At 40.1% G+C, this 128408-nt stretch overlaps 7 protein-coding genes and 2 non-coding genes across 15 annotated transcripts in view; 2 read left to right on the top strand and 7 right to left on the bottom strand.

Annotated features, from left to right (window-relative positions):
• Positions 1 to 7206: 7206 nt before the first annotated feature.
• LOC111223985 (tetraspanin-18-like) lies at positions 7207 to 36286 on the bottom strand. Its single transcript, XM_022748323.1, has 9 exons — positions 36097 to 36286; positions 25195 to 25274; positions 12599 to 12694; positions 12063 to 12257; positions 10687 to 10761; positions 10091 to 10189; positions 9785 to 9952; positions 9146 to 9229; positions 7207 to 8484 (listed from the first exon to the last, which is right to left on the bottom strand). Exons 3-9 carry the CDS (start codon positions 12659 to 12661, stop codon positions 8437 to 8439), a joined length of 732 nt encoding a protein of 243 aa, XP_022604044.1. The 5' UTR covers positions 12662 to 12694; positions 25195 to 25274; positions 36097 to 36286; the 3' UTR covers positions 7207 to 8436.
• A 9264-nt stretch (positions 36287 to 45550) lies between these two features.
• On the bottom strand, positions 45551 to 79705 carry LOC111225030 (CD82 antigen-like). The gene is made up of 9 exons (XM_022749777.1): positions 79531 to 79705; positions 66940 to 67012; positions 64111 to 64183; positions 55681 to 55802; positions 53686 to 53760; positions 49437 to 49535; positions 48499 to 48672; positions 48327 to 48410; positions 45551 to 46839 (listed from the first exon to the last, which is right to left on the bottom strand). The coding sequence occupies exons 2-9, from the start codon at positions 67000 to 67002 to the stop codon at positions 46762 to 46764; spliced, it is 768 nt and encodes a 255-aa protein (XP_022605498.1). The 5' UTR covers positions 67003 to 67012; positions 79531 to 79705; the 3' UTR covers positions 45551 to 46761.
• Positions 79706 to 82199: 2494 nt separating this feature from the next.
• ccnb2 (cyclin B2) lies at positions 82200 to 85467 on the bottom strand. Of its 2 annotated transcripts, none has more exons than XM_022748103.1 (8): positions 85348 to 85467; positions 85053 to 85166; positions 84108 to 84380; positions 83868 to 84026; positions 83279 to 83515; positions 82694 to 82834; positions 82495 to 82605; positions 82200 to 82421 (listed from the first exon to the last, which is right to left on the bottom strand). In XM_022748103.1, the coding sequence occupies exons 1-8, from the start codon at positions 85372 to 85374 to the stop codon at positions 82311 to 82313; spliced, it is 1173 nt and encodes a 390-aa protein (XP_022603824.1). In that variant the 5' UTR covers positions 85375 to 85467; the 3' UTR covers positions 82200 to 82310. The 2 variants fall into 2 exon arrangements, with proteins under 2 accessions (XP_022603824.1, XP_022603832.1); XM_022748111.1 differs by having other exon boundaries at positions 85053 to 85163.
• Positions 85468 to 87211: 1744 nt separating this feature from the next.
• On the bottom strand, positions 87212 to 97311 carry kmt5b (lysine methyltransferase 5B). 5 transcript variants are annotated; one of them, XM_022748410.1, is made up of 10 exons: positions 97246 to 97311; positions 94554 to 94811; positions 94322 to 94469; positions 93995 to 94160; positions 93799 to 93908; positions 92772 to 92938; positions 92660 to 92679; positions 92415 to 92551; positions 91507 to 91706; positions 87212 to 91114 (listed from the first exon to the last, which is right to left on the bottom strand). In XM_022748410.1, exons 2-10 carry the CDS (start codon positions 94720 to 94722, stop codon positions 89634 to 89636), a joined length of 2598 nt encoding a protein of 865 aa, XP_022604131.1. In that variant the 5' UTR covers positions 94723 to 94811; positions 97246 to 97311; the 3' UTR covers positions 87212 to 89633. The 5 variants fall into 5 exon arrangements, with proteins under 5 accessions (XP_022604131.1, XP_022604122.1, XP_022604147.1 ...); XM_022748401.1 differs by lacking the exon at positions 97246 to 97311 and adding an exon at positions 96856 to 96978; XM_022748426.1 differs by lacking the exon at positions 97246 to 97311 and adding an exon at positions 96847 to 96862.
• A 3974-nt stretch (positions 97312 to 101285) lies between these two features.
• pole3 (DNA polymerase epsilon 3, accessory subunit) lies at positions 101286 to 105074 on the top strand. Its single transcript, XM_022747926.1, has 4 exons — positions 101286 to 101672; positions 102984 to 103069; positions 103292 to 103410; positions 103917 to 105074. The coding sequence occupies exons 1-4, from the start codon at positions 101607 to 101609 to the stop codon at positions 104084 to 104086; spliced, it is 441 nt and encodes a 146-aa protein (XP_022603647.1). The 5' UTR covers positions 101286 to 101606; the 3' UTR covers positions 104087 to 105074.
• Positions 105075 to 105810: 736 nt separating this feature from the next.
• On the bottom strand, positions 105811 to 109778 carry rpl12 (ribosomal protein L12). 2 transcript variants are annotated; one of them, XM_022747908.1, is made up of 6 exons: positions 109617 to 109778; positions 107331 to 107404; positions 106849 to 106947; positions 106632 to 106713; positions 106430 to 106516; positions 105811 to 105960 (listed from the first exon to the last, which is right to left on the bottom strand). In XM_022747908.1, the coding sequence occupies exons 1-6, from the start codon at positions 109651 to 109653 to the stop codon at positions 105842 to 105844; spliced, it is 498 nt and encodes a 165-aa protein (XP_022603629.1). In that variant the 5' UTR covers positions 109654 to 109778; the 3' UTR covers positions 105811 to 105841. The 2 variants fall into 2 exon arrangements, with proteins under 2 accessions (XP_022603629.1, XP_022603636.1); XM_022747915.1 differs by lacking the exon at positions 109617 to 109778 and adding an exon at positions 109515 to 109601.
• A 6883-nt stretch (positions 109779 to 116661) lies between these two features.
• Positions 116662 to 116733, bottom strand: trnah-gug. The gene has a single exon. It is a non-coding gene; the product is annotated as a tRNA-His (tRNA).
• Positions 116734 to 117232: 499 nt separating this feature from the next.
• Positions 117233 to 117304, bottom strand: trnah-gug. The gene has a single exon. It is a non-coding gene; the product is annotated as a tRNA-His (tRNA).
• Positions 117305 to 124222: 6918 nt separating this feature from the next.
• LOC111224892 (potassium voltage-gated channel subfamily G member 4-like) overlaps positions 124223 to 128408 on the top strand; it is a 6490-nt gene continuing 2304 nt past the window's right edge. Inside the window, exon 1 of the mRNA XM_022749589.1 lies at positions 124223 to 124981. Within this exon, the coding sequence (XP_022605310.1) occupies positions 124223 to 124981 (759 nt within the window). The remainder of the gene's footprint in view (positions 124982 to 128408) is intronic.

The raw sequence follows: 128408 nt of genomic DNA, 5'->3' as shown, positions 1-128408 counted from the left end.
CATAAAACGGTCACGGTAAGTGGAGGCAAAAAAAGCCAAATATAGTAAAGGAAAAAAAAGAAAAAAAAAACGTCATAGTATAGTAAGGGATAAAAAGTCAAAAAAATAACTTAGTAATGTAAGGCATAAAAAGTCATAAAAACGTCATAGTATAGTAAGGCATATAAAGTCATAGTATAGTAAGGCATAAAAAGTCATAAAAACTTCATAGTATAGTAAGGCACAAAAAGTCATAGTATAGTAAGGCATAAAAAGTTTTTGTCTTTGGAATGATCTAATATGACCTCACTCCAAATACAGTGTGAACAAGTTCAGTCAAATATTGGAAGGAACAATTCTATCGTCCCAACATATTGACAGGTATATGCAAACCTACACCCTTGCTGTATTTATATTCTTTTGTTCTGTTTTTCTGTGATTACATGAGGTTATCAGACAGTGACAGATGATCATACTTTACTGCATTTGCTCACAGCTTGATGGAGCTGAGGGCGTTTGTGTCAGTTGATGCTGGACATCTGCATTATGTATCAGGCCACAGGAAGCCCAGTTATGTTGTTTGAAGCCACCTGTAGTGTTTCTAGGAATCATTACCTCACCCATTCCTGGAAATCTTTCTGATGTCAGTCCGGTGAGAGCAGTCAGTACATGGGCACAGATGAGTGTAAAACTATAAAAAAAAGGAAGTGTAATAAGTCTATTTAAAATTGTGACTGAAGTTTGTATTTCATCTGAAAAATCTGGATTCAGGTGAAAAAAGATGTGTAACGGCACTTGATAGATTTATATATAAACTGTGCATGACAATGTAAAAACACTGCGTAGACATAAAGGATTTTCTGTTCTCTCCTTTGAATAAAATATTATTTTACAATGCTTTGAAATGAGTAAAAGGTCACTGAGGACAATGTGGCCAATCTGTTAATGAAGAAATTACACAACACAGACACACACTCTTGTTCCCATACAACTACACATGCTTATATACACACAGACTGTCCAATGGGAGGCGGCGCTATGAATTCCCCTGATATTTCTACACAGCAACACAGCAGAAACGACGCACCTCTGTGGGCTGCAACTGTACAGTGTGTCTAGAAAAATCACGAGCACACTTCAAAGACACACACACACACACACCATACAACAGAGTCATATTACCAACACAACATCCCATACCATAACAGGTTTTATTTAGAGCTCTGTGTGGGACAGGTGTAGCTTCATTGAGGATTTACAGTTGCTTTGTTTCAGCCGGAATGAAGCATGTCTGTTTCTGTAGCTGCATCAACATTCATTGAATAAATAAAGTATTCTTCTGTTCATCTCCTACATGCAAACAAACAATGCTAAAGCATGGAGAAGAATGAGTGTCCAGGTGAGACCTGAAAGACAAAAGCACATAGTAACTGTTATATTTTGTAAGTGTTATTTTCAATTTATATAAATTAAAGCAAGGGCACAGGTTTACAGCAGATGTCCAGTGACAACTGACACACACGCCCTCAGCTCCATCGAGCTGTGAGCACATGCGGTCAAGTATAATCATCTGTCATTCTCTGACAACCTCATGTACTCACTAACTGAACTTGTTTACACTACGTTTGGAGTGAAGTCATTTTAGATCATTCCAGTGTCTCAATATATGAGATTGTTCCAAGTAATTTTACATATATAGGGTATACTGTATATACATATATGATTTTAGTTCATATGTACATATACTTCATATATGGAAATTATTTTAAATCTAATATGGTAATAAACTGTTCAGTCGACGGCATTACAAAGCCAACCTCTTTGTTTTGAAGGGGTGGCAGGATTGTTGTATCACTACCAATGTTCAAACCAAACCTACACCCTTGCATTAAAGCTTCTTTGTTCATTTATAAATTATTCAATAGTTTATGAGAGGACAAACATGGCAACACCATCCATCAGTGGGAAAATCACTGGTCATTAGAGGAAGGTCTAGTGATGTTCTGTATTTTCCTTAATGTCATAAAATCCCATGAAATGACAAAAACAACAACGAATGTCTCCTACTAACAAATATTGTGCGTGAATCCAAGCATGCACACACACTATGTAGTTTATTTTGGCTCAGTCCGACACACATTATCCTGCCTGAAATAGTCACTAGAGCAGAAAATGTGGATTGATCCGACGCTGAAAATAGTCCCCAACAAATGCACTATTTTGCCCTGTTTAAGTAAAGTTTGGTAAAACCTACAGTGAGTAGCTGTTTTTTTTTTAGTTTTCAATCAACAGTTTTTAAGGATTTACATCTTCAGTAGGAACAGTAGTGAACTTGGGGTTAAGAGTCAAACACAGGGTAGTGGAGTCAAAGTGCTGAAAGATGGACTCATACATTGTTTAGATCTTTTCATGGGATTTGTTGACAACAAGAAATATATAAATAATATACAATTTTGGAGTTTTGCTTTAAAGGAAAAATCCACCACAAAATGAAATAATTTTTACTTTAATGAAAACAATAATCTAATAATGTTAAAGGCTGCATCAGACAGCAACAATGTCAAATAAAAAGGGAAAAATATAAGATTACAAAGTGGGCACACAAATAAAATAAAATCAGCAGCCTTTGTAAATGAAATAAATAAAAACAGAAGCAAACAAGTCAAAATGAATTTCAGTGGAAAAATACAATTAAAAATACACTTGAGGACCAAAAAGATGATGTATTTGTTTTAGATTATATTTTTAAAAAGCTCTAGAGAATAGCATCTTTCAGGACTTCAGAGGATTTCTACTGAACTGAGTTTATGCTGCATGAACTGGAGAAATGTGCACAAATTCAATAAGTTTATGTAACACTTTAAAACACAGGTCATGATTTATCCTGCAATTTGGTTGTATGAATCAGACAACAATAAAAGACTGAAGTTTTGTTACAGTTATTTGAATGTAGGAACAGTGGAAATAAACAAGGCCATAGGCAACAATAGAGGAACAACTGGGCATTTTAGAGGAAATGAGAATTGAACTATATTCAAAGTACTTCTGTAAATAGTGATTTATTTTATTGGTACCTGATTCCTATAACATGACACTGTAAACTGTGCGTGTGTGTCTGACATCTGCTTCATGTAAACATACCTGACTGATTCCCTCCGCTCTTTGGTGCTGAAGTAACAGACTCTAAAGAAATAAACACATCCTGTTATCTCACTGTGTCACAGCTCACATAAATGTCCCGCCCACACCTGTCACACTCACCTGATATCCTGGCCAACTCGATGCTGTAGTCAGTGAACTCATGTCGCTTGCTCACAGAACAAACATGAACCCCGAAATCCTCCGTCTTGACCTGCTGGATGGTCAGCGTGATGTTACCAGGGTTGTAGATGATGGTGTAGCCCGCGGTGCAGTTCTGGAAAGCTTTGTGTTTGATGTAGTGACACAGCAGCTCGTTGTGTGGGCTCCTCCACAGCACGGACAGCTGGGAGATGTGAGTGTGGTCCTCATAGTGGTATGAACACAGGAAAGTGACCCGCTCACCTGGCTGACAGAGCACTTTCACAAGGCTGCCTGGAGACAGAAGAGGTCACTGTCAGGTGGTTAAAGGTCCCATACTGTATGAAGGTAGATGTCCATGTCTTTTTTGATTTTAAAGCAGCTCTAGGTTTTATATTAATACTGTAAAAGAATCAAAGCGCTCAGTCAGAGAAACGAAATAAAAACAAGCCATCAGGACTTCTGTAACTTTGTGATGTAACAACAAAGTAGTCATCGCTCTCAGTTATGCTCCAAATCCCACCCACCTGGACCCACCATCCAACCATGCAGGATTAGATTTTTCTGAGTGTAACTTACCTGAAATCTGCTATATTTTTTATTAGATCACTCAGAAAACTGTCAGCCAATCAGAAGCTAGACTCAGAGCCTCCTCTCTTGTAATTGGCTCACGGACATGTTGTTGCTAGAGCTCCAGAGAGAAGCCTGAGAGAGGAGATGTAAAACTACATTGAGATGGTTTTTAATTCTTAAAACCGCAAAAATATCTTCTTATGGATCAACACTTAAAATAAAACACAGGAAAAGTGTAAAATATGGGACCTTTAAAGCAGCACAATCATTTTATATTAAATGCACAGTATGTAACTTGTCATGAGGGGTCTCTCAGTCACAACAACAATAACAAAAGATGACATTGGGTGACATCATGAAATAGCGTGGGAGTAATCTTTTCCCGGTTTTGATTCCTTCAGTGTCAGTTGTTCAGAAAATCAAACAGACCCAGTGATTATAACCGTTAAAAGCACTAACTAAAGCAGTTTCAGCAGTTTAGCCAACACTATAAGGTGGACATAAGACGTCTGCGAGAGGTTGGGAGCTGAGATTACAGTTAACCTTTGTTTTGATTGTTTCTCTGGTAACTTATGGTCCTCCTCTCCATGACAAACGGAGCAGCTGATTAAAACCAGTAGAAACACTCATAAAGCAGTTTCACTTTAAAAATTAGTAACTTGGGGCACCCGGCGGGTCATTACCACATGATGTTATTGTCAGAATCTTCACTGTCAATGTAATTAATTTTCTCAAGCATGTTTTAAGCCTCTGCAAGTTGATTTTCACACAGTGCTGAGATGTACAGAAAGCAGCAGCAGCAGCAGCAGCAGTGATGAGAGCAATGTTCAGTGTTTAATGGTTTCACACCTGGTTTGGAATTAGCATCAAAGTTCTTTCCACTAAAAAACATGCATGAGGCACTAAACTCAGTCAGGCGATATATTTCTATTGTGTTTTGCTCGGCGGAAGTTGTATTTTTATAAAATAATGAAATGAAGCCAGTGGTTTGTTGTGAAAGAGGAAACTGAACCCTGATATCAACCCGTCATGTCTCAATCTGCATCTATATTATATCTATAGCATAGAAAGTACAAGATCTATGACACAAACTAAAATATATATAATAATAAACTATTGGAATCCGTCTGCAAAGAGAGTAATTTAGGCAATAATAACATCAGGTGATGTATTTATCTCTCTACGTGTTCTGAACCTTACCTTCTCCAACCAGGTGTGACAGAACCAGTCCAAGGTACAGTGCAGCTGTCCCAGTCTGTTCAAGAGGTGTCCTCCACATTTGGCGATGCATTAACTCGACAGGTTCAAATACTTACATGAACATTATTTGGAAATATAAAGATTCTCGAGCACAGAGTTCAAACTCGACGCCGGTCTCATATCACTTTTGTTTTCACAGTAATATCAGTTTACAAGCCTCCACATCAGTGTAAATGTTCTGACCCTGTGGTTACCAGGCATCAGAAGACTCACTGTAATGTGACGCTTCAGAATCAGACAGAAAAATCCCGTTGTTTGTGTCTGTGCCAGAAGAAAAAATAAGTATCATTAAGTGACTCACTGGAAAGGTCTGCTCTATATTCATCCAGCAAGTTTCAGCACGGGGGACTTCCTTCTGGGTGTTTTACAGAAATAAAAAACACAGCCTATAAACACACTACAAGATGGCTGAGTCACTGTCAATTATCCAATGAGCAGCAGGCACAAAAAGTCAACCTCTAAAGAAGGTTGTGCCTCAGACTTTCCTAATAAAAGCACAGAACACCTCACCAACACAGATAAAAGCGGATCCCATCAATATTTGAACTTCAAAATATGTTGTGTTTTATCTGCCCGTTTGTTTTAATGAGCATCTTGTTGAACAATGTATTCTCTGTTGTATGGATAGATGATCATATACAACAGGAGTTCACAACCCTGGATCACTGATTCCAATAGGTCCCGAGATACAGTGGCAAGAAACAGTATGTGAATCCTTTGGAATGACTTTGTTTTCTGCATTAATTGGTCATAAATTGCAATCTGAGATCTTCATTTAAGTCATAAATTTAAACAAACAAGCAACCAAACGTGCTTAAGTTTATAACACGAACAACTGTAATCTTTCATGTCTTACCATGACCGTCTCTTCTGGTCATTCCACAGCATCTCTACTTGATTCAGGTCTGGGCTCTGACTCCAGGAGGTGGATCGTCTTTGTTTCAAGTCATTCTGTATTACATTTACTTTGATGTTTAGGGTCATTGTCCTGCTGCATCACCCAGCTTCAACTGAGCTTCAGCAGGTGGACAGCCACCCTGACATTATCCTATAAGATGATCATATGATGATGAGTTAGCTTCTGTTGATGTCATTAGCCAAAGGGTTCACACGCTGCGAATGTTTGAATGAGGTTTTCAATATGGAGAAGAGCAACACGATTGTGTGAATTGTGTTTGTTCATAATTATAACCTGGATGAAGGTTTAGGGTTGAATTATAGATTTAAACATTACTGAAGGTGACTCTAAAGGCTTCACTTACATTTTCTTGCTTCCACATTCAGTATTTGTGTATGAAATCTAAATAAAATGTTACACCACTAAATTCACAGCAATCAGTTTAATGTTGATCAGTGCCATTTATACAAACCAATAGTTTTCAAACACACACAAAAACATGTTATTTTAGGTCAATTTCAATCTTATAACCACTGACAAAATGAATATTATTACACTTTGCACAAAGAGGAAAAACACACACTGTACACTGGCACAGTCCTACTGAGGATTATATACATACATACATACATACATACATGTACTCTCACACACTCATACATGTTGTGAAGATGCACTAATTTACAGCTGCTCCATGACAAACTTAAACACGACTTCACTTATTTTAACACTTCCCACGGAGCCGTACGTGAATGTACAAACTCTTGTAAACATACAGTTTTTTTTTTTAAAACCTAACTGCTGTGACTCTGCATCGTGTTTGATGAATCGTGACTCGTTTTGAAGACAACAGGCCTCCTGCAAGAACCACATGTAGGAATGGTTTCTCTCTCTTCACCAATTTTCTCGTAACTAAAATTTTCTCTTACATAATAACTAAATTCAGGAGAAAACACTTGTTTGAAGAATTTTAAATGTTTCTGTAAAAAAACTAAAATGAAAAATAAAAATAAATAAAAAATATTCTGTTACAATATCAATGTGCAACAAGGTCCGCCAGTTTGCCAGTGTAAGACTGGCATATTTTGGCAATAAGAGGAAAATTAGAAAAATTTGAGGGAAAAAAATATATTATAGTAATATTTTTAGAATTACAGAAAAAAAAAATTACAGGAAAATAGTCGTAGTAATTTGAAAAAAAATTTGTAATATCTGAATTCCTCCAGAATAATGTTGTAAGATAAATATTATAACAACATTTGACTTTAATAAAGTCAAACGTGTTGGAGAAAAAGAGAAAAATGTTGTATCATTCGAAAAAAAGAAAAAGAATCTAATCTCTTGACAAAGTCATAGTATTTCTTGAGTATTTCAAGAAAGAAGTCCAAATATTTAGAGAGAAAAGTTGAGATTTTATAACTAATACGTAAATAGGTCAAAGCGTATGTGTCAAGCAAGTGATGGGCAAACCGAAATCATACGTTTCACTAATAAGCTCCTTATTATGAGTGGCCCTGACGCTCCATCATCTGTAAAATGTAATATAATCTGTCATCCATCTCCATGACTGACACATCTCTTCACTTCCCATCTAAGACTGTTTTACTGTAGCAAGACGTCCTTTTGATTCCGTCATTAATCATGTTATAGTAATTCCACAGGTTTTAATTTATCAAATCTAACAAATGCACCCCTGTACGTGGATGGCGGCGTACATCAGATTTAAAACGAGGAATTTCCAATCAGTTTGTGCAGTTAAAATAGTTTGGCGAATCTGACTGGGAACATGAGAAACCTCATGTGTTCATGTTTATGAGAAGAGGAAAATGTGTTCTTGCATGAGGCCCGATGTTCTGTGTTCTGGTTTCCATTGCTGATCACCTCAAACTACACGATCACCTTCACATTCTCCAGATTCCAGCTGTAAAAAAAACAAACATTTTTCATGTGATCCTGACAGTTCTGAGTGTTGTGAGGCTCACTGCAGTATAATGTGTGCTGGCTGTCCATGGTGCCTGAACCGTTTTGTGCAGAACTGTGCAGACTGTCCTGGATCCTGAGAATCAATCATCGTGGTGAAATCCAGGACATAAATCAGGCTGTTGACTGTGTGGTGTGTTTCCAGCTTCCTGGACACAGACTAGTCCTGGACTGAAGTGACTTCTGTGTTTAGCTTGTAGAACCTGGACTCACCGGTGTTAACCCTTTAGTAAACACTGTGGACAGTGCCACACCTCAGCCTCAGGTCACAGATTACCTCCTGTGTGTGTCTATTGTGCCCAAAGCAGCACCTGCTGCCGCTGTGAAGTACAAAATGATGCCACAAAACCAATGAGACACATAAACTATCACTGTACAAATACATTTCATATTTTACAGTTTTGTTTTCCTTCTGCTTGTGCCTTTTAAACGGCTGATGATGATGGCGATAGTGGTGCACGTGGCCGTTACTGGATACCTCTGAATAAACACATGGCAAACACCATGGCGAACAGCTGGAGAGAGAAGGAGACACACAGGGATCAGAAAGGGTTAAAGCTTCCTGTTGTAGAGCTGAGAGGAGGACAAACTTTTAACCAGGTACGATAACTCTGACGTGATGAAAAGACCAAAACCAAAAGAAATGTTCAGTATTTTCCTAAAACAGCTGCTCACTGTAGTTTCTTTCAAACAGGAGGAAATAGGGCATTTGTTGGGAACTATTTTCAGCTGCGGATTGATCCACATTTGATGCTCTGCTGTGGCAGAAAACAACCTTTTCTAATTTTAGGATAAATTTGATGTTCTTTTGTTTGGTGAATTCACCTTCCTTAAACCTGCTTCATTTACTTGTGTTTCTGTTAGTTTCCTTCAGTATCTGATGCCTGGTAACAACTTTTTCCTGTTTAAAGAAAAGGCCCTTTACTCAAAACTCAACCTGTCAAGTTGCTGAATTTTTATTTTCATCTGTTTTCTTTGTTTTTTTTTTTGTTGCAGAAATTGGTTTCTTTGCCTCCTCTGATGATTTCTTCATCTGATGTCAGACAACGGCTTCAGACCTGAGCCTTTTGCTTAAATGTGACATTTGATGTTTCAGACTGAAGATTATATAGAATAAAAAAGAGAACAAGCAATGAAGCATTTAAATACAAAGGAATCTGAAAACACTGCACATACTTCAATTGTCAGCACCACGATGGCCAGAGCTCCTGCTGTGTAGATGTACGTCTCAAAGTAGTCGACCATTGCTGAGTAACAGCCCTGCAGGAAAAAAAAACAGCAGGTTTTAACTCACAGCCTGGTCATAAAACCATAACTAAAAATCGTTTTATCCTGAATAAAAGAGAGCTACCCTGGGGTGTGTCCACTTTTTTAGCATTTCTGTAACAATGCGCTACAGCATCTGCCTATAATTAAATGTGCATGTCACAACTTGAAGTCGGCTTTGTAGCAGCAGCTCAACAGTTTTTGTTGTTATCATGATTTCAGGTATCAAAGAAAAAACTTAAATTAACTTTTAGTGTTTTTATTCTGTCTTTTGTCAGTTTTATGGATAAAAAGTTGCTTGTTTTATAAGAAGATTATAGTTTGTTTTGTTTCATTTGAACGAATCTGTAAAATAAAAACAAAATAAAACTAGAACTGCACAGTATATGAAGAAGTTAAAATGCTGCTTACACATTAATGCATCAGTAATAATAGTCTAGACTTCGGTCTGTACTAATAGTATCAAATAATAATAGTATTTATATACGATTACATTGCTGATGCATTTGATGTTGCGTTTGTGAGAAAAATTGTGCTTCCTCTAATGACCTTGTTGTGCCTGAAGGCCACGGTGCCGCTCACACACTGCTCCACACTGGCATCTCCAGGGTAACTGTTCCTCTGGCAACAGGCCTCAGGGACCATCTTGCTGGGGTTCAGGAGCCTGAAGAGGCTCTCTTCGAAGTCCTCGGGACCACTTACGCCACAGCAGTTGAACTATGCAGAGAGGCATGATGGGAGAAGACAGCAGATTGTAGGTGTGGGCATTGATGGATGTTGTTGTTATATACTGAGTGGAATAAAAAGAAGGAGAAAGTAAAACAAAGAGCGGTAATTGGAAAATTGATGTTTCACCGTGGTCATGATGGCGTTCCACGTGGAGGTGAAGACGTCAGTGTTGTTGTGACCCTGATAGTGACGTTTCAGCTCCCTGGTGAAATACTCCCTGGTTAACTGAGCACAGACACAAACACAGTTCAGGTCAGGAACCAGGTTTCCGTGAGATACCAGCTCTGAAGATGACGGGTCTGCTACACACACATATACACGTGATAACATAAACATACACACACATAGTATACAAAAATAAAATAAGTGTTCTTTTGACATAATTAATCGTATCATGTGATTTAAAGTTGAACTGCTTCAACGATAATCATCAGCTACTGAAACGGCCTCCTGCTGTTACCAGCTTCCTGTTGCTTCTGATCCTTTATGTCACTCGTCCAGAGCAGGACAGGTGTTCCAATTATTTTGTCCACCTTACACTGTTATTGTAAAATTATTGATTACAGCTGCTTGTAAACAATTAATTGTTCAGTCCTGCTGCATGAGTGAACACGTCCCTGTACACTGGAGTCAGTCAGAAACACAAAGGCCGAGCCTGGACTGATTCAGCAGGTTTAGTCCCACTGAGGAGGTGAACCGGTCCAGACTGAGGCCGCACTCACATGCTCCCTGAAGAGGAAGGCCAGGATGGCGGCTGCCAGCTCAGCGAGGAAGATGAAGAGGATGAGCATGAAAAACTGAGAAGAGATAAAACAAACGGAGCGGTGTTACCAAATGAACTTATACTCTACATTGACTGTCTACACAAAGGCTTCATTATGACTCCAGATATATAGTCAGGACTAGATTTTCAAATTAAAAGCATGGATAGAAACGGTAAAAATACGATGAACATTAAACTGATAGAAATAATCTTCTTCTAGTGCTGCACCATTACAGTCGACTCCTCTAGATGGCACACTTGTACTGTCTCACTCTGGTCTTACATGACACGCGAGCAGAGCCGCAGCTGGAGGAGAGAGTGACTGTAACTCAAGTTTCCTTTCCCTCATGTCTGTACTTCAACCTCCTTAGTGGGCTGATATTAATTTTTGCCACATAAATGTAAAGGATGATTAATAAACTATTGAACTTAATACAATAATGTCTTTACAACATGAACAATATAAGAGATGGTGTATGGGAGTGTGTTGGCAAGTGTATGCCTGCGAGTATCTGTGCTATATTGGATTTTTTGGATGTTTTTATTGTGATTTTAACATACAGCTACATATGTTTTGCTCCATGGGTGGAGTTAATGAGCTAATGAGTTAATCAATGCTAAAATAAAACATTATAAAGCATCCTCAACACTTCTTTTTTTAACAAGTTGTGACGTTTTAATTAATTTTACCCACAACAACACCACAGTGACAGTTTCCTTACATTACTTCACACAGCAGAGCAGGCAAAAACATGAGAAACATCTCACTGCACAATGTGGCAGTGAATATGTTGAAAAGACGCTTTTACTCTTGACTTCTGGAGCGTCCACTAACCGTGACTGTAGATAAGAGCTGCAGCCTCATAAATAAAGCAGATGCAACTCTGTGGCGAAGCAGCAGAGATTTTAGACTCAATCAATATGAGAGAAAAAGGCTGAAAATGGCTGAATTCACCTCCTTCAATGTCAAAATCTCTGCTTTGACAAAACATTTGCAACTCCAGCTGAACCCATAACTGCCCAATATATCTGCTGATATTAGCTGTATATTGATAGCTGTGTCGGTATTGGCTAATATAAATAGAGCAATATATGTCTTATTGAAATGACACACTTTCAAATCTAAGAGATGTGTATATACAAAAAAAAACAACTATTTTATATATTGTTACCAGATTTTTTAAACTCTCAAATAATGATTTCAATATCAGCCTCAAAAATCCAGTATTCCTTAGAATATATATTTGCCACTGTGCAGCAAAGTTTTTAAGTTTTGCTCAATGTAAGATGATCACACTGGTAACACAAACACATCAACTGTCGACTCCGACTCACAAAGAGCAGGAGACATTTGTTCTCCCTGATGGCTCCACAGCAGCCCAGGAAGCCCAGCAGGAACAGCATGCTGCCCATGGCCAGGATGACGTAGACCCCCGTGAACAGCAGGGGGTTGGCCGCCACAATCTCCCTGAAGCCCATCGGGTCCACTAGCACCCAAACACCAACACCCAGCAGAAAGGAACCACCCAGCTGGGAGAGAGAGGGAGTTGATTAATCAGTCAGAACAATCTCAACCACAGCTCAGATATTTTTTATATATATTATATTATATTTTGTTCTGCAACAGCACTTTTATAATATAACTAAAAAAAACATGTAAAAAGGCAACAACTGGAAACAGATGTTGACAGATGTTGCATCTTGTGGTCACTATGGTTTTTAATGACACACTTGATGGATTTTCATCTTCTAAAACAATCTCAAATCAAAGTCGAACCAAAACTCCTAACAGGAGTGTTTTCTGCTCTCCTTTGACTTTCCGTCTGAGTTTGAACAACAGAAGAAGAGAGCGGAGGAAATGATGAACTCACAAAGATGAAGAAGTTGAAGATGAACATCAGGTACTTCATACAGCTGAGGCAGTCTCCCTCCATGGCTGAGCCTCTGGCTGAAACCTCCCCCTGCCCCTGTGAAGAGAGACACACACACACACACACACACACACACACACACACACAGTGCAAATGTACTTCAAGAGCTGCTTTTACTGTGAAAACCTCTTCAAACTCCATCAGCAAAGATTTTTTTTCCACAAACACAAATTTTACCAAACCCTGAAACCACCAGTGCGACAATCAGGTGTTGTGCTACAGTAGGTGATACAATGTGTTTTTCATTTTTGATAACATACACAGTAAATGTTACATCATACGACAAGATAAGATACAAATTTATTAACTAATTATTATCTTTATTTATTCTCTTAGTTGTGATGATTTGAGCTTTTTTTTCTGTTTTGTGAGAGTGAATTGAAGATCTCTGGTGTTTGTACTGTTGGTCCGTCAACACAAAACCAGCACATCACCTTTTATAAATATTGATGTGCATTTTTATAATAATATAAATAATTTTAATATTTCATAATAATTAAGTTTTTTTACAGAACATTATCATGTCACAGTGAAGTTGACCTTTGACCTTTTGGATATAAAATGTAATAACGTCATCATTTTATCCTTATAGACATCCGAGTTAAATTTGTGTCTTAATTAGTGTATGAATTTGTGAGTTAATTTGTGAGCATAAAACATGTTGTTAGGTAACAGTGACCTTGACCTCTGACCTCTGACCACCAAATTGTAATCAGCTCATCCTTGAGTCCAAGTGAATTTTTGTGCCAAGTTTGAAGAAATTCGCTCAAGGCCTTACTGAGATATCACGTTCACAAGAATGAGACACACGGATGTACAGATGGACGGACAACCCAAAATCAGAGGTGGTCAGAGGCAGCGTCATCTTAAACTGCAGCATTACTCGTTTCCAGTTCCAAATCCAAAATGTGAAACGTTCAGGAAACAGGATTAACAGTCCTGTTCTCATGCTTTTTGAGTCGATTCAGAAGGATTCAATGGCTTTTTTGTTGCCAGAAATCATAATGTAATCCTTTAGCTGGAACAAAAACAACATGACAATAAATTGCCCTTTAACACGCATAGATTTAAAAATCACACAATGTACTGTCGCCTCATGCAGCTTGTTGCAGTGCGACGCTGAAGACTCGATTCATTGGCAGTAACAGTTTTTGTCAGTTCTGGGGACGTGACACTAACAGCCTGTCCCTGCGGGATCGTATGACACATGGAGGGACGCTGGCTGGTGCTGAGGAGGACATGTTGGTGTAAGTGGGGCCATCAGTGGGGGTGTGAAGAGGACCAACTGTGCACTTATAGCCCTGATGGTGTTTACCAGTTAAAACTAACATACAGCCACCTGTCACATCTGAGGGGACGAACAGTGTAGTTTAATATCTGCACATTTAATCAGGAGCATCGCTACTGTGAGGGACTTACTCTGTGTCATATAGACCTTTTAAATGATCAGGTTAAATGGTTGCTATTTGGTTTGGAGGTGGTGACTGTTTCTCTGTTTATTCAAGGAACAAACCATCATTTTCTGTGTCACTGTCTCGCTGTCTGTGATTTTGCTCTCAGATAAAGCCTGTCTATTTCTCTGCCTTCCCCCTGTGTCTCTGAGCTCCAGGGTCATTGGTCCCCACTGAAAATGTACATCCAACTCAACTCTCAAATATAAAGTTTCACTTAAAAATAAAAAAGGCTCAGTTTCCTTAAACAGCTGGACACTGAAGTTTATATCAAACAAACATGAGGAACAGCGCATTTACTGGGGACTATTTTCAGCGGCGGATTAATCCACATTTGGTGCTGCAGTGAGTATTTGGGGCAGCAGGAAGTCGTGTGTGAGGCTGAGTCAAAATGTTTGTGTTCAACAGTCTGCCTCACTGATGAGTCCATCAGATGGACAGACAGACATTCATGGTGCCCAGAGGATGAATCCTAATGACAATGATGACGAGCCTTCACTCTTCCTCCAGCGCCACCAGGAGGCTGTTGTTTTTAGTAAAATATCTCAACAACTATTGGACGGATTTCCTTGTGAAATGTGGTCCAGACGTTCATGGTCCCCTCAGGATGAACTGTAGGAACTTTGGTGAGTCTCTGATTTTTCCTCTAGCACCATCATCAGGTCAAAATTTCTGCTTGTCTAATATTTTGTTTCAATGTTAACATGCGAAAGTACATTGTTGGTTTTAGTCTTTTCATTGGGTTTGTGGACAGTGGACGCAGAAAATATAGAACAGCACCAGATACACACCTGAACAGAAACTCTGGATCCCATTCACCAGTGAAATGACCTCATGCTTTAGAAAGGACACACAGTGTTGAGACCAAGCTCTTTCCCAAAAACTAGTCAATTTTGTGCCTAAACCAAACCAAACCTTAACCATGGTGTTGTCACATCATAAAATGGTTTTAGAAAACACAGACAACTGATGTTGTCGTGGTAACAGAGGCATCAGATCAGAAAATACTCGTGCCGTTTTATAGGGCACGGACAAAGTATTTTGTCCTTTGATTTGAAAGGGTGTTGGATAACACACTTACGCTTTAAATGAGAATCATTTCCTTGCATTTATTCTTACTGCCCCTTTACAACTGTCTGTATTTCCCCAATATTTATGCTATGTGAAATCAAAACTGTAACTTGCACTTTTTATGACATTTAAACACACACATCTAAACTGGCGTCAGTGTCGACAAAAATGTCAAAAAGGAGAAGTTTGGAATGTGACATTTGTCGGATGGAGATATTTTCTGGTCTTGGTGTGGAGTGAAGACTAACAGCTGTCCTCTGATTACGCCTTTAACACAATCCACACGGCGGTTAACACCAGTGATTCCTGCTTATTTACAATCTTGCTCTTTGTCTGACTTTGCTGCAGCTTTCTGCCGTGTTAATGTGTATTTGCTGCTAATTTGACTGCTCTGAGTGGGGCTTTTACTTTAATGAACTAAAATTCTGGTGCGCTGCTCTCGCTGAAATTAAACACAGGTTTTGTGACCATCAGTGCACTCTGGGTAATTGCAGAAAGTCTTTGGGGCGAGGTCAGGGTTAATAGGATAAGGGCATGTATGGTGTCGGGAATTTGTCCACACATGCACTCAACATTAGCACATGTTTTTCAATCACTCAGGTCAGCACAATTACACAAGAATTACAATTACACAGAGGTGAACAAAGAAAAAAACACAATTACAGTGGCTGGAAGAAAAAAAACAAACAAGAAAACAAAGAGCTGTCAAAGACACAAAACATTAAAACACAAGCATTGTAGTGATGTCAGAGAAAACATGATTACACACTCACATTTATTGCAATCACAAAAGTGTTGCCATAATTACAGAGCGGCAGAGGAATAAACAGGCGTCTTGATTAAAAACCAACGGGGGTCATAAATGCAAAAACAGCTGTCACTATTACAAGTAATCACGACTTAATCAATCAGAATTAAATTACTACAACTGTAATTACATGATGACAATTACATCTGAAATCCAAAAGCAGCTGTGAGACCTGTAAATTCACACCAGCTGCTGTTTTAAATCACAGAAACTTCTGGATGATCACTGAGCTTTCCTGCACTTCAAACACTAACCTTTCCCCGAGACTGACAGGCTTTGTAAAGGAAAACATGGAGGACGTGCCAGGGTGTAATTTTCTTCTGAGTCTGGCAGGAGACAACTGCTTAAACCACTGTTATCCAAGTTTTCACCAATGAGAGCGTTGAGCTCTTAAAAGAGTTTATAAAAAAAAAAAAAACCCACTGATGACTGAGTGATGGATGCTAATGCTTTGCATGGATGAATTATGATATTGTGGATTTAAATTGAAGAAATAATTATAATTGTACATTTGAATTTATGGCATTTCAAGAGGGTATGAGTATTTCATATATGTTAGAAACTTATATCTTCATATATCCAGATGGATGTATATATGTGATAGGGGTTGATATTTATGGCCCCCTTTCTGCGCCAATGGACTGGCTCCATTCAAATGAAGGAGAGTGTTTGTTCACACAGAGCTAATGTTGGTCTGAATGTGGCCTAAGAAATTATTCACAGCGATATATTTCTCATGAAATGATGCCAATGATTAAGTGTCACATATACATATAGTAGATACTGTGAACTGGGAGTTGGTTTAAAGGAAGGAGTTGTAAAAAGACATTGACTTTGAAGAAGTTTAACTGATGATTGATGAACTGAATGCCATCTGACAGGAGTTAAAACTTTTTTGGCTTCTTATCTGCCTTTTTCTTTGTTGGAAACTGGCACTCTACATTTTTGTGTTTACACCTCTCTTATTTTTTCGGTTTACTTCTTCATAATCTTAACAATTTCCTCGTCTGAAGAAAGCAGCTCCCTCTGTAAGCACAGCAGCTCTTTCAGTATTATCTCAAATTGCTCAAGTGTATTGTGCATGCAAGTGTATTTCTTTCTTTGAAATCATAAGTCACCAAAATGCATCTTTAAATAAAGCATGTCGTACTTCAGAAAATCTCTTTGCTTCTTGGCTCCTTCTTCTTTCTGTGCATTTATTCTTTTTTCCAGTGACCCTGGTTTTGTTTTCACTGTTGTTCCGCACTTTTAACTTCGGGCTGTGGAAGCTGTGGACACGCCAACTGAAGGGAGTCGCTAGCGCTGGGGACTGCAGCTGGGATATGTGTCCTTGTTTCTGAGGTGGTATATGAGTGTTTTTCACCCCGAGCCACCTGGTAACCTTTAGTTCAGGTTGAACTTGTACAAAACATGAACTATGAAAAATATGCTTGTACCTTATTGTCAGATCAAAAGGTTTTGTTACGGTACATCTCTTCCTGTACCTTAGATCTTGAGTGTGCACCACACACAATAAAACAGAGTGGTGCTCAGGTCCCATTTAGCAGCTGTGGCTGCTTTCAAAAATAGGTCTAGGGGCAGCTGGGTAATTTCACGCAGCCACACGGAGAATGGCCACACATAATTCCCTCTCCCCTCCGCAGTCATGGAGAATCGCTCTGCCTGGATTCAGTCCCCCCTGCAGCCTGCCTCTCCCTGCGGCTGTCTGCTGTGGGCCAACACTGGAGATGCTTCAGGTGCCGGGTTTGATCACCCCACACTGGGACAGTATGAACATCTGGTGTGTCTCGGCTTGTCTGACAGAGCACCCATGTACTGATGTGTGTCACAAACTCTGAACACAACACTTCTTACAAGAACTAAAGTGATAGTTTGGGTTATTTGACACGGGGGTTATGTGAGGTGCTGATCTATAATCAGTGTATTACGTGCAGTAGATTGAGTGTACGCTTTATTTGGAATATTTTCCATATCATTGCCATCAAACAGCCCTTTCCTTTGGAACTACATTTTTTCACCTGTTGAACTAATGTGTTCCTACGCACAGCCACACTTACACTTAGCTGACTCAAACAGCTGATCTGTGGAGCAGTGTGCACCGTAGTTGCGCTTGTGCTCCCAGCTGCTTCTCTAAACTGGCATCGTGCAGATCAGAATCCACTGCAGGTAATACACTGACTATAGACAAATAACCCGAACTATCACTTTAAGGCCTATGTGCAATACAGCATCCCTACGTACACATATGATACTGAAGTTAATGCTTGTATTTAGCAGTTCAGTAAATTTCTGTGGAGTTTCAGCTCACATGGAGACAAGTAGGAAATGATTCAGTGAACTATACCTTCGCCTATTCGTCAAATATTTCACTTCAGCTCTACTGCCACAGTGACGCTCATTGGATTCGACGCCTTTATTAGCATTTATAATACAAGCCCTAGCCCGCAGTTTCAGGGACTGCACAGTCAGCATATTGTATCCATGAAACAAGATCCCAGTGTGAATCCCCAGGCTTTCCACAGCCAGTCTGTGTAACTGTCTCTGCAGTCATTAGCCACAAGTGACAGGATGCTCCAGTCCAATAAATCACAGTGTCACAGAGGCTGCAGGGAAGTGCAGCATATACAGAAGTGTGTTCCCTGAGTGCTGGAGAACTACTGGACCTGATTGCCTTCATCCATCAGAACAGTGCTGTGCACCAATGAGCGGGGACTGGGAGTAAGCCCAGTGGATTTAATCTTTCTGCAGCCATACATTAGTAATGAGACTAATGTAAACATGGACAGTGTTGTGTGGCCTCTTTGGGAAAATATGGGTAAAACTCAAAACTATTCTGTATCTGTGCAGGTTCTGATGTTCTGAATACAGAAAAATATTTGTTTTATCCGCACGTTTAAAAGAGTTAAAGACTCAGCACCAATAAATATATACAGTATGGACTTTACGAAAAAGACAGATGCTCAGATGCTTATTAAACTATTAGTCCACAAATCATCATTGCTATTTTGTCTATTTTTTCAAACCATAAGTGGAGATTTCATATTTTTCTTATCGTCAACAAATAACATGACAAAACCAAACCCGCCCAACAATGAATGTATCCTGCTAACAAGTGCTGTGTGTGCAAATCCAAAGTTTTATTTTTATTTCCAAAGAGTAGATCTACTACTTTTACTACTACTACACAAATAATTTTTATTTTCAATTGGTTCTTTCTTCATTTTCACCCACTGTAAGGTTAAGAGCAAAAACCCCCATGAAACACTTAGCTAGCTTAAGAGTGATGTTGACCAGTCATTCATAGTGAAGGGCCGATAATTAAATCAGGCTAAATTATGTTATTTCAAAGATGGAGTGAAAATGGTAATTTACTAGTTTTTATTTTCTACCAGTAGCAAAACTGTTTGTGTAGTGCACCATGGAGGGTCTCATGTGCCTTTATTACATTTATTACATTTTACAGTGTGATTGTGGTGCACACATATTGTGATACTGACACTAGAAGCTTCTTTAAAAGGGGGACCCCGGGTATGTTCACCATATGAAACCAATTAAATACTGTGGTCGAACAGAATTCTGGGTGACAGTGGAGAAGCTCATGTATCTGTGCTTTTTTCCCCTGCTGAACATCTGTGTTAGTCAAGTCAATTTTTATTTATATTGTGCCAAATCACAACAGAAGTCATCTCAAGGCAAAAAATGTATAACATTGATTAGAGACGGAAAAATTCCCACCATGAGCAAACTCTTGGCGACGGTGGCAAGGAAAAACTTCCTTTAAAAAGGCAGAAACCTCAAGTTGACATGTGTCTGCACCAATGCACAGTCCGTCTATTAAATGTGCTGTATCTATTTGTGGGATGGTGGTGATGTGTTGCCTTTCACTTAAGACCACGGAAGAAGATATGCAACCACAGACGAGATACACACCCAGGACTCAGCTGCAAATAAACACTAATTCCTGCACTCACAGTCAGAAAGGACCATGCAACACTGTTTTGATTATGTACAAAATGAAGCTGCAGGGAGTAGGCAACTGTTTCCACCTTAACAGCCCTGATAAACCAATGGTACACTACTGACCCAGCAGCAAACAGCAGACGGACACAGTCAGAGACCAGCTGATGAACATAGTGGAGCATTTAGCAGCTAAAGAGCCAGTCAGGAGGTGGTGGAGACCAAAAACAAACAACTTATATTCATCAGGTGGAGATAAACATGACTCCAGACATGTTGCATCATGGGACAGATTTAGAAACCAGTGATCTGGTGGTACAAATGATGCAGCTTTAAAATATCACTTCATTCGTCCAGACAGCTCAGAACATGAGGTTTTATTGTCTACATCAGCAAATCAATACTCAAATGGCAGCCTAAATACCACCATCCACAAACACAAGAACCGTACGAGGTAAACACCCTCAAATGTCTGTGAATCCACTTATTTTAACTCTGAGATGCAACTGACTACACTGTCTGTTCACATGTTACTTCAGCCAGCTCTGACTTTATTTCATTTCAATTTGAAGTAAGTGAATGAAGATGGATGAGAAACACTTGTGAAACGGGGTGAGGAGAGAAATCTTGGACAAAGCAAGCCTCAGGGGAGAGTTTTCAAAGAGGTAATTATTACTACTCCCTTCTCCCTGTTTCCTTGCTGAAAGCGACCTGATATGAAAACCAGTCACATGGACAGCTTCTCCCTTTGAGGGACTGCCACCATGCTTCATAACCATAAATACAGCCGGGCAGGGGAGACATCAAATTATCTTCTTTCACACACTTTGATTTTGGAAAGGCCCTGAGATGCATACCAAATAAAAGCAGGTAGAAGAAGAATACATAAAGACGGGGGCGTCCCTGAAGGTAGCGGAGGCGTGAGCCTCTTCGGAGCGTCCATATTGACTGACTTTCCTGTTCTGAATGCTAAACAGATGTGAATGTAGTGGAGATGAGAGGAAGAAAATAAGCTCTCATGGGTTCACCCACAATTTCAGTTTAATTAGCCAAATCATCAGCCACTTCAACGCGGCACTCGAACCAGTTTGAGTCCATTTAGTCTCGCTTCTTTCCTTATTAGCTGCGGTGCAGGAGTTATCGCCATGGTAGCAATTTTAAACACTCAGGAGTTGGAAACCTGAAGAGTAAGTACCACGCAGTAATCTCACACGCTGCTTCTCCTGTAATAATTGCAAGAATGTTTTAAAAAACAAGAATAAATATTTAATAATAATAAAATAATTTAAAAATAATAATATATATACATACATATATATATTATATAGCCACAAATCTTTGTATTTTGTAATCTGAATAATTTCCCTCCCAGACAAAGGAATAGTGGCCATATTTATAGGTAGTGTGGTACCTGTCACATCAACAAACAGGGTTAGCCTCCACAGTTAGCGGTCTGATGGTTTGTGAAGGTGGCCTGGGATGGTGTTTAAGTCCCGGCCTGAATTATTGTTTCAGTCCACCCCTGCCCAAAGTTGCTTACAGACAGAAAATGGTCACAACCGCAGCAGCTTCTCAGAAAACTCAGCTGTCTTTATTTGGAATTAGCAGCAAGCCGCAACTCCACCTCTCCTTCCAGCCTGAACAACACAGGCAGCTGCTATCCACCATCCACCTGCTCTCATCTCTCAACACTGGAGATTTAGCAAACTAGTGTCATAGATGTTGTGTATTGACCAAGATAATCAGACTTTAGAGTTCATGTTGCTCCAGCACTGTTTCTCTCCATTGATCTGCAGGTAAAGAGGAGAATCATTCAGGCGACTCAGAGTCAGTGAAGTCAGCTCCTGTATCGTTTCCCTCTCTGTAGTTTCGGCGGTTGCCATGGGCACGCAGTGAGCTACAGCTGCAAGTTAAAAAAGTTCAACCATCATTAACTCAGAATGCAGCGGCACAGAGCTGAGCTGTATTCATGAGAGCAGCACCTGACAGTAAATGGAGGTGGCGGCAGCCACTCGCTGCCTGAAAGCACCTTGACAGTGTTTTATCAGTTTAACTCACAGGAGTGTCTGACGGCTGCTGTAGGAGCAGTGGTGACTGTAGACTCTGGGGGGGCCCCAAGCAAAGAAACCCATCAAATCCCCCCAACTCACATGCAGACTTAGATGTCCCCTAAATCCCTTAAACGCCTCACATGCAGACTGTTTGATGATACAATTTACCAATGTTGTCTCAACACCTCACACAGACATCCGTGGACACTAGTTACAGCACACATCATCATTTCACTCAAAATCAAAACCTCTTAAACATCTGGGGGTGCTAGAGGGAAAGTCAAGGGATCACCAAGGTCAGCAGTTCAATAGTCAATAGTTAGTGGTCTTATAATCAATATCATCTTACTCATGTTGTTAAGTTTTGACTTCGTGTTAGAACCAGTAGCTGTAATTTAAGGTCACTGTCACTGGGATTTGCATGAGCAAAGAATAATGCACCAAACAATTATCACACACAGAGGTGCAGATCCTCATGTCATTCAGATGCTTTATTGAGTTTTTTAATAATTTAATTAATTAGTGGTAGTGTGTGTAAAATAAATGTGCATCAATTTTTAATATGGCAAGACGACTCGTTTTTGGTAAAATGGCCGAACTTCAGTCACGCAAATGTTTCGTGACGTGGTGAACATGACCACTTCTTTCTCACAGTTGAGTTGAGGTGAAGATGATGTAATGATGTGTGCTGACTGTGCACACAAGGGCAAGTTGTACCCTCAAATAGAACTGAATTATTTAACACATACCTAAAATGCTACTAGACTCAGTATTGGCAGCCTTGTCATGTTTTAGTGAGTGCCGCGGGTTCTGCTTTTCCAGCCTGTTAGTTTGGAGCAGTTATAAATGTTGACACGAGGAAGATGCCGTCACCCTCTTCTCAGAGGGAGATGCTCTCTGTTGGTCAAACTGAGGGCTGCTTTAAAGGATTATGCCACTTTAATTTATTTATTTTAAAAAGTCCAAATTGTCAAGTGACGACCAAATGACTGATCTGCTGCACCTTCAAAAAGAGCTGAGCTTCCATTGTTTTGAGAAATACAGAGCTGCATCAACACAATTCATCATTTTAAAGAATATATAAAACATATATAGTGTAAAAGTAGATTTCCATGTGCTGTTTGATTATAGATCAGGTCTAGGTTCTATATTAATACTGTGAAAGTATCAAAGCGCTCAGTCCGCAGAGAAATGCACACGGCCTGTATTCAGACACTGAGCCTTACGACGAGCCGTCAGGACTTCTGGAACTTTGTGATGTCACAACAAAGCAGTCAGTGCTCTCAGCCATACACCAAGCCCCGCCCACCTGCACCCACCATCCGACCTTGCAGGATTTGGTTTCCATGAGTTTTTTTTCCTGAAATCTGCTATATTTTAATTAGATCACTCAGAAAACAGTCAGACCAACTTGTTGTCACTAGAGCTCCATGAGAGAAGCCTGAGAGAGGAGATGCAAAACTACACCGAGACGGTTTTTGGTTCTTAAAACTATAAATATATCTTCTTATGGATCAACACTTACATAACACAAATAAAACACAGGAAAAGTGTAAAATATGGGACGTTTCAACTGTTTCTCCTGAGAGATAATGATGTTGAAAATAAAAATCTTTTAAATCTAATGAGGACTGAACAGTCAGGCTCGCCATCTGCCACAGTCACGCACTGCAACACTTTCATGTGTGCACAAGTATGTGGGCATGACCACATGTGCCTGTGTGTGCTGCACATTTCACCAGGTGGTTCAGTCTGCAGCTCACACACAGGGAGAAGAAGATGATGAATCAAATGATACTTTGCAGGCTCAATCATCAATCACACTGTGTAAATAAACACTCATAATGAATAAACTAATATGTTTCTACTGTGGTTAATGGAGCTCCTGAACATCAAACACATCTGACAGTGTCAATAAATTAGTTTTAATTGGACTTAATTTCATCAGGTCTTGCAGTCTGACCTACGTGGGGGATGTACATTCATGACTGTTTCCAGTGAGACACACCAGTTTAAATCCTATTTGATCAGTCTAACAATTTAAACCAGACCAAGTTTAATATCCATATGCCACAACAAATAAAGAAGCACCGTGGCATGAGACAAAAATATATCAAAGGAAAATAACCACAGTGATAAAATCATGCTGATGGCAGCAGGGTTTTCAGAGAAAACCTAAACCCTGTCCAGAAATGCTGAAGATGTGTCTGATGATATTCTGTATTTTTCTTCTTGTCAACAAACCCACAGAAGACCAACACTGAATGTCCTCCACTAACAAGCTACTGTGTGTGCATCAAAGCCTGATATATCTTATTCCCCTGAGCCATAGAGCTGCTCTGTTGTCAAAAACTACAGTATTAAAAACACATCAATGAGGCACACTGTCGCTCTGGGTGACATGTTCCTTCATCACCATGAACACACACACCGTAGTTTATTTTGTCTCAGTGTCATACACACCGTCCTGCTGCCTGAAATACTCACTACTGCACTAAATGTGGATTCATCTGCTGCAGAAAATAGTCCCAAACAAATGCTGCTCCAGGAAATCACAGTATCAGTAGGAACCAGTGGCCTTGGAGCTGAGCCACAGACACAATAGGAAGGTGAGAGATACATCGCTGGTAAAACAGATATAGAATATCACCAGGCTTGTCCTTTAAGGCTTTGCACGAGGACGCATTATTGAATACAAACACACGGCTGAAGTTTATTTAAATTCATCATGGTGCTGTTAAGCTATAAATACCAGACCAGTGTAAATGTCACACAGTGCAGTCCAATACAACAGCCCTGCACTCACCATAAAGCTTTAATGAAACTGTTCAAGAGTTTATTCAACTTTAAGGTGATTGTGAGAAATCCCATACGTCATCTATTAATCTGGCAACTGGTTTTAATCTGCAATGAATCATTTTTGTTTTGTTTTTTTTACCAGTTAATTACAGGATAATTTCACCTCCTCGTGTCTCTAAATTATTCAAATGAATTCATATGAGAAGTGACTCTTTGGCTGACTGGCCACACACACTTGACACATGCAACCTATGACAAGAAGTGAAAGGATATTTTCATTTTCAGAAGTTGGGATGGATGCAAACATAAACTCTTGGGACGGACATTAAGACACAACCAAAGAGAACTGAAAACTGCAACTGGATGAAGTAGCAACAGAAAGCATCATACCATATGTACCTGTTTAATGACTCTTGGCTTCAGATGTGGGCAGGAGAAACGCAGTCTTTAGCCTCTGACCTTGTGCTGCTTTACATCGGCTGTAGAGAGGAGAAAGAATACTTAGGATGGTTGTTCTGTGCATAAATTTACATGTGCATGAAGAAAGAAGTAACCAGAAGGTAAAAACATTACTCACATTCAGCCCTGAATAATCACAAGGTCAGAAAGTAAACTACAACTTTCTTCTTTTACTCTTCTAAAGTTTTTACCATTTACCGTATTTTACATCTATTGCCATTTTTATTCAGACAGATAAACAGCTCCTTCTCCACTACAGTACACGGACTGTTTTTAGCAACCTCTATAGATGTAAATGTTGGTCTGTCTGTCTGTTGGTGGATCCACCACTTCCTCGACATGTCTCAGACCTTCAAGATGAATTTTAATTTAGCCAATACTTTGATTTCTGATCAAATACCTTAAAACCACCGATATCCCCATGAGCCTCTGCTGTACATAATGTTATTAGTAAATGTTAGCATGCTAACAAGTTAAACTAAGGGTCTGCCGTGCTCGTATCAGGGATATTGTGGTTTCATTGTTGTACAGTGGGAGGGAGTGGAGACGCGTCGTCCATCTTTATATGCAGTTGTTGGTCTCTTTAAGACGAACTCAGTGTTAGTGAGTGTTAATGAAATGATAAAACGCCCGTGGAGGTTGGACATGAATATTATTATTTAGACTGAATCCGGCACGTTGCAAACTTCAGCTTCTTCACACCTCTAGATTATTGTCGATCCTAAAACGACAACAAACATTGGTCTACAGCTTCATACAGCAGCTAGCATGACCGTACTGACTATCAACATCCTTACAGTCTCACTCGAATGAAATAAACATAGTGATGAATATGACTCTGCTGCTGGAAATAACCCGCGCTCAGATGTTGCAGCAGTGAGGAGGTGCAGCCTGTGGTCTGCAGGCCTCATTTAAAACATTTAAAACACAAGCCCGACCCTGCATGTCTCAAGTTGCTTTCGCCACAATTCAAAAGTTTTTCAGCACTTTCATACTGTGACCCAGGCCTTGCAGCCTACCCAGTGTCTAGCTGTTTCTATAGCAACCACCACATGTGAGCAGGAATAAAATCATTATCGATGCTGTTGCTGTGATGGTAATGTACGGTAGAAAAGGAAAAACTTTTTGAATAAAAGGGAGTGATTCATCATGCTGTTATCTTCATGGTTTTTGTGTGACATGATTCACATTTCATGATTCATTTTTGTTTGTTTTTTTTGTTCTTTTAAAACTGCAGAACTGTTTGTCACAAGACGTGTGAACAGCAAACTACACATGAGGAGAGTCGTGACAGAAGAGCATGAAAAACACTGAGTAAGAGGTTATTATTCAGCTGGTAACAGACCATCATGCAGACAATACTGGAGATAAAATAAAAGTGGACAAAGTAATCCCCGCGTACTGTGTGTTTCACAAAGCTTTTGTTGCATTGTCAATGTGACAATTGTCCTGTGGGTCACCACATATCGAACTGTGAGAGCTTATGACCAGACCTTTGTTTTCAGCACATTGTGGGTGAGAAAAGTTTTTAATCACTGAACAACCAAACGTGCAGCTTTCGGATGCACAGATTGTCTCTGACTTTGGCTTTGCTTTGATGATGTATAATATGATTTAGACCAGTGATCCCAAATGGTCTGAAAGCCTCTGGAAATCATCATCAAACCAAATCCGATTTATTATTTATCAAAAGTTCTAAACTTATGAGCTTCAACAGGACTGTGTTACTGCACGTTAGTGGTTTCATCAGATATGCTCCATCAGCAGAAGCACACAACCCCACAACCTTCTTCACACCTTGATCGACTGAGATATTACCTATTTTATAATCTGTGTTTTTATACTGTTTTTATACTGTTTTCTTAATGTGCGTTTTACTTCTGTTTTTATGCTTCTTTTATTTCCGTTGAGCACATTGAATGACCTCTTTGTACGATAATGTGCTATACAAATAAATTTGAAATATTGCTAGATCCTGATTGGTGCACAGAGATCACCTTCTTCAAACCAACCAGAGACACAATCTCTCTGTGTGAAATAAAAACTGTTCTAACTTTTGTCCATGTAGGAGCTCAGTGTTCGTAATGTAAAGCTGGTCGAGGAAATGTGTTTTCAGGGGCCTTTAAGTCATGTTCCACACATACTGCAGGCTGAACACACGCGCAAAGACACAACTGGAGCTTCAAACCAGATCACATTGAAAGAACTAAACTAGCAGCTGGAAGTAATTTGGAATTGGTCACACGTCACATGACCAGAGAAGGCAGCGACAGACGCTGCATTTAACGTAAATTTACCTTTGCATGTTGTCCTGCTATTCTACAGTGGTACTTCAAAATAAAAGCTCTGTGCCTACACTTCAGATAATTCTGTACATACAATATATTATCGAGTTTCAATCTGTACAACATATGACATCCTCTGTCCTCAGACCTGAAAATTTAGACAAAGAAAAACCAGGAGGGATCCTTCCATCAGGACAGACACATGTGGCTTCAATGACTTCTCAGTATATTGTGTTGTCACCCTGTCCACAGCTACAGGTTGCTGCTGGCAGCTGCAGGCCTGTCAAACACAGGACACATGACTCATGGATGTGGAGGACCTTTCAAAGCTGTTGACAGCAGCATTGCCCACACAGCAAGAAGCCCCCCCACCCCCCCACCCCATTTTCTTTTTTCTTACTTGTTCTACTTCCTCAGTGTGAAACGGTGCGAAAAAAAAAACAAAGTCACATAAATGTGCAGCTGAGGTGAAAAGGAGACTAATCCTGTTTTAGGAGACCTGAAGTGTTTAACGATCAAAGCAAGTTCAGAAGAGACGCCTGTTCCCGCCTTTTCAATGTATCACCAGATTCACACTTGACAAAATTATTGCTCTGCATTTACTCCTTCACATTTACTAATGTTACATCAACAAATGACAGTCAGGGGAACAAGAACAGAGCTGTGTCCAAAATCACTCCCTACATACTACATAGGGCACTGTGGTATAGGTTTCCATGAACCTGTTTTAATGTACATTTTAAATTTACACATTAAAAACCTGAGTGGAAATCTGAAAAAATCTCCAAATACTGGAGAAAAGTTTTTACGCTTAGGCAGCAGTGGAGAAGATGAAATAGACTTAAATCATGATGTAGATGAAACATGTGACCCAAACGTCCACATGAGCTTCCACTTCACTGAAGAGCAAATAGCTGCAGACGAAAAAACATCAGATACGTGTGGAGACTGTTACGTTCCTTAATTTAATACATCAAACATAAATGTCATATTTCCATTAGGTTTCTACATTATTTTTCACTGTTTAAATCACACCTATTTATCATGTCAATGAATTATTTAGGTATAAAACAATACAACATTATAAAAACAAGCCTTTTCTACCAAAAAACATGTTGTATTTGTAACCTAGCGAACCGCCATCTTTGTTTTTGTCACAAGAATGATATCGGTACTTCAGACTAGTTATGCGTTGGTACAATGGAGTTTGAAAGTTTGGATGAATTGGACAAATCCACAGAGCAAGTCAGAAATCCAACTGCATCTCCTCTGGAGCCAATGAGAGCAGAAATAGTGCTTAGACCTCCCACAGAGTCAGACGACGGCGGGGGAAAGTGAGAGGATAACATTACCTGAATTTGAAAATCAGCGCATTGGGAATAATAGTTGGTGTCATTGTGGGGTTTATGGCACAGTCCTGACAAAACTCAACATTACGTTAAGGGCAGGATTTGCTGTAAAGCTGCTGTTCAAAAGGTTCTGACTGACTGATTGTAGTTTCCTCTTTTCTGGGTTTGTGTTATCAAACATAAAGTTAAAAATCATAGCAACGATTGACTCATCTTGCCAGAGATAGATTGCCCTGGATTTACTAATGTTGTTTTATCTTTCTAGACTTTATTGTTTATTTTATTCTCTTTCATGTCTGGATGTTTTGCTTAAATTAATAACATCAGAGCAGACATCGTCTCTGCAAAGCTGCATTCTTAATCATACAACCTGTCATGTTGTGGCTTATTTGCATTTTTATTTTCTTTTAGCCTAAAACCAGTTGGATGAATCTAACTGAATGAAAGTTTGACTGAACTGCTCATTCTTTTCTTATTCTTCACTCAAACTAGAATAAAATGTTTGCAGCATCTTCGCCAACCAATCTTCTGATGAATTAAAAACTAAAATGTCAAGTGTTTTCATTAACAACAAATAGACTCAAATGTTGATGGTTTTCTTTGACTAAGATGAAACTAAATTATCCAGAGTTTTAGTGGATAAAAGGATCAATAAAAAGAAAAATAAGTTTAAAAAAAGAAAAACAACATAAACAGGTCATACAAACTACAATGTAACGACTCAGGAGTTTTACATTTTTTTGTCTTTCGCCTCAAGCTGCATCAACGCCGCTGAACAACTTTTTTTTGATCTCTCAGAAAAATTTGACCGTCAACAAGAAATTGTAAGGTCAGACCAACAGCAACAGCCGCGGGGTGAGATTTTGTAGAAGAGGCGTCTAGAAGGAAAACCAACAACAAAATGGAGCCTGAAACACCAGCTGCATCACACTTTGAAGAGCTATTCTCAAACTAAAAGTTGTTATTTGATCGGTTTAAAAAGAAGCACAGCGTTACCCCTGATGGAAGTGTGATGAAAAGAGAAATATTCCCAATCCCTGCCAACACTTCAGCCCTCAGCGGCGTCTCAGAGTGCCGGGCTGTCAGTCAGTCGAGGACAAACCAAACCTTTAAAAAGATGAAAGTAACGATGTCGAGCGCAGAGGTAGACACGTAATCCTCCAGAGGCCCAATTACACTCGAACCCGAAGAGGTGGATGCAGAGGCGGAGGGTGATGAGTCCAGCCTCCCTCTGACAGCTGAGCGCCCTGCACAGCGGGCGCGGGTTGTGCTGCTACTATTAACTGCTGTTTATTAAAGTGAAATCAATACACCTGGTGTGACTAAAAGCCACCTTTCAGACCTTAACATCATAAACTTCCATGCAGGTTATCTAACCCTCAGACTGAACCTGGACCACACAGGCAGCAGATTCCTCTCGCTGTAATTGCCTCGCAGTGTAAAAGAAACGTCAGCGTCATTACAGCCGGGGCCATCTGGTTCAGGTTTGGGTGAATAAACTGGAGCGCGTGGAGAAAACTACAGTCTGCTGGTTTCTCTCAGCGGCCATATTCAGACTCTGCTCTGAATTATCGGCTCCCACGTGCCAAGTGAGTACGAGTGGCTCTGCTCCAAATGCTCTCATGATTTAGCCACCACGTTACAGCTGCTGCACTTCTTTTGTATCTAATAAACCAGTGACTGAATTACCAAAGCATTCAGTCGTGGCAGAGTGCACTAAAAGCTACCATGCTGTATGCAAAGTCTGATTGACTGATTAGTTTATCAGTCCCCAGTCCGCCTGTGACCCAGCAGTAACTTCCGACTCCCTGCTGGACCCTGGTAAACATGTCAAGTCTGATATTCAGTCCTGTTACTTCCCATCACAAAATATTTAAAAAATACGTTTCACCAGCTTCAACAACTTTTCTTCATCACAAATTCTGCTGCATGATTCATCGCTAACCCCACATGCAGACATTTGTGACTGAAACACACAAAACCCACAAGTCAAACCATCAACAGCCATTAAGTCTAAACTGAAATGAAAAAAAAAAAAGCCATGTGAAGTCAGGCCGCTGTGATTTGAGATGCTGCTTGTGGCAGCGTGTCACGCTTCTTCGCTGTGTTAGAGGCGCGGTGCTACGGACGGTGATGTCAGTCGGTCGGTCAGCGCGCCACTTTGATGCAGACTGAAATATCTCAATAACTATGAGATGAACTGCCATGAAATGTTTTTTTTTTTCAGACATTCATGTTCCCAAGATGATGAATCCCTGTGGTGATTCTCCGACTTGTCCTCTAACGCCACCGGCAGGTTGACATTTTGGGTTTTGGTTAAAACGTCTCACAGAAATTCAACTTCCCCTCAGGAGGAACCGTAGTAACTTTGGTGATCGTCTGTCTTTTCTTGTGCTGTCTGTGACCAAACGCCTGCAAAACTAACAACAAACTACTTTTTAGCCAACCATTCGGTAAAACTGTTTTCACCAGTACAATTGAATGAAAGAATGAACTGGACTTGCTGTTCACTGCACAAACCTAAAGTCAGGTGTGATTTGCCTGTAGCTGACAACACGTATATATTATCATAAAATTGAAATTAAAATCCTTTGCACAACTTTTTAAGCCTTAAAAAACTTGGAACAACACTCAGTGAATTTAGAATAACTGAGCTTTAGTTCCTGTCTTCCAGTTTGTGAACCAGCCAAACACTCGTTTTCTCTGTGAGGCTCTATTGAGGCTTTATTAATGCTCCCGTTTGCCTTGATTTGTCCTGAGGCTTAAGAGCACATTCACGTGTCTTTATTTAATTCATTTACTCAACTTTCTTCCATTTTTACTGTAATCTATTGTTAGTCTTTGCTTTTTAAGATATTAAACACCTTAGGTTCAGTTATTCACAGTGAACGTTGTGTACGGTTGACTTGGAAATCACTGAGCAATTTTAGCAGGAAGAAGAAGAAGCTGTGGCTGTGCTGCGACAGAGCGGAGTTCAGGGAGGGGGTCACTGTGTGGAGGGCGGGGCTCACCATCTGCTTCTTAATTCAGTAATCTTGTTAAAACTGGAAACCTTTGAAAAAGCAGCGGGGCATTAGCATTGTGTCCGCAGGAGCAGAGGTCGTGTTAAAGACTTGCTAATTTAATCAACAAATCATGGATACGACCATCTTCCTTCTTCCTTTCTGTCTGATTGAGTTGCTCAGTCATGGAAATGTCTCACTGCTTTTCTTTATCTTTTTTTCCTTTACTGGTGACACACTAGACACTTTCACGTCTTCCAGGCTCTAAAGAAAAATCCTTAAAAATGAGACAAAACCTGGACGGAAAAATAACTCTGTCGATATGTCCACATGTGATCAGGCGTCAAAACTAAATGTTGCTTAATTTAAGGAGTCACAAACAAAAAACGCTGGAAAAGGTAGTTTCGTGTTTCTTCTGGATAAACGCGAGGGATGAAAACAGTTAAAAAATAACCACCAGCTAAAGGTGTTTTCCCACGGTTTGTTTTGTTTGACCAACAGATAAAATATTAAACTTAGCATTTAAAAAAAGCTGCAAATCCACAAGTTTGAGAAGCTGGAAGAGAACGTTTTTTTACTTCAATTATCGAAACTGTTATCAATTTCAATTTCTTTTGTTTCAGAATTTTCTGCTTTTCACTGTTTTCTGTTTCACGTCATATAAACAGAATATATTTGGTAACGGTTGGTCAGATAAAAGAAGTCATTTACACGTTTTCTGCTGGACTCTGCCCTTTTTCACTAATGTCTGACATCTTATTGACTTATTGACTGAATTAATGAATCAAGAAAAACATTGATAAGGACAACTGTGATTAGTTGCAGCGAACGATTCACTAATAGATTAACTGACCAATTGAATGACGAGCTCCGGTTCCATCTGTTTTGACCAGACTTCTACATTGGGGGATAAAGCAACAACAGAGCAATCCAAACCATCCGAAAAGACAGCCTGATATTTGGTATTTTCTTCAGACGACAGCAGACGTCGCCGGTCTGCAGTGCTGTAGGTCTTTATTTGTCAGAGCTCCAGCGGCACTGCTACTCAGTTTACCCCCGAGACGCTCTGTTGGCAGGATGGGAAGTAAAGTAACTGCCAGTCTTTGAGGATCGCGCCCCCTGTGGCTCGTCAGTCCTTTTGTCAGGCGGCAGCCACCACGCTGTGATCCACAAATAGACCAAGTGCCTCAGTGCTGCACATGAAGGGAAGGGACAGATGGACCTGTGGTTCCCCTCGCCACAATGCCTGTTGATGTCGCCCCGGGACACGACCTGAACTTTCAGGATGTGGTGGTGGGGAGTGCGATAGCAGCAGCAGCAGCAGCAGCAGCAAAGTCAAGAAAAAGACAGAATCAGGCAAGAGTCAAAACAAAACATCTTGTGGCTGAACGGTTCTCAAGACGCCTTTATCCCCGTATGACTGCTTCAAATGAAAACAGCATTTCCTTTGCCACGACAGGAAATATATGGAGAATACAAGTACAACCAGCAAATGTTTGTGCAAATATTCATGGAAATTCATCCAGTAGCTGTTGAGATATTTCTGTCTGGACCAAAGAGGTGGACCAACTGACAGACCAACATCACCATCACTTCATCCACATTGCTAACGTAGCTAAAGAATACCAATAGCAGCTATCTACTGTGAGGATTTACTACTTTTTTAATGTTTCACATCATTTTAAATCTCATATGAGCTCTGGACTGTTGGATGGATGAAACTCGCCCTCTGCAGATATCACATTGGGCTCTAGAGAATTACAACAGTTTTCATTATTTTATGATTTTTTTTTTTTTTTTAGACAAATCACTTTTTCAATTGTGAAAAAATAAACAACAGATTAAACAATGATGAAAAATAATTATCAAAAACCCAAAACACAAAGTCCATTTCAGGGAGGATCGATCTATGGCTTTTATTTTCCCTTTAACTACTGTGATTAGCCAGATTGCCATTTGCCTCATAAATGTAACATGCAACATGTCAGTGGTGTAGATAATGTAACGCGCCTCTTCTTGGCACCGCTGATCTGGAGCACTGACTTGTTCAGCTGCTAAATATGATCCGATGAGCTGTTTTTTTCATGCAGATGGTGCACAATAATGTTACATTTTGATTTATACAGAATGCAAAAAAAAAAAATAAATGTTTCTCAACAGTCTGGCAGCTGAAGCTTTTAGAAGAAAAACAAAAACCATGGAAAGGCCAGTGTGTGTTGCACAGATTTCTGGGGTGTGAAAGTCGCACCAACCATCAGCCAAATGCTTGTTTGGGTTCTCAACCTGCCATGATGCCAGGTAAACATCTCATTTGGTTATTTTATTTTGCTCTAAAAATACAGCTGACTGGTGAGGAGGTGGTTTCCTGTCCTGCACACATGTCAAACTGCTCTAAATCGTTCCTGTTCCGTCCTCACAAATTAATTTGTATCTCTTACAACTATTCACATGTAAAAATGACTTTTTTGTGCCCTGCTTTTATTCAGCTAATGAGTTTGTCCATCAGAAGGAGAAGGACCTCGTCTAATCTTTCTGTTTCCCTGCTCACCTGTCAGTCATCTGCCAGCTCCTCATCACACAGACGTGTTGTGTTAACCCAAACTGGACCACAATCCCCAAACTGTCAATCAACTGACACCGGTGAAAAGCCCTCTTAATATTCCCACAACAGTCCAAAGATATGCAGTTGAACTCCACATCAGGTCTATAATGACTGACTGCACGTTCTTTAAAAAGGGACTTTGCAGTAATAATTAGTTGCAATTAGGCTTGAGCGATACCCAAAATCTAATATCGTGATACAGTCCAGCCCAAATGCCGTGACATACGATATTATCGAATATTGGCCCAAGTCTGGGTGCAACATTTGTTACGGCTATTGCTGTATTCTCTGTATTTATAAATTAGATAATAATTTGAATATTGCATCCAGTGCGTTTATACAGCTCGTCAGTGATGATATCAATATCTGAAAGAAAAACCATACTCGAAGATCTTTGAGTTTTACACTGATGATGGTCAGATAAAAAAAATCACTTTGCTCTTTGAGAAGTTACAGCCGAGTTTTATGACTCTTTTCTGATATTCCGTACGATTCCTTGACAACAAATCATCATCATCATCATCATATTTATCTGTCAGGCTCTAGTTTATAGGAGTAAAACATCACATGATTAATCGCATAGGAGCATTATTCCTGCTTTAACATGGCCGGCACCCAGAAACCAACCAATACTCTAGAGCTGAAGGGATTAGCTGAGTTATCAATTAGTTGACTGAGAGAAAATTAATTCGCAACAATTGTTTTTCACAATTTTATGACATTTTAGACGTTGAACAATTGATTACAAGAGTTTTTTTTAGATTCATTGGTGGTCAAAATGATTGTTGGTTGAGGCCTTATCGTTGTCCTAAGAGCAATAATACGACTTTTCCTTTGGTTCTGATAAAACACAATTTTACAACAAATAAGTCTTTAAACTAGATTTTGTCCTTCTACAAGAGCAGGGCCACACGGCGGGGGGATAAAGTACCTCACTGATATTCAGTGCTGCAAATTCCTCACAAATTAACAATTAATCAAATTATGCAGACCCAAATAATATAGAGTAAATCTGGCTTTTGAGGACCCTGGAGGTCTGGAAGACCTGGGGATGTTGCCAGGTTGGTGAACCTGCTTTATATGAATATTAACGTACAACAGTTTAATTTCATGTCTGTCCCTTCACGTTAAAACGGGTCAATTTAATCTAAATTTGTCCTGCAGCTAAAATGCACATGTTGTTCTTGTGTTTGTTTTTTTTATCTATAGTTGTATTTTACTGATTTTCACACTTTCACAGCCACAAGGTTCAAAATAAACTTCATCCACCCTTTAACAAAAGATGCTGCAGTTGCCTGTCTAATCGCTGCCATTAATATGCACTTTGTTCACATGCTTAATTCATTTTATAGTCTCTAATGAATGTTGTGGTATTTTACCTGCTCCCTAACATTATTTCAAACCAAGTGTTGAATTTTAACAGTCACAAATCTTTAAACTGAACTGTCGGTTTTGTCGTTAAAACGTGGTTCAAATCTTTAACTAAGTAAACATCGTTTCAGAAGAGAGTTAAACTAAGTGTTTAATGACAGACCTCTGCAGGCTACAACCTGAACGCTGTTATTAGAGAGTCGCTGCTGTAAATATAAACCGCTGTAACTTACCGCTGAGGAATAAGCTTCTGTGTCCGAAACGTGTCTTTTATCTGTTGTTGAAGTGAAGTCGAGCGTCTCCGGACAAACTAATAAATCCGACAAACTCTCACACCGACATTAACGCCTTCAGCAGCTCAGCTCAACGGCAGCCGGACGACTTCTGCTCGTTCCTCGATGTGGACTGTTGGAGACGTTTCGCTCCCAGATGAGCCGCTGTCAAGTTAAACACAGGTTTACTCACTACAGGTGACACGATGTCCTCGTTTCAGAATAAAAGCACAGCCGGAAGTGTGTGACTCGTCACATTCTCCGTGTATCTACTACGAGCTGCACATCTTTCTACACATCAAAGTTTGTTTACAGAACGTGAGCATGTAAGAAAATTAATTTATAGAGAAATAAAAAGTAATAAAACCTCACTGAAATCACATTCGTAACTTTGCTGATATTAATAACAGAGCGCAGTTGAATGAGTTCTAAAACCCGGAAGTTGGCTAGCATTTTAGCACTTCCGGTTCCCTCCTCTGTGGGATTTTCAATGGGTTTTTGGTGCCTGAATTAAGGTTTGTTTGAAGTGTTTACTAAAACATTGGTACCAGTGTTGTAGTCCTCAAGTCACAGACTCGGACTCATGTCTTGAGCACTGATGACTTGGACTTGGGCACTGATGACTTGGACTTGGACTCGAGCATTGATGACTTGGACTTGGACTCGAGCACTGACTGCATTCAGACTCAGAAGTTGGAGAGGAGGACTGTCAGACTGTCCAACTCGGACTCAGGTAATGGGGACGCAACTCAGACTTGGGCTTGGACCTGATCACCTGGATCACTTGAGGCTTGACTCGGGCTCACGGTTTAGGACTCGACTACAACACTGGTGGTTGGTACACATACTGCTTTGTTTACTTGCTGCTCAGACCGTCAGTTTAGATCAGCGTAAGTGCCGTGTTGTGTTTAGTGGAGCTGAAACAAAGTGTAAACCACACTTCGCAGGTTCAAAGTGAGACTGTGTTGGTGGAGTTTTGGAGCGGAACAATTAATACATGAAGTCAGGTGACCTTATGTAACTCCTAACAAAGCTGTGCCAAACTCTAACCTGAGCAGAGGTTCTCAACCAGAATATCTGAAAACACCTGTGTGGGTGAGCAGGGCAGCTGTTATGAATTTTTTATGTGAAATAGCCGCTCAGTATTTTCATGTTTTATGAGCCTTTGTAGTTCATAAACCCAGTAATACTGTTGAAGTGTCATATCAGAAACATTAAAACTGGCAAATTAACCGCTAAAGAATCCATGCACAGTTTGCCCTTCACATCTCTGATCTCGAATTTGTTCTCTACTCAGAAAACTATGCTAATATGCTGCAGCTAAACGTGGGAAGCCATCACTCGCACGCTGCATGAAACAACTAAAGAATATAAAATGAGGACAGAGATAAAAAGGATCGAGTCTTCCCTCCACTCGCGCAGCTCTGTGTTTTCACTGACACTGGGTTCATTCTAATTGACTGCTGCAGATGCAGTTGATGGGCCAGCGTAGCCACGATGCCTCTGGGCAAGGTGACCTACTCCTGCTCGATCAGTAGATATTTTCATGGAGCCGCTCCACACAGTTTAGTTCAGTTTGTTTGGATCGCTTTTAACTTGTAATGTGGCGCCAGCAGTTTATGTTCAGTATGTTGGAGACTACATTTGCAAGTCATAAAGTCATAAAGTCTGTGTTGAGCTGTGGAGCTACAGCTATGAAATGCCTGATTTATTTATTTCTTTGCTTTGTGAATATAAAAGGTTCTTTTAAAAAAAGGCCTCATATTTTAACAGCCCAGCTTTTTGTGTGAAGGGGTTTAGGAATACAACCCACACAGCTCTGTGTAATGGCAGAGAAGCAGCGTCATCCTCAGGCTGCTAAACTGTGAACAGTGCACCTCTGTTCCCTCCACTGACAGAGGAGCACCATCTGGCAGAATATGTCGAAGACACCGGGGAGCACGAGTCTGTTCAGCACAATCAGGAACAGCGATGAAGACGAGTGAAACCTCCGCTCACCACCTTCTCCATGGGTGGTCCGACTGACATCCGCATTTTCAGTTGTGTGGAATGTGCACCCTCGCTCTGCTGCGTGTCCACAAACACAGATTAACAGTTTTGTTTTCTGCTCTCAGAGAAGAGGGGACCTGCAGCGGTTTGAAGGCTGAGACTGGGAGGGTGATTTTTAAATAATGCAGCAGACATGCCACTCTCACAGTGGGCGAGAGAGCCAGTCACAGCAGGGAAACCATAACTCATCACCGGGACTTATCTCAGATTGTGTTTTGTCCAGGAGCACAAAAGGCTGCAGCCGCTTCTTCTCATAGGCGTTTTGTTCTAAAATCATTACAAAAGAAACAGTGACAAAACTTTACTGAGCATCACATACATTCAGAAATGACTCTTCAGCATTGATGGATTACCAAAGGCCTACGAGGCACCGGCCCAGAAACTCTGTATGAAGTTAAGAGACAAAAAAAAAAGAGTTAAGAGATGCAAAATTACCACAAAGTTATACAACTTGACCAAAGACGCAAAACAACTGCAGGGAGACAAATCAAACACAAAGAAACAGAAAATGACCAGAGAGACTCTGAGACAGACTGTAGGACATGAATTGGACGCTAGACTCTTCCAGTCTGGAGTCCAATGTACAGTAAGTGGGGTGGGCCCAGTCTGAACCCAGGGGCCCATTTTCTCATAATCCATCCGTGCTTTTCAGATGATCACTTTCTGCTATTAGGTCAAATGCAAATGAAAAGCTCATGTCACCGTTTACTGACACATTCACCATATTAACTTTATACAGTGATAATGTGTCAATGTTGAGTTCACATCTTGTTCTGATAAACCCAAACTGGAGAAAAATAAAAAATATATATTAAATACAAAGAGCACATTTGGAGTCATAATCAACTTCTCTCCTTTATTATTATTTATTATTATTATTATTATTATTATTATTATTATTATTATTATTTATATTTACAGACTGGTACTTTTTCAACTTTCTTTAATGAGAAAATGAACATTCCTATGAAAATCCATATTATTGTTTAATTTTGCATCTACTATTGTGGTGGATAATAAACTGGAACACCTCGTCTTTCAAACAAATATAAAACAGAAACTGCAATCAAACTCCAAAATGATGAAGTGTTGAATATTTATTGTGGCAGAAAGAGTCTTTATGTGAAAATTGTGTCAAGGCCATAAAACAGTATGGTTAATACACAGAGGCACTCTCAGACAAAGCAGCTATTTGTGTTTAGAGAGCAGCCACGTTAGACCACGCAGATAAAAACATTCAACCGTGCCTCAGAAATGAAACAAAAGACACCCTGCATACAAATGACTCCTTTTTCCTTCTGATTTCACCACCCAGAGCATCATCTGCCATCCAGAGTGACAGCTTGTCTGCCTCAAATCACCCGTCCACCACCAGTGAAATTGAGCATCTTGCTGTGTCCTGTCAGCTGAAGAAAGACATTTAGGAGATACAAAAAAAACCACCTCCGTGTCTTTTTGTTTGGAGCGACGTGGAGCAGTGAATTGTGAGTTAAGCCGGTGTGTGCTCTGTCTCTGTCCATTACCACAGCGTGCTCCCCTGTCACATGTGATGGGCACAGCGATCCCCGCTGCAGGTGCCTGATGTATGAACCCTGACAGGCCTCCGGAGGACTTGCAAGCATGAAGGACTTTGGGAAAAGACGGGTCGCCTGCTGGGGCTCGGCGCAAGCAGGGGGTAGATTTGTGTCTGAGTGAGCTGTTGTGATTGAAAGAGCGCTGGAAGCCTCGCACTGATGTTGATGTGTGGAGAAAACAAAGTGTTCAATGGCATTTGAACCCTTGAGTAAGAAAGAAGCATTTTTAACATGCTCAAAAAGATAATATTAAAGATCCCCTCTGATGAAGATCAAGTGTTTACCCTTGTCAACATGTCCAAATCATGTTTTTTCATATAATACAAGAAATATGAGTGAAATAATCAGTCAACACCATGAGTGAGTATTTCCACCTTGGAACTGTCACAATATAATTTTGACTATAACGATAAACTATAAAGAAAAAAAGAAATAGATATCATGCTAATACACACACAGTATGATAATATCATGACGGCAGATTAATTGGTTTGATGCTATCAAGGATGGAAAAATGCCTCGTAAATGAGTCAATCTCATAAGCGTGAGTGAGCCAATCAGCATGCAGCACGCTTGGACCAAGATCTAATAATGCTGATGATTGGCTGTTTATTTACACAATTGAGTCCGAGTGTGAAATGAGACCGAGCTTCAAAATAATACTAGAGTAAAACTAAAATTTGTACCGTAATGTGTATTGTAATTTTCTGCAAATGTTTAATTAATATATGTTAATAATACCGACACCAGACACCTTAAAGATGACGTGTGCCAATAATCTTTATGTTAACACACTTTACTCGTCCTTTGTTTGGGCGCTTTAATGCAGCCATCCTCTTCTCATGGTGCAACCAGGAAGTAAACAGCTCTGGTCATGTGACAATTCACACTAAACATGTGACACTGCACAAATTTCATTGAGACAATTTATTTTTTCAGTATTTGCTGGAAATGCTTTTATAGAACAATCTGTTTTAGAGTTTTATAAGTGAAAATATTTTATTTTATCTGGCTGAACTCCAAACTCTGCCTTGTCCATTATCGCTACAACATTTTTCATGGTCACTGTTGTGGCCGATGGGATTAAACAGGTTAAAACACACAGACATTAGTCACCACTTCAGTGACAAATTGAGCTTTTTGCAACATTTCACTCCAGATGTGAGGAATTAAATTAAATATGTTGTTGGGCAAAAACACAGAATCTCAAACCTTCGCTCTCAAATACAAAATAAATTCTCTTGTAGTGAACATTGATACTGGAGGAGGAGGAGGAGGAGGAGGAGGAGGAAGAGGGATAGGTGAAGGAGGAAGACTCCTGGGTCTCCGCACATACAGAATAACAAACACTCTCCCTGCTGTTGGGACAGACACCTGGGAGACCTTGTGGACATTTACAGCTATGTCAATAACTCCAGTGAGGTCTTCCATGCTACATTGCCTTCCTGTACATGAGGAGAAACCAGGAGCTGCGAGTGTCGAGCTTAAAACCCAGAGGACTGAAAAAATGACTCATGCAGCATTTCAAGAGCCGGTCTATCAAAACACAACCTACACGAACAACAGCAGCCTCACAGTTTTTCATTAATTTCTGGCACAAACAACTTGCTAAGATTGAAACAAGGAAGATATTTCTACTGAAGGTCACGATTTAAAGAGAAAATACTCTTTTTATTGTAACAGTCTTGATATGGAATTATATAGATTTAGCTATTCCTAATGTTGGTCAAGATTTTACATTAACCCTCTCTGGGGGAAATATCTTTCAGGAGATTCAGACAGGTGTGATCGGTAAATCTGCGCGGTTCAGAAGAAGTAAATTCCCTGAGGCTGTTTGATTCTTGAGAGTTTGGTGTTGGTTGTTCAGTCCACCATTTTGGCGCAGACTGACACATCTCAACAACCACTGGATGCATTGTCATGAAACTTGACAGATGTTCACGGTGCTCAGATGATGAATCCAAATGACTTTGGTGATCTTCCGACTTTTCCTCTAGAGCCACAGTGAGGTTCACATTTGCAATTTTTAGGGAAATCTCTCCAGACGTCAGAAGTCCTTACCCTATCTCAAAGTCTGAGCCCAGCCACCCTCATTTCAGCCACTTCGCAATCCACCGTCACCACCTGAAGCTCATGTTCATTCATGTTCCCCTCAGGAAGAACCGTATAACTTTGAAGACTCCTTGGTAACTTTTCCCCTAGCGCCAAAATTACTGACATTCCCATCAGCCTCAGCTGTACAACAAAGCACTGCTGCAGAGCTGTCGGCGTGGCTGTAAACCTGTTTAAATTCAGATGAAATTCACTAACAGTTGTATGCTTTGACGGGGTGCAGGGTGTAGGGTTTCAGTGATCACCATCTACACATATTGCATAATAAATAGAACTGTACTCAGTGCTGTACCGCGAAACAAGCGAGAGTAAGGCAATTTTCAGCAAGACTTCAGTTCAGGTGCCGTGTCTCAAACAGTATCAGGAAGAAAAGAACACAATGGGTTTGAGCTCTGAATATTTTCAACCATCAGAAAAGTCTTCACACCGTTTTAACCTCTTCAACTTCCTCAGCAGCCGTTATCAATGAGACGACGACCCCACACAGACTCCATCAGTATCACTAATGACTTCCTCTCTCTGCGCTCAACGCTCCTCATTGTGAGGTGAAATTACATTACGCTCAACATGGCTGATGATGATCTCACTGGTCTGGATTGTGGAGTGAGTGTGTGTGTAAATGCGAGTGAGCAGACGTTCACATACACACACACACACACACACTCACACACACAAAGCCAAAATGTCTTGCCTGTTTCCTGTCAGCTGTTGTTTCTCACATGTCTGTGATGAAAGATGTCTGATGTGACTGTGTGTGTTTTTGGACCATGAGCTGAACACACTCATGTACAGTAACTTTATTTAGTCATTTCCTCAGCAGCAGGTTTTCACACGTTACAGAGAAGAAACCACATTAGGATCAGCCGACCAATAATCAATCAACACGCTACTGACAACACACTGACCATGACAACTCTGGGTCATACACACAGATTCACTTTATGGCTCTACTGGCACTCACTGGCATTTATTCATATTCTGACTGCAGCCACATATGGATTACTGAACAAACCTACAGAGCTCAGGCCCAGGGGCCAAGAGGTCAGGGGGCCGCAACTCACAGCCTCTGTAAGAGAAGTGGCTGTTAATAGTTCTTGTTTGAAAGTCACAGAGCTCAGAGAAAAGACACAAAATGACCACAAAGATACACAAAAAGGGTCTAAAAATATATATACAACAAACAAAAACAGACTCAAAATTACCTTAAAGACGTGAAAAGTCACCGCAAAGAGAATCAAATCTATGAAAAAGACTCACAAAAGGCTTTAAAAGAGATGCAAAATAAAACAGAAACAGACACAAAATGACCACAAAGAGATGAAAAATGACCATAATTGCGTCTCTTTGTGTTGTTTGCCGTCGTTTTGTGTCTTTTTCAGTCTGGATGTTCTATAGTAAGGGTGGTGGGGGGGCTGATGAAAACTGTTGGACTGTTGTGCGTTTGTGTGGAGGACACTGCATGAACACTTTGCTTCGCTTTGAGGCGGCAGTTGAATGTGTGTGTTGGACAGGTGAGGGAGAGTCCCTCTGCCTCTGAGGCTGAGGATGTGTGAGTGTGATGAAGGTAGCTCAGCATGTCACTGTTATGTGTGTGATAGAGTCTTCTTATGAAGAAGCTGCATTCATTACCGCTCGAACACCTGAGCCCTGAATTTACAGAATAGATTATGTTTTTTATTTACACAATGAAATTAATCTGAGAATTTAATTCATTATGAATGTTCATATAAAAGTTTTATATGTTAATATCTGACCCGTTTCTCTCTGTTACATTGTGCAAAAAAGCATTATATTAATACATTATAATATATAGTATACAATATTATAATATGTTATATATATTTTTTGTGAATGTCATATAATACAACTATAAAACTATAAACAAGTTTGAAAAACAAAATCTCCAAATATTCAAATAGACAGCAGTTTTTACTCATTAATGCTCCAACAGACACAAGTGTAGTTCAGTTCTTTATCAGTTTGTCTCTTCTCTCTATTACTTGTTTCTTTGGACACTTTCAGAATAAAAGCAGGTTCTTAAATAGAGTCACATCGCCCTCCAGTGGTTTGAGCAGGAACTACAGACTGTGTGCAGGCTGCCTGCAGCTTTATACTGTTGCTCTGCTCTGTATTCATTGTGTATTTGATAATTAATTTGACAACATCGCCTCAGGTTCTGTTGGAGCTTTTGATCATAACACATGGTCTTCATCGGAAGATTACATCATGGAAATTAAATGTGCTTTAAACCCGTCTTGCTCATGTTATCTTAAAAAATGATTACTGGAATTAATACTGGATATGAAGTTATTATGTTATTATCACATTATTTTTGTGAGAAACTCTCTACATCTCTAAAAAACAAGCTGCTGTTGTGCTAATGCAAACAGTGATACTTAATGGTATCACCATGGGTCAATTTTAAGAGTGTGAAGCTTAATATAGCACAGTGTGCAGCACAGTAAACACTAGCAGAGTCTGAATGAAACAGTTCATGTACAGTACTTCAAAATAATAAAAAATACCAAAAGTAAAAATATTTGTGGACACACTGCTGTGAGACTCAGCAGCTGCAGAGTCAACAGTTTCAGCTCCATCAGGCAAGTTACAGCTGCTGGCGTTCTGCCACTTGCAGGCAATTAATGTTTCAGCTGTAGTTTCTTTTTTGTTTGTTTGTGTTATAGCTAATGTGTGTTTGTGTGCATGTTTTTAATTTTTATTCTTTTAATCCAACTAAACTCAAAGACATTTCTAAAACTGCAGGTCCTGGACTTTCACTTGGGGGCATACAAGAATTTGCCTTTTTCGTACATGCAGCAAATACAGAGCAACATTCATTTGCTGAGCAGGTGGAGGAAAGTTAAGTTGCTGCTAGAAACAATGCTGATGATAGCTGAGTGAGTGAATAAATACAATGAAGTTGTGGCTGTAAAACCAAAACAATGAGCTTAAAGAGGCTAAAAAGCTCTATAGCGCTGTGGGTTACTGCAGAGCCGGGTGATAATTCTCTGTGGTTTCGCTTTACATTTTATTTGACCCTTTGTGAAAGGAGCTATTTCTAAGTATTTCTATTGCTAGATAGCCAACGTTAGCATTAACAGTTGATTACTTACATGTCTAGAAGAAACGTTGAGCGTTCAGCATCAATCTTCATTCCTTTAGTCACCAACAGCTGTCTCCAGCGGTGGAAGGCAACACCAATGTTAGCTCTTGTCTCCATCACATCTTTTCTTCCACTGAAGTTAGCATGCTAGCCAGCTAGCCTCCGCACATCGTGTCACTTTCTGATAGCGACTCATTGTAGGCTTCAATCTGCACTGAAGATGTCGCGGTGCTCAGAGGGCGTATTATAACCTCTTGTCTTTTAAACGCGATGAAGCTTTTCTCAAGCGACAGCCACCACCACCTGCTCAGGAAACATGTTCGGCAGCAGGGGGAAAAAAAGCACAAATACCCCCTTTAATATAAAAAGATTAAGTGGTGCAGCTTGTGCAGGTTGAACACAGGAAGTGACTGCTTGTTTCAGAGGATGGATTTAAACCAAACAACAAACTTCTGTAATCAGTTTATTGGCAAAATGAAATAGAATGAATGAATGTTGTGAGTACACACATACTAATCCAGCTAGCTACAGTACCATAAGTCCATCTAGTTATAAACAGACGTACCCTCTCTCTCTCTTTTTTTTTATAAGGTTAATGGAATGTTTTTCATACAGACTGTACATAAACAGAAAACAGGAGAGTGGATTTGTACATTATAAAAACAACAACAACATCTGGGCTGAATGTTAAAATTGTATATAAATGAAGTTCAAATGATTTTTCTGTATAAACAAATTTCCTCCAAAATATTTCCTCTGCTCCAAAATAATCTGTTGTGTAAATTTCAACTTATCACATCCTTCAAAAGTGGTTAAAAATAAACAGTTCACTCTTCAGGTTATGGTCGGTAGAATATGGGCTATGAACTTAAAGCTTTAAAAGAAAAAAGAAAAAAGAAAAAAGAAAAAAGAAAAGTCTTATGTTTGCTTGTCAGAAGACAGTTGTAAACTGAGAGTGACACTTTCAGAAAACAATTATCATAAATGTTCCTCTTTAGTATCTCATTATTTCTATTATTTCCAGAACAAAATCCTGACAATTCAAAAATTAAGAAAACATGAAAAAGAAAACAACCAACTTTAAAAAAAAATTCAGGGAGAAACCAGCTGCTAAAGAACTGGCAGCATTTTTGTTTTTTTGGATTCAAAGTCACACAAATAATGACTAAAATTATATACAAAGTACTAAAAACATTTCACAAAAACTCAAAACGCTGGTGTATTAAAATAAAAAACAAAAAGAAACAACACACCACGAGGTGGATTTTCCAGTTGTCCAAATCAGATGTCATGCAGAATCTAAAAAAAAAACCAACTTAGCTTTGTTTCAGTCTTTACAGACAACAAACGTGATTTCTCTTCAGATTTTTTAGGGAATCAAAAACCAGGAAGCGATAATTTACAGAGAAACAGAAAATATGGAAACTAATCTGAGCCTGAGAACGTGTACGGGCAGGGCAGGAACATGTACCTCACGCTTCACTTTCTCATCATCCATCACTTCTTACTTTAAGTTCCTCTGATCCTCTCACATCTCAGCATCATTCTCTGATCCAAAGTTCACAACTAGAAAAGTCTCTAAAGTGCTCCAAAGAAACTGGACTGACAAAACAAAGATGGAAGTGCCTCAAAAGAAGAAAAATCCAACAAAATATAAAGCAAAAACACATTATTTTTACATTTGGACACAACGTTTCACCAGATATAGGCTGGAAAATTCATTATTTTTTACTCCCTCTTTCTTTCTGTGCATCTGCAGTTCAACCTTGTAACTGCCTCCATCGAGCTTTAGTACTTTGGCACTTTGGTGTAATCCTCTGTGTGGATGTTCCTGCACAGGCAGATGGACAGGATCATCCCCAGCAGCTGTAAAACAAAAGAGCAAGATGCAAAATGATCACAGAGACACTAAAGAGACACTAAACAACTGCAAACGACGCTGTCAGGGGCCCGTTCTCTGATCATCTGTCCACGCCGGGACCCACAAATTGATGGACAGATTAATAAATTAGAAAATAATAATACATTTCTGCTAAAACTGACACATTGTGAGTCGATGAGCTTCCTACGAAAAGTTAAAAAAAATATTCAGGATGTAAAAATGAAATTTAAGACTTTTCAAGTCCTGCAGATACTATGTCTGGAAGATTGTTGCAGCTCCGTGGTGCACAATAACTAATAACACTGTTTCTCCATGTGTAGTTAGCACTGTGGGAACAGTTAGCAGACCTCTACCTGATGACCTGAGAGGCTCAGAGGCTTCAAATGTAAAAGACAGTCAGATGTATTTTGATCTTCAGGCACTCATAGATTTATAGACGAGCAGCAGTGAGTTTGAACTGTCCTCCCTGACACAGTGGAGGCCGGTGCAGAGACCGGAGGAGACCGGAGCTCGAATGAGTCGTCTGCATGTTTTTTTTTCTGGCGACGGGGGAGAAGACCGTCACAGTAATCTGACCTGCTGGAAATGAAAGCAGGGATCAGTTTCTCTGAGTCCTGCCTGCACATGAATCCTCTGATCCTTGATATGTTTTTAAGATGGTAGAAGGCAGATCTGACATCGCTGTTAAAGTTTAAATGAGTCCAACATGAAACCACGATTTCACAGCTGAAAGAAACACATTTTAGAGTGGATTTTACAACTCTCATCCTGAGCCTCTGTGTAAACTGTTCTGACAATGTTTGGTTTAAAACTCAAAAACATAAATCAACAAAGTAAAGCACTTTGAGCACTGAAATTTCTCTTTAACTTTATTTTCTCCACCTCCTGATCTGTGGTTCTCTGCAGACTTTAAGTGATTAAATCAAATTCCTGAATCTTTCATGAAATTCCTCTTGAAATTTCTTGCCCAAGTTTTCACTGTCACTTGGAAACGTATCACATTACAGACGCTAAATGTGCTCTAACTATGACTTTAAAGGTCCCATATTATATAAAGGTAGATGTCCATGTCTCTTTTGATTATAAAGCAGGTCTAAGTTTTATATTAATACTGTGGGAGTATCAAAGTGCTCAGAGAAATGAAAACTGAAACTGAGCCTTAAAATGAGCCGTCGGGACTTGACTGTAACTTTGTGATGTCACAACAAAGCAGTGACTGCCCTGAGCCATGCCCCAAGCCCCGCCCACTGATTGGCTCACTGACCTGTTGCTAGAGCTCCAGAGAGAAGCCTGAGAGGAGATGTAAAACTACATTGAGATGGTTTTTGGTTCTTAAAACCACAAATATATCTTCTCATGGGTCAACACTTCAAATAAAACACTGGGGAAGTGTAAAATACGGGACCTTTTAATGTAATTTACCACAGTTACGACAGAAGCACCACGTTAATGAATGATAAAGCTGCTGTACCTTAATGAGAGCCACTCCGAGGCTGATTCCCAGCACCATCCCGATGTTGGTAAGGAGCCAGCTCTCCACGCTGGCAGCACAGCCCTGATTAAAACACAAGTAGAGCAAATGAAGGAAGAACATACAGGTGGGGGAGAGTAAACAGGTGAGAGCGACAGGAAACACTGTTTACCACATCGTAGACGGGCCAGTCGGGCGTCTGAGCCTCACAGAAGCCGCTGTCAGAGAAGTTTCCGGTGGCGAGCGAGATGTTCTGGCAGGAGCAGGGAAACAGCAGCTGAGAGCTGTTGACGATGACCATGTTACCGCTCCAGTCCATACGACCGCTCCAGCCACAGCACTCCATCTGCAGACAGTGATCATCAGCAGTGTGGTGAATGAAAAATAAACAGACCAGAATAAGATCACAAGAGCCGTCACCGGCAGCCAAGGAACATTTGCTTTTCAAGGATGTTCGATCCGACTGGAGCAGCTCTCCAGACAGAAACAAACGCGCCTCGGCAGAAGTCACGGGTTCAGTCAGAGTGTTGACGTAGGAACCCAGACAGTTCCTTTACAGTCGTATGTAAATGTTTGGGTCAAATTACACATTTTGTTGATTTTTGTAGTTAACAGAAGGAAATCATTTTAATTGTTCATGTCAAAAATCAATAATCATGTAAACTGACCCAAACTTTTGCATTCAACTGTAACTCTAACCAGATGAGTAACTTCCAGTGTGGTCTGCAAAAATGATGTCATTCTTCTCTGGTATCAAATCCTAAAAGTCTTGTTCTCTTGTACTTTTATGGTTCAGTCCTTTTCCAGTACAAAACAAATTGTTTCAAAAACTGCCTACGAGTAAATGTCTTTATCTTGAATTAAAGTCAAGCAGCGAAATATTCAAACATGTTCATTTGTTTTGGAAACAATTTTAAGTGGAGTGGGAAAAGTGGAAATTAGCTTTTAGCAGCCAATTACAGACAAAAACCACTTTGCAAAACAGATTTTACTGACAAGAAGATTTCAGTGGGAGATGTGATGTCAATGTCTGTATCTGCAGTTTGCATTTTAACAGATAAATCTGAGTCTGCGCCCGGGTCTGATCTCAGATCAGTGATTCTGACTCACATTCCTCTGGATGAAGTCCCAGGCCTGCTCTGTGGTGGAGTTGTTCCCAGGGTAGTTGTGCAGCACCTTGGTGACGATCTTGGACATCTCGTCATTTAACTGAAAGAAAACAAGTTCAGGTGTTGGTAAAACAAAATATGCGACTGCTTGAGTTAAAAATGATTAAACACATGCAAAAAAAATGTTTTACATTTGTTATATGCTGTTAATAGTTTGTTTCTGCCTGCTCCATGTCAGATTGAATGTGTGTTTTTTTAATTTTGCTTTTCTTCTTACTTTTTCATTTCTTTGTGAAGATATTGGTGCGTTGTGTGTTAGATGTTTCATGACAGAATTAAACCAAATCATTAATCACAGAGCTGCAGCTCAGGAACGAACAAAGGAAACAGGAGGAAACCAAAAAGAAATGACACTGTCTGGAGGAAAACAGGTGAAACTGCTGGAGTTGGAAAACGGTCTGATCTGTGGCAAACAAATGTGGTGCTGCTGTGTATCGTTAGCAGCAAATGTCTGTCGCATTCATTAGTATCTGGTGGTGAATAAACAGAAATAATAAATAAACAAAAACTGCAAAAACACTTATGCACAATGGAAATCAATTAAAATTTTGTTAGATAGATAGATGATACTACTTATCAGGAGGAGAGTTAGCCTAGCTTAGCATAAAGAATGGAAGCAGAGGGAAACAGCTAGCCTGGCTCTGTCCGAAGTGAACAAAATGTGCCTCTAAAAACTCACCAGTTAACACATTATATCTTGTTTGTTTAATCTGCACAAAAAACAATGTGTAAAAATGACATATTTGGACAGAGCAAGGCTAACTTGTGTCCCCTTGCTGCCAGTGTTTGTGCCAAGCTAAGCTAAGCTAAGCTAACCAGCTGCAGGCTGTAGCTTCACATTTACTGAACAGACTTAAATGTGGTAGAAGTCTCCTTTAACTTTTAACAAAAACCTCAAACTCAAAAATCTGCTGGAAAACCTGAGCTTTTAGATGTGTCACACACTCTCTCACACACACACACATACACACACACACACACACACACACACACACACACGAGTGGTTGAATTGATACAAATCACTGGAGACCAGATGCAGGAAGTCTGTGTGTAATTGTTGTTAAACCTTTCAAGCTTCAGAGCTGAATGTTGAGACATTCAAGGTCTCCAGTGAACACAGCTCTTCATATTTGAAAACCAGATAGATGTTTTTTTCCCCTCAGAGCAGGAGGAGGGAGGTTTTCCTTGAACCTGTATTTGGCAGAGAGCAGAGAGGCTGAGACATGGTCCAATAGCTTCCACCAAATGTTCAGATACAATAAACAGAGACCTGTCTGCAACTCCTGCATTCTGCAGAACTGAGGGGTTTTGTTTTTTTGTTTTTTTGTTTTTAAAATCGCATTTCATTCTGTTGAGCTGGAGCAGCGAGGACATGTGAACTCAGACTCCTGTTCGTCTGAGCCAGGATCAATGTGAGATCTTTGTGCACTTTGACCTGTTTTTCATTTTTATTTTTATTGAGCAATTCAGAAAAATGCACCAAATGCTTTTATGTTTGGAGACGTGTGTCTGTGTGTGTGTGTGTGTGTGTGTGTGTGTGTGTGTGTGTGTGTGTGTGTGTGTGTGTGTGTGTGTGTGAGTGACCACATGGTTGTTAATCTGAGTTAAATAAACTGTGTCAGTGTCCAGCTGGTGTGCGTCTCCTAGTTCACATCCCCCATAAACCAGTTTACGGTGTAACACTGAAACGACAGCGCTGGTTTTTCTTATCATAATGATGTCACAGTCCAGACGTGGAGAACACATGAAGAGCTGCATTACATTCAGTTAAAAGGTGCTGTTACTCTGTTGAAAGCTGAGGTACAAGCACTACTACAGCTGATGAGGATATAGGTGATATGACAAAACATATTTCGAATATAGTATTGCTTTTTATTTTCGCTGATTTTTTTGTTGGGTCTGTCCCAAACAAGCATGTTCCTTTATGTCTGGAGATTATGATTTATAGACCGGGGGTTCTCTGTAGTATTTATGGTATGTTGAGAGAGTGACATGAAAGTTGCAGCTCCTGCAACCTTAAAATCACAAGCAAGTAAAATTTGACTTTTAACAAAAACAGTTTGGCACAACAAAAAAAAAGTGCATCAACAAGTTCGTCTGCTTCTGCGACTAGTTTCAGGTTACATCCGTGTTTATCCAGAATCATACAAAATATTAACCATGTGTGTGAATGTTTTGTCAGAATTGCTATGTGGAGTCTAAAAAGTGTTTTGTGTGGTCACACCGACCTTGACCTTTGACCACCAAAATCCAATCAGATCATCCTTGAGTCCCAGTTAATGTTTGTGCCAAATGTGAACAAATTTCCTCAAGGTGTTACCGAGATATCACGCTCAAGAGAATGGGACGGACGGACAGACGGACAACCCCGAAAACATAATGCTTCCGAGAGTTTTCTGGATGGGCGGGGCGTGTGTGCTGGCTGTGAGAGGGAGACGTGCACAGATGAGAACAAGCTAATTTCATGCTGATGGTTTAAATAAATAAATAAATAAAATTTCATTTGATGTTTTTCACAGTCTTGTTGGTTTTTATTTCCTGGTTCTTTGTCTCCTCCAGCTCGCTCAGCCTCCATGTTTGTTTGAGTTTACTGGCAACTTCAGAGCCGGGTCAGTTATATTGGAGCTTTTAGAAAAATCAATTGTAATTAAAAAAACTTTGATGCTGATGCGAAAACTATTTTCAAGTCAGAAACTGGTAATTACAACAACTTTCACATGGCGTGAAGGAGGCATGAGGTCTTATGTGCAGGAAACACAGATGTTTCACATTGGGGTTAATTACTGGAAAGAACATACCAACATCAACAGGAAGTGTTCTGCCTTTCTGTGTGAGACGCTCGCAGAAGCTCCTCTCTGCATTAAAGTACTGGACACAGTTTAAACTACATTATCTTAACAGTTTAACCCGTCACACTGTTTTAATGAGACTCACGCACAGAACAAATCCCCGTCTCTTTAATGGGAGAAGAGACTGCAAAGGTTTCTCTGATAGTTCCCTGTCTTATTTATCCGTTATGATGCTTTTGAAAACTACTCCGAAGTCAGTAAAGTTATCAGCACGGTTCAACTGGACTGAAACCTTCGGTAAATGTTTGTTTCACTGTAGTATTAAATGTTAAATTCTATAGTATTAAATGCTCAGAAAAATAAAGTTCATGGTCTTTTCAAAAGCTGTTTTTCTTGAGAGGCCACAGGGATGAAAATGCTGTCATGTCATTTATATGTCAAATATATTTTATATTTTAAGCTGTATTTTAATATGTGGTGTGTATTAATGGGACTTCCTGGTAAAATGAAGGAAATAATAAAGTAATTTTCATTGTGTGTGTGTGTGTGTATTTATTTATTATGTGTGTATTTATTTATTTATTATCAGTTCTGTAATGAACTATTATATCAGACACCTTCAGAATTCAAATAAAATGTTTTCTTCCTAGATGAACATAAACGCTACATGAAAATGATCAATAAATCTCGAATGTAACTATTGGCGTCAAATACTCCTTTGTTTTCAAACTGTCCTGCTCATTCAGAAAAAAAAAAAAAAATGTGTCATACATCCATGTCTGAAGGCAGCAGGAGACTGTAGTGAGATAAATAGAAATGCAGTTTTTAGCCTAGGACTGAAACAAACCGAGAAAATAAAGTAAAATAGATGCAAACAATTTGGTTTAAGGTTTAGAAAGCCACAATACTTGACCCAGAATGCATAAAATATACATTTAAAGATAATAAAAACACTGAAAAAAGAAGATTTTTCTGAGTAATTCACACTTTCTGTGGGAAAGGCCTCAGACTAAACACCAGGGGGCGCTGTGACACCAAACGCCGTCAGCCTGGTGTCACATGGAGCACATCACCTCCTCAGACAGTGTGTTCTCAGTTACAGTGGTTTACTTGTTGTGAAGGGTAGAATTAGGTTCTATTCATAGCGTTTGTTGTTCTTGTATCACAGCCAGAGAACATTGTTGTGTTATTGATCACATGTTACGACACGTCAACCAATCAGAAGATGACGGTGCATCATTGACAGGTGTGCTGCCAACCTCCGCATTCCAGTTGTTGAAGTCACTTCATGGAGCGTCTGACTGAGACTAACAAGAGGGGAAACTCCCATGATGCTCATGTGTGCACATTGTTACAGAGATGTGATGGGGGACTGATGAAGAGGAAGTGATGTCACTCACCACATCCTTCTGGAAGTAGATGAGGGCTCCAGCTGCTATCTGAGCGATGAGGATCAGCAGGAGGCAGGTGAAGTACTGAGGAGGAACAAACAGGTGATAAACATGAAAAAAAACATCTGGAGACGATTAAAACACGTCGGATCAGTGACGGCGCTGCTGTGATCGGCCCGTCGCACCAGCTCCACTGTTTCCACAATCTATTAAAAACAAATCAGTGATCCACACTGTTGCCCTGGGTGACGCGTTCCTTCATCACCATGAACATGTAACTGGCTCATGTGTACATTCAGTGTAGCCCAACCAAGCCCCCTACAATTTACAGATGTCCCCTAAACGCCTTACATGCAGGCAATGGGTCGACGCTACAGCTACACACATCATCAGGGGCCCCGCTCGGGGGAGGGGGGGGGGGTTGGGGCAACAGTGCACTGCATACGGTCTTTATGGGGATTTATAGTTGTCATTGCAAAATGTCCCAATATGAGGGACCATTCGTGCCCCTTTTCCCCTTGGGCGCCCCAGACATTTTCCTGGTTTGCCTCTCCTGACGTTGCGCCTCTGTTTATATAATTACACAAAATCTATTAAATTACAGTTAATACCCGACAGGAAAAGCCCCCGAACCTTGTATTTCTACTCTGTGTGTATACAGTTTGAGTTCAAAGCCTCTTATCATAATCCATCCTGTTACTTCTCATTATTCATTCTGTACATTTTTGTTCCCAACAATATTATGATGTTAAGTATATGAGATTTGAGGATACTGGCACTTGTGTTATTAACACTTCTAATCTAACTCCTGTTTTGTTTTGTTTCTGAACTGGAGCAGCTGTGTTATTTACAGGTTCTGCTTCTGCTTTATCAACTCAGAAGAGATCCTGGTGTCACAGCATCTTCATTACTACTCAACACTTCACAGAAACCCACCGTCATAAACACGCTGCTGTTTATTTTGGATCAGTCCTACATTACACACACACACAAATGTGTGTGTGTGTAATGCCCCAAATACTCAATAGAGCACCAAATCTGGGTTAGTCCGCCTCTAAAAGTAGTGCCCAAGATATGCACAATTTCCTCCTGTTTGTTTGATAAAAAATACAGTGAGCAGCTGTAGTAATAAATTAAATAGCCCTTTTAAAAAAAATGTATTTAAATTATAAATGATAAATTATGTATTTATGAGCAATTTTCAAAGTTTTGCATCTTCAGTAAGAGCCAATGGGCGCTGAGCTGAGACACAGACAGAGTAGAGAAGAGTTAAGAGACAGACTAACACATTGTTGGTTATGTTTTATTCATATACATATATAGAATAAAACCTTAGATGTTTCAGTATGAGTTTTGGTGTGATCAAAGCCAAGGTTGGGGCTTGAAGGGGATCGAAGCTTCTGCCCCTGAATACTGATCCATAACAACAACAACACCACGTCTACTGATCTCCCACTGACAGTCGACGAGACACAGCATGAAAAACAAACTGTGCTTCAGGTCAACACTGAAAACTATCTGCTGCTTTGTTGGAAAGCTTCTGCATATATATATATATATATATATATATATACACACACACTGTAGACATGTAGGTTAATACTATGGCACATCTGGAGAGTGCATTCAGTGGTAGAGGACAAGCTCTTCATCCTTTCTAAAACATGAAGAGTATTGCAGCACAGGCAGAAACTAGAACTAGAAGCAGATTAATATTACGAGTCGTATCTTTGACATTTTTATCCTTTGTTTTCAGGCTGCGTCGTCGACTGATGCCAACATCAGTGATTGAACGCTCTGACCTCTCAGACTGATGAAAACCTTTTAAATCCCACCGGATAAGTTCAACGTTTCATGTTATGAAGTTAAACAGAGAGCTGTCCTTTAGGACAAACTTATTATATTTCCACAGTTAATCCTCCAGCTGTACCACACCTGTGTTATTCATCATCATCATCATGTCGACATGATCTTACCATACAAACACACAGCACCGTCACTCACCAGGCCAAGCAGACAGCGGATCTCATAAATGGCCCCCAAGCAGCCGAGGAAGCCCATGAGCATGGAGAAAGCCCCGACTCCAATCAGGATGTAGCAGGCCACCTTCACAGGTGTGGAGTTATCTGTGGAGAAACAACAGAGCACAGGAACCACCTGCTGTTAGAACGTAAACATCCTTCCACAGACAAACTCGGCCTGGGCTGACAGTCAATAATATTGAATATCGCAATATTTCCCGCCATATGTGATATGTTCTTAATAAAGATGGCTGCCCTGCAGCAAAGTCCGACCCTCATTTTACTGCTTTGCTTACTGTACATTATCCATCTGTACCTTGGCATGTGATAAGTAAAACTTTGGTTTGGGCAGGACTGTATCGAGATATCTAATTTTGGATATTGCCCAGGCCTAATACAGATAATACTGCATTTAAAACCATATACCACAATCCATATGTATATATGTGGAGTATAGGTTTTTACAAAACGAAATGCTGAAATGTCAACTTAAACTTTATTATCATCCCAAAGGAAGTTTGGTTTTCAGGCATTAGGAACATAAATGTAACCATGACAACAAACAACAATCCATAGCCCAAAAAACACAAAATATTATGAATATATAAAATTTACTGCTGAGAGAAGATAAGACATGTAGGAAAATAAAAAAATAAATAGACAATTCTACCATCCTGGATGAAAATGAAGGATCGTGTTAATTGCAGATATAGAAGCGACTCTGTCGGACTCTGCTGTCTGTGGCTTTTACTATTATTTTTTTGGCTTTAGCTAAAAACATATCAAGTCAACAGTGATTTCTAACATTATCTTAGACAGAAAGACAGAGTTCTGAGCAGCTCCTGTGGACTTGGCCCAGTGTGAGGAGACAAAGGAAGCAGTTTTGCGTAATGAGTGCTTCTGTGCGCCACATCACACTTTGCAAAATCATCCAACATCCTCCAAAAATGAGGAACCTCCTGTACATCTCACCTCATCTGAGCCCCGAGTGCGTTCGTGAGCGTCAGGGCTCACCACAGAGACAAAAAAACTCTGTGCTTCACCCTGACACGTCAAAACTAAACACACATCTTCGTCAGTGACCTTTTTACCAAATTACATGTAATTCCAGAGAAACACCAAAAGTAAGATTAACTGCAAAATATATCTGAGGTTTAAAACAGTGTCACTACAACTGCAGTGAAACAACACAAAAGTAAGAAGGTCTGAAACATTCATTTCACATTATATTGTCACAATGACGTGAAAAACAAGGAGAGAGACTACTCGTGTTTGACCAACATGGACGTCTGAGTTTATCCAGTAAGTTTTGACAGTTTCTGATCTTCTAAACCTCATGAGGAACAGTGTTAAACTCAGCACACTTCACAGCAGTGTAGAGACCTGAACTCTGAAAACTCATGGAAACAGAAACCAGACGAGCATGTGTGATCATCCAAAATGAATTAAATTAGAAACAAATGTGTAGCTGCGGTGCTCTACTTATGGTGAGTGATCATGAGTCTCATGTTGTGCAGGAAGACAAAGTAAATCTTTCACTAATATTCAAATCCGGACTGAGATTTGCAGAACTCTTCATGAGCGTGAAGAAGAAACGTGGAGCCGATTCTCAGAATCCTTCTTTTGTTCTGGTGAAATTGTTAAACCTCAAAACAGAGAAACATTTTCTACACGTCAGCACGTTGAAGTCTGCCAGTGCAGACGTTTTAAAGACCGAAGGCCCCTCGCCGAGCCCTCGAGGCCTCGAGGAAACATGGGATACCCCGGGGGGATCGGTGAACCAGGGCACGCAGCTCCAAACCAAGACAAAGGGAAACGAGGGGAGTTTATGATGGAAAATTAGGCTGAGGAGGGGGAGGGGTGGTGGTGCAGGAAATGAATGCCTGCATGTGTGTGTTCGTGTGCGTTAACACACACGAACACATGTGCAGCGTCAACCTGCAGGGCAACCAGAGACGAGCCGTGCAGCCCCCTGCGTTGTATCACCAGCGGACAAATGTTTGTCTGAACGCAGCTTTAATACACAGAAGAAGAAGAAGAAGAAGAAGAAGAAGAAGAAGAAGAAGAAGACGCCTGTGAAGCTCAGGGTGTTCAGCAAATTCAAGTTTAGATTTCTGAAGAGCTTTTTAATAAAGACCATCTATGGACAACTGAACAGGCGTACAGGGCCCAGGCCCAGGGGCCACAGAGAGACACAAGGTGACTACAAAGAGATGCAAGTCCACAGAGCACAACACACACACACACACAAGTTTCCATTGTTCCTCCTCTTCGGTATGAACATGTCGTCACATGTTAACACCAGGTGTAAGCTGGGCCTGAAATGTGATCAGTTCCTGTTTTGTCAAAACTAAACTCAAACCCAGCAGGTTGATTAACAAGCTTCACTGCAGTTTTCCCTTCGCTGTGGAGAGCTTTAATTATTATTATTATTATTATTATTATTATTATAGGACAGCTTTGTTGTGCACTTCATTGATCACCTTTTTACGGTTTCAAGTAAACTCGATCGCATGGCCACAGAGAACGCTACTGACGCCATTGACGCTGCGTTCCCATTTCTCGGCCGTTAACTCGTTGTGACTCTGTACAATCAGGTTGGAGCAGCACCAGGCTGATTTCATCGCTCACATGCTGCACCAGTCAGCTCATTGATTCACCCTCAAAAACCGCTGTGATCATCTGTGAGCCCATAACGGGCCACTGCCTCGGTTTATGAAATGTTCCACTGAGCGTCAATACGTGTCATTTATGAGCAGAAACAAAGCTAAACTGTCCGCCGAGCTTTAACCCTCCGCTCCGTGCGGTTTGAGTTGTATGACTGCATCCCCGACCTCCATGAAATCCCCAGACTCACACTATGTGTCCTCCCTCCGCTCCACTCGGACAGACCGCTGATGTGATGTGGTCTGTGTGTGTGTGTGTGTGTGTGTGTGTGTGTGTGTGTGTGTGTGTGTGTGATGATGAGTAAGGCGGTGAGCGCACTGGGCTGATGTGATGCATGCTGATGCTGGACGGAGCAGAAAGAGCCCAGTGTCTGAGGGGAGGACACCTGCAGAGGACGACGGACAAATGTCCTCAGTGACGCTGTTCAGAGTGAGCAAGCGAGCAAACACACACACACACACACACACACACACTCACACACACACTGTCTCTCCATTACACTTGCTCAATGTCTGTCTCTATATTTCAGCATCAACCCGTCTTCAGTCGTCTCTGTGTCTCGCTGACACTGCTCGTCTCTTTCTCTCCGTCCCTTCATTCTTTCTCTCTCTCGCTCTGATAAACTCGTACTGTTCCCAGCTCAGACTCAGAGGATTCTCAAAGGAGTGAATCTTTTATTTATTTTAAAAAATTTAAAAATGTAAAAAATTTAAAAAAAAAACACACACACTTTTACTTTTTGTTCACTGAGGTGGAGTCAAGGGTCAAGGAATCTATTGATGTAATGTAAAAGTTGATCTGTTCATTTCTATGTAAAATGTCTTTTGAAATTTCTTTGTATTTAGAATTTTTTTTTTGCCTCTCTCATTTGATTCTAATACATTTCATTGTGAAGACAAAGTCTGAAATGTTCACAATGCCCCGTGTGATTTCTGTGGCCTTCCCTCCGTCCACACACCTGGAACTCACATTTGTGTCTCGTCTTGTTCTTGTATTTTATTTCAACACCCTGATGAAACTGAAACACGTTGGTGTCAGTCATGTAACAGAACAGGCTTTTTATCATTAGAGCTCAGAGTTACGGGAGAAGTTTAACATTTTGAAATAAAATTATTAGCTTTCTTTCCCAGAGGATCAGAGCTGGAGTCTGGGTTAGCCTAGCTTAGCATAAAGACTGGCGTTAGGAGGAAACAGCTGGCTTGGTTTTAGTTGAAAAATACACCTACTAAGACCTAAAAAGCTCAATAACTAACCCTGTATCCTGTTTGTTTACTTAGAAATGTAAAAAAAAACAACAATTCGTGGTGTTACAGACCCAAATTATTTCTTAGCAAACTCTGTTCTCACATGATGCATCTAGACAGGTTTCCTGTTAAACTGTAGAGGAGGTGCACGCAGCAGTTTCTACAATGTTAAAATAGGTTACATACAGACTATGGATTTTTACTGTCTTGAAAAGTAGCAGCTCGTTCTTGGAAACCTGTAAAGTTACTGCTTAGAGGTGAATTTGAGGTAATTTATCCATCAGCCCTGCGAGCTGATATGACATACTCCTGAGAATATGTCTCTTTCTCTCTTTCTTGAGATAATGATGATGATGATGAACAACATTTTCCACTCATTACTTTTGCTTTTTGTGCAATTTTAGGCACAAAAAAAAAAAAAAAAAAAAAAAGCTTCTTATGTTGATCTCTCTGTCGTTTCGGGTCGTTTTCTGCCTCCTGCCCGCGAGAACATCTCGCTGATGACGTCGCTCAGAAACCCGTCTCCACAGTTTACAATGAGAACATTTACCTTTGCTGTTCTTAGTAATTATCAAAACTATGGGTCTCTGATTTCAGAAAGAAGTAGACATAAACAGACTTCTCATTTCCAGCCCACGGTCATCAACTGAGCCAATTAACACTGAGTTGGTTGAAAACTCGTCCACAGCTGACACATTAAATCTTCATGGATATAAAGAGGCAGCATTACTCTTATAGCATAAAGCCAGTTAAGCCTTGTATTACAGTATTATAAATAAATATGTCATCAAAATGTGATTTTGTTGTAACATCACACTGTTCGGATGCTTATTATGGAAAAATATAACTGAATAAGCAGCACAGTGTTTAGCTTTGTGCTTTATTGCTCATATTTTCAAACAATGCGTCACTTTAGCGAGAGAAGAGACTTTGAGGATCAGGACTAACAACCATATCTCAAACAGTGACTTTGGCTTGTTTGAGTTTCTGCAGATTTAACTAAGACAGTGGATGTTTCAGTCCTGAACAGGTCATTGTTTTGTAACCAGATAATGCAGTTAAAGCAAGTATGAGAGGCAGTATGCTAGTCAACCAGCCATGCTAACAGCTGCAGCTCACATTACAGCAGATAAACACTTCTGCTCTCATGTGTTTGGTTTTTGGGGTAAAAAAGAAAAAAAAAAAAAGAAGATCTGAGTCCTGCATCTGTTTCCTCCTCCCTCCAGTCCTTTACTCACAAACATGAGTGGCATCAGTTTCTCTGTGCAGCAAAGTGAATAAGCATCTTTCCAAAAACCTGTAAACTACTGATTTAATCTTAGAAGCAGCAAGTTGATGAGCCAAAGTTGTTTGACCACCACTGAGCAAAGTCAGACGACGCCACGATGAGAAAGATATGTAAAGGAAAGAGAGGCTGAAACAGAAAGAGAGAGGGAGATCTGTTGTGTGGCTGCGTGGTTTAGAGGAATTTCTTTTTTTAAACACAGTCCAGAACCAGACAGACAAAAAAAAAAAAAAAAAACTGGAGGAAATCTGTTGGACACTTGTGTTTAACTGAATGGTCTCATATGGTGGACAAACACAGTGAAGACACGTCACACCTCCGCAGGCCTCAGGCCTCACTCATCACGGTCACAACTGATCAACAGAGCGAAGGAACGTCTGGTGTCGGACTCGTTAATCAGCTCTGGACACCGAACAACCCAATCCAACAGCTAATACTGATGGAATGAGGGACTGTGTGGAAACTATCGGGGGGAGGGAGGGGTTCATTTTTAAACCAAAGCTCCTCCCCAGCTTTAGTAAAACTTCCAACAAAGTTGGAAAGTTTTTCATATATAGGATAAAAGAAAAAGACAAAAGCATAAACAAAATACAAAAAAGAGAAAACTTCTCATTCAGCCGTATCAGCTGGAAAAATATAATCTAAATTCTTATTGTTTTTTGACCTTTAGGAAATTCCTCAGGATTCACTAAAACATGTTGCTTTTGAAACACATTTGCTTGAGCCAGTTGAAGGCACGGTGCACACGCACGTGTGTGTGTGTGTGTGTGCACGTGTTCAGGATGGTACCACCTCCACCTCAGGAAAAACCTGCACGAGGCCGACATGAACGCAGCGCTTCAGTTCAGACCTTCGCAGTCTGATATGAAAACACAGAGTGCAGCGGCTGCAGTTGTAGCAGAAGTTCTGCAGCAAAGAGACATTAAACATGAGCCTTCCTTCAAATGTTACTGCACTGTTACTTTTTATAGCAAACAACTGTGGCATTGATTTAAAACAAACAACTGTGGCAGAACTGGATTAACTGGTTGGGACCATAGACTGTGAGGCAGGCGAACAACTGAGGAGGAAGGTGTCGGCTGATGATGATGAAATCTTTGACTCCTCAACAACCTTGAGCTGCTCTAAGCGACTGACTGAGACTCTGAGAGTGAAGCTTTAAGGCACGACAGGCTATAAAAAGATATCAAAGAGCTTCCATCTTGAAATTTCCACTGTCTGAAATGTCATAAAGTCAATGAAGGGAAACTGTGGCAGTTAAGACAAGATCTGGAAGACCGAGAAAACTTTCAGATCAAACTCTTTGGACACAATCGCCAGAGAAGGAGCAGCAACTGACGAAAAGACGACATCTGCCAGCTGTTAACACGAGGGTGGAAATATTCTGCAGGCAGACGTCCTGCACTCAGTTAAAACTGAAAGTGAAAAGAGGCTGGCTTCTACAACAGGACGGTGATCCAGATCAGACCTCAACATCCGTCACGAACCACGTCAAGAGCCTCAAGCTGAAGCTTTTGGATCTCAAACCTGCTGTGTGAGCAGGACAGCCTGAAATATCTCTGAGCCTGAAGTTTTTCTGCAGGAAGAGGCTGAAAACTCAGGAGCAGAAAGAGTCAGAGCTGCTGCACAAAGGAGGGGGGTCACTACATGTACTGCCTTTTTATTTTATTTGTATAGCACATTATCATACACAGATATTTCAATGTGCTTAAGAGAAATAAAAGAAGCATAAACATAGAAGTAAAAAGCATAATAAGAAAACAGTATAAAACAGATTATAAAATAGATAATATCTCATCAAAGTGCAAGATTAAACTACCTCTTAGGGTCAAATAGATGGAATGGATTGGATTTGTTAAATATATTTAGGGGTCTAAACCATTTAGTGACTCATAGACAATAAGTAAAACTCAACTGAATTGAATTCAACTCTGTATCTGACAGGAAATCAGTGTAAAGACCTGAGAACGGGAGTAACACGCTCTCTTTGCCTAGCCTTAGTCAGAACTCATGATTACATTGAGATTCTCAACATGAGTTGAAGTCATGTGGGCCGACAAATCCTTCACAAAACAGAACGATTTTGGAGAAAAGATGTAAATAAAAAAAAAAAAAATATATATATATTTTTTCAGATGTCTTAAAACAAATGAATCTTTCAAAAGTATTTGCAAGTACTGGCATTATTCGGCCTCCGTGTCGTGATGTGGTCGGATGTGGGCCGCCAACATTTTTGAGATTTTCAAGCGGCCCTGAGTTGGAGAAGGGTGGGAACCTCTGCTCTAGACTCCAGGTGGCCACTAAGGTCCAGGTCCAGACCCAAACGTGAGAATGATTACATACTGACCGGAGCGTTTTTATTTTGTCAGACATAATAAACAGAGAAATAAGTGGGGGAAGTGAGACAGAGAAGGGAAAAGAAGTTCAGTTATTAAGATGTGTTGAGATTGTTTATTATAAAAATAGCTGAGACCGTTCCGATGTGAACTGGAGTGAACGAAAAAGAAGAAAAAGGGAAAGCCGAGCTACACTTTTAGTGAAATTAAGCGCACAAAACTCCCCGTTATGTAGTTATTACAAGTCTTATTTTCCTTGAAATGAGAAAAGGACATTTAATTATTAGTTCTCGTTATTTATAACCCCTTCAGTTTGAATTGAATACACCAGGTCTGTAGTTTATCATGTTTCAACTGTGTGTGCCGCAACCCCCCCCCGTCTCTCTCTCTCACACACACACACACGCGCACACACACGCACACACACACACGTGGCCTGCAGCCAGAACTTGGCCTGTTTTCAGCCCGTTAATCATTGCTCCATTTGTATTGGCCTACATCAGCTCTACAAGTGGATTAGTGTAAAGAGTCCACTGGAAAGAAAAAAAAAAAAAAATGTATTGGCCACTTATTTTGTTTATGCTTTAATAGTCATGGCAGTAAAATGGAGCCAGAGAGCAGCTCTGGAGGGTTTTATCTAATCTTCAGTTCAAACAACAGACGCAGACGCTGACTCCGTTCGACTGCAGCACAACTCAAAACACACGAGGAAAGAAAAACAGGTTGTATGAGGAAGAAAACTACTGATGATAAATCTGAAGGAAAATGAACCTGGGAGCCAGTTTTGTGTTTTACAGTCGAAACACAGACACAGATTCCGTCTGTTCATTCCTCAGTTTCACTCGAAGGAAAATGACATTAAATTTAAAACAGGCACTTACTGAGGACGACGATGAAGCTCTGATTGTCCAGGAGGAGCCACAGTCCAAAACCCATGATGACGGCCCCGAACAGCTGGAGAGCGCACGCACACACACGCACACACACGCACGCACACACACACACACACACACACACACACACACACACAGGTCAGAGCACATTAACACACTGTAAATGATTAAGTTTATTTGTATGATTCATGCAGCTCGGTTTCGTTTTTGTGTACAGCTGCAACCACAGACTGTAAATAAAGATGGACGTAGCCTCCGTCAGAGCGAGCTGCCCCGCCGTCGCCATCTTGGCAGCGCTTGACTCCACCTAACTCTTAGCTAATCCAAAATTGGGCAAAGATGAGGGGCATGTGTGGAGCTGAGACTTGTGCATGGTGCATGTTGGTTTGTGGCAATCATATTAATCATATTACCGATTCATTTTTTTGTCAGTTGACTGACTGATTAATTGACTAATCGATGAAACTGTAGTTTTACACTTGTATCTTTTACAGGTAAGTTTTATTGTTTATTCAAAACTGATCATCCTTTGATCTCTTTTGTCATTTTATGCAGGTGAGGTTTGTGCTGCTCTTTAGCCCTTCATCTAACAGAGAACTGTGTTCATATCTTGCGAGGATAAGTTTTCATTAAGGAAGAGTCCTGCCAATGAACCCCCATAACTCAACACATTTCCTATAGCTGCTGCACAAGGAAAGTCTCCAGCTGGTTCTTCCGGTGGATAACTTGCCCTGTGAAGCAGCAGCAGCGGGACATGTTTGTTTCAGCAGTAAATGAACTCAGATATAACTGATAGTGACGAGTGAACAGTAAAACATAGCTGATATCTGAAAGTACCAGCAGACAGGAAGGAGTGAAACCACAGAGACTCAGTCAGAAGCTGAAACTTTAACAGGCTTTCTCTCCAAGAAGCAGCACAGACTCAGGTGTGTTCAACCAATTATCACCATTTTTGTCAAAAATAGACTCAAGTGACACTTAAAAAAAAAAAAAAAAAAAAAAAATCCAGAGTAGTGATTTCCTCTTTCAATTCAAATAAAGATGCGAGTCTCTTCAGTCACATTCCCATCAACCTCGGCTAATTAGCAAACGTTAGCATGCTAACATGGTAAAAGTAAGGTGAACATTAAAACTGCATGTTAGCATCGTTACTGTGCTTTCAAGGCTTCACCCTTTAAGGAGCCGAGTCACATTTAAGTCCAGTCTCACAGCGAGGACTTAAATGTCCTGAAAAAAGTCAAATGTAAAACAATATTGAGATCAATCTGTTAAAAACGTCCCATATTTTACACTTTCCTAGTGTTTCCTTTGAAGTGTTGATGGATAAAAAGATAGATTTGTGGTTTTAAGAACCAAAAACCAACTCCGTGTGGTTTTACATCTTGCAAGGTCGGACGGTGATAAATTCACCCTCATCTACAAAACCAAAGACCCTAAACTGACCCACGACAGAAGTGAGGAGAATCTAAACGTCCTCATTGTGGAGGATTTCTCCCACACTGTTTCCTCTTCAGTGTGTGTGTGTGTGTGTGTGAGAGAGAGATTGTTAAGAAGCTCTTAACCTCAGATCACAGATTTCATTTCCACAGCAGGGAGAGGAAACGAGAAAGTGAGTATTGCCTTGGTAACTAGGCCACAAATGCTTCATCTGCAGAGTAATTAAGACTCAGAAACAGAACGTGAATGAACAGTCGACAGCTTGATGTCGACAGCGACGAAAATACAACTTTACACACTTGATCCCTGAAATCTAATTCGCTCTGTGTTCCTGTTTCCACTCATGATTTCTTCTGGTTGAATGAACTGAATTATGTTTGGGTGTCGACTTTGTTTCAAACTTTCGGGGAGTGATTTATTATTTCCCAGGATAAATTTTGACCACCAGTCAAATAAGACCAGACAGCTGCTGATACAACGCAAATGTGTCAGTGTCTTTACCTGTTTAAGCTGCTGCCGTCAACAGGTCCAAGGCCGAGCAGCATATCATTAATTAACTATGATGCTGATAACTAACTGGATGACGTTTAAGTGAAGTGAAGTGAAGTAAAACCAGATCTTCAGGCTTCTGATATAATAAAACCCTTCATTTAAACTCCCGCTGACCTTTGTCTCTACACTGATAACTACAGGTCCAGAGCAGTGACTCCCCAGTCTGTGTATTTCACTTCCTGTATTTAGATCAGACCTGTTCTTGTTTTCCCATAAGCCCTTGCGTGACCTTTGCAGGCTAATGACATGCTCATGTTAAGTTTATTTGCACTAGTAATGTCATTCTCCCATGTTATTGCCATTCTCATAATATTACAGGTTTTGTTTTGCACCGTTGCTGATTGTTTTTTCTGGGTTTTCTGCACTGATTGTCATTGTTGCTCTTATTGTTTTTCTTAATTTGTACAGTTTGTCTTCCACTGGTTGTGGGCACTTCATGTGTTTTTAATGTCTACTCTACGTGCCCTTTAAACTGGCCACTGGGGACAAATAAAGTTCCTTGAATTGAAAAGTTACGATGACGTGATTACCCACGCTGCCATGTTTGGAGTTTATTTTCTGTGCTCCGGGAACATGTTTGAGTTTTTCAGATGACGAAAAAAAAAGAAGAAGCTGAATGAGAGTTACAGAAGCTGGTGGAGCAGAGGCCCCGTTTACCATCCCCATCTAAATGAATGGAGTGAACCACATGCTGAGCAAGGTTACAGCATGAATCTATATTCATTCATGTTCTTATAAATGTCAGTGTGATTGTACATTTGGCCAGAGAAAATGTGAACAGGAGATGCACTTAGAGCAGCTCTTTGACAACACTGGTAAAATACTCACAAAGAAGATGAGGTTGAGGAGGAACAGGAAGTACTTGGTCGCTGTCATGCAGCCTTTCCCCATGGTGCCTTATCTGTAAACATGAAACACGACAGTTACAACACAGATCAACACAAACAGCCGCAGCAGCTCACAGTTGAAGTTGTTCTCCATCACAGTGGTTTAATGTAACGTAAGTAAAGCGTGGACCCAGATTTGCTTTGGGGATGAGCTTGACGTCAACAAGTGGTGACAGATGCTGGAAGAACCAAAGACTTGTGTTGCTAAGCTGGTCTGGATGATCATGATCTGGACTGGGGGGGGGGTTCAAATCTCCAGGATTACACCCGTAAAAACCAGTACAGTGATGGGAGGAGGGGCCGGAGTCATACAGTCTGTGCCCTGCTCTCTCACACGCTCCAACCCGCTCAGACCTGCACCCACACAGGGAATCAATACACCAACATCACTGTGATCAGAAGAATTTATGGGGCAGATAAGAACTAACTGCATATTTATGTGGTGATTTTAAATATTTGCAGATTAGACGCTAATTATCTGCTCTGCTCTCACCTCAGTATAAAAAAAAAGAAAAACAAAAGAAAAGAAAAAAAGACGATGTGCACAGATTTTAATGAAATGCCTGGGGACAGATCTCAGGACTCTTTAGAAAACAAAAGGTTTGCACGGTGTCGTTTTCCTTTTTCTACTTATTTGCTTCCATGTTTATTTTTCTTACATTTCCCCTTTTATGCCCGTGTCTTATCAGTGTTGTTAATCTGTGCAGATATATTGTTATCCATGTATAAATCAGCTGATAAATGACGAGATACTTAGCTGCCGAAAAATATGGTTTAAAACAGTTTCACTGTTCTACAGTTTGAGAGAGTAAAATGTTCTGCCCTGTTCACGTCTTGGTCACAAAAGCTTTTAAAAAAAATGAAGGGAACCTTAAAAAAAATGTTTATTTATGTTACGGGTTGTGTAGAGAAAATGAATACCTGCCGAAATTAGATTTTCGGTATGGCCTCAACAACTCTGTGTCCCTGTCTCTCTCATTTCTACATGTTTGTTGAAATATTTTCAGAATTTCCATCAACACATTTGTTAAAAAAAGCATTTCACCTTAAATTCACATAAACAGAATCACTATGTGAAAAATTCATATAAAATCACATCAGAAATGAACTTATATAAAACAACTTGTTTTCTTGAGTTTATTATCAAAATAAAGTCAGAATCATTCAACTGAATTTAGTTAAATGGCAAAGAAAATCAATTAACGATAAATGATTTATAATGTGGTCTCTCAAACTGCATTTACAGTATTAATCTTTCCATGATTCTGACGTCACCTGGTCTCTCATGGTGCGTTTACTGACCATCACAACTGATGCAGGGAATCTAAGATCAGTCTTAATATGTCCAAGATTTTTAACTGTCTGTTTGAATGTGTAATCAATCAACAGTGACCAACAATAATTGGATTACTATCCGTGAATGCAGATATCTTTGAACTCGTTCATAGAAAAGATGCTGAGTGGAAATCATCACATCCCACGCAGAAATTGTACAAAAATCGCTTTCACCACGTGGAAAATGTCGACAACCTTTCTGCTCCCGTGCGGTGGCTCATATTTACGGAAACTCCAGCCCGACATGAACGCAGCATCCCTCTCTCTGTTTTTTCCACCTCCCTGCAGCCATCCCTCCGTTCTGTAACGGCCTCTTACTGTCCAATAATTCTATGAGAATCTGGGTGAAATATGGCGCCCTGGCTCGATATTTCCTCCTGGCAGCGAGGCCCTGCAGCGTGAGCACAGTGCCCGTGTGTCCGACCCACATTCCCATCACTGTAAATGGGTTACTGTTACAACACTGCCTGTGCCAGTTTAGAGGGTGATGGGGGGGGGTGGGCACCTGCAGGGATGACAGAGGGAAGAGAATATGCAATGGGAAAGACATCTTGCAAACGGTCGCAGAGAAGCCAGATGGAAGGTATTAGAGTCTGTAAACAGAGCAGACTGGAGTCTTAACAAAGACCAGGTCTCTGATACTGAAGAGAAACCCCGTTACAAAACTGAACCCCAAATTACACTCAATTTTTTATTAAACCTCAAATACAGTAAATAACTGGGTAAAGACGCCACTATAGTTGAAGCGGCGAAGCAAAACAATGTGGTCATCGCTCAATCGAAACCTCTCACCTCATTGGTTCCTGGTGAACATCTTTAAAAATGGGTCAAAAACACATGAGCTGTGTCCCAATTCAGGGTCCATGAAGGGCCACACCTTTGTAGACCATGAGATGGTCTGGCTTACGGAGGATTTTTGCTTTGTGTCACCAGCTGTGCCCGCCCTTACCATCGCAGCTCCCGTTGCCCAGCAACCTTGACAACAACTTTTTTTTTCCCCACAAAACCTGAGGTTTTATGGCCACTTGGTTTTAACAGTTGTACCGGTGGCTGTTGAACTGAGCTGAAACCCATTTGAAAGTGCAATCCTCAGGCTATCTGTCGGCGTTGTTTGCTGCCATAATTAGCGGCGACCCAGGACGCGGTCTGTGAAGGCGTGGCCCTTCGTAGCCGCCTTAGACCGTGAAGGCCGAACCGAAATGAGACGATCTGGCCTACGGAGGATTTCCGCTTTGTGTCACCGGCTGTGCTCTTAACTAAGTGCGGCTCCTTGGGATAAGTTGGGCCACGCAGGATCCACCTGTTGGATCCGTTGTGGCCCACGAAGCTGTAGTTTCATTTTTTAAAAAGTTCAGTTGTGTCATTAAAACAGCTGGCCATTGTACCCTCAGCAAAGCATTTGTTGGGGTCTTTTTTCAGCTGTGGATAAATCCAGGTGAAGCGCTCGCGACAGCAGGACGAGGTCTTTAAAACAGAAAACAGTTCATATCAATGAAATCACTGCAATTTGTTTCTTCTCTCACATAAGTGAAGGAAATGAACGCAAATGTTTCTCTTCGAGTTCAACTGTGGTCATCACCCGTCATCACCCGTTGACCCCCGTAACTGCACCTCCTCTGTCAGTGTGTAAGCTGCTGCACACAAGAGGAGGGGTTTACAGGAGAGGAGTTCAATGTCTTTCAAATAAACTGTATGAACTTAATAGTCTGGTTATTAAGAGCTGCTTTCCCCCCTCTTCAATAAAACTTTATTGGATGAAGTTTTGTACAATCGTGAACAAAACAGCAGGAGGAGCGAACAGAGACCAACAACTCTGCACAGTGCAGAGAAAATGGAAAGAAGCTCAGAAAGCTGCTGTGACTAAACAGAGCTAGCATTCCTATCTTGTTAGTGTGTTAGCATTTAGCTCAGCAGCTACGGTAGTTTATCAACGCCCTGCGAGTCTCTACTGTAACTCACCGAGCTTTTAACAATACTTCATTTTTCGTTTCAAACCGCATGGATGAATTTTGCTCTGTGGGCCAGAGGGATAAGATGAACCAGGTGTTGGACTCAGATTATACTTGCTACCTGTCAGTTTTAGTTTCAGTTTTGCTCTTTGCATGGGATTAGTTAACAATAACAAAAACACCAGTATCCTTGAAATTGCATTATGGTGCCTTCAAGGCTCTAAATTCTGGACTGGAGGTTGTAAAACATGACAAAGGCTTTTATGTGCTTCTGAAACAAAGGCTCTGTTAAATGTAGAAGTGCCACGGAGCCACTTTGTGCTGCAGCTGCTGAATGAAAAGACTGCAGCAGGAATGCACACGACGCTTCAATTAATTTATAGGCCTGAAGTGGTTGAACATGTAGAGTTCTTAAAATCTCCTTTAAATAAAACCATAGGGAAGATACCGGCCACAGCTGCTGTTTTTCTCACACACACACACACACACACACACACACACACACACACACACACACACACACACACACACACACACACACACACACACACAAGAAAAGACAAACTCATGTCTGTGCAAAAATATGCAACAAGTCGACGAACAAAAATAGAAACACGCTCTCCTGATTATCCCCTCACATCGTGCTTCGCTGTCTGGATGATATAACGAGGCTGTAAATGTCATGAATGTGCCGCCCAGAACAAGTTTTGACCCAGTTCACACAGACTTTGAATCTGGGTTATCTGTTGACTCTGATCCGCCTCAGTGGTCTCAGGGAGCAAGTCCCGGTCACCACACAGAGCTCACTATTGACCGCTGTGTGTTGAAGTGATGCAGCCGTCACCCGTCCAGCCCAAACACACACACACACACACTCACACAGTGAATTCACAATGACCAGAAAACACTTCAACACAAGTGAGACTGAGCTCCTCGTCTTTCCTGAGGAGAGCAGCTCATAACTCACGGGGGCGTTTTTTTGAAGCTCACACCAGCAGGTCTGATGGACGACACCGGCGCCGTCGGTGTAAATGGAGGCGTCAAACTACATCCGGACACAAGTGAAAACACGGTCAGAGTGTCGCAGTAATTACACCAGACGTATGACTAAATAGCCACCTACACGACAAACAAGGGGAAGTTTCTCAAGACTGACACCAAGTCTGACAGGTTTGACTCCAAAACACACAAACAAACAAAACTCTGTTGTTGTCTCACTGCTGAGATGTGATACAGAGCTGAAACAATTAGTCAATTAATCAATTAGTTGGTCGACAAAACAAATTTACTGCTCACTCCTTCCATAATTAATTCATGTTCTCAAACACAAAAACTCTAAAGACGACACTATTGGCTCTGAGTAACAGGGTTAACTCACTTTTTTCTGACATTTTATACAATAAATTGTTAATTAATTAATTAATTAATGGTGAAAATAATCCACAGATGAATCAATAAATGAAAGACGTTTTGCATGTCGTGAAGCTCACCAACCTCTAACATGTTGAGGAGATGAAAGAGTCAAGAGGGAAAACTCCAGCGACATCTGTAGTGTAAAGAACAACTGAACAGTGCAGTTCAGAAGGAGGACTAATCTTCATCGGTCACAGTCTGTGCTCAATCCCTGGATCATATCTTTGTGTTTGGTTGTGGTCACAGTGAGCGATGACGTGAGCAGAGATGATCACTTCTGACTCACGAAAGAATGTGAATGTAGCATCACAATGATTCCCCTGTTAAAAAGGGACCATCAACCTGTGCAGGTGTTTGAGCCGCTTTGGCTGATTAAGATTCTGCTCAGGTTGAGAATTTGGCCCATTTACACTCCTCATCTCAAGCCTTGTGCACTGGGATCAAATCCAGATGTGACAGGTGTTGTTCACAGCAGACATTTTGACCAAGTTTCACTAATAACTTTAACAAAAGCTCTGTTGTGTTCAAGCGTCCCAGTGAGTCATGAAAGTGAACACGATGTGACGGGAATGTTTTAGTCGGGGTTTCTCAAGTTTACTGAAGTCCAGCCCAAACATCTAATTCTGATCCCGTGTTTTATTTATCTTGACCCTTCTCCGTTCCACTACTTTGTGAAGAACTTTGTAACTGATGTTTTGAAAAGATAAAGGTTGTTATCATCATTATGTTGCAGGGTTTTCTCCCCAGCAACAGTCACACTAAAATAAAACCAGATAACCGTTTAAATTCTGCTGAGACTTTCCTCACAAGACAAATCTTCCTGTGAACTCGAATAACCCTGAGAAGATGAAACAACACTAAATACCCTCATATCACTCAGTCTTTTCCCTTCTCCTTTGATTTCATTCCTCTCCCCTTCCTCACTCCTTGATTTCAAAGCTCCTCCTCCTCCTCCTCCTCCTCCTCGGCTGTACCAGGCACAACAACACACAGCTCCAGTTGCAACAAATGACGCAACAACACAAAGTAGAAAATCATCTCCAGATAAGAAGAGGTTTCTCTGTATCTGTACACAAAACTTTGTATTTAAGAGTGAAAAATAACACCGTCTGAGATGACGGCCGTCTGGGAACTCGTCTCGTCTCGTCTCTTTCATCGTGATTTGTGAAGTTTCTTTCTCTCTCCAGTTCCCAGCTGCCGTCTCATTTACAGCTATGGTTTCATAAAAATTTAAAGAAATCAAACTCACACACATTTCTCACCAATATCTTATTATTACTTTCCATTTGAACTTCCTAAGTATTGAATTAGTCACCAAATGCACCAGCTTGCTCCCCCCTTCCCTCCCCCCTAATGTTAATTTTAGCCTGAGCTTGTGTAGGTAGGTTTCTGTTTTACACGCACTCAGAGAAAATGCATCTGTGCTGGTCCTCGTCTCCGCTCTGTGGTGAGGTGTGACTAAAATATCCAACGGGTCCCAGTGCCACTTTAACTTCTGTATAAATCTGCTCTCACTCAGCTGCATTTATCTGCACTTTCTGACTTTCAACATCATCCGCAGAGCAAGATCAACCATCACACGGCAACACGAATGCCTCGTCATGTCTTCGCCTGGAAGACTTCATCATGTTTTAACAAGAGATGAAAGCTGCTCAGCGTCACAACGGAACAGTGTGGATACGAGAACTCTACTAACATTAATGCCCTGTAAAATGATCAACATGTGTTCGAACTTTAAATGATAAAAACAAAACTAGAATTACCACCATCGTGGTTGTATGACTCCGCCTCTCAGACTAGTTTCAGGTTACATCCTTGTTTATCCATCGCATCTAAATGCGTACCTAATAATGTGGCCTCAGAGCTTAGATTCATTATACATTTATTATATTTATTTTTATATAGTGGAACCTGCTCAGATCACACGTCTGAATGGTTTGTTTCTCCAGACCAGCAAGAAAACCAGCAAATATTCACATCTGAGAAGCTGGAACCAACGAGTTTTATACTGTCAATCGATTAATCAGCTCATTATTTCAGTGCCATGTGTTATCCATGTGTAGATGGAATTTATGACTAACAACAATGACAGAGATGAAAAGAAATTACACTAAAATTCAGAGCTACAGTGATTAGTCAATTAGCCAATCAGGCAGGAGAAAATGAATTGGCAACTGTTTTGATAATTCATCAGTCGTTTGAGTCACTTCCAAGAAAAACCATCAGATATTTGCCGTTTCCGGCTCCTCATTTCTGAAGATCTGCTGCTGTTCTTTGTCTTATATGCGAGTAAATGAAACATCTTTGAGTTTGAGCCAAAACAAGCACAGGAACCTTTTTTAATCCATATTATCGTATGAAAATGTTCATCTCATTAGGGTGAAGTTAAATTCAGAGTTTGGAGTCAGTGATTAAACCCAAAGATTCACAGTCATTAAACTGAAGCGAGGCTCTTCACTCCTCACACTTTTCCTCTGACGGCGACAGCACTGGACGCGTCCACCACTCACAGTCTGTGAGCAGTGTCGGCCGTACGTCGGCGCCACGTCGCTCACACACTCTTTCACTCATGCAGAAATGTGCAGGAGGCGCGTGGGGCAACAACAACAACAACAATAAACTCCTTTGTTCCCCCCCCCTCGCTGTTGTTTTCATAAACAGCTCAGAATCTATTTGTAGCCTGAAATTTAAATCTGATTATTAGGACAGCAGGATGAACAAAGCCGGTGTTGATGTGCCGAGGTTGAAAGAACAAAACGTTTCTCATATTATTTCCAAACACTCGCACAGACCCAAACTTTTTATCCACACAATAAAAAGTGACTGAAAAATTCACACAGTGAAATCTCATAATTCACACTTTACCATGACCCCTGTGATTTTTCATCATTTGAATATATTTCCCTTCATTCTTTTGTCTGACATGAAGTGATGATGTTTAACGCCCCCTTCAACCTCTGTAGTCCCACTTAGCCACTTGTTAGCAACCTGCCTTTTTAAAGAGATCATGACTGAGGTATTTACTGATGGATTTTATGTCGTAGAGTAAAACATAAAAATGTCTCATCCACATCCTCCCCACCTGAACAACAGCCCCACCACCCACTCCCTCCAGCCGTTGCCCCTCACAGGGTCCCACCTCCGAGCAGCCACCGAAACAAAAGCAGCTTTCAGACACAATTTTCTCTGCAGCGACAAAAGAGGAAACTCGACACACGGCCGGTTGCTCCGTCCTTACGTTTCCTCCGCACAATAAAAACAGACACGGCCGTTTGAAAGACGCCCTCCTCTGCAGAGACACCCGACCCCACCCGACCCCACCCGCCTTTCAGCTGCACTTCAGACGACGTGAAGCGACCCTCGGCTTCAGGGGTAACTCAAGCTGACAGCAAGTGTGTGAACACAAAAATACCCCCTACATGGACACAGTGTGAACCGATCAGCACGTAATAACCTCAAACACACAAAGGATCTCCTTAATTAACAAATTAAACCCTTAATCTGCCTCATATTTGGCTTGAATTAGACAACAGATATAAACAGAGATCAGGGGTGCAACTATTGATCATTTCATCATCTGTTAACCAAACGTCTTGATCAACCAATTAATCGTTGGCTCTAAAAAAGATAAAAAAAAGCCAGAAAACAATAGAAAAATGCTTTTTTTCTGACAAACCCCTGAAGAGTTAAGTTAGATACTCGTTAATTCTAGATGTTGTATGTCAGAGTCGACATGAAATCACCCTGAACCCTGTGAGGTGGAAACAAAGTCGGCTATAAGATGAACTTTTGTGGATCGCTGTGAATTACTTCAATAATTACTCAGCAGCAAGAGTCACGTGTTCCTCAGTCCAGCTCCACCAAAGGCACCTTTAAATGAATTCACACCCTCCACACTCACACGTCTCATCTCTTCTATCTAACACATGCAGAAACAGGAACAAGACGTTGTGGTTATGATGCAGGCGGCCGACAGTTCAGAGGATTTGCTGACCATCAAGCCGCAAGCTCGTCCTCGGTGACAGCACACAGCTCTGCACAAGTCCCGACCTCAGCGGCAGGTTCACAGACTCAAGACACAGTACAGCTAAAGTGTTACTGACCAACATGAGTCAAGTTTCCGTCCAAATTTAAACTGAACTTCCAGAAGTTTTGCAAAAGAAAATGCAAGTTATTGCTCGTATCCATCCACCACCGTTATGCTTTCTCCAACAGGTGCCAGTAAACCACTGCAGGAGGATGATGGTGAATAAAAAAAAAAAAAAAAAAAAAAAAAAAAGAAAGAATGAAAACATGATGGAAATCTGACACAGGTTCCAGCCTCCTCCTCATCGCTCCACACAGATCTGAAGTTTTCATCTCTCCACTGGAACCTCGAGTGACGTTCAAGTCATACGCTTCGTGTACGTCAATTTTATTCATCACGTCTGTTTCTATTTCTGTCATCTCACACACCAACATCTCCCACCTAAAATCTGAGGTATTCCAACTTTCTTTCAAATGTCTGGCGATTCCACTCGGGGTTTTATGCGCAAATTAAAAACATGCAAGAAAACAGCTTAATAGAAATATGACAATTTATATAAACAACTCACTGTTTATGAAATTGAATGGTTGCTTCTCACTCACTTAATCTTACAGAGACAGAACTGAAAGTGTGAACCCTGCAGTGTTCACACTGGGAGGGGGTGTCACCAAAACAAAGAGAGGTTCTGCCTGAGCTTGTCAGTAAGTGAACCCCGCCCACCATAATTAATTCAATGTTCGACCACTCAGTGGCAAAACCAGTTTGTGGCCAGCTCCATTCCCACTCCGCTGAAAGAGCAAGCGGTGCACGTTTCCATGACGACGCTGCAGAGAGCGAGGGAGTGGGAAAAAGAAGTCGCTCAAGTCTCCTGCTTGTTCAGCCTCAAACTCGGGCGCTCGCTCCCACAACAGGAAGCGTAAACAGAAGACACAAACCTCAACAGGAACAATTCTCCTTTTTCCTCCTACACTCAAACACATCACTGCCAGCGCTCCAACAACTCACAGCGCTGCACCCCACCAGCTGAAGAATGTGTCTGGGTTTTATTAATCCTGCAGCTATTCATTATTTTCAATGTTGACAATTCTTTCATGAATTAACCGTTTTTAGAGATGCAACAATTTAATGATTAATTGATTGATTAATTATAACATCTTGTTTTGTCCAAAACCCAAAGGATCTTCTGTTCACCATCATGTCTCACGAAGCAAAGCAGCAAATCTTCACATCTGGGAAACTGGAACCAGCAAAGATTAAACATTATTGCTTAAAAACTAGAATGATCAAAACAGTGCTGGCTATTGATTGATTAGTTTTGTCTTAGTTCATGAAAGGTTTGCATTATGAAGAAAAGTGGTTGTGATCTGACAGCAACAACCCTCGGTTTGGAAACCCTCTACTTGTTTGTTGTGGAGGAGAAATGTGAGCTGCTCAAACCTTATTAAACCTATAATCACCTTCAGGGCAATTCCACCGAACAGGGCAAACAGGTTATGTACTGATGCATCATCTCAGTGGGCTGAGTCTCATTCACATGCAGCTTTCATTTCTGTCAAACATCCTCTCTCCGTGAACACACAGTGGTGGCGTCAGGGTGAACTCATGTTAAAGACCTCCTGACAGCGAAGACGACCAGAATGCAGCCAAACTGGTCCGGAGCTCATGGAGGTGCCTCCCAAAACATTCTCGTTCCTCGTATTGACAACCGTCCAAAAAACCTTCGCCGCCGACACCCGCTAACTGCAGCACAGCATAACCCATTCAACAAGACATGGTTTTCTGTTCCCAGAGTATGGAAAGGTAATTAAGGTCATTGCTGGAGTGAAGCGGCCCTGCAGCTGAACTGATTTACTGCCTCACATGTTGAGGAAACGATGGAAGAGCTCTGAGGGGGGAGAGAGCTGAAATATTGACTGGGCGTTGATGTGCCACCATGCACAAAAAAACACTGACCCACATTTCCATCTGTAACACAGACCAGTCCTCCCAAACACACAACAGTCCCAGTCCGCTTTAAAAAGGGGGGGCACAGCCCAGTCGATTGTCCTGCAGAAGAAGAGCTGGATGTTGAAGTTTGAAATTTCAGACCTGGGTCAGTGAGTGAGGGAGGTTCCTCTCTGCCTCTAGAGCTGAAATGATTAGCTGATTAACTGAGTGAAAGAACACTAATTAGCTGCTACTTTCATAATAGATTAATTGTTAAAGCACGGTGGCCCAGAGAGCAGGTTAAAACGACACATGCAGATAGAAATTCTTCGCATAGAACACAACTAGAGCTGCAACGATTAGTCGATTAGTCATGACAGAAAATTAAACTGGCTGTGTCTTCTTCATTGATTATTTGTTTTGTTTTGAATTTACAAAAATTTCCTGGTTCCAGCTCCTCACATTTATTTTGTGTTTGATGGACAAAACAAGACAGATGAAGACGTCACACTGGGCCCTGGGAAACTGTGATTGGCATTTTTCATTATTTTCTGACATATTATAGAGCGAAAGATAACAGAAAATAAGGCCGTCACTTTTTCAAAAGGTCACATTTGAACAAATTCAAACTAACACGTAAAACTTCCCCGTTAGCATAATGCCATCGACAGTGAAGAAGCCAAAATACTTCTGAGACACGTCGGTGTTGTGATTGTCTGATTACAGCGGTTCTGTTCTCGAGTCGATCGTCCTCCATTTTTCCATCAGTGAGCTGAGTTACCTGAGAGGTCAACAGGTCAAACGGACCTTTGAGAGCGCCCTCTGCTGGACCACAAAGGAAACTACTTCAAACAGTCTGTTCAGTGGTAAATTTTTTAGTCAAACAGGTCCAGTTTGTCTGTTTAATAAAAAAAAAAGTGACAGCCCTAATAGATATTAAAAATATTTATTACATTCAGACTTTTCTTTAATCGCTGCTTTTTTACTAGTGAAATGTGGGATAGTTTCACGTCTTCAGAGCTCAAAAAGAAAGAAAGAAAAATATGACACTCTGGTTGAACAGTGCACAACCAACAGACACATGAAACTAGACACTGCTTTGTTTAACAAGCAAAAAAAAAGTTGGAATACCGCTCCAGAAGCATTTGCAACCTCATGACTGTAAAATCCTTCAATCTTTCAGGCATGAAAATGGTCAAATACCGTCTTAAAATGTTGGATATCGACTGAATCAGGCTGCAAGAACTCATATCCATCTTAAAATAAGACTAGTGTGTCTATAGAATCCAGTTTAGTACAAAGTCCACTCCTCTGCTTCAAAGTGACAGCTCATTAACTTTGCCTTCAGTTTCTGTTTACATGTAGAAAAACCACCTAATTTAACCAGAGCAGAACAGGAGGGTTAGTGTTACAACGCTTTAAATAACTTGTGAGTTTGCGGCAAATAAAGTTATGACAAACTTTGAGTTGTGCACATTTTCTATTATATTTTAATCCATTTTAAGAAAAGAGCCTCTAAAGCATAAAAAGTACATTTCATCTAATTGTCACATGGGATTATTTCAGTCCAAATTAAACAGGGAACTTGAATCCCAGTGGCTCACACAGTAATAAGTGTGATAGTGAAGTTACTGTGTCAGATACATAAATCATCCACACAGGCGCCACATCATCATCATCCTCACCATCCTCACTTCATTAAAATCATGAAACAGCTTCGACATGTGGCCGTTTTCACAAACTACCAATCATTCAACCATCTGATGATCAATCTGAACCCAATCACCCGAGCAGCCACACACACCTCGTGTTCAAAAACACCACGAAGCAGTTTCCGTCACACAGGACAGTTAAAGCAGAATCAAAGTTGCTGGTTACTTACGTGTTTTTGTCTGCGCTAACCTGCGGAGAAACGTGGTGCGGGTGTGTTGTGGGCAGCTGTGCGGGGCCTGTGTGCGCTCTGAGCGGACTCCTGCTCGGACTGAGTGACCTCCTGCTCGACGGGGACAACAAAGCAGCAGCAACAACAGCAGCAGCAGCAGCAGCAGCAGCGGAGTGTGCAGACTGGAGCACGGACAGGAGCAGCAGCGGGGGAATCTTCTCCGGTCCCCACCATGTGGCAGATATGGGAATTAACGAGTCAAATGCCCTTTTTAACCCCTAAACCCCTGCAACGCCCGCGCCTACACAACAGAGGATTAAGGCTGCTGAATATAAAAAAAAATAAAAAAAACTATAAAACAAAAACTAAATATTACAATCACGTACAGTTATTATCAACGGAAGAGGAAGACATTTATTTTTTAGAATTCTGACTTTTATCACTAAATTCTGATTTTGTTTTCAGAATTCTCAGATTAAAGAATTCTGACTTTAAAATCAGAATTCTAAAAAAATATCATAATTATTGTAACAAAGGATTTTATTGGCTGAACTTCAGTTTTTTTAATCTAATTCATTAATGAAATAATATCTAATTAACTATCTTTTTTGTTGAGCTTTTTCCATCATGTTTATTTATTCACAACACATGACACAAATCTCAGCATTCAACATGGAAACCGCCGTAAACAAAAACGATCTAACGCAAAAATACTCAACCAAAAGCACATTTACAAAAATAAATAAGAAAAAATAAGATGTTCTCATTGATCCCACTCTAATGTCTGTGCTCAGAGTGGGAGACCATTAGCTTACCTTAGCATAAAGACTGAAAACAGGGGGAAACGGTTAGCATGGCCCTGTGCAGTTAAAAAAAAAACCCAGTTGAACAGCAACCCTAAAGTTGACCATTAAGCCCTTATGTCTCATTTCTTTTAATCCGAACACAAACAGTTAAATAAATATGACGTTATGACTTTACAGGAGGTTACTGTATATAAATACTATTTATTGGCCGGGTGTAGTGAGGCAGCGACCACTTGGAGTGCTGTACTTTGTGTTTACTGCTAATTAGCAAATGTTAGCATGCTAACGTGCTAAATTAAGATGTTGTACAATGTAAACAGACATATGTATGTATATACAGTATATACACGTGTATCTCTGTGAATGTAGATATGTTAAATCAACATGTTAGCATACAATCAAGCAAACCTTTATTTGTATAGCACCATTTGTCAAGGTCAATGTGATTCTGTGTTTATCACAAGTCTGATATGGTGATAATGGAACAATTCAAACATAAATAGTAAATAAATTTGACACTACTGCAGACAAATACAAATGGTGAAAAGATGAAAAAAAAGCCTTAAAAGCATTTTCATTGTGTGGCTGACATTAGCATTTAGCTCACTGCACTGCTGTCCCATAAGTGTAGCCACACAGTTGTTTACGTGGCTGTAAAAAATGAATTGTTTTTAAAATAATTTTTAAATTTATTAGTTTGACTGCTAAACTAAATTGGCTGTAAATTTAATTTCCAAACCACCTCCAAACTGCCAAGAATAAAATAAAGGTGGATAAAAATAATTAAAACTATTTATAAGCCTAAAAGTAGTGTAAATTAAATGAGTCTACACTGGAAATCAGCTTATCAAATAACAAACCTCTTTTTGACTGTATAATGTGAACAGGTTGTTCATATATATAAAAAAAAAAACAAACAGCACTGGGAGGCCTGTGTGGGAGGTTTTAGATAACAGTGATAATATTTCTAGTGTGAAGCAGACACCATTCAGTCCTAACTGACCTGTCTGGATGGAGGAGGAGTGTGGTGGTGGTGAGATCAGGGTCAGTCTAAAGAGTACAATGCTCCTCCACACACAGCACATACAGTCAGTCAGTGCAGCATGAGGGAACATGCGCTGTGTTAAATGAGGTTATTCTACAGCCTCGAACGTCATGAACACGGACACACTGTCCCTACAGAGCTAAATGTCTGATTGTCTTAACGTAATGATGCAAAGTTCAGGCGTCAAACCAAGCGAGGGGCTGAAGACACGGTTTCTCGAATGGTTTTATAACATGAGTGATGCTAAGGATTAATGACACTATGCGAGCTGCTGACCTCACAGCCAGGATTTCTTTTCTCACTGGGTTTACATCGTACCACAGTGGCCTGATCTGTTCTACAAACGGCAACATCAGATGTCACAACCAAGTACATTTAGTCCGTTTTTAAAGACAGTACTTTAGAGTATTTACATTTTAACCTACTTTCTACTCCAGTACATTTCAAAAAGGGAAATGTAGTTTTTACTTCATTTATTTGCTAAAAGATCTGAGTAGTTGTTAACAGTAAATCTTGAAATATGAAAAACACATTGTTAAAGAAGTAGTTTTTGACTCTCTCCCTCTTAACTCAGACTGTTTCATTTAAATAAACATGACAAAGATTTGTTTTTAAGAGCAGGAGTCCAAGAGTCTATAAATCCAGATTTGGCAGAAAAAATGTCAACTATGGGGGGGAGGGGGGACCCCCAACCCTGTTCAGAAAGTTCTCCATCTAGCAAGACAACTGAGAATGAGAGATTTTTGGCAAAAGTGACTGATAAAAATCAAAACTATGGATTTAACAGCCAAAATTCTGAACAAACCATGATGCTTGGCTTAAAAATCATAAAAACATTTTATTAAACTAAAAAAGTTTCTCCACAGGTTGTGAACAATCTAAAATAAAGTGCAAGTGAAATGTCCACTGATGAAACAGCAAAGTTCGCCTCAAGGGTTGTTGAGCAGAGGAGACGCCATCTTCTTGACGAGCGCCGACTTCAGCTGAGGGATGAGGCTGATGTTCATCAGCTTGCTGCCTGAATACTTGTTCTTGACAGCCTGCAGAGAAACACATTGTTTAACCGTTTCATCTCTTTACACAAAACCATAAACTCTTTGACAGCAAACTTACCAGGAACTTTGTTTTCCCTTCAGTCACATTCACAACGTTTTTGGCGATGTGCTGCATGATGGGCTTGAGGTGGGCCTCGTCATAAGTAGAGTAGTGCTGCTGTGTAGGAGACTGACAAGTGCAGAACAAGTCAACAGTTTGGTTACAGCAGCAGAGACAAATTATAATTATAAAACCAGTCACTTGAATTCAAACTCACCCAGGGCAGCCCTTCAAGCAGCAGCTGAGAGAGACACAGTGAGGCAGCTGCAATCTCAGAGGGCCGGTAGTGCACCATGTCGTAGTCGAGGAGGGTCAGCTCCATCAGGTACTTGGCCAGTGTGTGTCTCTCTACATCAGACTGAGACAGAAACATCCACAACCCTGAGCACTCGGACAATTTCATAAACAATTTGTTAAACACTTAAAATACTTCTGTGCCCTTTATTCCACACTCAGTTAAAGTCCAGGGTATTTTCCATAGTTGGCTCTAAACTAATGATCACATCATCCCCCTCCAACGATACCTTTAAAACCCAACATGTCTCTTTAGCCTCGAGTGAAGCAATCATGAAGTCTTGAATGGTCTTGGTTGTTGTGCACATTACAAAAATTATTCTATGCTTTTATTTATTAACTTGTACCTTCATAATTATGTGCATTTTCATTTGATTGTAATTCTCATCTCTGAAGCGCTTTAGCTGACGTTAATGTGTAAACTTAAGACAATTTATTTATAATAGCAGGAATGCAATGTTAAAGCAGTTTACCTCATTTGACCATGATAATTCATGCAAAAACTCACATTTGCCACTTTTGAAGCCCGCCTGAGGAAGTGCAGTGGAAGAGGACGTCCCAGCTGAAACTTGAGTGTCTCCAGAACCAGCTGCTCCATTTGCAGAATCTGAGACTTTGTAAACGCGTTGTCTGTGATGTAGGCAAAGTCTCCGACCTCTGGAGCGTACATCTCCTCATATTTACAAGCCACCAGCATGGCGGTCACACCAACAAGCTGCAGCTTTCGGCGAGAGACTGGCTGAACCTAAGGACAGCAGGAATGGATTGTCTTTATTTACATAGCTCCAAAAGAGGAAGCCTCATTTAAAAACTTCTCACATTCTTGTCCTAAAGTTTTCACCCCCTGAGGCTTGTGTCCAAGTTGAAGTCACTGAATGATGATACCACCTGTTCATTAGGAGTGCAATCACCACCTCCAAGATTGAACAGAGGTCTGATTATGCGTTTATTTTGTTCGTAACCAAGAGAACAGTCCAAGTACAAGAAAATACACCACAAATTCTCTTAAACCACTCGTTCACTGGACTTCAGAATGAATCTGTTGATATGACTAGTTCCTGATTGAGGCCAAATGAGACAACTGAGACAGCCCTCACCTGCAGAAAACGATCCAGGATGGCAACTGTGAGGTACAGAGTCTCCTGCAACAGCTGGAACCTTGAGTGAACCTGGACCAGCCAGTCGATCAGAAGAGCTCGCATGCGGTCAGTGATTTCATAACCCTGCATGTAGTTGGCTCGTACAGATTGCTGCACCTGTGGAGACACAAACTTTTAAAAACAAAATACAAAACAAAGATGAGCGCAGCGAGTTTGGCTGAGGGGAGAATAAATCACCTCGAGGACGTGCAGATATTTATAGATCTCCTTGACGTATTCTGAGCAGAGCTGTGGCAGGTCCGCGTCCTGCTCATCCACGTCGTGCACAGTGAGCAGCGCCTCAGAGAAAGCCTGGCACAGTTCATTCTCCTTCATGGACACGTCAGTGGACTCCTCTGAAACTGGTGGGACAGGATCTGCAGGTGCTTGGACCTTGACCACGACCGCTGAAGGCACCACCAAAGTGGGTTTGGGTTTTTGGGCACAAGATGGTTTGGCTGGTCCCCTCCTCTGAGGAAACAAGTCAGATTCAGTTTTTTTTTTTCCCCCCAGAAAAAGTTTTGGTCTGTAAGTCTTGTTAAAAAAAACAAAAAAACAAAACAAAACAAAACAAACCCTTTCACAATTTCCCCAAAGCCCAAGATAACATGCAAATGTCTTGTCCAACTCAAATAGTTAAATATTCACAACTGAGAAGCTAAAGCCAATGTACATTCTGCTTTTAAAAAATGACAAACAATTTCAATAGTTGACCAGTTAAGATTTGTTTAACAAGTGATCGAATAGTCAACAAACAGTGCCAGCTCTGCATCAGTGAGCTTTGACCTCTGTTGCTGGATAAGGGTTCAGGTTGGGGCTTTTCCATAAACACCTACACCTAAGTGGGGAAAAAGGTTTCTTCATGCAGCTTGGGCACAGGGGCAGTGTCATGTTTGAAACGGGACACATTAGATAAAACATCACTGCCTGCTGCAGCAATAAGATTTCCCTTCACTGAGGCTCCAGTGGCCTTGACCTGAGAGGTGTCCACATACTTTTGGACAAACGGTGCAGCTTGTGTTCCCGTTTGTCTTGGGGTTATCGTGAGACTCACAGCACACAACCCAGAGTAAAGCTAAGAGGAGCTCCAAACAGCAGCTAGAACAGCTAGTGAAGCAGACTGTTGTTCCGCCATGTTGTTACCTTCGTGTTGACCGCTGCTCCGGGAAAGTTGGTCATCTCTCCGAGAACAGCTCTCCTCTGACCCGCTGCTGGGGCTTTACCCCTCTTCATTGGGTTCACTGCGGCTGGCCGCTGCTACAAGATGAGGAAATAAAATCGTAAAATTATTACGAACCTAACAAACACAGCTAACCTGTCTCTTACGGTTATAAAAGCAGTGACAAACGAGGCGATGCGGGGAGCAGGCGGTGAACAGAGGAACAGCCTCACTATCAACTAAACAGTAAAAACAACGACATAAACTCAGTTTACTCACCACAGGACGGACTTCCACAGACGACATGTTGAACTGCGGCAGCAGAGACGCCAAACTGTGACTGAGAGAAACGATTCAGTGATTTAGTTCAAGCAACAACCGACACAGTTACCGACGAGATCCGTGAACACCGAGGTATGCAGGTAATCGACGGAGACACGAGCAGCTTTCAAATAGCGCTCCGTCGAATCTGATTGGATACAGCTTTGGTAGGACGCTCCTGATTGGCTGACAGCCTCAGGTCAAAGCTACCGTATTAGGGATATTTAAAATTGGAAAAAATACATATTATTCGATTTAACTATTATTAGTTACTATGACAATATCAACAACAAATGTATAGAATGTGTTGTTAATTGTCTTATTTTATTGGAAAATTTGCTTTGTTTTTTCCTTTTTTCTCAATTAATTCTGTATCTTACAAACAGTTTAAGATTTAAGTTCAAGTTTAAGGTTCTTAATCAGTTATAATAATCATTAATAAAAAAAAATTTAAAAAAGAATGCATGGCAAAAATAATTATCAAGCAGTTGCTTATTCCTTTATCCAGTAGACACAATAATATTATATTTTCATCCATTTCGAATCATGTTTGTGTCCACCTCATGAATGCAAGACCCATATTCAGTTTTTTTAGTTGAGGTTTGTGAAATATATCCATCTACTTAGCTGCTAAATCTGCAGTGGGTTTATCACTGTTTTAGTTCAAAACAGCTGCTGGAAACAACAGTTATGAGAGTGAAGAGAGTGAATCAAAACAGTGAACTGAGTAGTAAAACCGAAACAATGATGATGAAGTCTTTTAACAGTTCTCTGCTTTCTTTTTCCTGACAGTCAGAATTTCAGTGATTCAGCCTGTGATTTTCTGTATTTTTCTTATTTTCAACTCAAGAAAAGACCAAAACCACTAATGATCTTATTCCTCTGAGCCATGGAGCTCCATTGTTGTTCAAAAACTATTAAAAACACATCAGTGAGTCACACTGTTGCACTGGGTGACATTTTCCTTCGTTACCATTAACACACACTGTGGTTTATTTTGACTCAATTACACACACACACACACACACACACACACACACACACACACACACACACACACACACACAAACCATCCTGCTGTCTGAAATACTCGCTGTGACATGTTTTTAAAGCTTTATGTTTTCAGTAGGAACCAATATGCTCAGAGCTGCAAGCTACAGACAGGGTAGGGACGTTGGTTTTGGTCTTTTCATTGGATTTGTGAATAATATAGAATATAACTTAGCCCTACTGGTAAGATACAACCACTTCAGTACAGTGCTGCCACTGAAACTGTTTACACTGTGATTTAGATAGACAGTTCTGCCATGTCCAAACCTGTGACTACACACTAATTCTAAGCAGGAAAAGTGACAAAATTAAGTATACTTAAATTGGGCATTACATATACTATAAATACAGTCGGCTTGTTGAGTGCCATTGCAATGTAAAAAGGAAACGAAGGGGGACAAATATAATAAATTGTAGATGGGGGTGAGAAAGCCCCAGGAAGATCGAGAGCAAAAAATAATTTTTTGTATACAGTAACGGTATGATAATATAGATTTGGGATACAGCTCTGGTTTTCATCATAAAAACCACACTTTCTCATCAAGACCCAGCAAGTCTCAGAACAGGCTCAGGAAACAAGAGTCACAAAGAAACTTTATATAGTTTTCAAGTATTCAAAACTGTTAAATAAGTACAAGATGTGTTCACATGATTTACATATTGGACAATATATGCACTGCCCATTTTTAATTCTCTTTACATGTTTCCCACTACCCACGCAACACACTAAAATGTCCGCAAACTATTCACATTTGTTTTGCCTTTTTTTTTCTTTTTTTTTTTTCTTTTTAACTTTTTGAATCAATTGGAAATCTTGACAGCTGTCTATTGGACAAAGACCACACAGACGGTACACCTGGAACAGTTTACAGTGTAGGATGGAGACGTCCGACAAAGGGGAAGGACAGACTGAGCCAGGTTCAGAACGGTGAGTAGCTGCTGGTGATATGAACAGTACATATTAACACAGGAAAAGTGGGTTAACATTCAATCTCTGTTGATCCCTTTGTCTGTTGGGCAGTTCATTAACTTCCACACAACAAACATAAAATAATATACAGAAGGACTGACGGTGGACTTGTGTTGAATTGTGTGAGTATTTCAGGGGGGAAGCAGATGGCTTAGCATTTTCATTCCTCATTGATTAGTTGCGTTACAAATTTGGTCTAAATGTGTCAAAAAAGCTCTTTGTTAAGGCACCTAATGCTGTTGGATAGAGTTATTTTTCTTTTTCCCTATTTTGCAAACTAAACAACTGAAAGTATACGCGCTCCTGTGAAGAAAAAAAAGATGCATTTAAACAGGCTACAGATAAAACTGATAAAAATGTGTATTACTGGTGTAAAAGATGTATCTCTACAGAATTTGGGCCTTTTAAAGTTAATGCTGCCACCAACTACCAATACAGAGTTACACAGGACAGAAATTCAAACAGAGAGTATGGAAATAAAAAGTAGCACCACAGAGAAAAGAATACATGATTCTATGCTAGTAAGAACATTTCAGACGATGTGATTTTCTTCCTCAAAACTCTAGTGTTGATGGACATCTGCTAACTTTAGCGCTGCAACTAGCAATTACTTTTTCTTATTGATTAACCAATTAGTCATTTGGTCAGTGTAATGTCAGAAAATTATGTAAAATGCCAACCACAATTTCCCAAAACCCAAGGTGGCATCTTCAAATGCCGTTTTGTCAGGTAAACAGTCATAAACAAAAACATACCGAGTTTACTGCCACAGAAGAAACAGAAATTATTTACGTGAGAAGTTCAAACCAGAGAATTTTGACATACTTTCTTTAAAAAAAAAAAATTATTTGGAAAGATTATCAAATTTTTTCTGTCAATCGACCAATCGTTGTAGCTCTAGTTAACTTGCTTTCAAAAATCAGATTCAGGTAAATAGAAGTGAGTCTTAACTGGAGAGGAAATAAATTTCATATTTCAGCTGGGGGGGACATAAGCCAGTCTTTCTGTACATTACTTTGAGAGATTTAAAAAGCATATAGGTAGCCTTTATATGTGGATTTGGTTTATGTTCTCAATTGCTTAAAAGGGTTGAAACTACCATGTGTGCCATGTTGTCATTATACAGTAGCCCCCCAAAAACAAAGACAGACACTGGTCCATTATAAAACCTTGTGTGCTTTCATTTCTTGGAATTCTGCAGCTTCATGACTTTATTTACAGCGCTCTTGAACGAACTGCTGGGAGTCGATACTGGAAAATAATTGTGCAAAGACATTACAACTGAGCGTTCTTTCATGTTATGAATGTGTGACAACTGCAGTCAAACTGAATACACACTCTAGTTCCACATGCATATTGTTACTGTTCACAATTCATCCTGTTTTTCCTCTTTAATGTGCAATTTTGTCAGTGGCCTGCAACACATTAACTTGGTTTTGGTGCATAATATAAAAAAGTGTAATTTCTGCTAGAACAACTCTGTCATTATTCACAGGAGCATCACACAAATGTTTTACATGATATGATTGAATTCTACAGAGAGACACATGATTAACTTGCGCTGATAATTAATGAATTACTGAAATTCAAGTGGTTCCTCGACCAGGAAAACTACTGGGATAATGAGAACATGGCACCTGGATCCAAATGAACTGACTGACTGATCTTATAATGCCTCTGGACTAACCACACCATACTGCATGTTCAGCATGGTTTGCCACACAAAAATTACAAACTATGAGACAAAAATCAAAGTTCAATAAAAACCTGCCTATGAGACAGAGGGGATAGTCACCATACTGTACACTTTCTACAATATCCATGTCCATTATGAATATAACAAGTGCATTCACTAAAAGGAAGAGTTGAACTTAAAACAAATTCTCGTTTTTCACTTAAGACCAGGCAAAATGATTCAGAAACATTAAGATGACGCAGTTAAAATGCCAGAGGATGTGAACTGGATGAGTGACCTTTTGCTTGATCAATGTAATTTGTCTTAATAAGAACTAAAATTACATTTATTGATGAATACAACTGAAGTGAATAACAGAGATTTGTTTTAGGTTTAACAGCACCCTCTAGTAACGTTCATTCAGATTTTTAATTTTTCAGCAATTTTTTTTTGTTTTTAAATTACTGTACTTCTTTTACATCAACACGACAGTTGATTAGCGAGTCATCTTTATATACAGGGAAAGGTGGAAGTGATGAGCTCCACAGCTTATGCATTGAGCCTCAGAGACTGATCCTCTCTCCTCCTGGAGGAGATATCGATGTCTATGGAGTCTTTACCCACAATGAGTCGGAGCCGCTTTGCTGGAGGAAGTGGAATGAAATCGTCTTCGAACTCATTGTCGAAGTAGTCATCATCGTCGTCCTCCCCTTCCTCATCATTGTCCTCTTCAGATGAAGGGTCCGGCAGGACCTTTTGGGTCCGATGTCCACCATTCCTGGCCTCCAGACTCTGACCCATGTCCCCATTATAGGACATCTGTTCTGCTTTTGTCTGGGGTATTCTCCGTGCATCGTCCTCTCTTTTCAGCTGGATCTTCAGCTTGGTAGAGTTGTGGACCACAGGGGCAAAGCCATTATTCAGTTTAGCTATATATGAGCTGCCTTTGTCCTTATCGTGGTCCTTGCTGAACTTGATGCTGATTTTGCTGGAAGAGGCCGAGTTGACCGAAGAGGCAGAAAGGTTGGAGGAGCCAATGGGATCGTTGGGGTCATTGGTCTTGCTACTACTGCTGTCCCTCCGCCGGCGGAGCGTCAGTTTGGGGATGCCTGTGTTGTTCTCCAGGATCAGCTGGGCATCATATCGTGTGATCTGACGTTTCTTTTTCCCCTTATCCTGCGATCGGCAGCCACTCTTACTCTTGTCCCTGCGGATGGATTTGCTGCCATTGGCAACCCCGTTGTAGTCCCTGTGTCGGTCAGCGAAGCTCAACAGCACGCTGCCACAGTCTGAGAAGTTAGCGGTGTGGCCAGCAGCCACCGGCATGAACGGCTCACCATATGAGTCCTCACATTTAATTGTCCGCTCGGTCCTGAGCCGTGTCGGCCGTTTCCGCCTGGTGCAGGAGCCTCTTCTAGCATAGCCAGTGTCTAATGCCGGCTGCTCCAGTCCCACTCCTTGGCAGAGATACTCCTCCATGTCAGCTGGCTCTGTTTTAATGACCACTCCACCAGGGACTGGGCTCAATCCGTCCATAGCACTAGGCTCCAGCTTAACGCCAGCTGCCGTTTCCTGGGCTTTCCCAAGGGTCCTTGTGGACCTGCGAGTTCTGTACGTGGAACACTGACGACCCTCACTGTTTTGCACAACTGGTAGATTGCCATTTTCCTTGGCAGCATGACGGGTGAGGCAGCCCCGCTGGCCTAGTGTCTGCTGCACCAGCTCCTGTCCATTCATCTCCTTTTTGACGGTGACACCTTTACACAGCGACACCTTTGAGTCCCTGAGACCCAGCTGGCAAGTCTCTCCTTTGGCCAACGCCTTGGGCTCTGCACCCCTCCTGCGACACCGCAACTGGACTTTACTTAGTGAAGGCTTGGATTGGGATTTTAGTCTCTTTGGTACCCTGTTATTGTTTACACGACCTTGTTTTGAACATGAGGTAGTAAGGGCTCTTGACAAAGTCTGTCTGGTTTGAGTCCTGTTTTTATACTTCAGGCCAGATGATGAGGATGTTCTTTTTCTGGCAGCTGGAGAGAAGAAGTAAAATGTTGAATATTATGCATTCAAAACAATGTAAGAAACATATCTGGACATACGTTGGCTGGGTGTGCTTTACACCTTCCTCCAATATTAATATACAGTATAATACTGAAATCTAGAGATATTTACATACAACACAGTTGCATATGACTGCAAGAATCTGTAACATGAAGACATTCTTTGTTCTTTGTTTTACAATACTAAATCTATTGCCCAGCTCTAATGTATGTAATTAATTAATACAGTTGTGGAATGCTGCCTTTACCACATTGCTTTCTATCATGGGATTTCTTCCCCCAGTTTGAGTTTTGGATCTGAACCCTTGCAGTAACTATGGCAGCAGCATAAAGTGACAGATTCAGTTTTAGGGTATTCTTACATTGATGTGTTTTTGGCATTTCCTGAGAGTCTATATCGGTGTGGGAGCCAACAGAGTGACTGTCTGAACTCCTGTTTCCTTCCCCCAGCTTCTTCAGTCTGTTCAGACGCTTGTCCGTCTCCCGCAACCCGTACTTGCTGTTGATCACCGGCACTTCCACTGGCAGTCCAGCTTTGGATTTGAAAGCACCAGTACCCCGTCTGCTCAACAATAACAACAAAAAAACCCTTTATCATCATGATAACAAAATGATGTGTTGACAAACCAATGACTGGACTTGGGAAACCATGGAAACAGGATTTCAATTCTCTATGAAACACATCAATGAAAAGTTGACATATAGCTGTAACAATCAGTCAATTAATCGATCGGAGAAAAAAAAAACACAGCTACAGGTCATTCATTCGCCAACGTTTCATTCCTTTTTAAAGCAATAGATTGTATCTGCTTGGTTCTAAAATGTGAGGATTAGCTGCTTTTTTGTCATGTATAAGATGTATAACATCAGTGAAATCTCTCAGTTCTGGACAAAATGATTTTTAAGACATAATCTTGGGCTCTAGGAAATTGTGAGGGTTTTTCAATTTTCACTATTTTAACATTTCAATAAAAAGGAAAAAACAGCAGATTAATTAATAATGAAAATAGCATTAGTTGGAGCCCTTTAATGTGCTTTACTTGTGAACGAATATTTAACAAATAAAGTTCATATTTACATCTATACCGGTGCTGGGGTGTATTGTATTGGCTAAGCACTGCCTATATGCACCTTACAAACCATATTTTGATGAAATTTTCCTTTTTACCAAACCATGACACTGTTTCTTAATTAATCTCACCAAGACATAACACCTTCAAGAGATGTTGAATGTATTTACTATTTATAGTGAATTTGTTGTTACACCTACCGTTCACATGTATAGCATTCACAAAATTCATTGTTTTCCCCAAAAAACCCATCGCCATAGTAACACGAGATTTCCTCTCCTGGTTCAATGTCTCTCAAAACCTTCACACAGGCTGTGTCCCGTCCTGTCGATACAAACTAAAACAAAAAATAGAAATGTGTTTGTTAATGTGCTGAGCTTCCATATTGAACAACTGATCCAATTATTTCTTGGCTTTGTGCGAGACCTTTTCAATGGGAACCTACCTTGCAGTTTGGTCGACAATCTTGAGAAACAGGGGGGACAGAAGAAAGACTAATTAATTTAACAATAAAGTACTAATGACACCCAATCACTAGAGATTTTAAAGAGTAATACCATGATTGATGAAGGCAGCTGGCCCCAACCAGAGCTGTGCACAGTTCTTGCGGGTTGAATACATGACACTGAAGTCGTTCTCCCCGTGCCGGAGCAGCAAGTTCTCCTCACTCTCTGAAAGCTCAGCAATGCATCCCACCAGGTACTCGATCTTGTCATTTCTTTTCCTGTAAAACAATGAAATGTAGGAAGGTTAATTACAGACTACTCCAGTAGGCTGCATTTGTTTGTGTCAATATGCTTTTACACACACAGGTTTGTATCTGTGTAAAATACAGACTGAGTTAACATCTGTACAGCTGAAACAATTATTCCATTAATTGAGTCAATCAACAGAAAATGAATGGGCTACTATTTTGAAAACAGATTCATTGTCATTTTTCAATCAAACTGCAAATATCTTCTGGTTCCAGCTTCTCCATGGTGAAGGTTTTCTGTTTTTCTCATTGTAAATGGAAATGTTGTGTTTTGGACACAAGTTATCTGAAGTCATCACCCTGGACTCAGATATTGTAATGGCATTTTTTCATTAATATTTGACATTTCATAGACTTAACAATTGATTAATTGATCAAAATGATAAGACTTATAAATACATTTAAAATTTAAAAAAAATAGTTATTTATAATCCTACATATTTGTGCATCACAATTATCACTGGTGGACATAATAGAGAAGTTCAAATAAAGCTAAAGTTAAATGGCTGCATTTATACCGTGCTTTTATGCGAAGCACTTTGCAATTTTCCTCTCATTCATACACACACACACACGCATGCACATCAATCACAGGAGCTACCATGCAAGGTGGTGGTCTCACTATCAGGAGCAATTTAGGGTTCAGTGTCTTGCCCAAGGACACTTCAACATGTGGAGCTGAGAATCGAACCACCACCCTGGTGATTGGTGAACAAACCACTATTCTACTTTCTGAACCACAGTTGCCCAAAAATGCTTTCAGTGGGTGAGGGCTAGTGATAGCAGTGCACCTGTGGTGCTATTATAATCAGATGGCAGCATGTCCTCACCATTCCTTTGTTGCCACAATTTTAGCTCCATTTTGCTCTGATGAATAGCGATTACAAGGGAGAATCTCAAACCCGCTGTCCGTGGCAAACATCCGCAGATACACAAATACCTGTGCAAAACATGAAGTCAGTTATCTGATTGTTTAGTAAATTGTGGTGCTGGTACAAAAACAGGCTAAATATGTGATATTATTACATGTTGCTTGAAGAGCTTTTCTTGAGCTTTCGTCTTGTGGAGAAAAAGATTTCGGGACCAATCTCCTGATGTCAAAGCTCTGAAAGCTTTCTCCAAATTGTCATGTTTCTTGAAGCGCTCAATGATCTCTTTCAGCTCCTCTTGTCTTCCCTTAATTGGTCGAAATCTGTGGGGACATAGCAACAGCAAAAAAATAAAGCAAACGCTAAAGTGTACATCAGCAACTTTATCTAAACAAAAGACATCTGTGCACATGAATGAGAATGCTTTAATATGACTGTGAAGGGGCTGTACCCCCATCCGTTCCACTGTGATGAATCTGCTGACCTGGTGTTCATTTTGTGAGTTTGAAATCCCAGATATGGATCCAGGATGAGGCTTGTGGTCAGATCATCATTCTCACACAACTCTTTTGCAGTCATTCCTGAGGAGGGCACATAGCGCCTCTCTGCCTCCAGATTGGCTGCATTAAACCCTGTAAACACCAAAAACAGGCTCATGTTAGAGTATGCAACTCCTGACGAATCTAGACATTTGTCTCTACACTGTCTAAACTCACTGCGGCTACATCTTCGGTTTCTGGGGTGGGTTTTGTTGTGGTGCAGGGATGCCCGCTGTGAATGTTGAGAGCGAGTCTGGCTCTGGCTCACAGGTTGCTCGCCGGTCAACTTGTTTCTGTGTCGTCTGCCATTTAATACCATGTTCTTGGATTCGCCCAGCCACTTCATGCCCACAAGCCCCCTGGTCCAGTTGCATTTAGTCTCCGAGTTGAAGAAACGCTCTTGAGTGGGGAAGACTGGGGTCTGAAGTTTAAAACCTGGAGGCAGAGTAGAAACAATAAACATAACTAGATGCACAACCAAGAAAATTGAATTAGCTTACACAGACTCAAGAGATACAAAACTAAACAGGATGGGATAGGATGTGTTGCCAGCTCAGACTGCCAAGATTTATTCACCACATAGTGAGGACAAGAACTTTTCTCACATGGTTAGGAACACCCTTAATTCTTTGCTCTGTTCACACTTTATGTTAAACTGCATCTTTGCTGTAATCATAAGTGGTCAGTGCTAAACATATGATTGCACCAAAATGGCTTGATAATGCACTGAGATACAATTACCGAGAGATAGTCAGGAATTCACTCATTCACAGATGCAGTGTATGGTTAATGTCTCTGATCACTTTATAGATCTGTCTGGAGATCATATGGATACGCTTCATCTGACTAATCTGAAAACAATATGGAAACGGTGTTGAGGTCTACATGAAGGTGCACCAATGGCCCAGTTAATGTTCTATGGACATTAAAACCTGCTACTGGCAGGTGTTGAAGTGCAAAATTTGAACAGCATCAGTTAATCTACCCAGTGGTGACTGCTGTTGTTAACACTATAGTTGGGTGAAGGTACACAGCAAAGCAGCGCTGTGAAAACAAATTTAAAGTGATCCTACGGCGCCGCTTAGTGGTAACCCCAAATAATACATTGGCTTACTGTCAAGCGCAACAGTAACGTCTCCGGTGCCATCACCCATACGTATAAAGTATCGCTTTGTTAATTTATGGACCACATAATCACATAAACACGTCACATCACGTTGACATTTATAACTGCACAAAACCTTTGGTACATTGTTAATGCGCCTGTTACATGAGTGATGTAGTTTCCAAATCGTAAATGCGTCGCAAGAACCATCATCTCATTTGTAATCGATGCATAAAATGCTTCACAAAATGCTTCGCATTTTAGCTCGGAAGCTAACGTTAGCCACGATAAAACAACACGCCACAGGGTTCGGGAAAGGCTGTGGAAACCCGGAAGGCCACACCAACAGATGAGGCCGAGATTGTATGAGTTATCAATACAGCTTGCATTGTTTGCTAACAACTGCCGTCTCTCCACCCATTCACTACGTTAGCACGGAGCTAACAACCAAAGGCGACGCCAAGGAGATGTTTGGCCGTGGTGGTTAGCTTGCAGCAAACGCCGGCAGTAAGCCATCATGGCAGTTTCCAACAAGCAAGTTGACTTTGGCTACCAACCTCAGAAACATCGGCAGTTCAGCCGTTCAGTATAAATCAGTTCAATACAAAGACCGAAGCACAATATTACAAGGATTGTGATATGGTGATGGTGGCATTTAAAGACACTATTACACCATAATACATCAACTCCACATCTCAAGCGGATTCGACATTTTTCATCATGTATTCAAAAACCTAACACTCAAACTAAACCACGATTACCAAGGTTTATTAAAACTTGTATAAAACTTCAGTACAAACCTATATGAATTACCTACATTAACGCACTTCTCGGTTTGTGTTAGCTAGCATCAAACTTAACTTCAGCAGGCTGCTAACTTAGCTTCACCATCAGCTAGCACAGTCAATAAAACACCACAGCAGTCGCTAAATACACAATGCAGTTACCCTTTCTCTCACTAACGACATAACGTTGACTTGTGTCCGTCAAATATTCGACGACGGCAGTGGATAGTTCGCTGCACATGTACCACAGAGTAACGTTAGCTACGGTTATGCTACCTACCTGCAGACCACTGGACCACGGCAGCTAACACTGCGTTAGCTCGGGTTGTTTGATGTGGAAGCCATTAGTTAGCTTAGCAGGCTAAATCTCTAACCGAATTAAAAGTTAGTTTGCTAGGCTGTACTGTTGTAAATCAGATCTGTTGTAGCTATTACAGCAGTCAAATGATCGGCGGCTCGGTGCGGGTGATGTTATTGATCATGATAGCTGGCAGTTTAACAGCACTAAGCTCAGAGCGTTTTCACGCGTTGGTAGCGTTAAATGTCCTGAGTCGACAACAGAAACAGAACAAACACACACAATACTCACTGGGTGATTTTGTAAAACAGTCGCGAAACAAAACACCACTCCTTCAAACTAATCCAAATTTGGCACGACACCCTACACGAAAATATCACAGGAAACACATTTTTTTAGAAATTAACATTAAAATTCAAGATGGCGGCCTAGCACAGGAGAGAGGGAGAGAAAGGCGCAGCACAGCCATCCTAAAGAAAATAGATCCAATAAATACGCAACCGCTCTCGTCCGTATGGACTTAAATGAGAAAAAGCACTCCACGATATAGTCTGAAACTCGAAAAGTGGACGTTGTAAGCCACTTTTTGTAGCTTTTGTTGAGAAAAATATCGAAAATCGCTATCTTAGTTTGTGTCAGTAATTGTCGGATGTACACAAAAGTAGTGCTGCATAAACAAACCTCTTTACGCTTCCTAAAGAATCCAGCGGTAGTGGGCAGACGGACGCTAACGGTGGGTTCTCCTCTCTGTTTCATGGAGAACCTTACTAGAACAAGCTAGAACAAGTCACTTATAGCCACAACTACATAAGAGACTTCTTCCTTTTACTGCACTGTTATTTTGATGCCACCCCTCCTAACTCATCACTTGTTAATGTGGGTAGTGCAGACCTGTAAATAGGCCATTCCTCAGTTGTTTTTTACAGAACCACCCCATGTTCCATTGCATAGCCAATCCTAACTGTTTCACTTTGCCTTTTGATATAGATTTACCAAGCTGAAAATACCTACCCAATATTCATTTAATAAGATTTACTACCAGCAGTTTCAGTTCATAAATGCCAAGGTTAAGGCTTTATTGCTGTTAGACTTTGTATTGTGTTGTGTAGCCAACAGTGAAACCTCAACATACCTAGGTCAAGTGGTTAAGGTCAAGGTCAAGGGGCCCCAGAAAGAGACACAAAACAACCAAAATGATAGACAAAACAAACCACAGAGACACAAAATAACAACAGATGCAAAACAACCAGCAAGAGACACAGAACATCCTAAGAGATGAAAAAGAACCACAACTCAATGTAAAACGTTTACAAAGAGACGCAAAACATCCTTGAAAACAACAGCATACGCAAAACAACTAGGAAGAAATACAACACAGCTACAAGGAGATGCAAACCATCAACAGAAGTGCAGAGCATTGTAAAACATCTACAAAGGGATGCAAAACAACCACAATAAGAAGCCAAATGTCTACAGAGAGATGCATAATAACCATAACCATCTGTTTGCCGTTGCCCTCTATTGAATTGAATGTGGGACTATTTACCTTGCAATGTTGTGTCGCTGAGCAATAATTTTCATTCTTTTATTTTATTTGTTTTACTCTATTTTATTTTATTCTTGTCTTTAATTCTTAAATCCCATTTAAATGTGGCTTTTTGTATTGCATTTATTTTCTTAATGTCGTTTATGTCTTATGTGAAGAACTTTGAATATAAAAGGTGCTATATGAATTAGCTTGTCTTGCCTTAAAGGAAACAGTGCGACAGCATAATTATCGAGTAGTAGTTATAGCTGCTGTTTAAACATGCTGCAGCTCAGATAGTTGAGCCTAGAGGATGCTGTTACAGTAAAACATTACAATTCATTCAGGTGGGCTGGTGTCATTGTTGGGCTACATCCTTGGTTTATTGTCTGTCATGGTCAACAGACTGCCGCATTCATCGTCTGTCCTTGGATTTGTTGTCCTTGGCTGATTTGTCTGTCTCCGCACCAGAAGGCATTGCTTTTCTCTTTACAGGAAAAAATTTGACCTCTCTGCTACACAAATGTTTATTGTTATTTCAAATGAGTGCATATAAAGTTGAAGTAACCACATGTGCAAAATAGATGTAGGAGATGACAGTATCTGCATCTTCAATTGGCATCTTTAAAAGTGTCTAAAACATGTTCTTTCTTGTGGCCCTGTGCTCAGCAACACATAGCTCTGCCACTCTGATGGTGCCCTGGTCGGCTTTCCTAAATGGGACCGCACTCATCATAATCTACTGTAGGTAATAGACTATATATGACTACTTCACACAACCCCACATCAAAAAACCCGAACTATTTCTTTAATACCAGTTAGTGATATGGCCTGTAGCCCATATGTACTTGAGTGGGTGGAACCTTTAAGCCGGTTAAGTACCAGTACACTTAGTTGTTTATTGAGTTATCGGTGAGTGAGTGTTCTTCCGTGTCACCTGATGTATGAACATATTTTCAATTATTAAGAAGTTTGTGAATATGTGAAGAGGTGTTTTGTAGAGAGCACAGATATAACATTATGTATTTACTCATACAGTATATGTGAATTGATGAAACACAATGCTAACTCCTCCTCATCTTTTGATAGTAACTGAAAAACAAACAGTCATGTTACAAAGAATATATATATATATTGTACCATTGAACTTGTCTGATATTTTTGGGAATGAGTCTTACATCTGCAGCAACCTGTAGACATGTTAGATGAATACAATGGAAGAGTGTTGTTGCAGTGATTGTTCCAACAACACAGATAGCTAAGCTGAGGGAACTTTGTTATCCTGGAGTGATGCCCAGAAACAGCTACAAGATGCTTGAACTTGGTGGGCGTAGAAATTTGCCTTTCATTGCATAGCCTACTGTACAGAGTGGTTTACAATGAGTGGGCTGCATTGCCCTGCTGCATGTGTAAGGAAGTGAGCTGCCATGGTAACCACTTAAATACCTTTCCCCCCAACAAACCCTGACCTTCTCCACTCTGTTTGTAATGAAGGTGTAAACTGAGCTGGAAGTCTGCCCAGTCAAGGTATTTAATATTCATCTGTACACTGCAGATAATGTGTGACTAAGCGAGTGGTTCAATTATCACTTCAGTGTGGCCTCTTCATTTTAGTGTTTGCCAGTGTGTTGGTACATTGTGTATATATTTAATTCATCTCTGCCCCAAACAATCTACAAACACACCTGTCTTGTCACCACAGAAGTAATGACTTAGCTCATATTTTAAACAAATGTCAACAAATGCCATGAAAAGACTTAAACCAACATTATGTTAGTTCATCTTTATATACTTTCTTACTCCCCTGCTCTGTCTGTGGCATTAAACTCCAAGCTTATTGGTTCCTTCAGAAGACGTAAATCTTCTCTCAACAACATTGTTATTGTAGTTTTTCACAAACCTCACTCAAAAAGGAGGAAATAATACATTTGTCGGGAACTATATTCAGTGGTGGATTAATCCACATTTGTTGCTCTAGTATGAGGCAGCAGGATGTTGGATATGGGACTTAGTCTAAATAAACTACAGTGTGTGTGTTCATGATAATGAAGGAACATGTGCAACGGTGTGGCTGACGTGTTTTTAATGATGTTTGGACAACACTGGAGGACAATGGCCGTCAGGGGAGACATATCCTGCATTTATGTGGGGTTGGAATGACTGAAAATTTAGCTTGTGCCTGGGAAAATGTTCGTGAACGAGCCCTCAAGTCAGAACTCAGAACATCTGCGAAAAATTTGGTACACAATTTGCCGAGTTGTTGATGTCAGAAACATGGTGGACAAAAGTAAATATTTGGTTGATGGTGAAAAACTTTTCATTGAATGATTATTTTGCTAAAATTCAATTTGTAATATAGTATTAGGTTGTACCTGTTAGCTGCTGAAACCCCATTCTGCCACATGCTGATGCAGCTCACGGTCTGCTCCATTTCTTGGGCCTTTGCATTTAGGCGGGCTCCACCCTCAGTCACCTCTTCTGAACAAATCAGGAAGGAGGACAGATGCAGCAGACACTCAAAAACAAAGAAAAAGATATTAATACAACTTATTTAAAATAATAATGACAGAACAATGTAAACCAAATGTGCATATCTCATTTAGAACACAGTGTCAAAGAAGCAATGAACAACATACTAAACCAAACAAACTGTGGCCGTGTTTTATGTATTTTAAGTGACTGCAAAGAAAACTATGATAATGAGTGTATGAAACCATAAATCTGCCTTTTGGATATGAATGTTTTGAGTGTGGTGAGACTGGATAAATATTACCATATTTCTATTTCAGTTGTGTGGCTGTGAATACGGTCATCACAATGACACAGAGAAATTAGGCATGGCAGCCTTTAGATACACAGACAATACTTGTTAGTGGGAGATTATATGAAATATAATATGAAATGTAGCCTACATAATAAGATTAAAAACACAATCTCAGGTATTTTTTGTATTTCTTTGTTTTTTGATTGGCATAATATTCCAAAACAAATTTTTCTCCAGAATTTTATTGGAAGTGCAAGTTAACAATATAAACGTTATATTGTTTTTTTATTGAGCCTTTTTTTTTTTTTTAGAAGAAAGAGTTTCTATTATTTATTTGGCTCCTCCTCTTTTTCTTTCTTTCTTTCTTTTTCTTTTTTTACGTTAAGTACGTAACAGATTACACGTCACACTACGTCAGAGGTCGAAGTTGAGAGGTGACGTAGAGGGCTCGTGGTTGGAAGGTTCGCGGGAAACGTCCCAAAACAAATTAGTTCTGATGGACACACGAGCGACTTCAGGCACCGTTTGAACTTTAACTGATCAAAGTTAACGTTGTCTTTAAACGCGGTAGTATAACGTAAATTGTCCGCCGTTAGCGAGTTTATCTTACTCTGAAACTGAACGACCTAACTAGCTACTGTAGCTCCAAGCTAACACAACACTGTCAGCGGGCGCTAATCGGGTAGCTTAGCACCAACGGACGGTTTGGTTAACGGTGAACAGGAGTTGAGGACTCGGTAAACAGTGGGTGAAATGGCAGAGAGGCCAGAAGACCTGAACCTACCCAACGCGGTGATCACCCGCATCATCAAGGAGGCGGTGAGTGCGGAGAGCAGACACTGAACTCAGACTGAAGCTTTTCTTTCATTAAGGCTTCAGCTTCAGCTTTCAAGTTGAATATAAATAACAAAAAAAAAAACTACTACTACTTTCTCCAACACAAATCGGTGAAAGGTACGAACATTCATTGAAAAAAAATTCAGATTTTAAAGTACTTGCTTGACACGATGAAAAGTAAATCTACTCGAATATTGTATGGCAGAATGTTACGAAGCACATTTACTTAAGTACCTGCAAACTGCATGATTATTTTATTTTCATGCCACTTTATACTATTACTTCACTACATTTTAGTGGGAAATATTGTACTTTTTACTGCACAATATTGATCTGACACTTTACAGATTAAGATTTTTAGTAAAGTATGATGCCTCATTATAGATTAAACCGCAATAGTAAACAATGCTGCAAAAAACTGCAATTACTGGATCATCTGATCCTTTGTATTACTGAATTCATATACACTTATATACATACATTCTCTGTAATATGCATGTGCGTATCTTTTGCACAATCCATAGCTCCAGCTCAACCCCTCTATCTTCCAACTGATTTATTTGTATTCTTTATTTTAATTCTTATATACCCTTTCTATTTGATGCTACTTTTTTCATCAAAGCCCCAGAGAAACACATTTTGATGTCATCACATGTAGCATTTTATTGTAAAAAGTATACATGTAACAGTGGTGTGATGATAAAGGTCAGTATCCTCATCTTAAATACAAATAGAGCTGAAACCGTTATTTGAATGACAGAAAATTAAGGCAACCACTTTGATATTCGTTTAATGTAATTTTTCATGTAAACATGTCATGGTTCCAGCTTGTGTGAGGATTTGCTGCTTTTCTTTTAGTGATTTTAATTCATTTTTAATAATGTTTGATGTTTGGACTATTGGTTTGACACAAAAAAGTATTGTGAAGGTGTCACTTTGGGCTCTGGGTAATTGGGATGTGTTTCTCTCACTATTTTCTGAACTTTTTAAACCAATTAATCAACCAATGAATTAAAAAACTAAGCAACTACAGCAGTAAAATGTTGCTGACACATGAATGAATGTGAATTTTTTACATTTTCCCGATTACATATGGTCATTTTGGAGGATGTAGCTTGCTGCTGTTGAACTGTATTATACAGACTGAGCACATTTGTTCAGTTCTCTTTTTGCATGAGGATGTAATCATCCCTAAGTAAATAAATACTTCTCTCAGCCTGTCTGTGTCTTCTGATAAAACCTGTATGTACTGAAGCTTTGACATAACTCCTCCGCACCATTTGTTTTCAACAGCTCCCAGATGGGGTGAATGTGTCGAAAGAAGCAAGGAGAGCCATATCCCAAGCTGCCAGCGTGTTTGTATTGTATGCAACCTCCTGGTAAGAATAAAAAAACAACATACACAATCAAACACAGTCATGCTGAGTTGATTCACAAATTCAGTTTGATTCAAGTGGTGTTGGGATTTTACACAATTCAAATCCCAAGAAACATGAAACGTCTTAATGAATTTGTCATAACGTTATGATTCTTAAAATATCATGTTTAAGATCTGAATATTATTATGAACATGTGTTTTTTTTCTGTTCATTTTGTCACAGTGCAAATAATTTTGCCATGAAAGCCAAGAGAAAAACTCTGAACGCAGGAGACGTCTTGGCTGCGATGGAGGAAATGGAGTTTGAACGATTCCTGGAGCCTCTCAGAGAAGCTTTGGAAGGTCGGTACATGAGTGATTCGTTACAGCTTTTAAGGAAATTTAAACGATAAGTGAAGTTGACATTACTCTCCTGAGACGTACTGTGGATTAACATCAGTCTGGATTTGTAGAAACTGATTATCTCTGTTTTTGTAAAAATACTCAGAAGAAGAAGAAATACTAACCTATACTGTAATGTAACCTGTTACCCCACAAAGTGATCTCCTATGAAATGCTCCTTAACCTCATCCGGGATTTTGATCATGGAAAGGCTAAAAACAGACGCCACCTGCTAAATTCTTCAAATGTCAAGTATTACTGTCTTTATAGATATTATGAAAACTGCTTCAACATGTAAAGAAATTCAAAACCAGACACTTATTGTTGCTAAGCTGTGATTGGACATTCAGTGTTTGGTGGAGCAAACAATTGATAACAGACACTTATGTAAAATATAATCAACTACTGGTCCTTATTTTAATGCTGCATATTTGAAGTTAATGGTGGGTGTTTGGGTTTGTCAACAGTGTATAAGAAAGGCCAGAAAGGAAAGAAGGAGGTGTCGGAGCAGAAGCGCAAAGATAAAGAGAGGAAGACCGACTCTGAGAATGATAAGAGCAGGGAGGAGGAAGAGGAGGAGGAGGAGCGCATGGAGGAGGAGCCTGAAGCCGAGGAGGAGGAGGAGGTGGAAAACTGAGGACGTTTCACCACAAACTTCCGGTGACACAAACGATGAAATGCTCTTCATCAGCTCCTCTGAGGTTATCACTGTCTGGACACGATGCATTTAAGTGACGCTTGTTCGTCATCCAGCAGCTGTGAATCAATAAGATCCAGGTTACAGTGCAGCAACACTGATGAACTCAAAGGAGGTGAGGTTACAGTCCAGGTCTTTGTGGCGGTGCAGCTTCTGTCTTCCAACCAAACGCACAACAAACATCCAACACAAAGCACAAAGACACCACACATCTAACATCACACTCACACCTTGCTAACTTAGTCTTGGTCCATTTTGTATTTTAATCATTTTTTTCTATAAACCCGACTCATGTTTTGATACCAATGCTGTTTGGTTTCTTCTATAACAGGATTTTTTGACAATAAGCAACATGCAGCAGTTCAGAAAGTGACTGATTCTGTCTTTATTGAACCAATACAATCTGGCAAATAAGCTTTTCATTCAGTTAACCACTGGAGGGGGTGAGAACATAGGCAGTAACTTGATCGGTTATGAACAGGCGTCTGAAATGTCTGAGCACTGTTACAATGCCTGTGATACTTTTCAAAAGGAGAAATATCAATACATTTTTTCTACAAAACACCCTTTATTAATTTATCAAGAGAAAACAAAGTTCTCTAAAGTAAACATGTAACCGCACAAGAACCTTTACCGAATAAAATGTTTAAAGTCTCATCATTGAATAAGTTAACAAAAAAATAAAAGTCCTGACATTTGCTGTTTTGCATTTGTCAGGTGAGAAAGATTTGAAACGTGTTTGTAAGACAGTGATCACTGTAATGAACTGCTGTTGGGACTACATCACTTCATACCCAGTACAAATAGCTGCACCAGTGTGAATAGGTCCTTTTTGTTCCCTAACTGCTGAGTTTTTGAACCATTTATACTTTTGTAGAGTTGTATATGACTGGCTGAGATTTTCAATAAATATTTTGTATAAAACCAAACCTGCGCTGAATCGTAACTGGCTTTAGATGAAGGCAAAAACCCTGCACACTGTTATCCAGGCTGAAGTTCAACTTAGCCATTTAATTTGTATTCACTTTATACTTAACATAATGTAACATTTCACTTTAGTGTTTGTCTAATTCTGTTCATTCTCTCCCAAACTGAATCTGGGTTTGATTTTGACTATAGAATCTAAACAATCTTTAAGGACTCACTCAAACAGTTTCTGTAGTTAAAGTTCAATTTAAGGTACATAAAATGTAATTTAATGTAGCTCAGATCAGGTGTCTCCAAAATATATAAAGTAGCACAAAATGTAAATATAAAAGTACAAATACCTCAAAATTGCACATGCGACACTAAAATTAACCTTGTATTAATTCAATAGCTTCAAACATTTGTTGTTTACTAAACTGAAAGGTGTCATGGATGATTTGGACGCTTGATTCTTTTTGAAGTCATGACCTCGAGGCTGTTTTTTCCCCCTCCCCTTCAATTTAAACACTGTCCAGTTTCCTCAGAAAAACGATCCCTCAGCCTTGCATCACAGGAGGTACGTTACATCAGTCTATTAGGTACACCCAGCTAAAACCAATGCAGTCCAGTACCCGTCTGACGTATGGCTTTAGTTTGAGCTGGGTGTACCTAATAAACTGACAGTGTATATCCCATTCTAGTGTATGATTATACTGAGCGTAAACAAAAGGATTTAAAAAGAAGATTAACACAAGAAGTTCGTTTTTTGTCAACATTTTAATTGTCCATTTAATCAGATGGGCACTCGACTTTGCCGCTGTTGATGTCATCGATGACATCATGGGGAAGACGGCCATCAATGGTGCATCCAACAGACTGAGCGGTGCCCAGGATCTCCTTGATGGTTCCTGAAGGAAAAAAATAAATATAAGTTTCTCAAGAGCCGTTACCTGCTCAATGTCATGTCAAAAATGTTTTAGGTCTTAGGAAAAAAAAAGAAAAGAAAAAGAGCCTAAACATGAAAATGTCTCCAGTATTTAAGTGACATTGGATTCAGTGCTTAAATTTAACAGTAAACTGATGTGGGATTGAATCTGTACATTCATCTGGTTGATAATGTTCCAGACTTTTCGGCACAGAGTTGTCCATTAGTTTGAGCAGCCCTGTTTCCTAAAGCTGGGTCAGTCTGAGCCTCCACTGGATTATACTCAGTCACTTGGACAGACAGGCATAGTGGCGGGAGGCTTAACAGGAATAAAACTTCATGCAAAACGGAGCACCCTGCTTTAGTGTGAGAGATGAACTGCTATAAACACTGTAAACAGAAATGAAATTCAGAAAATTGTCTGACTTTTCCTGAAAGTCCTGTGTTCTTACCAGAGAGCTCCCTGGCAATGGAGCGAGGCCTCATGACACGAGCGATGCCGACAATCTCATCGAAGGTCACACTTCCACTGTGCTTGACTGGAAAATTAAAAATGAAAAACAATTAATAAAAAAAAGGTATGAAATATAGTCAGTTTGTTATTAAGTGTGCTGAGCACTTTATTGAAACAGCTGGTTTTTCAAAGTCACTTACTGTTCTTGACCTTCTTCCTGTCACGGGGAGGCTCCTTCAGGGCCTTGATGATGAGGGCAGATGCAGAGGGAACCACCTCAACCTGAACAGAACAAAAGAGGATTTTATTAAATACAATCAAACCTGGATCTAATCATCATCCTGCACAAGCGGGCGTTTGCATTGAAAGCAGGCTGGAAGTGGGGTTTGCATTGGACACAGCAAGTGGAGTACGTACAGCTGCCTGTCTGTTCTGGATGGTCAGCTTCACAGTGATCCTCAGGCCCTTCCAGTCACCGGTTGCCTTGGCAATGTCGTCACCAACTTTCTTGGGAGACTGGAGAGAAAACACCAAGGAGAGATTATCTTAGAGCAGCAGGTACAGGAAACAAAACGCACCTACATGACTTCATTCAGACCGAAGCTGCAACTTACAGAACTGAGATGTTGAAGTTTGTTTTTTTTTGTTTTGTCTAAATATTGTAAATACAATCACTCATTATTAAACCTTTTACAGCAGCGTCCTTTGTAATGACATGCAGGAGCCTCAGTTTGTGTTCCAGGCTTTTCGGCACAGAGTTGTCCATTAGTTTGGGCAGCCCTGTTTCCTAAAGCTGGGTCAATCTGAGCCTCCACTGGATTATACTCAGTCACTCAGACAGACAGGCATAGTGGCGGGAGGCTGGTTCAATTTGTGCCAATATACATTTTAACACTCACCAGACCCAGAGGTCCGATTTTGGGGGCCAGAGCAGAGGTGGCTCCAACTTCTCCTCCTGTGCACCTCATGAACACTGTAAGACAAAGGACAGTTTCATCTTCATCTGTTGTAGCTTCTTCACAATTATCCATTCACAGGCACCCACTGACAACCGATTAAAAACACACTCAATATACAGCCCAGTCTTATCCTGTTCCGGTATATCAATGACCAAAAAACAAAACAAACAAACACAAATGCACCTGGGCTTTTACAGGATTACAGGAATCAAGGACTGTTTATAATAAAGTCCCATGAAGAGGCACCAAACATCAATTTGTATGGAAATGCAGTTAAACTACAAACTGTTGCCAACACTGCAACAGAAGGTGATTCACATTAAAATCATGATCAAGTTAGCCACCTATGAACTTTATATGAACTTGGCATATTTAATCTAACAAAACCTGTGTAAGCAGTGCTCATAATTGTATAAGATTTATCATATATAAAAAAGGGATTTATTTTGTCTATAGCTGTGTCCAGCAAAATGTCTTGCTCTTATCACAGGACTTGAGCTGAATAAGCTAAAACATTTTCATCGACAGGTTTGCAATTGTAATTAGTCTGTTAAACAGCCAACTCCTTCAGATTTGGTTTACAAAATCACTTCGGTTCTGCCCCCGGTGTATTTTCCCATTCCTCCCAGCTCCAATACACCCAATCAGTTAAATCAAATGTTTTCAGACCAATTGAGCTCTGACAGACACATGATTAGGACCAGGTGATACATCAGTTTCACAATATCTATCAAAAAAAGGCCCCAATTTAACATTTTATGTTAATTGTAGACAAAACATGCAGACAAATAATTGTCCAATTAAAAACACATCATTACAGGTAAAATAAAGAACCCATTTCACTGGTTTTCAATTACAACTTGCTAATGATCACCAACTTGGGTAAACTTCACTGAAATATAACACTGAATTACAACTCTACATCTGGAGCTCAAGGTAGATCAGATAGTGATTAATGTGAGATGTTTGCAGTTGCCATGAACTGGACTGAACCATCAAGTCTAAAGGGCTTCATAAATTAAAAACAGGGGTTTTTCGAAATGTTCATTAGATCTGCCACTCAAACATTAAGACCAGTGCTGAGAGAAACCATTCAAATTGTCTTTACACTTAAAATTTTGTCATCAATTCCACTTTAAAAAAAAAAAAAAGATGATTTAGCTTATTGGTTCATTCATTATCAGATTTGATGGCAAGTTTTAGACTGATTCATTCATAAATCAATGTTCCAACTATTATGTAAAACCACTTGAGTCGTGAAAATTGCTATACAGCATAAAAATCACAGCTGCAACATTTAGTTGAGCAACAGAAAACTCAATGTATTGACAATTGATTATTTTTGAACCAGTTTCTAAAAAGACGACAATTGAATATATTCTGGTTTTCCATGATGGAAAAACATATCTTCAAGTTTCCCACTGTTTATCAATACATTTGAAGACATCACCCAGGTCTGTGGGAATTTGATGGCCATTTTTCACTACTGATCTTTAATAGACCATGGACCTACCGGGAAAAAATTAAAATCAGTAATGAAAATTAGTTGCAGCCCTACATTATATTCACTATTCAATTTTATGGACAAAACACAGGAATGAGCCATTATTGGAAGAAATAAATTGATTCATCAATAAAAAGGTAAACCGAATTATAGTGGAAACATTAATTAAATAGTCAATAAGTCAAATCAAAAATGATTCATGTAAAATCAGTATATGCGCCAATTCAACAGAAGTACCCAAATAAATTAAGGAACCATAATATATTTGGAATATGAAGTTTGAATGAAAATTGATTTCATATTAACAAATTTTCATTAAAATTACAACACACCGTTATGTTAGAAAACATTAGTGAGCAGCATTAACTCAATTCTCATTTTCATGCATTTGTAAATGATGCTAATGTTAGCATTGCATTACTGTTAGCATGTCACTACGATTAGAAGCTAGCTGGTTTGTCCCACGTGCATTCCCGCGGAGTCAACCTTTTACCATCTAAATGCTTCATTAGATCGTCACATATGTTGTAAAATACCACCTGGTACATACAATCAAGTCTGTAAACACTAAACAAGACAGATTTTTGTTTTCTTGATCGCGTTTCGTCTCCCATCTTTACCGTTTTCTCTGCGCCGGTCAGAGGCCAACAGACACCGACCGACTCCATCTTGGCTGTGAAAAAGCTTCAGCTTTTATTACCCACTCGATAGTGAAAACATACCAATTTTAACCTCGTTGGGGTCGAATTTGGGAGGCATGTTGCTGCTGTGTAGGTTGAGCTCAGTTCAGCTTGGTTGGTGAGGGTGTCGGATGAACCCGGGTTCGGGACGACCGATTACTGTTGCACCTTCACCGCTAAGGGGAGAAAGAAAGGCGGAACACTGCGCCGAGGACAAATTTATACTTCCACCAAGTATCGCGAGAGGTTGTAATTCCGTTCTCGTTGTCCCTCATGTTTCTGCCTCGAAGATTCAAAACCGCAGCACCCACGTTTTTCGCGACAGTGCCACCCAGCGAATAGGATGGCTGCAAAACTAAAACTGACATAAAGGTTTATTCCACCCAAATACTTATTAATATAACTACTTTCTGTCGTGCAATTCACCTTGAGTTTCATGTTGGGCAATTTGTTTAATTAGCATAATTTGGTAATTATAAGATGAAATAAAGATGAGAATAATCATATGCTATGGCCTTTGCAGTCACTAGATCTCAACCAGATATTTGAAAGGTTGGAGAAAGACAAAGAAAGAAATATGGTCCCCCGGTGCAGGTGCTCCCAATGGCTTGGTCTATGTTATATTAAACTTGTACTAATAAAATAAATGAAATAAAATCCCCATCGATAAGTGTATGTTATTTTAAATTTGTACTAATAAAATAGAATAAAATAAAATGGATGGATTTATGTTCTTTTATATTTGTACCCATAAAATAACAATAAATTACATTACATTACATTAAATTGGATTAAATTTAAAAGTCCTTGTGAATGGGTGGATATTTTGTTCAGTTTTTGTCATTAAAGATTAAATAGATACATTTAATTTATTTAAGCAATCCTAATAAAATATTTGTTTAGTAAATCTATTGTCAGGCATGCTCTGTTTTGTACTTTTGTTTGTCTGCAACAAATCCAAATCCCTGCATGGTCAATACTTGGCCTGTACTGTAACCAGTATTCATGATATAAGTAATATAATGCACCATCATGAGAGATTTTGCTTGTGTTTAATGGATGTTGACATGCGTTGACATGCTGAGAGTTTTGTTGATGGTGGAAAGTTATTTTCTGAACTGGGTCGTGAACTCAGAGGAGGCCAAAGTGCTGCATGTGGGTGCTGAGTGGATGAGCATCCTCTGTATCAGGATAATGGGCCTGAAGCTGCTTGAATATAAAAGCATTGTGTCAGTATTAAGTGTACGTTACTTTGGGTCTTTGCCATGTTTTGAGGCTGTTGTCAGTTGTTTTATCACAGCAGGTTCTCTGTTGCATGTAGAAGCAGTGTTTCCTGGTTCGTTCCTGGAGGACTTTTTGACTCAGAGCTCTTCTACAGGAATAGCAACAGAACACAAGAGGGAGTAAGTGGGTGAGAAGCAGAGATCATCACTGTTGTGCTGTTTAATATGCATCATGAAAATCTGTGAGGATTGTCAGAAATTCACAACTCATATTATCAAAGGACAGCGGTATCAGAAATACTCATGGGAAATGTCAATGAATAAGAATACAAATAAAAATATATACTAAATAATAATAATAGTAATAATCTTAATGAGATGTTATGTCATGTTTGTGAGCTCTAATGCTGGGCAGAAACATTTAGGATGAGATGCCTTTTTTGTATGAAAATGGAGAGGACATTTTTTTATTCTTTTGCTGAAAGCTTATTTATTTATTTTATTTGTCTCTTAGCTTGTTTGTTTTCACTTCATCTGGCTGCCTTTAGTTGTTTTTGTTTGTGGTTGTTGTCTTGCAGCCTTTTTTAATTTTTGTATTTTGTAATTTCATTTTAGACAAAATAATGTAATAAATAAGGTGGTTATGAAGAACTCCCTCTTTGCTAATTTTTAATGTATTTCTATGAGTGCATGACCTGGTTTGTAAAATGTAGACTTGTTCAAGTATAGCAGACTATGTCAAGTTACACCGACATGAGACGAAGGAGTCCAGTTTCATATCTGCAGAGGAGAAGGAAGCGTATGATGCACTTACATTTTCATTCTCTTGGTTTTCTGTGTGTGTGTGTGTGTGTGTGTGTGTGTGTGTGTGTGTGTGTGTGTAATGTTAACATTGGCTCGCTGCTTGTGCTTCAGGCTCACTGTTTGTTTATGCAGAAATAACAGCTGACACTTACCCTCCACACTGTATTTGCCAGTACACACACGCACACACACACACACACACACACACACACACACACACACACACACACACACACACACACAGTTCAGTGGTTAAACTCAGGGGAATGGTTCGATTTCGGCAGAGTTCCTCTCCTCCATCTTTTCCTCCTTCTTGACCTTTTCCTTGTTTTTTTCCAATCAGCAGCTCTTCTCTTGTTCTTTCATCTAATTTCTCTGCTTTACAATTTGCTCTATTGATTTTTTTCAAACCCAGCTACAGTCGGGGGAATAGAGGCTAAGTACACTGCTTGTCTCTTTTAAATGGATTCAAAAGAGGGGAAGAAATTGTCTTTGGATTCCTGCTCTTCAACCGTTTCAATTCATCAACAACCTCATCAGTGTTTCCAAACCTTGATCAGACTCATTTGGCTCTGATTGGGTTTGTGAAGTTAATCAGGAAACTTTAACCTTCACTTGATTTAGTGAACAATCTGAAACACAAAGCAGTTTACAGCTAAGTCTGGCAGGAATGTAATTAGTTTTGCTGGTATTAGGTCATAAACTAAAGTTTTGGACAAAATCAAATTTTTACCTGTTGGTGGCACTAGAGGAAAAGTCATGGGATCACCAGTAGGATTCATCCTTTGGTGACTATGAATGTCTGCACTAAGGTTCATGACAAGATAAGTAAGATAACTAAGTAAGATCTATGCAGAAACTATGAGTTGCCAGGTTTGAGGGTTTTCTGCAAAATGTTGGCGTAGTGAGAGACTGGGAAATGAGGGATACTTGACTATGATCTGGCAACTTTACACTGCATTGTTGACCAGTTGGGACAACCTTGTTCAAAGCATTAGATGGCCATTAGAGCTTTACTGTTAAGAACCACTATGCTGGACAACACTGTTATCTTTGGGGAAGAGATGCATGATGGGATAAAGGTGATCTTCTGGGACAGCAGTGATTTGAAATTTCCCCGAGCTGTCAGACATAAATGGAGCTGAGTCACGCTTGGATAGACACCAGAACAAGGACAGAATGTTTTAAAGAATAATGCGGCTCTCGCTTGTAGTCTGAACACTGTCAATGCTCTGCTCACATCTGCCCCCGTCATTCTGAATGCACACCGCATATAATTTAATATTTACATGCATTAATTTTTAACATTGAGACTCCTTAAGGGAATAATTTAACATTCTGTGAAATACTGATAAATCATCTGATTTCTGAGGGCCAATCACACGTGATAAATGCTTCACTGGCTTCACAAACTTTTCCGAGAACATTCAAACAGGCTTGGGTAACACCTCGGCTCAAAAAGCTTTCACTCGATCCTTTGCAAGTCAAGATCTAGCGACCAGTTTTGTTACTTACATTCTTATCTTAGTCCGTCAAAATGGCGGTTTTCAAACAGGTCTCAGATTTCCTTTCACAGATCGTCCATCTTGAATCAAATCAGTCAGGCTTTAAGAGCTACCACTCCACTGAAATGGTTCTGTTGTGTGTGACAGAAGCTCTACGGGCAGCTAGTCCTCAGTTCTAATCTTGCTGGACCTCTCAGCAGCCTCTGATACAGTAAACCACCACATCCTGATCTCTGAACTCTCTGATAGGGGCATCTTGGGCAAAGTGCTCCCTTGGTTTGAATCCTATCTCACTGGGCATTCCTTCAGTGTGTCATAGCAAGGGCAAATGTCCTTATCCCTTCCCTTCGCCCAGGGGTACCCTAAGGATCGGTACTGGGACCCCTTCTTTTTGCAATATACACCACCTCCTTCAGTTTGCATGGTTTCTCATATCACAGCTACGCAGATGACACCCAACTATACCTGTCGTTCCGACCACCTCTCTGACATGTCCAATCAGTCTCTCAAACATGATATCAATATCAAAATCAGCTCTTTATCTCTTACCCCAACCAAGATCACAATAAACCTATAGGTGTCATGTTTGATGACCAGCTATCCTTCTCTGAACACGTTGCATCTGTCTCTCGGTGGTTCTGCTTTGCTCGAACATAAGAAAAATCTGGCCTTACCTGACTCAGTACACCACTGACCTCTCGGTTCAGGCCATGGTTCTCTCTCGCCTTGACTATTTTAATGCTCTTCTTCTTGTCACGCACAGTGAAACTTCTGGACAGTGTTTGAATTTAAAACATTTTTCCGAGTCATTTTTCAATGCCATGAACACCATGATGTATGATGATGTGTTTGGGTGGTGGCAGAAAACCACAGCATCCACAAATAAAACCAAAACTATCTGCACGAAGAGATAGCACAAAAGACAACTGAGAATATACATTTTTATGTACTTTGGGTGAACTTTAAAGCATTAAAAAAAAGCAGACTCCGTGGCTGCGTTTACAGTAGGATGCATTCTGTTTAAGACAATATCTCTCCAGGATCTGTCAGGCAGCTTGTAAACTGAGTTGGAGGATTGAGAGGGCAGCTCATCAATAACTGTAAAAGGACACCTGGCCTATATAATCTGATTCCTTTCTGAGGGTTTCCTCCATCAACGCTCTGCAGACTTCCTCTCTTTCTTCATTCCATTATGAGAAACAGGAGACAGAGAGGAACGGCACAAACAAAGCCTGAATGCTTAATGAAGCAAAGCTCACATCAACATGCCATATTAATGAAATACAGTTCAACAGCATTTCAAAGCACGGACAGCCTTTGAAAGTAGACTTTGGGAGGCCTGATAAGACTGGGATTTGAAGCAGGAGTTAATTAACAAGTGTTTGAGAGGAGTGTTTGTGCTGAATCAAGGGTGAGTTATCAGTTGCCCTGCTGCACGAGTCCCCTGGCAATTCTGCACAAATTGAGAGAGCAGAGCAATTCCCCAGGAGTTTGGTTTAATTTCTTCTGTCAGAAAGATTCCACTGAACCATGTTAACCCCTGGCAGCATCAGGAAATTAAGTTGCAAAAGAGGCTTAAGGTTTCCAAACAAAATAAAATGAAAGGCTGACTGCAGTCTTCACTAGCACACTGCTTACGAATTCTGTGCAGAGAAATCAATATTTTAATAATGTAAAAATATTTTTCATTCAAAGTGGAGTAAACAGAAAAAAAACCTAAATCAAATCAGTATTTCCTGTGACCCCCCTTTGCCTTTAAACCAGCACCAGTTCTCCTCAGTACACATGCACTCAGTTTTTCAGGTACTTGGCAGGTAGGTTGCTCCAGCATCTGCCACACCTGCCACAGTTCTTCTGTCTCAGAGTCTCTATGTCTCTTCATGTGATCCCAGTCTGACTCCATGATGTTGAGATCAGGACTGTGTGAGGACTACACCATCTTTTGCAGGACTCCTTGTTCTTCTTGTCTCTGGTTGTGTTTGGATTTGTTGTCCTGCTGCAGAAAGAACAGAGCTTTTACAAAATGATGTCCTAAACTGTTACAGAGAAGTTAACAGGAACTTTCTGTCGCCTCAAACTTTTACATCAGATGAAGTCATGACTATAAAATACCTTATACTTACCTTGTTAAGTGTTTATGGGTTGCGTTTAAATCACTATTTCATATAGAAAAATATGTAAAACAGAACAACTATATGGTGAATTTTCCTGCATGACAACACAGTACAGTTGAGGAGACAGTAACTGACTGTCTGTAGCTTCACAGGTGATACATTTTCATGCGATTTACAGACATAAATACAGGTAAATATATTTATGTTGATTGCGACAGCCGACTATGAAATGATGATATAACAACAAGCTTTCTGTTCCACTCTGTGATGGACTTTTGTTGTTTGCTAATTGAAGAGAAGAAGATCGAGAATAGATTTAACTGCTTTCATGTTGTTCAGGTGTTTCACTGTGGACAGAGATCTCTACTAAAACGACTTGGAAACACTAATGTGGATGCAAATTGTTTTCACACAGAAAAAGTGTTTTAAAGTTAGGTGGCTTAATGCAGACATGATCTAACTTAGATGTTCACTCTAAAAATATGTTTTATTCCCCAAGCATTTTAAAGACTCTATCGGTGACCATAGTTAACAGTCATGATTGATTTCTTCATAGTAAATTTCCCAGCATGCTCCTGCAGCCTGGTTGCATCCCAACGTACTCTCTAGTCTAGTTCGCCTTCACTCTACCCCCCTCCTGTTTGTGGATTATCGTGTAATCCCTGATATTCATCAGCTTGGGAGGTCAGAGGTCGTCTTATTACAATACTACAGCATCATTCTCGTCTCAGTGTGTGGACGAACTGGATGTTCTGGTTTGTGGGGTTAAAGAAAGGAGCACAAACACGGCTCAATGTGAGGAAGACAACTTTTATTATCCAACTCCTCTAAGCAGCAGACGGCCTCCACCTCAGGGTGTCATTTTAGAGTCTGTCACACACCTGAGAAGTGAACACGAGCCGAGGGCAACAGTTTAAGGACTAACAGAATTGAATCTATGAACTTCTGGTCCGTTGTCCAGATGTATCTGTGGTCTGACCTAAACTGAACTGTGAAAGCAGCTCACCTTACCACTGCTGCCATGACATGGAATCAAACCAGGGTTGCTGCAGCCACAACACAGACTACTAACCACTAGCCTATACTATCACGGCCTCTTGCTTCCTAGTGTGTGATAGTATATTTTGAGCTCTGAATATCATATGTACTATTTTATCATGTTCCACAGATAGTTTATGTAGCACAGCTGTGTGTCCTTCAGGGACAAACTTTGTTTTTCAAATAAATCAAGAACAGTAGCAAGTAAAACTGCAAAGACCAACAGCTTCATGACAGATTCAGGGGACCTTTAAACGATCATTTGTCTCCTTGAAAGTGTAAACGTCAGTGGATACATGATATGCAGAGGAGGATTTTTACGATCACGTACATGTGATATTTGTAAACTAAAAGTTATTCTAAGATAGACAGGAGTCAAAACGCAGAACCTCGTCACCACTGCTGCCGTGACCCGGATTCGAACCGGGGTTGCTGCGGCCACAACGCAGAGTACTAACCACTATACGATCACGGCCAGCTGCTCTGTTGAGTGTGAAAGCAATGTGTGTGTGTGTGTGTGTGTGTGTGTGTGGATTTCCCTAAATGAGACAGTCATGTTCCACAGACAGTTTATGTGGCACCGCTGTGTGTCCTTCAGAGACATCTTTTGTCCTTCAAATCAAGAGCAGCAGCAGGTAAAACCGGAAACAGCAGAAGCTTCACGGCAGTTGTGTTCTGACAGGTTCAGGTGACTTTTAGCACACGTTGAAATGCCGTTCTCCATAACCTGACATGAGGGTTTTCACACAGAACCATCTGGGAAAGCTTAATTTGAAACTGCACTTTAATAAACTAGAATTGTATTCCTCTGCCACTCAGACTAGTGTCAGGTTACATCCCTGTTTATCCAATTTCATTTGAAATATTCACCATTTGTGTGAAATGTTGTCATAATTGCGGTGTGAAGTCTTGAGTAATGCCTAAAAAGTGTGCATCACTCAACCACATGAACCAGGTCACCCCGCCACTGCTGCTGCCGTGACCCGGATTCGAACCGGGGTTGCTGCGGCCACAACGCAGAGTACTAACCACTATACGATCACGGCTTCCTGCAGCTCCGACTGCCTCATTGTTGTTTTGAGCGGTGAATATAAAACATATGATCTTATCTGTGTGCGTCTTCCTAAATGACATGTGATAGAAGACAGATAGTTCATGCAGCATGGGGTTTCCTCTCTCAGAAAGGCTGCCTTATCATATCGGTGAAGGTTGTGTGGGGCTGCACCTGAATACCTGCAGACACGAGGCAGGGCTGAGACAGTATACCAAATTATAGTTTTGCCAGTAATTCTTTATCCATACTTATTATTCTCCTAAAAAAATTGAACATTAGCATCAAAGCCCAACGCACAGAGCTCTGCAAAGTCTATCAGAAACAAACAGCTTTTAAGTAACATTAACAATACAAATGTTAACATAGCATGTAACATTTATTTTTCTAATTATTTAATGAATAAATAAGTTATTCACATAAAGACAGGATCAGAGCTGTGTCTTTCCTCTCCTGTTAACCATCTCATGACCTCTCAGATTCATCTTCTAAACCTTTGGAGGGGCCCGACCCTGGGGTTGGGAACCTTAAAATTAACTCCAGCCTCAGCAGTAAAATGCTGCTTACACATTAATGCATCAGTACCAATCTAATAATCAGTTAGGTGACATTTTCCTGCAGAACGAGCACTTTTACTTGTGACTCTTTAACTGCATTTAGCTGATAATACTTCTGTTCTTTCACATGGGGTTTTATCGGTATTCTGAGTGCAGGATTTATTATCCTGAAAAAGAAAAATAGTAGTAGTTCCATATTTGAAGCACATACGAGTCTTTATAGATGGAAGCAGGACAAAGAGGCTTTTCTCTCATCAAATTCTTCCACTTAAGTTTAAAAAGAAACTGCTGTAACACTATAAATTATCTGAATCTGAGAGGCAAACTTTTCATGCAAAAACACTGACAGGCTTACTTAGCCCAATCAGTTACCATGGCAACTTCACTACAATTACTCGAAAAAGACACACCACAACACATAAGTGGAGCTGTGAGTAATCCACTCCCAGAGATCCAGTTTGAAATATAAACAGGAACTAAATCTTCCAGATGAAGCTTCATTTGTTTCACAGAGGTCACGTGACAACAGCTGGACGTCACCTGCACAGCAGCAGCTGATGTTCTGGTTATTAGATCTGGACCCAAACAACCACCTGCTTCTTGTAAAGCAGTGATGCAAATCATGAATGACATAATAGCGTGTGTGTGTGTGTGTGTGTGTGTGTGTGTGTGTGTGTGTGTGTGTGTGTGTGTGTGTGTGTGTGTGTGTGTGTGTGTGTGTGTGTGTGTGTGTGTTTGTGCGTGTGTGTGCGCTCTGTGTTTTATCTTCTGTCCTCTTTATTAATCCTCTCTGTGTTTGCATGTCTGACTGCACAAACTTTGTCAATCAGGCTTTAGCTGCATTTAAACAAAAGCTTTCCAGTGGAGTCCAGTTTATACTGAAGAGTCATGATCAAGTGTAGACAAGCAGCTCTGCACTGTAAAAAAAACACTCTGTTTAGTCTATTTATTTTATTTTGGAGTGTGTCTGCCTGCTCAGGTTCAGGTTCAGGTTCAGGTTCAGGTTCAGGAAAGATGTCATGGTTAAAAGAAGCTATGTTGACTCTATCGGTAGGAATTGTGGAACCTTTTCAGATTCACAGGCTTTGCTGATCCATCCATCCACCACAACATCATCCTTAAGGGTTTTTCCAGAATACAACAATGGCCGACTACTTCTACCATCAGCAGTGGCATCAACACACCCCGAACCCTGATTTTTCGTTTACCATGAGGTCAGTATTTCAGTTCATCCAATGCTAGTCAACTCGATGCAATCTCTCATTCAGCTTTTCTTTTATCTGTCTCTCTGAGTTTACTGTACCACAGCAGCTGCTATAAGATATTGAATCTTCAAAGTTAAACAATGATTATCCCACTTTGTTAGCACAGGAAAAAACTACAGCTCTACCCAACAGTATGGGCTATATAATGTAGTTAAAATTGTAGTTCAGGTTTCTGTAGTGTTCATTAAGTTATATTTAGGATTTTAAAGATGTTTTTAATCAGTGGAAACAACAAAACCTTCTAGTTCTTCACATTTTTGTCAGCATTTTCCAGCATTAATTTACAAAACATGAATTCATACTAATGTAATTAACAATCAAACAGGTAAGCAGCAGTAAATGGATGGATTGATTGATCAGTTAAAAAATAACATGTTTATTTAAGGTCTAAACTGGAGATCTACCAAAAATCACACACAGAAACATTTTCTAAGTGACTTTACTGCCAGTGTCAGGTGAGAAGGAATATTTAAGACCTTTAAAAATGAAACTGAAGACTTTTAAATAACTTCTCAGGCCATTTTCCTTTTTAGGAAACTGAAATAATTGCTCTTTAATATCTGCATATATCCTGTAGCTGCATCTTACTGAAAATTAAAGTAGGGTTATTTTTGTTATAAAATTCTGTTAAGTAAGTTGAATGGCTGACTTTGGAGTATTATTACATCATGGCAGTACTACCTTATATTGCCTTTTCTTTTTACAGTGTAGAAGGAGAGAGAGCTGGAGAAGGGAGGGAGAAGGAGGGAGGGTAAAAAAAAAGGAGGAGGAGGAGGAGGAGGAGGAGGAGGATGGTCCTGCTGTCAAACAGAGATGAAAATACAGCAGCAGGTTTCAGGAGGGCAGCGCCGTTAGATAATCGCATTTATTCTCTCCTCGGCAGCGGCGGGGACCAATGGACGCGGAGCGACGCGCCGAGGGGGAAGAAATCAGAGTAATTTAATTCCCTCCAACTCAACGGAGCTGCCGGAGAGGCGACGTCCGCTGCGGCCGCAGGTGATGCTGCACAGACACACACCGACCCTGCAAACTTCAGAGAGGATTTACAAACTGTATTGACACTGTGCCTGCTGCTGACAGCCGAGCCCCCTGCCTCAGCTGATGTTCACATCAATGATAAGATCAATTATGCGGACGGTTCGGCTCGAGTCTTAATTAGTGATGAGCATCTTCATTATAGCAACAGCTGAGAAAATGCACAGGACAAATAACAGAGACGTGGAAGAGCAGAATACCTGCGCCCTGTGAGGTGAGTGAATAAAAAATACAGTGTCATTTTCTCGAACTAGAACTTTTACTTCAGTTTTATTTCATATCAAAAACAACATTGTGGTCTGTGGGGTTGAACTAAACTCTCGAGCAACTTTAACTACATTTTCTTCTTTTTATTTTGCTTCATGTATCCAGGTAAAAGTCTTACTCAGATTAAAATTTAAAAAGGGAGAAACACACTGTTACAGCAATAAACACAAGCACACTACACAACAGTATACACCACATTCAGTTCAGATCAATTTGATGATTTACATGCAGCTCTAACATTGAGCATCTGGAAAATGCACTATGTTTAACATATTTAATATTAATGCTTAAAAGTTGGTTTCAGGGACAGAAAGACATTTGCAAACACTGTATGTGTGATATATTTGTAATATTTTTGATAGTCCATTCATTTGGAAACTTAATCTGTGTAATGGAACAACCACAAAATCATTGTGAATGTTTTAGTGTTGATTTATTTTTGCTTTGTGGTGGAAGAAGTGTTGAGATCTTCCACTTGAAAGTTAAAAATACAAGTACAAATCCTGCATTCATGATTTAAAGAAGCTAATTAAAGGATCAAAAGTAAAATCATCAATTAATTGTTTTAGTAATTTTTTAAGTAAAAATTCGAAATATTTGCTGGTTGAAGCTTCTGAAATGTGAGTTTTTGATACTTTGTCATGTCTGAGCACAAACTGAATATTTGTGGGTTTTGGCTTTTTGGTTGAATGAAATGAGAAATTTGAAGACAACACATTCCACTGTGTTCTGACATTTTATAGAGAAAACAATTAATCGAGAGAGCAGGTTAATGAAATCAATAGTTAGTTGCAGCCTGTCCATGGTGTAGCTGGTTGAGAGGGAGTTCATTTGAACTACTTTACACTTTTGTAAAACCTTTATCTGCAACGTATCAAGAATCTGTAGTAAATATTCAAGTAAAGTAGGCCTACCTCAAAATTATATTTAAGTACAGCTGGAAGTACAATTCACTTCCACCAATAAGCAGTCAGAATCTCACCAGGAAGCGTTCAAGGATCCACCTGCTGGAGAAACATGAGAGAACAACGTTCTTAAAAATTATTCGTCAAAATGACATTTTCAAATTTAAATTACAATAAAATGTTAATCAGTAAATCAATGATCAGTGTAGTGTTTCAGGAGGAGGGAGTGAACCAGGCTCACAGACTGATTCTTGCTGTGAAATGTAACTTGGCTTTTTCTGTATTTACAGAAATTATGATTAAAGTTACAGTTTATATTCAGTAGTGTGCTCGTCTTGTATTTCATACCATAAGTTTCTTTAAAAGGTAAATAACTAGAAGTAACAGGGTCATGAATGTGTGTATGAATCAATTTAGCTGAAGATTAAGTTGTAGAAAAGTTGTTTCATCTGTTTCAGCCGTGTAGATTGTTTTGGTTTTCTTTGTCTTATTCATTTGTTTTCAGAAATCCATCTCTGAGATTTCAGCCTCCAATTCAGTGGAGGTGAATTTCAATTTATTTTGTGGAACTCACAGCATTGATAAATAACATTTGAAAAACAGCACAATCTTATTCTAAATAAATGAGTAGAGTCTAGGCTTTCATTCGTGGCCTCCACGTAGAGGAGCTGGAAACTTTGAGTGGGTGTTTTAAACTTTAGATTGATGATCCAAGCTCACTCAGGTTACAGGTTTGTACAGGCTGGGGCTTGATGTCGGTTTAAAGCCACGTTTCTTTTTTGAAACCTCCAGGATTAACTGGATCGTAATGAATGTAACTGTAATGCTGATTCTGGAAGGAGTTATTGCTGTTGATTTAAAACTGGTGTTTGGACGTGGGGTTGAAAATAAACTCTCCACTGGACTAAAGCTGTAGTTGAAAGAGGTTTTTTAGGTCTGTTGGCTGGTGGTTCTGAGACATTTTAACCTCTCTGGGTCGTCCACACCGTGATGTCTCACCAGAGCCGATGAGATTTTAAGGTCTCACAGCAGTGGTGTGAGAGTTGTCACATGAATCCAGGCGTGAATTGGTGTGAAGAGTCAGGAGTGTCAGGTCTAAAAGTGGAGGGCCAAGATGTTTTCTTTATTTCAGTGAAGGTGTGCGCATATGAAAGCATGCAGCATAACACAATTAATGTACACGAATGGATCTAATCTGGTTGTATAATTATATGCCTAGTCAATTAATCAATTAGCCGTTCAATAGAAAACTACAGATGCAGTAAATAAATAAATACTAATAACACAGCTGGATTTGCCCCATAGACTGCCATTATAAAACAGAGATCTGTGAAGCTTCCTGCAAATTACAAACAAGGAAATGTGTTGCTCTTTGTGTTATGAATTCTAAATCACAAAATCTTAATATTAATAAAACTTTTCCAAAACCTAAAAAGATATTTTTTATGTTAGCATGTACCACACAACATGGAAACAAACCAGAAAGAAAGAGGTCTAGTATCCGATTCTTAAAATACAAGAACACAGAATATTTGTGGCGTGCATTGCTGTTTTTTTTTTTGCTATTGCCACTTGGGGGCGCCAGAGTCTGACATTTTCAAACTCAGTACAAAACGGCTTTAAAAGGTTTGATGATCTTAATGAAACACAGTTAGAACCACATTATTAATTAGAACATGCTCTTCTTTTGATATACAGTCACATCAGAAAGTAGACCCCTTCCCTTTTTGCATTGTATTTTTGCAAACTGTGGTCAGGTGTCTCCTGCTCACTTTAATTATCCTTGAGATGTGTCTAGAAACTGATTCACCTGTGGCAAATTGAATTGATTGCACATATTTTAACGGCACACACCTGCGTATATAAAGGTCCCTCAATTCACACAGTATGTCAGGACAAAAACCAAACCATGAAGTCTGAGGAACTCTCGGAAGACCTCTGTGATAAAAGTGTGGTGAGGGCAAAGGTGTAAAAAACATTTCTGATGCTCCAGGTGTTCCCAGGAGCACAGTGGCCTCAATAATTGTGAAAAGGAAGAAGTCTGGAACCACCAGGACTGTTCCTAGGGTTGATCGTCAGAATGATTGCGTAACCGGGCGAGAAAGGGCTTGGTCAGGGAGGTAACCAAGCGCCCAACGGTCTAACAGAGACCATCTCAGCTGCTCTCCATCAATCAGACCTTTATGGTTGAGAGACTAGACAGAAGCCACTTTGAGTAAAAGTCACATGACAGCCAGCTGGAGTTTGTCCAACAGCATTTAAAGGACTCTAAGAGCATGAGGATAAAAATTCTCTGGTCTGATCAGACTAAAATTGAACCGTTTGGGCAGAACTCCCAAAAAAATAAAATCACCAGGCTATCACCATCCCTACAATGAAGCAGTTTTTTAAGGAAAACTTCCAACCAATAACGACTTCTGTGTTTTCCTGATTTAGTCTGAGGAAATTTTGGATAAACTGATGGTAGACATGCAGTCATGGAAGTAAAGGGGGATCACGGTGTCAGAAAATAACTGTGCTTTGAGAATTAAGGTATATTAACAAATCCTAGGTTATAATGTCCGTGAGTTGTAGTCTCAGGGCAACAGGATCAACAGTTATATAGAGTTAGGTGTCATCTGCATAGCGATGAAATGAAATGAGTCGATGTAAATCAATGCTTACGGATGGGGATTGAAATGTTGGTTTCTGATGATCTGAGACAACAAATATTTGAATTTATAAAAAGTAAAATTTTCAACGGACTTGATATTCAAATGATTGTTTTGTTTTTGTGATTTTTTCATTACAGTTGTTCAGCTTCTCTGAAGATCCTCTGTCATAAACTCCTGTCAGCTGGACATACAAATACCTCCTCTGCCCCATCACACATCCTGCAGCCAGCATGCCCATCATCAGCAATGCCAACCACGACTTCAGCACCTACTCCATCAGCAGTGACGACAGCAGCCTCGACCGCTTCTTCACTGAGATCCCGGAGACTGAGACCATCAAGGGTGTTTACTTCCAGCGAGCGCAGCTGCTTCGTGACCCCAAGGCCTCGTATGTGGTCGACCACACCCTGCAGGTTCTCATTAATGTCGGGGGCAACCGCTACACCTTCCCCTGGAGCACCTTGGAGCAGTTTCCCCAGAGTCGACTGGGACGCCTTCGTTTCTGCACCACCCCTGAGGAGATTGCGCGACTCTGCGATGACTACGACGAGACGTGCCAGGAGTACTTCTTTGACCGAAACCCGACGGCCTTCAGAGTCATCCTCAACTTCCTGGCCGCAGGCAAACTGCGTCTCCTTCGGGAACTGTGTGCCGTGTCACTGCACGATGAGCTCGACTACTGGGGCGTGGACCCAGGTCATATGGAGCGTTGTTGCCGTCGCCGCATGATCACACGCGTAGAAGAGGTGGCGGAAAGAGAGCGTAAGGAAGAGGAGTGGAGGCAGAAGAGGGTGATGCTGAAGAAAACCCCCCCAGAGGCCGAGCAGGGCTACCGCCGGCTGTTCTGGATGCTGAGAGAAGTGGTGGAAAACCCTCACTCGGGACTGGCTGGGAAGTTGTTCGCTTGCCTCTCTGTCATCATGGTGTTGGTCACTGTCATCAGTCTGTGCATCAGCACCATGCCGGATCTCAGAGATGAAGAGACCAGGGTGAGTGTGAAGCCGATGAATCACTGAAAGCTACACTGTCCTCTTGAGAGATTCAGAGATGTTTTGTGGTCGATATTCTGGGGAAACACTGGACACAAACACGGAAATGAAAACACAGACAATGACTGAATGAGGATTAATGACAAAGATTATTATTGATCAATAAGGGGACAAGACTCAAAGTTGGCAAGTATAATCATTTCCTGTCCCACCAGCACAGAGTCACTAATCCTCTTATAGAACAAAGTACAAGAACAAGGGACAAAGATGTGAAGACAGATTTGTCGAGATACATATCAGCTATGTTTACAACAATAGCAAAAAACCATGAGACATACATTTACATATCTACTACTTACATATATGTCCTTAATCACAAGACACCTAAAGTCACCTAAAAACTCAACCCACATGCAACCCCTTGACCTTTCAGATGACCTCTATGACCAATTACAGGACGAGGGGAATAGCGGGCCTTTTCAACGCATTTACTGCTGATGATGCAATCAGTGTCGCATCACCTCCACATGTTGGTATTAAAATGATAAACCCACCATTTAATCTTCTCTTACTTTCACAGTTTGACATTTGCAGCCTTTTCTGAATGTGAAAGTTTGGATGTGGTGCAAAGTGCAAGTACTGTACTCAAGTACAATTTTTTAGGCACTTGTACTTTACATATTTCAAATTCATGGTACTTTATACTTTGACTCCACTATATTTATCTTACATCTATAGTTACTTTGATTTTAAATCGACAAGCCATCATCTTATAAAATGTCATGCGTTATTACAGATTGAGGGCCCTGCAGAAAGGAGTAAAAGGAGTACTCTTACTTTGAATTATTTAAGTACATTTTGCTGTACAATTTAGAGTGCAAGACTTTTACTTGTAACAGAATAATTTCTTTATTCACTCTAATCACTATCTACTGAAGAAGTTGTTGAACACAGCGGGGCTGGTGAGGAAATTGGAGCTGTTAGCAGCTAAAGAGACAGATATTTTCCTCAGGAGTCGGTGTAGTCCTAAAGCTAGAAAGCTTTGGCATCTCCAGTGGTAGTACCAAACAAGACGCTGCAGCAGACACAAAACTTACATCATCCAAATAGTTTGAAAGATGTTTTTATCACATAAAAACTAAATAGAAATATAGGAGCTTTAAGTTTTGTATCAAACAAATGGTAAAACAAGATGATGACATTCAAAAACCATCAAGCACACATAAAAATCATTGAAATGTGACAATTTTTCCCCTAATGTTTGCATTAACTTTGTATTAAAGGTGATAATAATAATTGCATGTAGCCGTAGTCATGTAGCTGTAAATATGATGTGATAGATAGAAAGAACAAGAACATAAATATTAGTAAAAATAATACAAGACAGGTGAATAAAAATGGATAAATATTAATCAAAATAATTATACCGATACAAAACAGTAATCTCAGTACAAAGACAATTGGAAAAAAGATAAATAAAGTTAAAGCTAAAGTCCGGGTTGTTTGTTAAGCTGAAGTATGGGGTGAACAGAGGCAGTCAGGCTGTAGAAGCTGAATGTATAACTGTTATTTAACAGCCTGAACAGGGCTGATGTGATTATGTTCCTGTGGCGGAAATGATGGATAGATTCCTCCCTGACGTAATGCATCAAACGCTCTAATCAGGACAAAGAAAAAAATAAAAAGGTGTTCACTTCTGAAGCTGAAACGGACAAAAACAAGTTATTTTTAGTGTGTTTCAGAATTGATGAGAACTACAGACATCTGAAGTTGTGTTTCTAAACTTGGCTCAGAGTCAAAAAGCAAAGCCAAGATTCCTTTTAATCTCTGGAAACCAGTGTTGTTTTCAGTTTTGTGTCTGGCACACATCTAAAGTTGAATGTTGGCCACCTGGTTTAACTTGCTTTTATTCATTTTGACAGGTGAATAAATCTGGATAAAAGCTGAATGTGACTGCCGGCCTGTCAAATAATGAAAACAAATGTAAAAAGGGGCTAAGATTGGTAGTAATTTAAGAAACAATGGGCTATTAGAGGAAAGCAGCTTCTCATTTTTGCCTTGGACTGTTGATTTTACAGAAATAACAACTGTCATTGACAGATCATCATCAACAGCTAATTTATTCCTTGGGTTAGTTGAAATGTCCTCGACTGACCTTAAGTCGTTATTGCAACTGGGAAGTGAAAGCTCTGGTATATCTGACATGGTGCTTAAAAATACAGTGTTTTGTGGTTAGTCTATTGTCTGCTGATATTTAATAGATATAGAGCTATACTGAACAAACAGTAATTTAAACCCTTATATATTAAAACACAGAGTTCTTTAGCAATCAGTTGTCTTGCTTGGTAGTTCGATGTTCACATTTATCTTTCTGTTTTGTTTTGTTTTGTTTGTGTTCATTGATTAAGATTAATGGGTGAGAAGTGGTAGCACAGTTGTCCAATAAAGCAAACGCTTGCTTGTGGGTAAATATGTGAATTTCACCTTTACCTTCCCTTCCACATGAATGGGGCATTAGCTCACAAACATCTTGGGCTTATGGGAAATGGTGTTCGTTAAAGGTCAAGGTTACTTTTATTGTCTGCTAAAGGAGAAAACTTTAATTGAGTTAAAGGGAACTGCTGCATGAAAACCAAACAAAAGCTGGGACAAAATAATGCTGTTAAAATAAATAAAAAATGAACAAACAACAATATTAGATCATTATGAAGCGAGCCACACAACATACTGTTGAGAAGAGCTCTGTCCCAAGGATTTTTAGTAATCAGTATAGTTACTCATGTCAGCTTATGCTAATGTTTGCTGCATCACAGAGCAGCAAACATTAGCATAAACTCTGATTAGCACTTTGTAGCATCTAGGATTGGTGTTACACCTCATGTGTTGTGTGGATCCTGAGGGATTAGTAACCAAACCAAAATAACCAAACAAAATTTGTTTTGCTAATGGTAAGCTAACGTTAAATGCTAGGTTACTGCAGCTGCTAGTTAGCTAGCCATGTTGAAGTTTGGTTAGAACAAACAAACTGTTAAGTCTATTTTTTTTTTTTAAATCTCTGTTTATCTTTATAAATTCACATACAAAGTAAGTAAATTTAGTAAACAAAATAAAATATAAATACAGCAAGTGAACAAGTACAATATCTTTTACAATATAAAAATCAATAAACAATTTTAAAAAAGGCAAAAAAAGAAAGCAAGAGACTGTAAAATAAATAAATAGATAATAAATCGAATAATATAAATATACGGAATCAAGTTCAGTCGGTATTGGATTCGGAAAGCTATTTTATGTCAAGATGTGGTTGGCATGAGATGTTTGGAAGAAGTTGGATTTTACAACACAACGTAAAACCAACAAAATATCACCGTTGGCTGTCGTCGGTATTGTACATCAAATTGACGTTGGAGTTAAACGTTATCCTGAC

Source organism: Seriola dumerili, unplaced genomic scaffold, assembly GCF_002260705.1.
Source record: "Seriola dumerili isolate Sdu_G_001 unplaced genomic scaffold, Sdu_1.0 BDQW01000011.1, whole genome shotgun sequence".
NCBI classification, from domain to species: Eukaryota; Metazoa; Chordata; class Actinopteri; order Carangiformes; family Carangidae; genus Seriola; species Seriola dumerili.
Note: the sequence above shows the minus strand (reverse complement) of the source record. Positions and strands in the feature narration are given on the sequence as shown.

What these genes read in the sequence shown, in the direction of transcription:
- LOC111223985 (XM_022748323.1), bottom strand. Translation starts at nt 12,661, where the DNA reads ATGGAGGGAGACTGCCTCAGCTGTATGAAGTACCTGATGTTCATCTTC. An exon ending in ACAAATGTCTCCTGCTCTTT is followed by an intron (nt 10,762 to 12,062) that starts GTGAGTCGGAGT and finishes ATCTCTTCTCAG; the next exon opens with TTTTTCATGCTCATCCTCTT. An exon ending in GGAACGCCATCATGACCACG is followed by an intron (nt 9,953 to 10,090) that starts GTGAAACATCAA and finishes CTCTCTGCATAG; the next exon opens with TTCAACTGCTGTGGCGTAAG.
- LOC111225030 (XM_022749777.1), bottom strand. Translation starts at nt 67,002, where the DNA reads ATGGGGAAAGGCTGCATGACAGCGACCAAGTACTTCCTGTTCCTCCTC. An exon ending in TCTACTTCCAGAAGGATGTG is followed by an intron (nt 49,536 to 53,685) that starts GTGAGTGACATC and finishes GTTTTCTTTCAG; the next exon opens with TTAAATGACGAGATGTCCAA. An exon ending in GGGACTTCATCCAGAGGAAT is followed by an intron (nt 48,673 to 49,436) that starts GTGAGTCAGAAT and finishes CACTGTCTGCAG; the next exon opens with ATGGAGTGCTGTGGCTGGAG.
- ccnb2 (XM_022748103.1), bottom strand. Translation starts at nt 85,374, where the DNA reads ATGTCGTCTGTGGAAGTCCGTCCTGTG. An exon ending in CTGTGGAAGTCCGTCCTGTG is followed by an intron (nt 85,167 to 85,347) that starts GTGAGTAAACTG and finishes CTCATCTTGTAG; the next exon opens with CAGCGGCCAGCCGCAGTGAA. An exon ending in TGCTTGAAGGGCTGCCCTGG is followed by an intron (nt 82,606 to 82,693) that starts GTGAGTTTGAAT and finishes TGCACTTGTCAG; the next exon opens with TCTCCTACACAGCAGCACTA.
- kmt5b (XM_022748410.1), bottom strand. Translation starts at nt 94,722, where the DNA reads ATGAAGTGGCTGGGCGAATCCAAGAACATGGTATTAAATGGCAGACGA. An exon ending in ATTGTCGACCAAACTGCAAG is followed by an intron (nt 92,552 to 92,659) that starts GTAGGTTCCCAT and finishes TTTTTGTTTTAG; the next exon opens with TTTGTATCGACAGGACGGGA. An exon ending in GAATGCTATACATGTGAACG is followed by an intron (nt 91,707 to 92,414) that starts GTAGGTGTAACA and finishes ATTGTTGAGCAG; the next exon opens with ACGGGGTACTGGTGCTTTCA.
- pole3 (XM_022747926.1), top strand. Translation starts at nt 101,607, where the DNA reads ATGGCAGAGAGGCCAGAAGACCTGAACCTACCCAACGCGGTGATCACC. An exon ending in CCCGCATCATCAAGGAGGCG is followed by an intron (nt 101,673 to 102,983) that starts GTGAGTGCGGAG and finishes TGTTTTCAACAG; the next exon opens with CTCCCAGATGGGGTGAATGT. An exon ending in TCTCAGAGAAGCTTTGGAAG is followed by an intron (nt 103,411 to 103,916) that starts GTCGGTACATGA and finishes GTTTGTCAACAG; the next exon opens with TGTATAAGAAAGGCCAGAAA.
- rpl12 (XM_022747908.1), bottom strand. Translation starts at nt 109,653, where the DNA reads ATGCCTCCCAAATTCGACCCCAACGAGGTTAAAATTG. An exon ending in CCCCAACGAGGTTAAAATTG is followed by an intron (nt 107,405 to 109,616) that starts GTATGTTTTCAC and finishes TTTGTCTTACAG; the next exon opens with TGTTCATGAGGTGCACAGGA. An exon ending in CAGGAAGAAGGTCAAGAACA is followed by an intron (nt 106,517 to 106,631) that starts GTAAGTGACTTT and finishes TTAATTTTCCAG; the next exon opens with TCAAGCACAGTGGAAGTGTG.